Source organism: Benincasa hispida, chromosome 12 (assembly GCF_027475165.1).
Source record: "Benincasa hispida cultivar pf3 chromosome 12, pf3_genome.v1.1, whole genome shotgun sequence".
In the NCBI taxonomy this organism is placed as follows: domain Eukaryota; kingdom Viridiplantae; phylum Streptophyta; class Magnoliopsida; order Cucurbitales; family Cucurbitaceae; genus Benincasa; species Benincasa hispida.
In genome coordinates, this window is record NC_143489.1 from 38199255 (window position 1) to 38343433 (window position 144179).

At 34.3% G+C, this 144179-nt stretch overlaps 1 protein-coding gene and 1 long non-coding RNA gene across 2 annotated transcripts; both read left to right on the plus strand.

The window, feature by feature from the left end:
• The first annotated feature begins 16927 nt into the window (after window positions 1-16927).
• Window positions 16928-30917, plus strand: LOC150031982 (uncharacterized). The gene is made up of 3 exons (XR_016525502.1): window positions 16928-19708; window positions 20084-20221; window positions 30672-30917. It is a non-coding gene; the product is annotated as an uncharacterized LOC150031982 (long non-coding RNA).
• Window positions 30918-45362: 14445 nt separating this feature from the next.
• Window positions 45363-52529, plus strand: LOC120069390 (2-methylpropanoate--CoA ligase CCL4-like). The gene is made up of 2 exons (XM_090308792.1): window positions 45363-45530; window positions 50625-52529. Exon 2 carries the CDS (start codon window positions 50755-50757, stop codon window positions 52411-52413), a length of 1659 nt encoding a protein of 552 aa, XP_090164918.1. The 5' UTR covers window positions 45363-45530; window positions 50625-50754; the 3' UTR covers window positions 52414-52529.
• Window positions 52530-144179: the final 91650 nt, after the last annotated feature.

Consider the following 144179-nt stretch of genomic DNA (forward strand, 5'->3'; position numbering starts at 1 on the left):
AATATACAATGCTTAAGACAGAGCTAGAATGTTGTTCTTTCAATCTCTAAAGATCTAAATACCCAAAATAAACTAAGCCTCTCCCAAATCATTCATTTGGAATTGGGTCGCTAGCCAATTCTTAACTTTAGTCCGTAAACCTACATCATTCCCAATGAGTAGGATATCATCTACATATAACACTAGAAAAACTACTAAACTATTGATGATCTTCTTGTATACACAAAGCTCATCAACATTTTGATCAAAGCCATAAGATTTGATTGTAGTATCAAACCTTATGTTCTAAGATCGAGAAGCTTGCTTCAGTCCATAGATGGATCGACTAAACTTGTAAACCTTTTTCTCTTAACCTTGGGTTATGAATCCCTTAGGCTGCTCCATGTAAATGGTCTCTTCAAGATTGTAATTCAGAAAAGCAGTCTTGACGTCCATCTGCCAAATCTCATAGTCATAATATGAGGTAATAGACAGGAGGATCTGGATAGATTTAAGCATGGCAACAAGTGAGAAAGTCTCCTTATAGTCAACTCCCTCAATTAGGTATAACCCTTTGCCACTAATCTAGCCTTGATGGTTTGCACCTTCCCATCAGCACCTTATTTCCTTTTGTAGATCCATTTAAAACCTATAGGTTTAACCCCATTAGGTTGATCTACAAGACCCATACGGAATTGAAGTACATAGACTCCATTTCGAGATCCATCGCTTTGATCCATTCATCTTTGTCAATATCCTCCATTCCCTTCTTGTAAGACAATGGATCCTCAACTTCACCATCAGCTAACATAGCTAGAATTTCTGTTAAACCCATATAGCGAACAGGTGGGTTCACAACCCTCCCACTAAGTCGAGGTTCCCTCAACATTTGAGGTGGATTTGACCTATTAGATGATCCTACTTCAACAAATCTTGTTGAGGTACTAGGCTATTCAACAACTCTTGTTGAAGATTCAGTAGTTTCTTTGGAAATTTCATTCAACACAATCTTACTTCTAGGCTTATGCTCCCTTATGTGGTCTTCTTCAAGAAAAGTAGCATTTTTCAATACAAACACTGTGTTTTCTTTAGGATCAAATAAGTAACCACCTCTAGTTCCTTTGGGGTAGCCTATAAATAGGCACAATCTTGAACGTAGTTCCAATTTCTTAGAATTAGCCCCAAGCACATGTGCTTGGCAACCCCAGATTCTAAAGTGACATAAACTAGCTTTACGACCATTTCATATCTCCAAAGGTGTTCTAGCAACAGTCTTGGATGGAACACAATCGAAGATGTATGTTTCAGTCTCTACTGCATGATCCCAAAACGAGTCAGGTAAGGAAGCGCAACTCATCATAGACCAAACCATATCCAATAGGGTTCAATTTCCTTTTTCTTATACACCATTTTGCTGAGGTGTACCAGGCGCTAAGACTTGGGATACTATTCCATGTTCTATCAAATTATTCTGGAATGTTAAATCCATAAACTCTCTACCTCGATCAGATCGAAATGTTTTAATCGTTCTATTTAATACATTTTCCACTTCAACGTTTAATTCTTGGAACTTTTCAAAAGATTCAAACTTATGTTGCATTAAATAAACGTCTCATATCTTGAATAATCATTAGTAAAGGTGATGAAATATTCATAACGTCCCCTAGCTTTTACATTCATCAGACCACAAAGGTTTGAATCTACTAGTTCTAAAGGTTCTTTGGCGTTGTGACCCTTTCCAGTGAAAGGTCTCTTAGTCATTTTGCCTTCAAGGCATGACTCACACATAGGTGAAAATTTTTCTTCTAACTTACTTACAAGTCCATTCTTCACTAACCTCTCAATCATATTGAGATTGATATGTCCTAGTCTTAGGTGCCAAGGTTAGGCATTTTCTTTAGGAGAAATTTTAAGTCTTTTATATTGAGTTACTGCAGTCTTAAACATTTATGTGTTAAAGAGGGCGTTAGTTTCTAATGATCTTAGCACATAAAGATTATTTTCCAATTTTGCAAAACAAATATTAACACCATTCTTAGAAATAAACACTTTATTAAAAAGAAAGTTGATATTATATGAACGTTCAAGCAAACACTTTACAGATATAAGGTTCATTTTTTAAATCAGGAACTACATAAACATTCTCTAGAATAAGAAATTTGTTCTGTAAAGTCAACTGGAGACCTCCCACTGCCACAGCCTAGACGACGTACCCAGTTGCAACTCGCATCGTAATCTCATCAGTATCTAGTTACCGCCAGGAACTGATTCCCTAAAATGAAGAACAAACATAGTTAGTGGCCCCAGAGTCTATAATCCAGGCAGAATCATCATTCTCCACTAAGTAGGTTTCCAATACAAGTAAATCATATTTACCTTGCTTGGTCTTCTTCTTTTCTGCCAAGTATTTGGGGCAGTTCCTCTTCCAATGCCCATCTTGAGGTTGCAATAGAAACAGATTCCCTTTGCAATCTTGATGGGTTTTCTACCCCATTGAGCAACAACTACAGGCTTAGCTTTCCCTTTTCCACCCTTCTTCTTCTTCCACTTTTTGGTGTCAAAGGACGAATATACATACTAAGTTCTAGAAGTCGAACTTTTATGGAACTTATTAGAAGATGAAGAAAAATTTTCTTCACCCTTCTATTCATTGCTTTTCATAAAGGATTGAAAAGTCTGTAGATCATTTAGCAAAGTGGTCAGGTTGTAGTCAATCCTGTTCAAAACAGCATTGCTAAGGAAATGTAGGAAACTTTTAGGTAAAGATTCCAAAATGAAGCTAACCTTACTGGCTTCATCGATGCTTGACCCATTCATCTTCGTCATGTTGAAGTGGACCATCATGTTGAGAACATGTTCTCGAACATATGCCTCTTCTTGCATACGGGCATTGAAGATATGTTTCAAAGCGCCATGCTTGAGCTGTGCAGACGGTTGTCCGAACATTCCCCTTAGGGACTCCATGATCTCACGAGCTACGATCATGGGCTCATGCTTCTTGGCCAAGACTTCGTTAATACTTGCCAAGATATACACTCGAGCCTTATCGTTTATTCGTGTCCAATGCTCGTATGCTTCCCGAATATTTCGAGGAGCATTAGGAGCTGGAATAGGAGGACAATCCTCCATCAGGACAAAACAAAGATCATCTATGATCACTGCTGTGTTGATTGTGTTTTTCCAACTAGTGGAGTTTTCACTCGTTAATTTATCTACAGCAAGCAAATTTAGTGTAGTGGTAGCCATAATAAAATAATTGCTGAAAACGAACAAACTATTTACAATTAGTTTACTTTGCATTAAACCACTTAAGACAACCAATCATATTTTTAGCAAAATAGCCTAGTGTACCCTAAGTTACATCTATTTTGCAATGATGTTTCAGAGAGGCAGGACAAAAGTCACCTTCACATCTATGTTGTTTACTGATTATGGAGTATTTGGTTTGGGTTCGGCTCACTAGGGTGACCAAATATCTCTTCACTGAAATGAGACATTTTCAACCATTAGACAGAAATTACACCTTGTCATTGTAACTAATAGTCACCATTGTTCAGTCCAGAATTTGTTAACATCCTTAAAAATTCTTCATTTTAGGTTTTAGAGTTCCGCCCCAATGAGCCAATTATAGGGAAAAACCAATTCGGACATGAAACTAAAGTAACCATATCCATTTCTAAAGATTGAATAAAGTTTCATGCAATACTGCCATCCTTTAGAAGGACACTCGCGATGCCACGAGGCGATGCATGAAACTTTATTTAATCTAATGAGAGAGACCAAGGTATGTGCTGTCACACGTCCCACTCCCACTTACTATATACACTCTCTCCATTCACCTTGTTATTGACCTACCTAAATGCCACCTGTAGGGGAATGCCCATGGTGCCACGAGGCTGAGTGTAGATCTCACGGTATGAATTTATAGAGAGAAACATGTAGAGGATAAAATGAAGTATCATATACCCCATTTTCCTCCCACTGAGTGTTTTACTTAGGGTTAATTAACTTAGGAAAAATCCGGCTACTGATTTTATCTAAGTGTTTGTTTAATTTTCTAAAAACCAACGCTTGTCTTTGATGATTAAACAATTTTGATTGAAGTCTCATTAAACTCTTTAAAGACTTCGATCAAACTTGCATGCATATACAAAATTTATCTAATTCACCTTTCCAAGTAGGTTCCCAGGTAGGGGTGTGACATTTCCATCAACTTAAGTACCCCAACCTAGCCATAACCCGCTTTAGCCAAAAGGTCCCTTATAGATACATTTGTTACATATTTAATCTTTTACTAATAATCAATTTAATCCTATTAAATCGATTAGAAGATTAAACTAAGATTTCTAATCTCATTAGAAATGTGATCTTAGGTCTATCTCAATCATATTTTAAAATATTTTTTTAAAAAAATGATTTTAACCTAAGGTTTGCATGCAACTCTTGATTACTGATTTTAATTCTAATTTCATTTAGTTATAACAATTATAAATAAATGAAACAATTAAAACATTCATTGCATGCTTGACATACTTTAGTTAATCATAACATTTATAATTTAACCTAAGGTAGTGTCATGCTTCATGCAATCTCAATTCATTACTAACATATATATAACAATTATATAATAAGGTAATGAATCATACTATAGCATATATCCGTACACTCATTCAACCATTAATATAAATGATGCATGGATATGCTATAATGCATGCATACATATACTATAACATTTATACTATATGGTGCATGAGCATGCTAAATAATTTAAATCATGCATATACATATATTATAATACTTATAATATAAAATGATGCATGAATATAAATGCATAACCTATGGTTGGATTTTAAATCTATATTACATACAATATGACATAAAAATTAATAAAACATACATCACATGTATATTTAAAACAAAAAGTCGATGGCTACTTGAATAAAAAGGCTAACTATTACATTAATAAAAGTCATATAGTTCGAAACAAGTGAACCGAACCTTGAACCACTCGAACCAGACCAACCACCATCGAACTCTCTGCAGCGATCACGTAGCAAACATTGGCAGTAAAAGCTGCATGATCTTGTAGTAAAAGTTACACGATCTTGTAGTAAAAGCTTTCTTCATCATCGTAGCATTGCTTTGAATTTCCTCTAAAACTCACCGAGAACAACACGAACGACTCAAAACTTTATATTACAGACTCGATCGCAAACAAATAAGCCCAAAACAGGGGTCCTTACAAATCAATTTGTAACTGTAAGCGATAAACTAAGCCATATCCCGAAAACATCCATCAAGAAATCCACATTCACCAAAAGCCATTCATTGTATGAATCTAAACATAATGCAGAACAAAACACCCACCAACACTGTAAAAATCGATTAAAAAAATGGAATTTGGGATCAGTAATCCAGCAACTTGGTTCTGATACCAATTGAAGGAACTCTAAGAGAAGAGAACCTTGAGTGGAAGAAAGATCATGCCAATTTTCACTTTTCATTGAATGTAAGTTTTACAGTAAATTAAGAACAAGATATGCATTTACATAAATTACAACATACTTTAACAAAAGAAAAAACATAGAGTTTCAGAAACCCATACCTTTGAAGACTATCTTCAAGAATCCCTCGAACAGAATACGAACACAACCACAATGATTTCCTCGATATTCTCATGCAGAGAACCCAGGAGTGGTGGCTTTGCCTATTTTGGAATGAGGGAAATTAGACGAGTGGAGAGGAAGAAGTTTGGAGATTGTTCACCAACGGTCCAAAAACTTGCAGAACAATTCTAACTTTCCACACTGTATTTTTCAATCAACCAGATGATTAGGAGGAGACTCTCTTCTATCTTTCAAAAGCCAAATACGACAACCACCCACTTATACAAACAGTATTGTATAATGAGACTAAACATTTCGTGGTCCAATCTTATACAAACTCCTTTGTATAGAATATCCTTGGTCACATGTATATACATGAATGATTAGAACCATATCATTTGTAGCACTTTACAATAATTGTAACACCTACAAACCAGGCCATACTCGTATTGTCACTAGGATAAGGTACTCAGTCTTATCCATCTACTACAGACCATTTAGATTATCACTTAAACATGATCCACCCGTATGTCTCTACATACATGTTTAAGTTACTAGATAACCTTGGATGTTAGTTTATTGGTTTGTGGTTAATGCAAATAAAATATCATATATTTTATTAAATAGACAATGAGTTTGAATAAAATATCATACATTTTATTAAATAAACAATGAGTTTATTCAATATATTTACAAACTATAGGACCCTACGAGATTTAGGGCATCAACCCTAATAGGTCATCGTTTTGTTATACCTCGTTCATGGGAGGGATCAAAGGATTGTCAACAGGAGGGTGGTGTATTTGAATTTGTTGAACGAATACGGCTTCAACAAGACTCTCTTGTGCACTCAACTTCATATACTCTTGACGCTTCTGCTTTTGTTCTTGTCTCTATCAGTGAAAGGTCCTTTCTATTTCAGGATCTGGTTGAAAAAGGCAAGGTCTTCTTCTCATGTAACAACTCCTTCTTACAAAACAAACAACAACGAAGAGTTAGATTTTTCATGAAACAGAGTCAATGCGGTCACATTGATCAATTACAATCAATAATAAACTAAAAATTTTGCAAGCCCCCAGCAACGAGGTTGAAAACTTGATCGACCAAATGTATGAGTAGCAAAAGTATAGATAGATGAGATCTGAGTGCAAGCTTGGGGAGCCTAAGTCTATCAAATGAAGTGTTATTCATTTGAAATTGGAAAGATCAACATTGAAGAGGGAGTCTTCTACTTAGGGAGGGTCTAAATATTCAATCACTAATCTTGTTACACTTAGGGGGAGCCTAAGTTACATTGAGAGAAGGCCTCACACTTAGAGGGAGCCTAAGTGATCTTGCATTAAGTTTGGCTTTATTAGTGTTACTGTAATCATCAATTCATTTACAGATAAGTACATCATTATAATTGTTTAGCTTTCTATCAGTGAATATATATTTTTCAAGCACATTATCCCCCAAACGTAAGTAATATTGCACCAAACTGGGTTATCAAACTGTGTATTCTATCTTTTACTAGGAAAATTCTTATAAATAGAAAAATCCCAAAAAAATATTTACACTTTATAGCAAAAAGTTCAAAAAGTATTTGTAACATTACCAATCATGCAAGAAGAAGCAAACTCTTATACTTCTAGTTCTAGCTTGAGAAATAATGCCCTCCACAAAGAAATGTCACAAAGATTTAATAGTTTTTTTTCTTTCTTAAAAAAGAAGTTAAGGGTTGTTATTTGTTTTAAAAAGGTTAAATTACAAATTTAGTTTTTAAAATTTAATAAATTCTTCTAAATAATTCTCATAGAGACTAGAGAATTTTATCAAATTATAGAGACTATTTTTGAGATTTTATCAAATATTAAAATACTAAATTTTAACTTTTAAAACTGTAATGACTGAATTCTAACTTTTCTTTGACTATAGAGACTAAATTTATAATTTAACATTTTAAAAAAACCAAAAAACAAATCAAAGATTAAAATACCATTTTTGTTATGTTAGGAATTTGTTAAAATTCAGTTTATTTACGTTTAAATGTTCAATTTTAGTCCTTATATTTTAAATGAATTTTAAATTTAATCATAGGATGTTATATTTTTATCAAAATTGGTTAAATAATAGTACTACTTTTTAGGCAAAAATTATGTAATTATGTTCTTAAAATCCATAGTAAAAGTACTAATAGATTAATAAAAAAAAAGTAGAGCAAATTGTAGAAATTATCATTTTTTTAAGTATGGTGGCTGTTGTAATTACACCCTCAAACTTTCAATTATGTAAAACTTGAGCTCTCAAACTTATACAAATATTAAAATTAGACTCTCAAACTTATGATAGTTGTAGATATTAAACTGCTAAATGATAAAAATTGAATCCTCAAACTTATACATTTGTTTTAATTTTTACGTGTAAGTTTAAGGAGATCTAATTTTAACACTTATTTAAATTTAAGGGTTCAATTTTTATAATTGAAAGCTTGAATGTATAATCAGGGCCTAAAATAGTATAAGAATAGAAATAGATATATTAAAAATACAAATATCAAATGTTAAATTGATCACAAAGAAAATAGATCAAAATAATATTTAAATATTTAATTTTTGTTTGCACGTGCTCGCACACACTATTTATTTACTCATAATTAACATGAACCGCGCTGATAGACGGGGAATAATTTGGAGCATATAGTTTAATATTTTAAATTCAGTCCACCACAAGCATAACAATATTGATGCACTCAAGTTGGATTAAGAATTTAATATTGGATATATATATTAAAAAATAATTCTACTCCATGCTTTCTATTTTTGAATTTTGTATGCAACACTTCAGAAAGTATGCAACAATTTGATACTCTTGAATTCAATCTAATAAGGCTAAAACAACCTAATGACACAATCAAAAGATTTTTTATTCAAAATTTTTCAAAAAAAGCTGCAACAAACTAATTGCTTAAACTTTACTAAATAATAATTTAATATTTATAGTATAAAATTTGTAAAGATTTGTCTTTATCGTAAAAAATCAAATTCAAGGCTTTTTTGTTCATTATTATGTAATTTTGAAGTTTATAAACACACTTAAGTGATTTTCTTAACATAAAGTTTTATGTCTTAAAGTATGGTAGTTTTTAATCCATTCAAACTACCAAGTCTACTAATTTATGGTTTAAATATTATAGAATGTATCGAATGTATACAATTTCTTAATTAGGGTGATTGTTTTAAACGACAAAATTACTAAAAATATTTTCAAATATAACAAAATATCACTGTCTACCAATGATAGACAATGCTAGACTGCTATCTTCTAACATAGAACTGATAGACATCTTTTAGTATCTATCACTGATAGGCAATGACATTTTATTATATTTGTAGATTAGTTGGCTCGTTTTTGTATATTTGAAAACACTCCAACTAACTATCTCATTACTAATGATTTAAAAAAAAAAAAAGTCTAACTACTAATTATACATACCAAAAATAACTTTTACATTTTTTTAGCCAAAAATAACTTTTATTTAGTGTCATCCTTTCTAGAGCAATATGGAAAAAAAATAATAGAAAAAGAAACAAAGACAATAAATCTGCCAAAGGGAATCTCAAAAAGTTTGGTTTTTCCTTCACCAATAATAATTCCCTAATCTTACTTTAATAAATACCTTTTAGTGAACAAAAAAATAATAATTAAAGAATATCATGTTAGTGGATATAGTTTTATTTTAGTTAGTAATTATTTATTTATATCAAATTGATTACTCATTTAATTAGAAATTGAATAGTAATAAAGCAATTTTTTTATTTACACATACAAAAGCAAGATTAGGTACAAACATCACATGCAAAAGAAGCTACGCCTTGTTGTTACACTATAAAGCAACTATATATTGTGTGTGCTGGGCCTCATCAAGAGACACTAAAAGCAACCAAAATAAAAAATTATAAAGAATATATATATTATAATGTGTGTTGAAAGGCCACGTACCCCCTCAATTATTGTATAGTTTTTACTAAATAAAAAATCATTTAAGGCCACATTTACCAAATCGTAATGAAAATTGATATAACCAGAATGAGATTTCATTGATGGATGAATCATACTAGGCCTGAATCGTAAACACAATTGAATCGCTTTTGATCATGTTTACCTAGAATTATGAATCTGTCACATTTTACTGTTACCACTATTGTTACCGTTACTGTTTGACCTAAACGATAACGGTAACAGTAAAGGTAACAATAAATGTGACAAGTTCATAATTTTTATACTGTTACATTAACAATATCTGTAATTATAACGGTAAACGTAGTGGGTCCAATTCTCAACCGTAATCAGATTGAACACCTTTTATTCCTAAATCAGATTACACGATTTGATTACAAATTTCAAGGCAACCCTCACATTTCATTACGAAAAGTAAGTAAACAACAACAAAAATAATCAATTGGGGCCCACTTTTGACATTACCATTAATGGATTACTTTTCAACCAATGTAAACATGGCATAAAAACAAAATTGAAATTTCAAAAACCTAGGGAGGCTTTTTAAAATTTAGAAACTATATATATTCAATGATTAAAATTTGTAATTTGTTATGAAATATGTTTTGTTCTATCTCCTTTAATATATCTTCCTTTGATTTGGGCTATGCAAGCTGTGTTGTCTTCATATAATATTGTTGGAAGGTTTTAATTAGAAGACAAGTCTCATGTTTCATGAATGCGCTAAGTCATTGACATTAGCCATACACATTCTCGACTAGCCTCGTGAATTGCAAGAATTTCAGCATGATTTGAGGAAGTTGCCGTTATAGTCAGTTTCACCGATCGCCATGATATAGCAGTTCCTCCACATGTGAACAGATAACTTGTTTGAGATTTAACTTTGTGTGGATCAGATAAATATCCAGAATCTACATAACCAACTAGATCAAAATTTAATTTATTTGAATAAAAAAAAATCTATGTTAATTTTTCCTCGGAGATAACGATGTATATGCTTAATTCTGCTCCAATGCCTTTTTGTAGGAGAAGAACTATATCTATCTAATAAATTTATTGAAAATGCAATATCTGGTCTTGTATTATTAGCAAGATACATAAGCGCACCAATTGCACTAAGATATGGTACTTCAGGCCAAGAAGTTATTCATTATCTTTTCGAGGTCGAAATATATCTTTCTTTATATCCAATGAACGGACTTCCATTGGAATATTTAATGGATGTGCTTTGTTCATATAAAATATTTTCATAATTTTTCCTGTATAAGTTGACTGATGAATAAATATTCCATCAGTGAAATGCTCAATTTGCAGACCAAGGTAAAATTTTGTTTTTCCGAGATCTTTCATCTCAAATTCTTTTTTAAGATATTTTATTGCCTTTGAAAGCTCTTCAGGAGTTCCAATTATATTCAAGTCATCAAAAAATATAATTATAATAGCAAATCCTGATTGTGATTTCTTTATAAAAGGACATGGACATATTGGATTATTTTGATATCCTTCTTTCAATAAATATCTGTTCAGGCGATTGTACCACATCCGTCCTAATTGTTTCAATCCATACAGTGATCTCAGTAACTTTATTGAATACAGAATTTGATGTATATGTTTCAAGTACTTTAAATCCTTCTGGGATTCTCATATAAATATCATTATCAAGAGACCCATATAAATATGCTATGACTACATCCATAAGATGCATATCCAGACTTTTATACATAGTCAAGCTAATTAAATATCTTAATGTAATTGCATCCACAACTGTAGAATACGTCTCCTCAAAATCAATACCAAGTCTTTGTGAAAAATCTTGTGCAACTAGTCTTGCTGTATATCTTGTGACCTCATTATTTTCATTTCTTTTCCTCATAAATACTCATTTGTATCATACATGTTTAACACCTTTTGGTGTTCAGACTACAGGACCAAAAACTCGACGTTTTGAAAGTGAGTTTAATTCTACCTCGATTGCTTCTTTCCACTGAAGCCAATCTTTTCTATGTCAAAATTCTTCAATAGATTTTGGTTCAGGATCCTCATTGTTAGATATAATATCAAGAGCAACATTATATGCAAAAATGTTATCAATAATTACATTAGTTCGATTCCATCTTTTTCCTGTCATAACATAGTTTGTTGAAATCTCATTATTATCTTTATGTATTTCACCTTCCTAACTAGTCATGTTGAGAATTTTTTTATGGGTATTTACATCCTCAACCAAATCTTTTTTACTATTAATTATTTTTCATTTTCGAGGATTTTTTTCTTTGAAACCCACTGGTTACCACGCTTTTGGCGTGTTCCAAATTCATTAGTGATAACTTGTTATGTTAGGATATCAATTTTTTATGGAATATTTGCAACTGGTATATGTGACTTAGTTACTTTCTTTGCATCTATAAATGCATGTAGTAATTGATTTTCTATAATTTGCAAATGAATTAGTTTCTAAACTTCAAGTTCACATTGATCTGTACGGGGATCTAAATGAGACAATAACGATGCATTCCATGTAATTTCTTTTTCCAACTTCTTAATTCCACCCTGTTGGAAAATTTATCTAATTAAAATGACAATTAGCAAATCGTGCAGTAAATACATCACCCGTCAGGGGCTCAAGATATTTAATAATTGATGGGGAATTATATCCAATATATATTCCTAACCTCCTTTGAGGACCCATCTTAGTGCGTTGTGGTGGAACAATTAGAACATATACTACACATCCAAAAATTCTCAAATGGAAAATATTTGGCTCATGATCATAAGCTAATTGTAATGATGAGTACTTATGATAAGCTACTGGCATAATGCATACAAGTGACGCTACATACAAAATAGCATGTCCCCATACAGAGAAGGAAGCTTAGCTCTCATAAGTAATGGTCTTGCAATTAATTGCAAACGTTTTATAAATGATTTTGCTAAACTATTTTGTGTATGAACATAAGGTTCAGGATGTTTAACACTTATCCTAGTTAACATACAATAATTATCGAAAGCTTGGGATGTTAATTCACCAGCATTATCAAGATGAATGATTTTAATTGTATAATCAAGAAATTGTGCTCTTAACTTAATTATTTGAGTAAGTAATCTTGCAAATGCAAGATTTCGACTTGATAATAAGCATACGTGTGACCATCTGCTGGATGCATCTATTAATAGCATAAAATATCAAAATGGTCCACTTGGTGGGTTAATGTGTCCACATATATCACCATAAATTTGTTCTAAAAAGGCGGGTGATTTAGTCTCCACTTTAGATGGTAATGGTTTAATTATCAATTTTCCTTGAGAGCAAGCATCACATGATAATTCATTAGATTGAAGAATCTTCTGGTTCTTCAATGGGTGTCCATTTGAATTTTCAATAATTCTCTCTATCATTATAGATCCTAGATGACCTAATCGGTCATGCCAAATTGTAAATATGTCTGGATTCATGAACTTCAGGTTCATTGTTGTATATGTTTCAATTACTCGTATATGAGTATATACAATCCAGAAGATAAAGCAGACAACTCTTTTAATAACGTTTTTCATTTGAGACAGCAGATATGAGATATAGATATTCAACACTATTCTTACTATTAGTCTTAATATGATAACCATTGCAACGTATATCTTTAAAACTTAAAAGTTTTCTCTTTGATTGACTAGATAACAATGCATTGTCAATTGTAAATTTTGTTCCTCTAGGAAAAATAATATTTGTTTTTCCAAAATCTTCATTCAAGTTTGCAGAACCTGATATTGTATTTACTTTTGCTTTCAGCATTGTCAATTTTAAAAATTATTTTTTATTTGTAAGCAGTGTATATGTAGTGCACTGTCTGCCAGACATAGATATTCTTTACTCATTTTTGAAACACCTAACATATGAAAATGATCTATGTTTCTTCATTAAAAGAAAATAATTGCAATAAGAAAAACAACACTTAAAATATACAAAAGTTACTAAAAAAGACATAGATTAAAGAAAACAATAACATTAAGTTTAGATATTCTCAAAATCAAAAGAAACACTTGATGTTCCATCAACTGTGCCAATCTTTTCTTCAGGAGATTCAAAGAAGTTTGTCACATCTAGATTTTTCATATAGGATGGGTCAAATATGTCATTATCCTGGTATGAAAAATTTGTTTCCACATTTTTCTCTTTTTTTCTTCAGGGAAGCTTGATAGAGGTCAACTAAGTGTTTTGACATATGATAGGTATGTGTTCAATGTCTAGTCATTCCGCATCGGAAGCATTTATTTTCAACACTCTTTGAACTTTTATCTTGTGAAGCTTTTCCTTTTTTACCATCATTTTGTGTGGTTTTTTAAAAATTTAAATCATTAGAATGACCATCACGAAAATAATAATTATTTCTTCCTCTGCCACAGTCACGACCACGACCTCGACCACGATTAAAATTCATAACATTCACTTCGGGGAATGGTGTTGTTTCGATTGTTCGAGATTTATGATTTTTCATCAATAACTCGTTATATGTTCAGCCACGAGAAGATATGAATTTAATTCAGAATACTGTTTAAAACATTTCTCTCAATATTGCTATTGCATGAGCATATTCGGGACATGCAATGTAGAAAATGTCTTCTCTAACATATTAGCATCAATATTCTCTCCGCATAACAACAAATTTGAACTGATTTTAAATCATGTGGAGGTTGTCATCACTTACTGATTTGAAATCTTGTAGCCTCAAGTGCATCCACTCATAACGATCGTTAGGGACAATAACTGTTTTTTGATGATCATACCTCTCTTTTAAATTTTTCTACAAGATACAGGGATATTTTATTGTAAGATACTCCATTTTGAATCCCTCGTGGATATGATGACGAAGGAAAATCATAGTTTTTGCTTTGTCCTAACTGGATGTCATACTTCCTTCTTTAATAGTCTCTCCAAGATTCATAGCATCCAAGTGGATTTCACCATCAAGTACTCATGACAAATAATTATTGTTATTAATATCAAGGGTGGCAAATTCTAATTGTGTGATTTATCATGGTAGCACTATCATAAAATATTGTATTAATGCTAGAAAATTAATAGATATTGAATATGCAAAATAACATAAAATTTATAATTATAACGAAGACGGAAAAACCGACATACTTTTAGGACCTACCTTTAGCGAGGAAAATGACAAGAGTTCGTGCTGATAACGTGTTATGAAAATTGAGGAGCACAACAGGAATACAAATATGAAAATATAATATAAAAATATTTTTATATAATAATAATAAATAAATAAAAACTAAAAATATAAAATAAAATAACTAAACATAAAATAACCAAAATCATGAAATTGGATAATATGGAAATTACTGGAAGTGGAATTCTCACCAATGTAGTTGTGTTCTTTAGATCCACAAAATGTCATAATTTATAGGCAAAGTCACAAGTAGGATGTGGCCTTACATAGATACCAAACATGAATAACTACATGCCACATGGACAACATGAATGGTGACACATGACCTTTGGAACACTCAGCAATGGACAACTATTTTCTATTATAATATTCATAATAATTAAATTCCTTATATAGATTTATGTTTCTCACATAAAGTTCTAAAATCGCCCCTAGGGGCTAGCTTGGAATTTGATCTTTTGAGTGCTTAACTAGTTTATAAAAAAAAAAAAAAAAAAAAAAAAGCAACAAAAGATGGATAAGACCTAGAAAATATTCCATTTAAATATTACTTTGGTCCTTATACTTTTAGCTTTAGCTTCATTTTGGTCTATAATTTTCAAAATGTTAATGTTAGACCTTATACTTTTAACTTCTGGTTTTTTTTTTATTTTTTATTCTTATACTTTGAAAATGTTCATTTTGGTTTGGTTCTTTTTCAGTAATGACCATTTTTGGTCACTTTATTTTCATATTTAAAGGATCAAAATTGTTATTTTTAAAAGTTCAAAATAAACCCAAATTAAAATTATAGAGACCAAAATGAATATTGAAAAGTAGAAGAACTAAAATGAACAAAAACAAAAAATTTAATGACCAAAGTATAGTATTTAAACCAAAATATTACATAAATAGAAAAGAACATTTGATTGTTTAAGATAGCACTTCACCGTTTATGTTTCAAGAAATTATTCAAAATTGCCTCACAATCCATCAGATAAAAAAGCCTTTGAATTGCATCTGCATCCCATTGCTGATTTCAAGTAATGAAAGACGACACCATTTTACTTCTATTCGGAGTAGCTGTTGGAAAAGAAGAAAACATATTTTCTTGGGTGAAGGTTTTAATCAAAATATATTTTCACGGTAGATTATAATAAATTATAAAATATAGTACCTTATAAAATAACAATGAGAAACTTAAAGAAAGAAAAGAATAAACTGCTATCTTAAATCGAAAAGAATAAAGGAGGTCTAATTATACTTAAAAAAAAATTAACTATAAACCAAACAATCAAATAAAGAAGATAAATGGAATGAATAAATCTTCGTAAATGTTCTGGTTGTATTTATGTAAGATAAGGTAAGACACTATGACAAAGGGGACGTTGTTTGGTTAAGAGTGGTTATCATTTAGCTTGTTTTTGAGGCAGAATAATTCAATGTCGTCTAGGGATGGATGGTCTGACACGTGGAAAAAAACTGTGGGGTCAAAATTTCCTTCCAAGGTTAAACATTTTGCGCGGAAGTTTTTCATAATTTTGGCCTACATATGTTAATCTGCAACATAGGCAGATCGAGATCACCTCCTCATGCCCCTTATGTGGTGCTAAAGATGAAACTACTTAACACTCACTATTCAATTGAAAGCAGATTATGAAAAGTTTGGTCAATTTTTATTTTGAAGTGGTAGGCTTTAAAACAACAAAGTCATGAAAATCAGAGATGGGTGGATGAGTTTATGCGTCAATCCAAGGAGGCGTTCTCTTCAACTTTGTGATATGGATCGACACCTATGAGAAGTATTTAGTAAAACCTTAGTTGATTTTAATCAATTTCCAACATTTTAATTTTAGAGTTATTCGTCGGATTTAATTAGCTTCTAGCTTTTAAGTGTTATATTTACGTCTTGATAATTATGGGGTTAAAAAGATGGAGGCAATTAATAGAGTTGAATTAAAGATGGTGGTTGGAAAAATGGAGATTGTCATTAATGATGTTACATTAAAGATGGTGATTGAAAGATGGTGATTGAAAGATGGTGGATTGAAGATAGTGGTTGGAAGATGGAAGATTCTTTAATGTTTTATGTTACTTTTGCTACTTTACATTAATTGTATAGAACCTCTATAATGCTATATAGAGCATTCTCCCCATCTATTTGTTACTAGATAAAGAATTTTATGAATGATATTTGACATCTCATATTTGAGACTTTTTCCTTCGAATTTTGTAATTCTTGTGATAGAGTGCATGTGAGTCATTCAATCTAACTTTGATCAAGATGATTGTGGAGTGACTCAATCTAGAACAAGATTTCCCAATCTTGCTTCTAGATATTCAATCAAGAGATCATCTAATTTTAACATTTTCCTCGGGGTTGAACTAAATCGTATAAGGAGGTATTAATTTCTTAGATTCAAAGGTTGTTGCTACATAATAGCTTACATCTTTGGGCTGAGGGTTAGGGTTGTCTTATCATTTGGTATTAGAGCAAAGGTTGCATCTCTGTGGCCTACTCTAGAATTGATTCTTTCTTTGTTGTTTTTTGCATTTTCATTCAAATTTCCAATTTTGCCCATTTAGTTTTTTATTGTTTCTTTCATCTTTTGTTCTTCATCTTTTTACATTATTTTCATCTTATTCATCAAGTTATCTAAAAAAAGGTGAAAAAATAGAAGAAAAAAAGTTTAAAAAAAACAGTGACAAGAAAAATCAAAATTTGTTCTTGCAATTATTCATGACAATTGTATGTTTGATCTTTCATATTTGAATCAATTTAGCATAATTGAGTTATTACATTAACTCTCTCTATTTTCTGTCAATTCCAAGATCAATTGTATGTTCATTTGAGTGTCTTTTCAACTTCCTATCATTAAATGCTAAAACTAATTCAAATATGAAATTGTTGACCTTTCTTCTTATTTTTCATTTTCTTTCTTAATGTAAACGACTTAATTTGACTCCGGGATCTTCAACAAAGTTTTAAATCAACCTTGTATCATGAATTATTAAGAAGAGCATTTTGTCAAATTCATTGCATAATACCCTTTTATTTGCAATTCCATTTCTGTGTCAGTTTTATTCGAAATCTGCTTTGTATTTTTCCTTATTTGTTTGAGTCTTTTATTGTTTTCTTGTTCTTTTTGGACTTATTTTCATAATTATTATGTCTTTCTTATATTGAATAATGCTCTATTTCAAGAATTTGCTTATTCCACATAAGCCTACCCAATATATAATTTAGCCACTTTCCCAAATGGCCTACCTTTTATGTGCATGAGTGTACTTGAGTGAACAATCTGCAAATTGAGTGTCTTGAGATCTATTCCTTTTCATTTAAGAGCATGTTTCATCAAGGAAGAAGTCGCCATGAGAGGTACAATAGCAATGAAAGTTTTTGGAAGACTTTTTACAATAATTTGGTTGATTTACATCAAACGGTTGATTACCTATCTAAATTGACTCAACAATTGAATATGCGAGACCAAAATTTGAAAAAGGTTAGTCTATCTACTAAAAGTACACCCATTCTTGTGGAAGAGATGTTGGGTTTGATGCCCTAAACTCTCGTTGGGTCCTATAGTTTGTAAACACTTGTATTGAACAAACGCTTGTGATGTAATAATATGAGATATTTTCTTCACTGTTATCTATGAAACATGAGATCTTTTATTTGCATTTACCACAAACCAATAAACTAAGATCCCTGATTGTCGTTGTAACTTAAGCATGTATGTGGAGACATAAAGTGGATCATACCTTAAGTGATAGCCAAAATAGTCTATAGTATATGGATATAGGAGGGAACCTTATCCTAGTGACACTATGGATGCGGCCCGCTTTGTAGATAGCTACAAGTGTTGTGATGTGCTACAGATAGTCTAATCTTAATCATTCATGTGGAGACATACGAGCAAGGTGTCCTATACAAAAGAGTTTTTATAAGGTCGGACCACGAAGTGTATAGTCTCATTATATAATGTCGTTCATGACAGACATCACTTCACTAGGATGACCATAGGTAACATGACCTTAATCTTGAGTGAGTCAAAAACTCCTACCTTTGAGGGCGGTCCTTTGATTTGCATGGGTGTGAGTGACCAAATCGCCGACTCAAACCTACCATTTTGAAGATTCGTCTGATTGGAAAGCTAGGAACTCAGCTACACAAGATGAAATTCACTCCTTCCCTGAAGTAAGGGTAAGTAGATAGATTGCTCCCTTAAGGGCTAATTCCGGGGATTGAACGATGTGGCGCCCCACACCTTCTCAAGGCCCAAGAGATGTCCACTCATAGTAGGACTATGAGATATTGTTCATTAGAGGGATCAGTGGTACATAAAGAGTTAGATGTAACTACAAGAGCAAAATGGTAAATTGGCCCAACTGTACTTACGAGCATCTGTGAAAGGTTATTGTACTTGTTGGGATTGGTTTCCTTATTTTCCCAGAGTCTCGTTGTTTGTAACATATACACATTGTTATGAATAAAATAAGAGTTATTTTATCTGGCATTTACTCATATCCAATAAATAAAGCTTCATAGTTATTATATATAAACTTAAGCATGTATATGAGATATACAAGTAAATCATGCCTTAAGTGATAACCTAAATAGGTCTATAGTATAAGGATTAAGGCAGGATACTTGATCCTGGTGATACTACGGATACGACCCACTTTGTAGAGGTTTGCAAGTGTTGTGAACTATTACAGATGGTAGATCCTAACTATTCACATTGTGGTGGTGTCGTACTCAACTCGACATAGTCGAGGTTATTTAGAGGTTGTTCGTGGTGTTTATGTAGAGTTTGCTGTGTTCATGATCTTGGAGATCGCGGTGTTTGAGTTCTTTATTGATAGTGTTGTGTTGCGGTCATGGTGGACGAGCGTTCGTTTGCTGCAGTTTTGGAGTCTGTTCGAGCGTTTGTGATCAAGAGTGTTGAAAATGAGTTTTCAAAGGTATGTGAATTTTATCCCTTGATCTTTAGAAAAACATGATATAATTTCGTTACATGCGTAGCCTGTTGTTTCCATTTGTGTACTGTAATTGTTAATGTTCAAATACAATTGCTATTTGGAACGATCATTCCGTTGCTCATGGAAATCCTCATGTCTGATTTCCTTCAAATTCGTATCAGAGCCAGGTTGTTCTGATATTCAAAATTTCACTTCTTTTTTAACTTCTTTTACAGTCTTGGTGGGTTTCCTGCATGGCATTTAATAGTTAAATGTGTTTGTGGATGGTGTTGATGAATGTTTACGAGTTAATTGTCTCTGTTTAAAGCTTTCTTTAAATTATAAAGTGTTAATTTGTAAGGGCCCCTGTGTTTTTAGGCATAATTAACATGCAACTGAGTCTATAATTCAAAGAGTTTGAGTTAGTCGAGCCGTTCGTGATGAAGTTTCAATGCATGGAGATGCGGTTCTCAGTGAAGAAGAAAACTAAGAGTTGGTCATGTCGTGTAACCTCAGGTAAACGATCATTGGGATTTATCTAAACGACCGTGTAAATTTTTCTATATGATTGTGTAGTATTTATTAAATGATCGTTTAGCTAATGTAAAACGATGGGGTAAATCATTTACTCTATCGCGTAGCATTGCTTGCCCAATCGCGTAGACGTTGGAGGTAGAAGATCGTAGTGGGAGCATTTGATGCTCATTGTATAGAAGAAGGTGTGCGCTAAACGATCGTGTAGTTAGCATATGCATCGCATAGTCACTGACTACACAATCACGTGGTATACAATACGAAGGCGCTCGCTCAGCGATCATTTAGACGATAGTGCTTAACTGCATCGTAGTCGTTTAGACGATCGTATAAGGCTTGCGTTGCGAAGCGCACTGCACGATCGCATACCTCGTGCAAAAACTTGATGCATTGTGAATATGATGAAATAATGATGTATGTTACGATGGTGGTGTATGCGTTGCACATGCAAGTTTTCCTAGTAAAATCCAAGTATAAATCCTATTAGTTTTCCTGGTAAGCCCAGGGTCGAACACAGGGACTATAGAGACAATATGCGACGGTAAATTCTGATTCCTTTGCAATAACAATCAAAACAATAAGTTGGTTGGTAATGTTTGTTTAAAATATAAATCCTATGTGACGGAATTGAGAAAAGATTTAATAACAGCGAAAGTTACAATGAATAAGTGGGGAACTGGTTGAGAAGAAATTTAGCTAACACTTCCTAAGATTGCATTCAAGTTATGTGATCATGCTACACACATACAACAGTAGGTCATCTCTCAATGCAAATGCTATAGCTCCTAATTTTAGGACGCATGCGATGTATAAGATGATGTCTATAGGACTTATGTCTAAGCCTCTATTCTTATCTATGCGATGATGAATGACACATACATACACAAAGCAACCGCATACTATCATATCCTATTTCTAGGGTACATGCGATGCATGTTAGCAAATAGAACTTATCTCTAAGTTGCTATCTCTTACTTATGCGGTTCTAATCTGACTTTCTCAAGCCTAGATTCTAACCTAACTCTCTCAAGTCTAGGTTCTTTCCTTAGACTACTCTCTCAATTATCTATAAAGGGGTGATGGACATATACATGAGACAAGATGATCGCATAAAATGAAGATCTTAGGTCATGCTAGCTAAGTGCTTCTCAACCCATTCGGAAGTTTAGTTACTCATGTGTAATGTAAAGAGAGTGAATAGATGTAGAAATACAAATTTCATTTTATAAATAAAATTAGAATACAGAATGACAATGGAAAGTAGGGATAGTGAGATTGGTAGCAATGTCTTGCTTCCCGAGGGTTTTACACTGTGTTTTTCTCTACTCTGCCCAAAAGAATGTTCTTGCTTTCGCAAGATTCGGCCTTCTCTCTGTTCTCAATGCTTCTCAGCACTCTCTCGAGCTAACCAAGAATGATCTTCCGACGTCTTCTCTCTTCACTCGCCTCTGCCTTTTAAGTATATAAAATTACAAACTACGACTATCTATTATCTCTATGTATATGGCAAAAAAGAACTCCAAAATTCTGAACTGCTGAACTCTTTTAATGAAGGTGGCCTTCGGTATTTATAGAGCTTCAGGGTGAAGAGCTTTTCTCTCAAATGATTGCACTAATGGGATGTCATTAATTCTCTATCTGATGCACCGATTAATTGTCACCGAAAATTTGAGTGTACTTGCTACAATGTGTCTTTAACGGCTTGTCAACTAAATTCGGAATCGACCAACATCAGTTTTCTGTCCCATCAAAATTTATTTAGCTTTCACCTTAATGCTTCGACTCTATGCGGCCACCTTCTCGAGCAAATCTTGACAAATGCATATGATCGCATAGCCTTGCGGTTGCAATCTCTTAATGCGCTCGGACGCTAAATTCCTTGGATCGCAATTCCGCCTTATGCCAACGCATTTTCTGTACAAAATACATAAGTTAGCTGCTTTAATGTGATGGACACATGCGATCGCAATGTTATAAACTTAATGCTTTTGGACGCAATTTTATATATTTTTATCGTCGGAGTCCTACATTGTTTTATATCTTTGCGTTGTAATAACGTGCATTTCTTCCTGTTATCACACCCCTAAATTAAAACAATGCTTGTCCTCAAGCATAAACTAAAGATTTTCTCTAGAGAGTCAACCGCCTTTTCCTTTCCTAGATTTCTCGATGTGCCTTATTCAAATCCTATGAACCAAAATCTCTTTAATTTCTATCCTGGTCTTTTCTTAAAATATTTCTAAAATTTAGGGACTACAAGTTTAACCTTCAAAAAAACTTTACTTGTTTCTAGGGCATCACATGATTTATTTAAAAAAAAACTTTTTTTTTCAACTGGGGTGTTTTCAAATGATTTTTATCCTTGCGTAGTTTAGATATTCTTTCTATGACCTTGCACTGATCCAAGTGCCTAGCCTTCGTTTTGGCTTACTCCCACGGGTGTCATGCGAGCATCCAACTACAAGCAAGGTGCTCTTTCTCAGTCTAAACTCATGCCCATTTGGCAGTGGAGTTGCAATCATTTTATTTATGCGTTGATCACGATTCCTACCTTTGTTTTAGCTAGCCTCCATGGGTTTCATGCGGACATCTAACTACGAGTAGGATCCGATCGCAGCGTTATGATTTTTTTTTTTTTTTTAGAATGCCTAAAAGTAGCAACGTTGCAATTAAATATCGTACCCCCAAATTTAAAAGCAGCAATGTCCTCATTACTGATAAACTGAAAGAATTCATGCGATGCTCTTAAGAAGTTTCGTAAGAGTAAGTTTGAAAGAAAGCTGGTGGACCACTAACTTCTAGAAATATTTCGTGAATTGACTGTCCTTAAATTAAGTTGATTCTAGTACATGCGATGAGAAATAGAGGTATGTGTTTCGTCATTGAAATCATAATTGGCATAGAAAAACAATGTGATGACTTGCTAAAGTAATCAATATTTATGATTGCGCCGACTAAAGAGGATGCGATGATAAAATTATCAAAGTTAAAGATGCGATGCGAGAGTGCAAATTTTGGAATAAATAAAGTTAAGGATAGATACAACCCCCAAATTTGCTCTGTCGCCCGCATCATATGTGATCACATCCTTCTTTGCGGTGAACCGATCTCTTCTATTGCAGTGGCGAAATGAACTAGTCGTGTTTTTCGGTTATCGTGTAGCTCCCTCGTAATCATTCACCACGATCATTGCAAAAAAACATCGAAAGGGTCAAAAATATAAAAGACAGAGTTAACAAATTTTTTTTAATGCAATAATGAGTAAAAAAGGATAACAGATATAAAGAGGTAGATTTGAATTCATGAACTGAAGATTTCAAAGGATACATAAAAAAGATTGCATCCCTGATGAATTTGAATCGCATGATTGTGCAGGGACTGTCCACTTCTTCTTTAGTCGAAATTCCTCAGTTCTACAGAGGTTTTCTCGCGATGCAAGTCTTCTCCGTGATATATTTTGACTCTTTGCCCATTGACTTTGAATGTGTTAGTCCCGTCCTCATTGGATAACTCAACCGCTTCGTGCGAGAATACCTCTTTGATTATAAAAGGACTAGATCATCGTGATTTTAACTTACCGGGAAAAAGTCGTAGCCAAGAATTGTACAACAAAACCTTCTGTCTGACTTGGAGATTCTTCTCGCATAGTTTTTTGTCATGCCAACATTTTACGCACTCCTTGTAGATTTTTGCATTCTCATATGCTTGAGTTCTCTATTCATCAAGCTCGACCAACTGAAGTTTCCTTGCCTCCCCTGCGGCTTTAAATCAAAATTGAGCTTTTTCACTGCCCACATTGCTTTATGCTCCAACTCAAGCGGTAAGTGGCATGCCTTTGCAAACACCAGCGCATACAGAGACATGCCTATAGGTGTCTTATAGGTGGTTCTGTATGCCCACAAGGTATCGTCCAGCTTCATTGCCCAATCTTTACGTGAAGGCTTCACCACCTTCTCTAATATCAGCTTAATTTCTCTATTGGACATTTCAGCTTGACCATTTGTTTGTGGATGGTATGCGGTGGCTAACTTATGGTGGATATTATACTTGAGCAACAATTTATTGATGATGTTATTAATAAAGTGAGAGCCTTCATCACTTATTATGGCATGGGAGTGCCAAAACGAGTGAAAATATTTTTTCTCAAGAACTTGGACACTACTACCAAATCACTTGCGACACATGATATCGCTTCTACCCATTTGGAAACATAGTCAACGGCCAATAGAATGTATTTGTGACCATTTGATGGTGGAAATGGTCCATGAAGTCTATGCCCCAGACGTCGAATAGTTCCAATTCTAAGATGATATTCATAGGCATCGCATTCTTCCATGAAATGTTTCCGTGCGTTGGCACCGGTCGCATTTCATTGCATAGTCTCTTGCATCCTTCAACAAAATTGGCCAAAAATATCCACTTTGTAACACCTTTGCTGCTGTGTGTTGGCCTCCAAAGTGTCCACCATATGGCAAGTCATGTCATTACGATAGTATGTGCTGGTGAGCAACATACACATAGGCGCAAAATTTGGTCTGATGCCCTCTTGTAAAGATTTGGCTCGTCCCAATAATATGATTTACATTCATGTTTGAGCCACCTCTTTTGGTGGGCTGTGTCGTTCTCAAGAAATTGCTCACAAACCAGAAAATTGACCACGTCCGCATGCCATGGTAACTCTTCAATTTTAAATAGCTACTCATCTGGGAAAGTTGCGTTCACCTTCGACTGGTCGTGGTCGACTTCCGGATTTTCTAATCTTGATAAATGGTCTGCACCCTGGTTCTCCGTCCCCTTGTGATCAATGATTTCCATGTTGAATTCTTGAAGGAGGAGAACCCATCGAATCAACCTTAGCTTCGCATCTTTCTTTGTCATTATATACTTGATTGCTGAATGGTCAGTGTGAACGATCACTTTAGATCCTAGTAGGTAAGCTCTGAATTTCTCCAGCGCAAAGATCACCACAATCAGTTCTTTTTCTGTGGTAGTGTAATTTGTTTAGACAGGGTTCAAGGTTCTACTCACATATGTGATGAGGTGTAGCATTGTTTTCTTCTTTTGCGCCAGCACCGCCCTCATCACATAACCGTTTATGTTGTACATTAGTCCAAAGGGTTGTGTCTAGTCTAGTGCGATTAACACAAGTGCGGATATTAATGTGTTCTTCAAAATCTTGAATGTGTTGAGGCATTGTTCATCAAAGTCAAACGTTCTTTCTGCCTCCAGTAATGCACTCAGTGGTCGTGCAATCTTCGAAAAGTCCTTCACAAAACGTCGATAAAAGCTTGCATGCCCCAAGAAGCTCGTGATAGCCTTCACATTTGCTGGAGGTGGAAGCTTTTCAATCGCCTCAATCTTCGCCTTATCCACCTCCAGCCCGTCCTTGGAGACTTTCTGCCCGAGCACAATACTTTCCTCTACCATGAAGTGGCACTTCTTCTAGTTCAGCATAATGTTCGTCTCTTCACATCTCCTCAGTATCTTCTCTAGATTATTGAGACAAACTTCGTATGTTTGCACTTACACCGAGAAGTTGTCCATAAAAATTTCTATTGAATCTTTCAGATACTCAGAAAAGATGGCCATCATACACCTCTGGAACGTGCTCGGTGCATTGCATAAGCCGAACGGCATGCGTCGAAACGCAAATTTCAATAGGGACAGGTGAATGTGATTTTCTCTTGATCTTCAGGAGCAATCATGATTTGGTTGTAGTCTGCATATCCATCCAAAAAGCAATAGTAATCATTTCCTGCTAGGCGGTCTAGCATATGATCAATAAAAGGCAAGGGGAAATGATCCTTCTTCATCGTCGCATTCAGTTTGCAGTAGTCCATGCAAATCCGCCAGCCAGTAACGGTCTTCATTGGTATTAGTTCATTATTTGCATTTGGCACTATCGTCATCCCTCCTTTCTTTGGCACACATTGCACGGGGCTAACCCACGTGCTATCAGCGATTGGATAGATAATCCCTGCGTCTAACCATTTGATTATCTTCTTCTTCACGACCTTCTTCATCGTAGGGTTTAGTCTGTGTTGATGTTCGATCGATCCTTTTTTATTCTCCTCGAGACGTATCCTGTGCATGCAATATGCAGGGTTGATTCCTCTATTGTCTGCTAGCGTCTAACCTAGGATGGTTTTTGTGCTTTTCTTTCTTCATTCATCATCAGTTTTTCTTCTTTAGATGTTATTTATATGATCACATTGCAGGTTACTATGGATGCGGTCGTATCCTCTCTTTCATCTTCATCTTCAAACTTTTCTTCTTCATATAAACTGGGTTCATTGTTGAAATCTGTGAGGTCGTCTTCTTTCAGATACTTCATGGCTCTGATAATATCAAACCTGGTCTTCTTTCCATTCATGCTCAGTGTGATCTCTCCCTTGTACACATCAATCTGAGTGCGACCAGTAGATAAAAATGCTCGTCCCAGCATGATGGGTACATCCTTGTCCCCTTCATAATCAAGGATGATGAAGTCTGCCTGTAAGATAAATTTGACAATCAAGACCAGGACATCCTTCACCTTTCTTTCTGGATGAACAAGGGACCTATCAGCTAGTTGGAGAATCACTGTCGTGGGCGCCAGCTGCCCCACATTCAGCTGCTTGAAAATTGAAAGGGGCATTAAATTGATACTGGCCCCAAGATCGTAAAGCGTTTGACCAATATATAACCCTCCAACTGAGTAGGGTATTGTGAAACTTCTGAGGTCACGCATTTTCAGAGGAATTATGGTTTTTGAACTTTGCGTCAATGCCACCGTTGCAAACTTACCTGTGCTTCTTTTCTTCGTCACCATGTCCTTCAGAAACTTCGCCTACTTTAGCATTTGTTCGATCGCTTCAGTGCAAGGGATGTTGATATGTAATTGTTTCAGCATGTCCATAAAGCGATGATATTGCACTTCATCATTTTTCTTCTTCTTAAGTCTCTAGGGGAATGGTGGCAGCTCCATTTTTACGGTTTCCTGTTCTATCGGCTTTGAAGTGGACACAATTTTCGGTTCCATCGTCTTCTATTCTTCTGGTTCTTCTTGAGTCAACGAGGTCTGTGGTTCCATCGCAACTGAAATAGTCCGGCTTGGCTCCTTTTTCTCTCCTGCCACTGTCTTTCCACTTCGCAAAGTCACAAATTGACATTGCTTCTTTCCCGTACTCCCTGGGTTGTGTTGGAGCTCTGTTGAACTCGGCAATGCCCCTTGCAGTCTACTTTTGAGTTCACCCGCAATCTGTCCTATCTGAATTTCAAGATTGTGGATAGACGTCACTTGATTTTGGAGTACTGTTTCATTCTTCTCAATATACTGCTTCAGTAAGCTCTCCAGAGATGAAGTTTTTGGTGCCTACGAACTACTAGCTTTATTTTGTGGTTGACCGTTTGCTCGTGGGAAAAATCCTGGCAGCCTTTCTTTTTGCGCCATCAGTTGAAATTTTTTTTGTTGATTTTTCCATGCGAAGCTAGGGTGGTTTTTCCACCCAGGGTTGTAAGTATTGGAGAAAGGATTATTCTTCACGAAATAAACAGACTGTGGGTTCCTCAGACACTCTTCCATTGGATGGCCTTCTCCACAAGTGGCACAACTTGCGCTCGTTTGGTCGATTGCGTTGACCTGCCCACTATGCGTTCCTGGGCTTCTGATTTTCGATTCCTTGTATTAAATTTATCGTCGCATTCATTTGGTTTTGTAGGGATGCGATGGCCCCATTGTTTACGTCACTATCTTTAATTCTTAGTCGTTGATTGCTTTCTCTCCATTCTTCGTGATTTTTCGAAATGCGATCAAGTATGTTTTTAGCCTTGTCGTATGTCTTATCAAGTAGACCTCCAGCTACTGCCACATTGGGAGCCGTCTACGATGCAAGGTTCCAACCGTGGTAGAAAATTTCCATTTGGAGACAATCTGGTAAGCCATTGTGCGGACAATCTCACACTAGTCTTTTAAACCTCGCCCAGGTGTCACTGACCGATTCATTAATATCTTGTTCAAAATTAGTAATCAACTTCCTCCTTCTTGCGTTCTCTATGGGGGAAGTACTTCATGAAGTTTTCAACTACCTGTTCCCACGATGTAATCTCCCCTGGTTCGAGAGAATAAGCTCATTTTCGTGCTTGGTCACACAGCGAAAATGGAAACAGCGTTAGTCGAACCTCCTCACGGAGATGTTTGGGAACACAAACGTATTGCAGATTTCAATAAAACTCCAGAGGTGGGCATGCGGATCCTCGCCACGCCTACCGCCAAACTGTCCGAAAATTTGAATCATCTACAGCATCACCAACTTCATCTCACGTCCAAGGCTGGCCTCATGATTCCTGGTAAGAAATCATAAAGGTTGGGCAATGCATAGTCTCGGATGGCCCTATTTCGGTCATTCGCCAAGATAATAGGATTCGCCATGATATTATTTACGTTCGGTGCTCTATCTTCCGATTGCTCCGCCATGTTGAGGTTTCTCTCTTGTTGTTGTTGGCGACTGTTTCTTCTTCTTCTGAACGTTCTTTCAATCTCTGGGTTGTAATCGAGTTCAAGAGCTTGTCCTTTATTCATACAACACCCGCTTCTTCCCTTACCACAAGAGAGCAGTGCATAGAAATGGAAAGCTGCAGAGAAAATCAAAAAGTTACCGTTAGCACAATATGTACTACCATAGTCCCCGACAACAGCGCAAAAAACTTGATGCATTGTGAATATGATGGAATAATGATGTATGTTGCGATGGTGGTGTATGTGTTGCACATGTAAGTTTTCCTAGTAAAATCCAAGTATAAATCCTACAAGTTGCCTGGTAAACCCAGGGTCAAACATAGGGACTGTGGAGACAATATGCGATGGTAAATTCTGATTCCTTTGCGATAACAATCAAAACAATAAGTTGGTTGGTATGTTTGTTTAAAATATAAATCCTATGTGGCATAATTGAGAAAATAGTTAATAATAGCGAAAGTTACAATGAGTATGCGAGGAACAGGTTGAGAAGAAATTTAGCTAACACTTCCTAAGATTGCGTTCAAGTTATGCGATCATGCTACACACATACAACAACAGGTCATCTCTCAATGCAAATGCTATAGCTCCTAATTTTAGAACGCATGCGATGTATACGATGATGTCTATAGGATTTATGTCTAAGCCTCTATTCCTGTCTATGCGATGATGAATGACACATACATACACAAGACAACCGCATACTATCATATCCTATTTCTAGGGTACATCGATGCATGTTAGCAAACAAAACTTATCTATAAATTGCTATCTCTTGCTTATGCGGTTCTAATCTGACTTTCTCAAGCCTAGATTCTAACCTAACTCTCTCAAGTCTAGGTTCTTTCCTTAGACTACTCTCTCAATTATCTATAAAGGGGTGATGGACATATACATGAGACAAGATGATCGCATAAAATGAAGATCTTAGGTCATGCTAGCTAAGTGCTTCTCAACCCATTCGGAAGTTTAGTTACTCATGCGTAATGTAAAGAGAGTGAACAGATGTAGAGATGCAAATTCTAGTTTATAAATAAAATTATAATACAGAATGACAATGGAAAGTAGGAATAGTGAGCCCGGTGGTAATGTCTTGCTTCCTGTGGCTTTTACACTGTGTTTTTCTCTACTCTGCCCAAAAGAATGGTCTTGCTTTCGCAAGAGTCGGCCCTTTCTCCATTCTCAATGCTTCCCGGCAGTCTCTCGAGCTAACCAGGAACGATCTTCCAGCGTCTTCTCTCTTCACTCGCCTCCACCTTCTAAGTATATAAAATTACAGACTACGACTATCTATTATCTCTATGTATATGGTGAAAAAGAACTCCAAAATTCTGAACTGCTGAACTCTTTTAACAAAGGTGGCCTTCGGTATTTATAGAGCTTCAGGGTGAAAAGCTTTTCTCTCAAATGATTGCACTGTTGGGATGTCATTAATTCTCTGTCTGATGTGCTGATTAATTGTCACCAAAAAGTTGAGTGTACTTGCTACAGTGTGTCGTTAACGGCTTATTAACTAAATTTGGATTCAACCGTCATCATCTTTCTGTCCTATCATGATTTATTAAGCTTTCACCTTGATGCGCCATCTTTATGCGACCACCTCTTTGAGCAGATCTTCGCGAAATCATACAATCACATAGCTTTGCAGTCGCAATCTTCCAATATGCCTGGACGCTAAATTTTTTGGATCGCAATTCTGCCTTGCGCGAATGCATTTTCCTACACAAAATACGTAAATTAGCTGCTTTAATGCGATGGGCGCATGCTATCGCAATGTTCTCAACTTAATGCTTTTGGACACGATTTTACATATTTTTACTGTCGCAATCCTACATTGTTTTATATCTTTGCATTGTAATAACGTGCATTTCTGCCCATTATCAGTGCGTCATCACATAATAAAAGGTTAACGATAATTTCTAAACGATCGTTTAGCTCTGGAAGCGTAGGTAAAGGATGGAGCAAAGCATTTGTTCTTTCATGTAGACGACACACGAAAGTTTGGTACACGATCAATGGAGACACGGACTTTGCCTGGATGGTTCAAGAACCGGGAGTCTTTGCTTTTGTAATAGTTAGCTTTTAGTTTTGAGGATTTGAGGAATTTTTTCCCGATTCATCAACATTTTCTTATTATACATGAGATGTATGTGGTTTATATGCAAAGTTTTTGAAATTTAGATTTGCAATCCACCTTAGGTTCTGCAATTATTCATCCATCATGTATTATAAGTGTTATAATATGGCATGAAAAAATTACATGAAAGCATGTGCATGCATCTGAAAAATATAAGAGTTATATTTGTGCATGCAGTGAGCTTATTCATGCATCATCATTATATTATAAGTGTTATAGTATAAGGGTGAATGGAAGTATGTTTTGCTTGAATCATTGCTTGTTTGTATAAGTGTTATATAAAAAGGTAGCAATGAATGAACAATGCAGTGAGCATGACACTTAGGCTATTTATAAACGTTATAAATGCCTTTCATGTGTTTACTGTGTTCATTTTTTGTTGTTTCCGGTTATAAGTGTTATAAAGGAAATTAGAACTAAAATCGATAAGAAAAAGTTGCATGCGAACTTAGGGTGAACTCATGTTTTAAAAGGATTTTAAAATTAGATTGAGATAGACCTAAGTTCAAGGTTCTAATGGGATTAGCAAGCTAGTTTAATATTTTTGAATCGGTTTAATAGGAAATTGATTGGCATAAAAGATTAAAATTGTATTAAATCTATCTATAAGGGTCCTTTTTTCTAAGGTGGGTTCTGTCTAGGCTGGGGTACTTAAGCTGATGGAAACGAAACACTCTTACCTGGGAACCTACCTGGAAAGGTGAATTAGATAGATTTTCTGTAAGCATGTAACAATTGGTCAAAGACTCCGTTAAATAGTCCAATGGATGATGATCAAAAGTTGTTTCAACTATCCAAGGTAAAAGTTACTCTTGAGCAAACCTAAACAGTCACTTAGTTAAAATTCTTAACCGTGTTTTTTCTAAGTAAACTAAAGCCTAGGTTATAAAATACTCAGTGGGAGGAAGAGATGTATCTGATATGTCAATGATTCCACTCGCGTTTCTCCCTGAATGTTCACGCCGTGAGATTTATGCTTGGCCTCGTGGTGCCCTGGGAGCATCCCCCTTCAGATGGTGTTTACATGAGTTAATATCAAGGTGGACGGAGAGAGTGTTTATAGTAAGTAGGTGAAGGGTGTGTGTCAACACATCCTACGGTCTCTGTTATTAGTTCATACCGTGCGATCATTCTATACTCCATCGTGGTGCCCTAGGAGCATCCCCCTTCGAATGCGTTTTATGCAGTTGGTAAAGATCAAAGTGAACTCCAAAAATGGATAGGGTCGCTTTACGTTTTGCCCCAATCAGATTTTTTCCCTTTGGATTGGCTACTTGGGGCGGATCTCTAAGGCCTAAAATGACAGGTCACACTTATAGGAGATTGTTAAGTAAGTTAATGATCTCTTGACCAAATCAATGATGGCTAGTCATTATAGGAGCAAAAGTTGCTCTGGTATTAATGACTGGTTGAGAATTTCTCAATTCAAAGGAGGGATAATTGACCACCCTTCGGCGGTTTTTGTCCTAAACCTTTGAAGCGTCATTGCAAAACTAAATGTCACACGGGGTTCATGTTAGTTTTGCTAAACCGTATTGGATGTTGTTTGTTTTTCAATAGGCATTTGCTTAAAACCTAACGTAGGTCAATGTGCACTTATGCTGAGTGAAATCTCTTTGTTTTCAACAACATGTTAGTATTTTCGTTTAATGCCTCTAGTTTGACCGGTTACATATAGTAGAGAGAGTGTTGTAAAACGTATTTCTTGGTAAACGACCTCGAATTTGTCATGGTTGAGGAATGTCCTCAAGTCCCGACCCTTGATGCATCGAGAAGTGTTTGTAATGCATATGAGGTATGGATAAGGATAATTCATTGGTCTGACTTCACATATTGGCTAGCATACCTGATGTTTTGGCCAAAAGGGTTGAGAACATGGTCATTGCACATGAAATCATGGACTCATTGCAAGAATTGTTTGAACATCAGTCTTACTTTTTAAGCACAAAGGGATGGATGATAAAACCAGTAGTGTCAGTTCCCAAGTTAAACTCCAGGAAGAGGAAGCAAGTATTGTTGATTCTATTGAAGTTCATAGAAGATAAGTGTTCTCTGACATGGAACTTGGAGATTATTTAGGTTCTGATATAGATCCCACTACTCTCCAAAAGAGGAGGATGTCTAAAGACAGTAAATCTGATTTATTAGTCTTAGAGACGTGTTTGGTAGAGAATGATGATTCTGCCTGCATCCTTGATTTGGGTGCTACCAACCATGTCAGTTCCTCTTTCCAAGGATTCATTTCCTAGCAAACGTTGTCACAAGGAGAGATGACTCTTTGAGTCAGTACTGGTGAGGTTATTTCAGCTGTTGCTATAGGCTGGCTAAAGTTATTTTTGGACAAGAAACATTATCTGTTACTGGATAATGTTTTCGTAGTTCCTCATATCAAGAGAAACTTAATCTCGATTTCTTGTCTCATTGAACAAGGTTATGTCGTCTTCTTTTCTGAGAATAAAATGTTTATTTTCAAGAATGGAATGGAGAATTGTTTTGGTCCAATGGAAAGCAACTTATATGTACTAAGGTCGTTAGTCATAAAAGCCTTGTTTAATACTGAAATGTTCAATACGGCAACAACAACTAAAAGACCAAAGGTTTCTCCTAAAGAAAACGCCCATCTTTGGCATCTAAGGTTAGGTCACATCAACCTCAATAAGATTGAGTAGTTGGTGAAAAGTGGACTTTTAAAGAGTTTAGAAGAAAACTCCTTGTCGGTGTGTAAATCATGCCTCGAAGGCAAGATGACCAAACAACCTTTTGCTGGAAAAGGTTACAGAGCCAAGGAAGCCTTGGAGCTTGTACATTCTAACCTCTGTGGTCCAGTGAATGTTAGGGTTCGAGGTGGGCATGAATATTTCATCTCTTTCATAGATGATTATTCAAGGTACGAGTATCTCTACCTAATGCAATGTAAGTCTGAAGCCCTTGACAAGTTCAAGGAGAATAAGGCTGAACTTGAAAACATTTTAGGTAAGAAGATAAAAACACTACGATCTGGTCGTGGTGAAGAGTATATGGACCTCAAATTCCATAACTATATGATAAAACATGGGATTGCATCTCAACTCTCGGCCCCAGGTACACCTCAGTAGAATGGTGTATCAAAAAGGATAAATAGAACCTTGTTAGACATGGTTCGGTCTATGATAAGTTATTCTCATCTTCCAGACTCGTTTTGGGTTTTTGCAGTGGAGATTGTTTTCTACATTCTGAATAATGTTCCCTTGAAAAGTGTTTTTGAAACACCTTTTGAGTTGTGGAGAGGTCGTAAAGGTAGTTTATGCCACTTCAAGATTTGGGGGTGTCTGGCACATGTGCTTGTGACTGACCCGAAGAAGTTGGAACTACACTCGAAAGTTTGCCTCTTTGTAGGCTACCCCAAGGAAACAAGGGGTGGATACTTCTATGATCCGAGAGAGAACAAAGTGTTTGTTTCTACAAATGCTATCTTCTTGAAAGAAGACCACATAAGGGATCATAAGCCATGAAGTAATCTCGTTTACATGAGATTTCTAGTGAGACTGAGACTACTGAGAGTTCAACAAGAGTTGTTGAATAGGCCGATAGATCAACAAGAGTTGTTGAGGTCGGTACATCTAGTCAACCAACTCAAGAGTTGAGCTTGCCTCGACGTAGTGGGAGGGTTATGAACCCATCGGATTGCTACATGGGTTTGTCTGAAGCCCAGAACATCATTTCTAATGATGAGGTCGAGGATCCATTGTCTTTTAAGAAAGCAATAGAGGATGTTGACAAGGATGAATGGATTAAAGCCATGAACCAGGAGATGGAGTCTATGTACTTCAATAACGTCTAGGAGCTTGTAGATCCGCCTAATGGGGTAAGACCTATTGAGTGTAAATGGATCTATGAGAGAAAGAGAGGTGTAGATGGAAAGGTGCAAACATTTAAGGCTAGACTCGTGGCAAATAGTTATACCTAGGTTGAGGGAGTGGACTATGAGGAAACTTTCTCAATTGTTGTCATGTTGAAGTCTATCAGGATACTTCTGTCCATAGCCACATTTTATGATTATGAGATATGGAAAATGGACGTCAAGACTGCTTTTCATAATGGTAATCTTGAGGAGACCATCTACATGACTCAACCAGAGGGGTTCGTAGTTCCAAGTCAAAAGCAAAAAGTTTGCAAGCTTAATAAGTCCATTTATAGGTTAAAACAAGCATCTAGATCGTGGAATATTAGATTTGACAATGCGGTCAAGTCGTTTGGCTTTGATCAGAACGTTGATGAGCCTTGTATTTACAAGAAGATCATCAACAGATCAGTAGCTTTCCTAGTACTGTATGTGGATGATATCCTACTCATTGGGAATGATGTAGGGTATCTGAATGACATTAAGAAATGGCTAGCTGCCCAGTTCCAAATGAAAGATTTGGGTGAGGCACAGTATGTTCTAAGGATCCAGATTATTCGGGATCATAACAATAAGAAGTTAGCCTTGTCTCAGGCATCGTACGTCGACCAAATGTTGATCAGGTACAAGATGTAGGATTCCAAGAGGGGTTTATTACCCTTCAAGTATGGAATCATTTTGTCAAAGGATCAATGTCCTAAGCCACCTCAAGAAGTTTAGAAGATGAGACAGATTCGCTATGCTTCAGCTGTTGAAAGCTTAATGTATGCAATGTTGTGTACCAGACCTGACATTTGCTACGCAGTAGGGATTGTCAGTTGGTATCAGTCCAATCCAGGATTTTATCACTGGATGGTGGTCAAGACGATCCCCAAGTATCTTCGGAGAACGAGGGACTACATGCTCGTGTATGAAGATAAAGATATGATCCTTACAGGATACACAGACTCTGACTTTCAGATCAATAGAGATTCTCGCAAATCGACATCGGGGACAATGTTCACTCTGAATGGAGGGGTTGTAGTGTGGCGAAGCATCAAGCAAGGATGCATCACTGACTCCACTATGGAAGCCGAATACGTAGCCGCTCTTGAAGCAGCTAAGAAGGTTGTTTGGCTGAGAAAATTCCTTACCGATTTAGAAGTTGTTCCAAATATGGATTTGCTAATCACTCTCTATTGCGATAATAGTGGAGCTATAGCAAATTCAAAGGAGCCTCGGAGTCATCGTCGGGGTAAGCATAAAGAGTGAAAATACCACTTGATCAGGGAGATTGTGCATCACGGTGATGTGATAGTCACGAAGGTCACGTCGGAGCACAACGTTGCTAATCCATTTACAAAGGCTCTCACGGCTAAAGTGTTCGAGGATCACCTGGAGAGTCTGGGTCTGCGGAACATACAGCATTTTGTTTAGGGCAAGTGGGAGATGATACTGAAGTATGTCCTAGTTTATTATATATTGTACATGTCTTTATCTTGTACGTTAGTCTCCCAAGGCATTAGAACAAGTGGGAGATTATTGGGATGGGTATCCTAATTCTCCCAGAGTCTGTTGTTTGTAAAATATACACATTGTTATGAATAAAATAAAAGTTATTTTATCTGGCATTTACTCATATCCAATAAACAAAGCTCCATGGTTATTGTATGCATACTTAAGCATGTATATGAGATATACAAGTGGATCATGTCTTAAGTGATAACCTAAAATTGTCTATAATATAAGGATTAAGGAGGGATACTTGATACTGGTGACACTACAAAGACGACCAGCTTTGTAAAGGTTTGCAAGTGTTGTGAACTACTACAGATGGTAGATCTTAACCATTCATGTGGAAACATGTGAGTGGGGTGTCCTATACAAAGAGTTTGTATAAGATCGGACCAAAAGATGATTTATCTCTATATATAACGCCGTTGATACTGGAGACTTATATCTCACCTAAACGACCATATGTGACATGACCTCAATCCTGAGTGTTTTAGAAACTCCTGATTTTGAGGGCAGTCCTTTGATTAATATGGGTGAGAGTGGCTAGATTTTCAATTCAACATACCTACCTTTTTAGGACTTTTCTGATTTGGGGGTTAGGAACTCAGTTACACAAGATGAAATTCACTCCTTCTGCGAAGCAGGGGTAAGTAAGATATATTGCTCTTTTAAGGGCTGATTCTGGGGCTTGAACATAGTGGCCACAGCTTCTCTTTGGATGAGAGAACTCAGTCATAGTAGGACTAGGACTTATGTTCATTAGATGGATGTAACTACAGAGGCATAACAGTTATTGGCTTAGCTATACTTATAAGCGATCTGCGAAGGGTTATCGCACTATTGATTGGTTAAGATGAACATATAATATATCTTTAGTAAGGAGAGTTCAGCTGTTGATCTTTAGTGAAGTGTCTGGTAGTTAACGGATGGTGGATCCCATGACTAGAGAGTTGTGTCAGTTATTCACGTACCATTGGAGCTTCGAACTACAGGTTCATAAGGTCCCCTTGGTAGCTCAATGGATTCAAGTTGAGAATCAATTCTTGGTGTTGATTTGAAATGTTCAAATTGACAAGAGGTAATTCGATTATATATGATATGATTGATGTGATGTATGAGATACATCAAGTGGAGGATTAATGTAAATGAGATTTACATTAAGTGCCATGGAATAGAAAAAGAGGTATGGTTTATATGTTTCATGAGATAAAATATCAAAACTATAGGTTATAAATATAGTATGGTAAATAAGTTATCATATATATTTATAATAATATTAATTATTGGATAATTATCTCTTTTTCTCTAATAACCAATTGAGTGGAAGGTTATTGGTGGTTTCATGGTAATTGTGAGATAAAAGGAAAAATGTTTTGCTAAATTTGAGAGTTTGATGAATTGAGATTTCCATTCTCGAAAAGTACTCATGGTGGCTGTCAAGTAAATAAGATTTACTAAACGATAGCTGAAAAGAGACTAGACGATCATGGAGTGTTTCTATACGATAGACATTCAGCTGGCCGTTTAGCTAAACGATTGTGCAACTTTTGCTAAATGACCGCATAGCTTTTGTTAAATGATTGGGCATCGTTTATACGATAGATTTTTTATATCTCCCACTTGCTCAATCATTTACACAATTGTTCTTCCTTCATTCTCGTCCTCTAACCAAGTCCATACAGAACCCACACTTCTAGATTCTCACACTGAGAATACCAAGGTAGCAATTGTGGTAGTGTCGTACTCAACTCAACATAGTCGAGGTTATTTGGAGACCGTTCGTGGTGTTCGTGTGGAGTCCACTGTGTTCGTGATCTTGGAGATCCCGGTGTTCGAGTTCTTTGTTGATCGTGTTGTGTTCTAATCATGGTGGACAAGCATTCGTGTGCTACAGTCTTGGAGTCTGTTCGAGCATTCGTGATCAAGGGTATTGAAGATGAGTCTTCAAAGGTATGTGAATTCTATTTCTTGATCTTTAGAAAAGCATACTATAATTTCGTTATATGCATAGTCTGTTGTTTCCATTTGTGCGTTGTAATTATTAATGTTCAAATATGATTGCAATTTGGAACGATCATTCCGCTGCTCATGGAAATCCTCATGTCTGATTTCCTTTAATATTGTTGACTGGTTATATCTGATGGACACAGAAATATATTTGTAGTGAGAAGAATGTAGCTACCGGTCTTTAGTGAAGTGCCCGACAGTTAATGGATGGTAGATCTCGTGACTAAAGAGTTTAGTTAGCTATTCATGTACCGTTGGAGCTTCAAGCTACAGGTCCATAAGGTCCCCTTGGTAACTCAATGGATTCAAGTTAATAATCAATTTTTAGGTCAGTTTGAAGTGTTCAAATTGACAAGAGGGAGTTTGATTATATATAATATGATTAAATTAGTTCAATTATATATGATATAGTTGACATGATGTATGAGATACATTAATTGGAGGAAAATGATATCAATATGATTTATTATCAAGTAAAGGAGAAAAGGACTATGGTTTAAATGTTGTATATGATGTGATATTAAAACTATAAGTTATAAATATAATATGATAAGTTAGTTATTATATTTATTTATAATTAAAACAATTATGAGATAATTTTTTGTGGTTTCTCTTTAACTGTGCGTAAAAGTGTGAGATTGTATTCAGTTTTCATAACTGAAGAATAGAATGGAAAATGTGTTCATTTTGTAAGAATCACGTCATTTGAGTACATTGCCTATCGTTTAGCTCACGAGAGACTACACGACAGCTCCAAGTGTTTGTCTAAACGATCGTGTACACGCACTATTGACTAAATGATCATGTAAGGTTTTACTAAACGATTGCACGCCTAAGTGAGCTTCACTAAACGATCATGTAAACGATCTCACCTGATTTCCTAAACAATCGTGTACCTTTACTAAACGATCAAGCACAAGTCTATACGATAGACACTTTCCCTCTCCCACTTGCTTGATCGTTGAACACGATCATTGTTTCCTCCTTCCCTCTACCAAATCCAACAGAGCCTACACCTCCTGGATCTCACTTTGAGAATACCAAGGTCACTGAGTGGTGGTGTCTGAAAGGTTCCTGTTCATAGAGAAGGTTGTATGTGATTGACCAGACGATACACTAGACGATTGCGTTGGTGTTCGTAGCGACAGCGAGAGATGCTGTTCCAAGGCTTCACGAGAGCGAGAGAAAGATAAAAGAAACGTTCTTCAAAGGTATGTCTCTCCTCCCTTTGTATTTATTTATAAAGCATGTCGTAATTTGTTCTGAAATGCATAATTAGCTTGTATGTTTGTGAATGTTTGTAATTTTGTCACAATGAATTTGGAACGATCTTGCTTCCGCTCATAGGTTCTCTTGGATAAGAGCTCCTTCAAGAGAGTGATAAAGTTCAAGATGATACCTTGTGAAAAATTAGTTGATTGTATTGTAACACCTAATATTGAAGTTCATGTTGATGTGTTGAGTTAGAGGAAAAGATAGAAAAGGCCAAAACAACAGCATGTAGTTTGATTGAAAAAGAATCTTATGAGAAAAAAGAGTGAGAAAGAAAATTATGAGGTTAGTTTATGGCTTAGAGAGGAAAATGAGAGAAAAGTCGAAAAGGTGAGCTTATTTAAGAGAGCTACCAAGGTTAAATCTATTTTGTTTTCCAAACAAAATATTTTTTTATCTTCTATACAAAAGAACTTGTTTTCTACGAGTGAGCTCAAGCCATGTTTTTCTAGTGTTTCTTTTAAGTTGAGGCCAAAGCACTTATAAAGATGCTTGATTTAAAGATTGCTTCAAATGTCAACAATGAAGTACAACATATAAACTTCAAGGCCAAATCATTTATTGAGAGCCACAACTCCAAATTTGCTTTAAAATTCAACCATAGCAGAAGTATAAGGTGTTCAAAGTGAGGAATTGGGCCTGGAGACATCTCTGGAAGGATCATTGTTGTTTCCTGAAGAAACCCAAGTAGAGTTTCGTTGATGACTTGCAAATGAAATCTCATGGCTACAAGATTACTCTACAAGGTGAGGGAGATGTGAATTACTTTTTCAATGCCACTAAATTTCGTCCATTTGATATAAGAGATACTTTCAGATTCGAGGACAAATCCTTTCGAAGAGGGGGAAGATGATATAGATTGGGACCTATGAGAAGTATTAGTAAACTTTAATTGATTTTAATTAATTTTTTTAGCATTTTAATTCTAGAGTTATTCGTCGTCTTTAATTAATTTCTAGCTTTTAAGTTTTAAATTTATGTCTTGGTAATTATGGAGATGCATGGAAGATGGTGGTTGAAAAGATGGAGACTGCAATTAATAGAGTTGAATAAAAGATGATGATTAGAAAGATGAATGTTGTCATTAATGATGTTACATTAAAGAAAGTAGTTGGAAGATAGTGGATGGAAGATGAAGGATTCTTTAATGTTTTATGTTGACTTTTGCTACTTTACATTAATTGTATTAGAATCTCTAGTAGGTTATATAAAACCTTCTCCCCGTCTATTTGTAGCAAGATTAAGAATTTTATGAATGAGCTTTGAGATCTCATATTTGAGATTCTTTCCTTACAATTTTGCAATTCTTGTGATGGAATGCATGTGAGCAATTCAATCTAACCTTGATCAAGTTGATTGTGGAGTGACTTAATCTAGAATAAGATTTTCTAATCTTGCTTCTAGATCTTTGATCAAGAGCTAATCTAATTCTAGCATTTTCCTCTGGGTTGAACTAAATCGTATAGGGATGGGTTAATTTCTTAGATTCAAAGGTTCTTACTACATAATAGCTTGGGTCTTTGGACTGAGGATTAAGATTGCCTTATCAACTTGTGTTGGAGCTTGGATTGTTTAGGGAGATCGAAATAAATTCATTCATTCATTAGGAGTCTATCTCCTCAGAGGTTTTTAGTCTGTGACTTCACGAGTTAGTCATAAGGGGTTTTTTTGGTGGTTGCTTTTACATTGATGTCCAATTTTTTCTGATTGGTTATTTTCTCTATTGTAGTCATGACGTAAGAAGCTTTATCTAATTACTGGCTTGACTTTTGATACATTATTTGAGTTATTTATCAAAAAAGAAATAGCAATATAAATATATTCAAATTTAATAAGTTAATTAATAACAGGATTATTTTAGTTTAATGTAATTGTCTCAATAACTCTGGTTCCTTTTTCTTTTTCCTTCAAAAATACAAGTATAGGCATATTTTTATGCACTCATAAAGATTTTTTGTCTGCTCCTTTTATTCTTTTTCCAAATTTTGGCCATTGATGAATCATTTCTCTTCACTAAGAAAAATGACTTTTTTGCCCATTTCATTAGGAAATTAACTTTTTTAATCCTATCTAATATATTTATATTATCTCCTCATTTCATTTATGTATAGGGTTGGCAAAAATTTTCGCGGGATCGAGTCCCTATAGGTCCCTACCCGATAAATAGCAATATAAATGTGTTCAAATTTAATAAATTAATTAATAAATACAAGTTTAGGCATATTTTTATGCACTCATAAAGGCTTTTTGTCTCTTCCTTTTATTCTTTTTCCAAATTTTGGATATTGACGAATCATTTTCCTCCACTAAGCGAATTGACTTTTTTGCCCATTTCATTAGGAAATTAATTTTTTTGAATCCTATCTAATATATTTATATTATCTCCTCATTCTAATTGTGTATAGGGTTGGTATAAATTCCCGCGAGATGGAATTCCTTGAGGCGGGGAATCCCCAGTTTGATAGGAGATTATAATCGGGTCCCGCCCTCCGTGCCCCCGATTAAATTTCTTTATTTTTTAAAATATATATATATATATAATGGGGATGGGTCCCCGAGGGGATGGGGGGAAATGCCCCCCCGGGGACGAGGATGGGGAGTCCTCCCTCCCCGCCCCACCCCGTCCCGGCATCGTTGTCAATTTATATGCAACACTTTCCCCTCCTTTCTTCTTCCTCCTCTTTTTGTTCTTCTTATTATTATACATTCATCTTCTTTTTCCGCTAGATCTTCATTTTTTTTTCATTGTAGCAATTTTCATAGTCGCTATCGGCATTCACAAAGCCTTTCTTTGTTGGTAAATTCAGTTGCATTTCTTCTTGGGTTTAAATATTTTTGTCCCCTTGTTCATTTGGATGTCATCAAAATATGTTAGTTACCCAAACATCCTATAAGATTTGTGAGAAAAGAAACTTTCTCAAGCTCCTAATACCCGTTATTTGCATGTCATAGCTCAATTGACATAACATATATACGAGTTTAAGCATATTTTTTAGGTCAAAGATACGATTACCCATCTCATATTGTCAAAAAAAAAAAAGAAAAAAGAAAAAAGAAGACAGAAAGCACGTCCTTTTCATTCCTCTTCTTCTTTTCAAGGTTTAAAAAGTAATCTCATCAAAAAAAAATATATAAAGATATTTTCAATAAAATGTTGATAGAAACATCGATAAGATATCGATGTTTATGAATATTCATGGAAAAAATTTAAAAATATATTTAAATTGATAAACAAACACTTATGGTTTTTTTAACCAATTTAACATGTTTATTATATTAAATTTCTTTTAGCAACTTTTTTTTGAAAATTCTTATAAATAGAAAAATCAAAAAATATTTTCACTTTATAGTAAAAAGTTTCAAAAGTATGGTAAAAAGTTCAAAAAGTGTTTGTACTTTTAAAACTTTTTACTATAAAATGTAAATATTTTTAAACATTTTTTATATTTAAAAAGACCTTTTTTTTATATATTTTGTGAAATTTTTTAGAATTCAATGAAAATGTCATTTATATGTCAGTGTCGAACTTATAGAAATGTGAAGATGTGGATGTATACTTATTCTTCATGTGTTTTTTTTTCTTGCTCGTTTTTCTAAGGGGAAAAAAATAGAAAATCTTCGGACTTATTTGATAACACTCCCTATTTCTTGTTTTCTATTTATATTTTTCATTTTTTAAGAAACCGACTTATTTGATAATGTTCATATTTCTTGTTTCTAAAATTTGGGAAATGTTTCTAAAAATAAGGTCAAATATGAGGAACTATCAAAAGTAGTTTCTCCCTATTTCATTTTATTATAGTTAATTGTGTTTCCTAATAGCGGTATCTATCAATATTTATTTTTTCTTTATTAACTTTTTTATATTTATACGTTTAATTTATTTTCTAATTTCAAAATTTCCAATATTTAGATTTATTTTGAAATTGCAAATTTTCAATATGTATATTTAAATAATTTTTATTTTGAATTTTAAATTTTGCAATATGCATGTTTATATATTATTTTACATTTAAATCCATTATTTTTAGTACATTCGAACTGATTAAAATTTTACAATATATAAATTTTGTTTATTATGACATTCATTTAAGTTCATTTTAATATTTTACAACCACGACATTTACATAATAACATAAATGAGTCAACATCATTTAAGACAAATGAATTGAGTGAAAAATAATATTGTAAATCGAATTTTTAGCAATATATGAATGATAGAAACAATTGTACTACAGTTATTAATTTTGCATCAGGACTTATGTGTGTTTGATAATGTAAATATTTTATAATTATTTTTTATAATTTAATGCATGTCAGAGGTTTTTTATTTTACAAAATTAATTAAATTATACTTGGACTATAAAATAAGAGAAAATGTTAGAAAAAATATAAGAAACAAGGAATAAAAAATATCATAAAAAAGTTTCTGTTTCTATTTTTTTTATAAAAAAAATAAGAATTAGAAATTGTTATCAAATATATTTTTATTTCTAGCTCTTACAAAACAAGAAATAAGAAATGAAAAATAAGAAATGAGAAATGATAACGTTATCTAACATATCCCTAGTGTTTTTTTCTTTTCATAACTAAGTAAATAGTTAATTGAAGGAAAAATTAAAATTAAGTGTATATATATATATTAAAAAAAAAGGTATGACACAATATTGACAAACACTAAAGCAATTTATTATTTTTATTAAAAATTCAAGATATTTGAATGTTCTTTTTTTACCTTTGGGATGGGAGAATACATTGCAGAATCTTATAAACTATAATACTTTTAATTAATACACACAACTCTCAAGAGACTTTTATTGTTATTTTATTTATTTATTTATTTTTAGTGACACAATTTTCGTGTAGATTGAACGAAATCTTTGAGGGATAATATTTGAGTGCATCTCGTACATCACCCATTTTTATGCATCTTTATCACCACTCAAATAAAAAAATATTCAAAATATTCAAAAAAGAGAAAAGGTCAAATTTGCCACATGGCAAGTTATAATTAGACAATTTGATAAGATGCACAAAGATAGATGATGGCCGGGATGTGCCTAAGTATTTTTCATCTTTGATATCTCCTTTGTCAGAAATTATTTTGAGAATGTTCTACATTATATGATAGACAATTTTATATCACTACAGTTGGAAGAGAAACAACAAAAAATACTTAAAAAACATATATAAACTTATATATTGTAATTATTAGAAATATGGAGATTTTCAAATTTACATGTAAGGATTATCTATAAAACGAAAGTTGTTGCATTAATACCTAGGGAATCATTTGGTTGGAGGGTTTTTTATATGAGAATTGACATAGGTATCAAAATCCTATGTTTGTTTTATAGTTTTCAACTCTTTGCAATAAGTAATTCCTAGGTATCATTATTTTCCACAAATAAATTTTATTCTTTTCCAAAACGTGAGTTTTCTCTTTTTCCATCTTCATCAGGTTTTGATTTTATAAATCATTTCACTTTGAATATAGTTAATTAATTAAATAATTAATATTAATTTAATAAAATAATATAAATATTTATTTTAATAAATCAATAATAATCTATTAAAATATTTAATTAACTTATTTTTACAATAAAAATTTATTAAATGGAAGCAATTCCATTTTTTCATTTTTTCTTTTTCTTGAAAAATACAAGTTTAGGCATATTTTTATGCACTCATAAAGATTTTTTTTGTCTCTTCCTTTTTTTTTCCTAGATTTTGGCCATTAACGAATCATTTCTCTCCATTAAGCAAAATGACTTTTTTACCCATTTCATTAGGAAATTAACTCTTTTAAATCCTATCTAATATATTTATAATATTCCTCATTCCATTTGTATGCAACATTCTCCCCTCGTTTCTTCTTCCTCCTCTTTTTGTTCCTTCTTCTTCTTATTATATTTTTATCTTCTTCTTCCGCTAGATCTTCATTTTTCTTCATTGTAGCAATTTTCGCAATCGCCATCGATGTTTTCAGTGCCTTTCTTTGCCGGTAAATTCAGTTCCATTTCTTCTTGAGTTTAAATATTTTTGTTCCCTTGTTCATTTGGATGTCATCAAAATATGCTAATTACCCAAACATCCTATAAGATTTGTGAGAAAAGAAACTTTCTCAAGCTCCTAATGCTCGTTATTTTCATGTCATAGCTCAATTGGCATAACATATATATGAGTTTAAGTATCACTACAAGAAATCACACTTCTCCGTACATATGAAATCGCTGAAAAATGGTGAAAAATGCGTCGATAAAGGATCAATCGATGACGTACTGATTGTCGAGAGTTTTTTTGAGAGAAATCCATCGAGAGTAGAACACCCACCGCAGAAAAGGACCGTTGGCAGTTGTTCACGAACTCCCGATGCCTAATATAGGGCGTTGGGAGTTATAGGAACTCCTGACGGGTAATATACGCCGTCGATGGTTTCTTCTATTTGTCAGGAGTTCCAGTAACTCTTGATGGCCCACTAGTTCGTGGGGAGTTCCATAACTCACGACGCACTCTTTCACTCGTCAAGAGTTCTACTAACTTCTGACGGTACCCTCTTTGCATCGGGCGTTCCTTTAATGGTTGAATATTGACTTTTAAAATTATTTAATTTGTAATTTGTAATTTTTTTTTTATTTGATCTGAATAACCTTTAAAGCATCATTAACCAACTCAAACAGACTCACATAATAAATAAAACAACCAAAGCAAAGCCCATACTATAACAAATAAAAGAAAAATTAAAAGATAGATTATAAAAGAAATTTGTCTTCGGAAATACATGAAAGAAATAAGATGAAAACAATGTCAAGAAATATGTATTCAGAAATACATAAAAAAAACAACGTCTAGAACACAACATCTTCAACAATCGTCCAACCTCATCTCCGAACAACATCCTACAACAAAACAAAAACATTCAAATGTCATAAACTTCTAGAAACAAACAAAAAACTCAAGTTCAACTCCAAAACGAGTATCACGAAACTCAACCCGCCCCCCACAACATATTCAAATTTCATAAACAAGAACGAACACACAAAAACTCGAACTTTCCCCCCAAAACAATCTATACAAAACTCAACCCACCCCCCACAACACGTTCAAACTTCATAAACATCCATAAACGATTATAACTGAACTTTACCCACCCCCACAACATTCAAACTTCATAAACATCAACGAACACACAAACTTCATGAGAAATTTGTACGGATGACCCATTTTTTAAAAATAATGTTAATTAACCCTCTGCTAACATCATCGGCATACCAGATTACATAAATGTCATCACCTCTTTGTCTTCGTAAATGCCATCACCTCTTTGTCTTCTTACCCTTTTACTGAAAACCAAAACTAAACTAAAACTCTTCCACTGCCACCGACAAATCGAATCTAATGGGTAATTAAGTGAATTCAATATATACCGATTGTGTCTTAAATTGACCAGTAATAGGGATAGGGTGGGTCATTCTAGGGTTTAGAAATATTGTGAACCTATAGTATTTTTTGTTTTTTTTTTTTGTTTTTATTTTCGATGTGTTCTGAGGTTGAAGATGAGTAGAAAGAGAGAATGTAAGTGAGATAAGTGAGAGTGAAATCAGCGAGAGTGACACCAGAGAGAGCGAGACTCACGAGAGCGATACCAGAAAGAGCGAGACTAGCGAGACAATGTCTAAAGAGAGAGCGAGAGAGAGAGAGAGAGAGAGAGAGCGAGAAAGAGAGTAAAACATAAAGTAAGGGGAAAAAAGAATTCCAACGAAAAGCATCAAATTTTGACCGAAGATGGACATAAAATTATTTTATGACAATATATTAGGTCAAAATTTTCTAGCATCAAAAGTTTTATGACAATAAATATCAAATTTTATTATTATTTTTTTAAATTATTATTTCGATATTTTTTCTCATTGGAATGCTTTTCTTTTAACTTAATTTTGATGTCTTATTTTATGACAATATATTATGTCAAAATTTTTGCAACTTATTAACCTTTGATGTTTATGTTTTGTCTTGATTTTGGATCCACATAAGGTGAACATGAAATTGTTTTATGACAATATATTAGGTCAAAAATTTCTAGCCTCGCTCTCTCTCGTTCTCTTTCTCTTTCTTTCTCTCACGCTCTTTTTCTCTCTATCTCTCTCTTTCTCTCTCTCCTTTTCGCTCTCTCTCGGTCTCGCTTCTTTTTCAAGAGAGATTTTTTTAGATATTATTTCACTAGTCTCGCTCTCTCTGGTATCGCTCTCATGAGTCTCACTCTCTCTAGTGTTACTCTCTCTAGTGTTGCTCTCTCGTATCGCTCTCGTCAATTTCACTCTCACTTATCTCACTCATATTCTCTTTTTCTACTCGTCCTCAACCTCAAAACACATCGAAAACCAAAAAAATAAACAAAAAGACCATAGTTCATAATATTTCTAAACTCCGAAACGACTCATCCTATCCCCATTATCGATCAATTTAAGACCCAATCGACACAGATTGAATTTACTTACCGATCAAATTCCATTTTTCGGCGGTAGTAGAAGAGTTTTAGTTTAGTTTTGCTTTTCAGTAAAAGGGTAAGAAGACATAGAGATGAGGGCATTTACATAATCTGGTATGACGATGATGTCAGCAAATGTCAATTATTAGAATTTTACAATATATAACTTTTGTTTACTTTGACATTCATTTAAGTTCACTCTAATATTTTACAACCACAACATTTACATAATAACATAATTAAGTCAGACTTGAGTCAACATCATTTAAGACAAATGAATGGAGTGAAAAATAATATTGCAAATCAAATTTTAGCAATATATGAATGATAAAAACAACTGTATTATAATTATTAATTTTGCATCGGGACTTATGTATATTTGATAATATAAATGTTTTATAATTATTTTTTATAATTTAATGCATGCCAGATGTCTTTTATTTTACATAATTAAATTATACTTAGACTATAAAATAAGAGAAAATGTTAGAAAAATACAAGAAACAAGAAATAAAAAAAAATCATCAAACAAGTTTTTGTTTCTTTTTTTCAAGAAATAGAAAAAATCATCAAACAAGTTTCTGTTTCTATTTCTATTTCTTTTTTTCAAGAAATAGAAAATAGAAATAACTATCAAACATATTCTTTTTTATCAAATATATTCTTATTTCTAGTTCTTATAAAACAAGAAATGAAAAATGAAAAATGAGAAATGAGAAATGGTAACGTTATTTAATGGACCCTTAGTATTTTTTTCTTTTCTTTTCTTTTTTTCATAACTAAGTAAATAGTTAATTCACAATCGAAACTAATATGGAAACCAATCACTTCGATCAATTGAAGGAAAAAATTAAAATTAAGTGTGTGTATATATATATATATATATAAAAAGTATGACAAAATATTGACAAAATCTAAAGCAATTTATTATTTTTATTAAAAATTTAAGTTATTTGAATGTTTTTTTTTACAATATGTATATGTTGGGAGAATACATTGCAGAATCTTATAAATTACAATACTTTTAATTAATACACACAACTCTCAAGAGGCTTTTATTGTTATTTTATTTATTTATTTTTAGTTTCACCATTTTCAAGTAGATTGAACAAAATCTTTGATGGATAGTACAATACATCTTGGACATCACCTATCTTTGTGCATCTCTTCTCACTATTCAAATAAAAAAAAATTCAAATATTCAAAAGAGAGAAAAGGTCAAATTTCTCACATGACAAGTTATAATTGAACAATTTAATAGGATGCACAAAGATAGATGATACCCGGGATGCTCCTAAGTATTTTTCATCTTTAATATCTCCTTTATGAGAAATTATTTTGAGAAGGTTCTACATTATGTGACCGAAAATTTTATATCATTGTAGTCGGAACAGAAACAACAAAAAATACTTAAAACACATGTATAAACTTATATATTATAATTATTAGAGATATGGAGCTTTTCAAATTTACATGTAATGATTATCTATGAAATGAAAGTTGTTGCATTAATACCTAAGGAATCATTTGGTTGGAGAGTTTTCTATATGAAAGTTGATACAGGTGCCAAAATCCTAAGTTTCTTTCACAGTTTTCAACTCTTTGTAATAAGTAATTCCCAAGCATCATCATTTTTCACAAATAAAAGATTTTCTATTCTCTTCCAAAATAGTGAGTTTTCTCTTTTCCCCTCTCTATCTATTTTTTATTTTATAAATCATTTCACTTTGAATATAGTTAATTAATTAAATAATTAATATTAATTTAACAAAAAAAATATAAATATTTATTTTAATAAATCAATAATATCTATTAAAATATTTATTAACTTATTTTTACAATAAAAATTTATTAAAAGGATGCAATTCTATTTTTTCATTAATGAAAATATATTTAATTAATAAGTTAGAATTAATGAAATTTAGTTAATAAACATATAATTTAGTACTTTATTGTTTTTTAATAATCAAGGAATTAATTATTCTCGGATATCATTTATTTTCAGAAATTTTATAAAACCTTCAACCAAACAACTCCTAAGATGAGTCTGGTAGTTAGAAATTTAGATCATTTCTATATTTCAGAAAAAGTGTATTGTTATCAAGATTTAAAATAGAAATATCGAGATCTTAATTTTACAAAAAATTTGATGGCAATATTGATAAAATGTCGACTTATGGATATTTCTAAAAAATTGTAAAAATAATATATTAAAAAAATTAACAAGTAAATTGAGAAATTTTCACCGATAGGAAAGATATCAAACTATTTACTGAAATAGTAAAAAGAAATGTTGATAGATACTGATAAACTTCTATCAACCTATATTAATCATAGACTTATATCAATTTCTATCATTGATAAACTTTTATCCGTATCTATTAACGAGACTTGTATCAATTTCTATTATTGGTAATGCTGATAGTTCTATCAAGGTATGTGATAGACCTAGATAACAATGTCAATCATAACTATAATTAATGTTTGTGTAAATATTTTTTGTTTATTTTTTATTTTTGAAAATCCTACTAAACATTTTATAATTTATATTAAATGCTTATTTGGTGTGTTTCATAAATATTTTACTAAATATTGATTCACCCTGGAAAGGTAAAAATATGGAGGGAAATATCCACGTGTGCATGGAAATTTAATAGTTACGTCTGTTTATCATCACCATACAAAACTGTACCGTCTTTAATACTAGCAGAGGGAGAAACACAGAGCATAAACAATTTCTATGGAAGATCTGAAGCCAAGCCCAGCTAATTCCTCTCCCCTCACTCCAATCGGCTTTATCGAAAGAGCTGCCGTCGTTTATGGCGATTGCCTCTCGATCATCTACAACTCCACCACTTACACCTGGTCGGAAACTCACCGCCGATGCCTTCAACTCGCCTCTTCCCTCTCTTCCATTGGCATCCAGAAAGGCCATTTCGTCTCTGTCATCGCTCCCAACACTCCGGCCATGTACGAACTCCACTTCGCCGTTCCCATGGTTGGTGCCGTCCTTAATACCATCAATCTCCGCCTTGACGCTCGAACCATCTCCATTCTCCTCCGCCATAGCGAATCCAAACTCATCTTCGTCGATCAAGCCTCCTGTGCTGTAATCTCCGAGGCTTTGGCCTTTTTCCCGCCGGAGACGAAACGACCATTGCTCGTCCTCATTGCCGACGATACTGTGGTGGAAGATTCGTCATTGTCATCCTCCGATTTTGTTGATTCGTATGAGGACATGGTTCGGAGAGGGGATTCTAAGTACCAATGGATACGACCGGCGAGCGAGTGGGATCCGATCGTTTTGAATTACACGTCTGGAACAACGTCGTCGCCGAAGGGAGTGGTTCACTGTCACAGGGGAATTTTCACAGTGGCGCTCGATTCGCTTCTGGAATGGGGAGTTCCTAAGAAATCAGTTTATTTATGGACATTACCGATGTTTCATGCTAATGGGTGGAGCTTTCCTTGGGGAATCGCCGCCGTAGGCGGCACAAATATTTGTATTCGGAAATTTGATGCGACATTGATTTTTTCCTTAATTCGTCGTCATCACGTGACACACTTGTGTGGAGCTCCGGTGGTGCTCAATATGCTAACGAACTCCCCTGACAATCGACCACTTGATCGACCGGTCAAGATTCTCACTGCCGGAGCACCACCGCCTGCGACAGTTCTGCTTCGAACTGAATCATTGGGGTTTGTTGTCACACATGGGTATGGATTGACTGAGAGTGGAGGGACGATCATCTGCTGCTCATGGAAGTCGGAGTGGAATCGGCTGCCGGAAACAGAGCAAGCACGATTGAAGGCGAGGCAGGGGGTACGGATGCTAGCAGTTGAGGCGGTCGATGTGTTGGATCAAAAGACTAGAAAAAGCGTGAACAGAGATGGAGCTTCCATTGGAGAGATTGTTGTGAGAGGCGGATCGATAATGCTTGGGTATTTGAAAGATCCAGAAGCGACATCGAAAGCATTGACAAACGACGGGTGGTTCTTCACCGGAGATGTTGGGGTGATGCATCCAGATGGGTATTTAGAGATAAAGGATCGATCGAAGGATGTGATTATTAGCGGTGGAGAGAATTTGAGCAGCGTTGAGGTGGAATCAGTTCTGTACATGAATCCGGTGGTGAATGAGGCGGCGGTGGTGGCACGACCAGATGAGTTTTGGGGGGAGACGCCGTGTGCGTTTGTGAGCTTGAAAGAAGGATTGACTCGACAACCGACAGAGGAGGAGATTATTGAGTATTGTAAAGGGAAGTTGCCGCGGTTTATGGTGCCAAAGACGGTGGTCTTCACGACGGAGCTTCCAAAGACATCGACCGGAAAAATTCAGAAGTTTGTGCTCAGAGAAATGGCCAAGTCAATGGGCCCCGCACGAAAAAGTAGACTGTAGGGGGAAAAAAAAATCATAAGCACTTTATGCATATCTGCAATAAATGTTATGGTGTCTATGTATTGTTTCCAACTTGTTGGAATTTAGAAATTTTAATTCGATCTTTTTGCTTTGAATTCATTTTTTAAGATATGTTTGGAAGTAAGTCATTTTGTGAGATTCATGATTTTAGGTTACGTTTACCTGGTTGAAAAGTAATACGATAATATAAAAAGTGGGTCCCATTTGATTATTTTGTTGTTGTTTACCTACTCTGTAATTGTAATCAAATGTGAGACCCACCTTGAAATTTGTAATCAAATAGTATAATCTGGTTGAAGAATAAAAGGTGTTCAATCTGATTGCAGTTGAAAATTACGAGGATACACTACCTTTACTGTTGTTACCATTATAGATATTGTTACCATAACAGTATAAAGCTATCAATTTGTCACATTTATGGTAACCTTTACTGTTATCGTTGCCATTAGGGTCAAACAATAATGGTAACGATAATGGTGCAATGACCCAACTTTTTGAGTACTTTGACAAGGATTGTCACTGTTAAATGCACATTTGTATTCAAAACATATTGACCATAAAATTTGTTAAAACAATAAAGTCAATTTTTCAAAATAAATTAGAAAATAAATAAATAAAAAATAAGTAAAACCTTTAATCGGGGTCCCCTAAAAAAAATTTAAATAGAAAAATATTCAAAATCATCAAACTATTTAGTCTGACAATATATCTAAGAATTTCAAAATATTCAAATGACTAAAGACATGGATTGAGCGGACGCGATTTCTTTTGTCCTCATATGGCTCTGTCATGGGTCCCGCCTGTCACAACATGTTTCTATCGTTACTTGAAAAACATAAAGTAAAAAGGGTGAGTATAAAAATACTCAGTAAGTAACCCAACTATCGAGGTTAGGCTATGCATTTATATCCTATAAATGCAAATATGTAGGTGGAACACACACGTAATGATTAACCACCCACAGGTGGTCGTCTAGTGTACGATTTAACCCGCCCTAATACAAAGTTGTTGCATGGTTGTGAACCCATTGATCCACAAAGCTGTAACATAGTTTTGAACTCGTCAATTCATAGAGTTGTCATATAGTTGTGAACTCATCAGTTCATGGAGTTGTCATATAGTTATGAACTTGTCAGTTCACGGAGTTGTCATGTGGTTGTGCACCAATGGCTCATGGAGTTATAATATCATAGTGTTAGGAGGGCAATTGACACTATCAACACGTGACATCTATCATAGCATCAATAACTTCTTAACATAACTCATGGTACATTTCGTAGGGTCCTACACATAAAACATAGTAATAAGCTCATACATTCTCATACATGCCAATTAAGATTTAGATCATGCTCATACATTCCAGCAAACTATCTTATAAAGCAAGATCATGCTCCAACTCACAACATACTCGGAACTATACTGTCACATGCTCATATGCCCTCTCTATTCAGGCATTATGTTTCATACAAACTTAGATCCAATAGATTATCCTTTAATTTTATGCCCGACACAAAGACAATTCTAGTAGTAAGATTACTTATTTCAAAATTGGGCCCAAAATTAATTCAAGCAAACAAATTCCTTTTTAGCTTTTCACGAACTTTGAATTAGATCCTAGAACATGAATAAAAAATCAATTCCAACCTTTAAGCCCAATTCTAACATTCAATCACAATTACCGACATGACTTACCCAAGAATGGTTTGATCCAAAACCCCTTCAAGATCTCAATTCAAACCTCCAAAGTCGATCACCAAAACTATTGGACAAAACATTGCAAAACTCCTTCCAGTAATTCAAATCTATGCTCCAAAACCGATGGGCAACTCAAATTTAATCGGGTATTTAAGACCTTCAAGAAAATCCATGAAGACCCATAAAAAAAATACTTGCCAAAACACCAAACTCAAACCTTTAATACTATTGGATGGTGATTTAATATTTTCAAATTCCAAACCAAGATTTCGGCAAAGTTATAGGGTTTTTCCGGATTGAGCTAAAGGAGGAAGGGAGAGACAATCGGAGAACGGCACCATCGAGGGAGAAAATCAATAACTAGGGCTGTGAACGAAAAGAGGAGAAAAACGACACTGACGAACGTTGGGCAGTTAGGTGGCATGGTGTGCGATGTGGTTGAGACCTGCACAGATGGCCTGAAAACATCGCACGACTGAGAGAGAGATGGCTGGCAACGCGAGCTGATCCCGCGACTTTTGATCCAAGCAGAAACGTGTGACCGCTTTGCAATTTTTTTTTTTCGATTTTACATAAACAAAATATGATATAAAAATAATAACATAATAGATAAACAATCAAGATTAACATGCATTTAAGAGAAAAAAAAGGGAAGAGCGAAACCTTACCTTTGTAGATTCTCAAATTCTTCACGATTCCTTCCGTATCTTTTTTGGAATGTCTCTTCAATAATCAAAGGATACCATCGTAAGTGAAACCTTGTTATTCTCTAGGATCCCAAGAATTCCCAATCTAATTGTGTCACAAACATGAGCCATGAAGACCTATTTATAGAGAAAATGGATGACCTCCTTCTTCTAGTAATTCCTACTTCTACTCCAGTTCTACTTTAATTAAATAACTTTTATTTAACTAATTAGTCCAATAATTAAATAACTATATATATTAAATAAATAAATAAATAAAATAAACATCACATGTTTATTTATCTCTACTTCTAAAAAAATAGTTAATTAATCATTAATTAATCAATTAAACGACTATATTAAATATATAGAATTAATCAACATATAATTATCACATGTTTATATGTATACATCTCTTTAATATTTGCATCTTATTCAAATATTTTTCTCTCTAAATTATAGATCACATCTATAATTAATCATATTATATTAATCTCATTAGTATGCAATTTATTTGAACAATTCAAACAATTCCTCTTATGTACCCTTTAGTGAGCTAACAAGGGGACCTTATGGACCTACAAATTAGAAGCTCCAATGATATAAGATTAATTAATTAAACTCTTTAATTAAATTATGCAATTTTCATTAACTATCAGTCACTCCACTAAAGATCGATAACTGCACTCTTCGCATTGTAGATTTATTTCTGTGTCTATGGATATAACCAATCAACAACGAGTCGACCCTTCACAAATTGCTCATAATTATAGTTGGGTAAAAATATTATTTTTACCCATATAGTTACATCTAACTCCTTAAATATCACTGATCCCTCTAATGAACAAATAATTTATAGTCCAACTATAAACTAACATCTCTCAGGCCAGTAAGAGATTGAGGCCTCAATGTTCAAGACCTACAATCAACTATTAAAGGAGCAATTTATCTACTCTCCCTAAGGTCGGAAAAGGAGTGAATTTCATCTTGTGTAGTTGTATTCCCAGCTCCCTATTTGGACAAGTCCCCAAAATGGTAGGCTTGTTGAGTCGGCTAACAAGGCCACTCTAACCCATACAAATCAAAAGACTACCCTCATAGACAAGAGTTCACAACTCACCCAGGATTAAGATCAAGTCACTATGGTCATCCTAGTGAAATGTAAGCCTCTTATAGCAACGATGTTATATAGGCTATTCATTTCATAGTCTGGTCTTATCCATTAGATCATTTGTAGCACTTTACAACAACTGTACATCTACAAAGCAAGTAGTATTCGTAGTGTCACCAAGATAAGGTACTTAGTTTTATCTATCTACTACAGACCATATAGGTTATCACTTATATCTGATCCACCTGTATGTCTTTACATACATGTTTAAGTTTCATAAAATAACCTTGGATCTTAGTTTATTGGATTGATTTAATACTGTCTAAACATTAATAAAATACCTCTTATTTTATTAGATATATAGTTTGTCTTTACAAACTAAAAGATACATTTGATTTAGGACATTAACTCTAACAATCTCTCACTTGTCTTAAAACGAGTGAGTTGTACCGTGTAAAATAAAAATGCAATAAATAATTGGACTACAAAGTATTAAATACCAAAAATGGGATGTATAGTATCAAATACAATACAATAAACTAGGGCATACAATATACCTAACAACATCTCCCACTTGCCCTAGATTAAGTGACTCATATCTTTTAGACCTATTCTCTCCAGATGACCTTAAAAAACTTTAGCCATGAAAGCCTTTGTAAATGGATTAGCAATGTTGTTCTCCAAGGAAATCTGTGTGATAATCACATCTCCTCGTTGCACAATCTCCCTAATGAGATGATACTTGCGCTTTATATGCTTTCCACATTTGTGACTACGAGGCTCCTTGGAGTTTGTCACTACACCACGGTTATCACAATAAAGGATGATGGGCAAAGTCATGTTTGGAATAACTTTCAAATCTATCAGAAAATTTATGAGCCACATAGTTTCCTTAGTAGCTTCACAAGCAGCTACATATTCTGCCTCCATTGTGGAATCTATAATACATCCCTTACTTAATGCTCTCCCATATTATAGCTCATCCATTCAGAGTGAACACAAATCCTGATGTGGATTTCCTAGAATCCTTATCAGTCTAAAAATCAGAGTCAGTGTATCCTGTAAGGATCAAATCCTTAGCACCATACACAAAAATATAGTTTCTCGTTCTCCTAAGATACTTGAGAATGACTTTGACCGATGTCCACTAATCAAATCCTGAATTGGACCGATATCTATTGATCATCCCCACTGCATGGCAAATATCAAGCCTAGTACACAACATGGCATACATAAGGGTACCTACCACAGATGCATAAGGAATCCGTTTCATCTCCTCAACTTCTAAAGGTGTCCTAGGACACCGTTCTTTAAAAAGAATAATTCCATGCCTAAAAGGTAGTAAACCTTTCTTGGAACTCTACATCGAATACTTGATAAGAATTTTGTTAATATACAATGCCTGAGACAAAGTTAATGTTTGTTCTTACGATCTCTTATAATTTGGATCCCTAGAACATACTAAGCTTTACCCAAATATTTCATTTGGAACTGAACTACTAACCATTCCTTAATTTTGGTTAGAGAACCTACGTCATTCCCAATAAGTAGCATATTAACCACATTCACTAAGAAAGCTACTAAATCGTTAATGATCTTCATGTAAACACAAGATTCATCAACATTTTGATTAAAGGCATAGGTTTTGACCGTAGTGTCAAACCTCATGTTCTACGAACTAGATACCTGTTTCAATCCATAGATAGACAAATTGAGCTTGCAGAATTTTTGCTCTTGGCCATGTACTATGAATCCTTCTGGTTGAGTCATGTAGATAGTCTCTTCATGATTACCATTCAAAAAGGCAGCCTTGATGTCCATTTGCCATATCTCATAGTCATAATATGCGACAATAAACAAGAGAATTTGGATAGATTTTATCATAGCAACAGGAGAGTAGGTTTTTCTTTATAGTCCATTCCCTCAATCTGGGTATAACCATTTACTACTAATCTAGCCTTGAAGGTTTGCACCTTTCCATCTACACCTCTTTTCTACTTGTAGATCCACTTGCAACCTATAGGTTTTACCCTATCAAGTTGGTCAACAAGTTCCCAGATAGAATTGGAATATACATACTCCATTTCTAGATTCACGGCCTTAATCCATTAATCTTTGTCAACATCTTTCATTGCCTTCTTGTAAGACAATGGATCCTCAACATCATCATTAATGATGTTTTGGGCTTCTGTTAAACCCACATAGTGAACAAGTGAGTTCACAACCCTCCCACATGTCGAAGAAATCTCAACTCATGAGATGGATTAGTTTGACTAGATGAACTGACATCAACAAATTTTGTTGATATACTAGCATTTTCAACAACTCTTGTTGAAGTTTTAGTAATATTTTCAGAAATTTTTCTTAAAACTATTTTGCTTCATAGTTTCTAGTTCCTCATGTGACTTTCCTCCAAGAATGTAGCATTTGTCGATACAAACACTTTATTTTCATTTGGAATAAAGAAGTACCCACCTCTCATTTCCTTGGGTAGCCTACAAATAGGCATACTTTCGAACGAGATCCAACTTCTTGGGATTTTTCATAAGCACATGGGTTGGACATCCCCAAATTCTAAAGTGGACCTTTACGACCTCTCCACAACTCCAAAGGTATTTCAGAAACACTCTTTGACGGAACTTTGTTCAAAATCCCCAGAACGAGTTAGGAAATTGAGCATAATTCATCATAGACCGAACCACGTCAATAGGGTTCTATTTCTCCTTTTCGATACACCATTCTGCTAAGGCGTACTAGGGGCTGAGAGTTAAGACAATATTCTATGTTCTATCATAAAGTTTTGAAATCTTAAGTCCATATACTTTCCATCATGATTAGATCGTAGTGTTTTGATCTTTTTACTTAACAAGTTTTCAATCTCAGTCTTATACTCCTTAAACTTTTCAAGTGCTTCAGAATTATGTTACATTAGGTGTAGATACCTGTACCTTAAATAATCATCTATAAAATGTTGTGTTGTATGTCCTAAAACTCGCAGTTTGTAAAGTTAATTATTTTCTATTATTAATAAAGTTGTTATTGAATTTGTAAATTGCAATTGTAAAGACTAAATCCAATAAACTAAGACCTATGGCTATTGCATGTATACTTAAACTTTTTTTGAAGACATAAAGATGGATCAAGTTCGAGTAAATAGCCAAAACGGTCTATAGTATACGAATAAGATTGGGTGCGTTATTCTAGTAACACGGATGCGACTCCCTCTATAGTTGTTATAATTTGTTGTAAGGTGCTACAAACGAAGTGATCCTGATTCGTTCATGTATTGACATGAGAAGTGGGGGCGTCCTATGCAATGAGTTTGCATAAGATCGGACCAAGAAATAAGTCACTCTTACTTTATAATGTCGTTTACTGTTTAAGACTGACTATTTCACATAAATGACCTAGGTAACTCGATCTTAATCTTGAGCTAACTATGAACTCTTGTTTATTCAGGATTATCCTTAGATTTGCATAGGTCAGGGTTGGCTCGACAGGCGCTGGCTCAATATTCCTCCCATTTTAAGGTAAGACCGGGTAGATAGCTAGGGACATAAGGTGCAAGATGGAATTCACGCCTACCCGATTTAGGGATAGTAGAAAGGTTGTTCTCTTATGTACTGAATCCAGGTCTTGAACAAAGGTCCCCACCCTCTCATTGGCCCAAGAGGGATTCGGTTTAATGACTGGATCACAAACCAACTGTTCATTAGAGGCTTAGTGGAACTTAAGAAGCAAGATGTAATTTTGGGGGTAAAACAACATTTGACCCAACCGTTATTACGAGCAACCTTTGAAGGGTTGACTTACTGATTATGATTAAATCAAGTGGACACAAATATATCTACAGTGAGGAGAGTGAAACTATCAAGCTATAGAGGTGTGATTCGGTAGTTAACGAATATTGATTAATTCAGTCTAAAGAGTTTTAGTCAATTAATCTCAAATCGTTGAAGCTCATGATCTGTAGGTTCATAAGGTCCCTCTACTAACTTATAAAACATGAACATATTGGATTAGTAAATTGAGTGAATTTGAAATGATTTCAATTTGAAATGTTCAAATTGAATTTAGGGTTTGAATTTGAATAGCTCAAATTCAAATTAGGGTTTGTATAATTATATTCCATATAATTAAATAACGTTTAATTTATCTAAATTAAACGGAATTGGAGATTTTATAATATTTAAATGTTGTTTTAAATATTAATAACGTGAATAGGATTCATGTTTAATTAGATATATGATTAATTTAATATTTGATATTAAATTATTATTTAATTAATTAAAATAAAATTATTTTTCAATTTTAATTCAATTTGAGAAATTAGATTTTGAAATTTTGAATGAATTAAATTAGAATTTGATTTTAAGTTTTAGTAATTTTGAATTAATTAAAATTAAGAATTGAAAGGGGAAATTGGAAAATTAAAATCTCTTAGTGGAGAAATCCAATCTTTGATAAAGCAGAAGGTAGATCTTCTCAATAAAAACACCTAGGTCATTATCTTGTTGAAATTGAAGTGTCAATGGCAGTCTCCTTTAGTGCCGGCACGTAGAAGAATATAAAAAACACTTCAATTTCTTAGAATGAAGGAGATTTGGGCTGCTGAAAATTGGTTTCGGAAGAAAATATTCTTCCTCTCCAAAAACCCTCTTAAATTTCTCATCAAATTCACTTCAATCTTGAGTTCCACCACTCAAATTCAAGGTTTAGAATAGTACAGAAGATTTTTTGGTGAACCAGAGCTGAGAATTCGTGGAAGAACAACTTGGATTGGAGGAATTCTTCAAAGGTATGTTGGCTTAGAAACCCTCTTCTAAAATCCTGTTTTACATGCTTTTAGAACTCAAATTAAGTGTAATGAGAGTGCTTATTAATCATGATTGCTTCCGTTGCATTTCCTCAATTGGTATCAGAGCATGATTTAAGCACTCAATTAACGTTAATTTAAGTTCGGTGGGTGAATTTCTATAATTTCATGTTTGGGGACTGATATGGTGCTTCAATCAGTTTTGTTATTAGATTTTTCTTTGATTCCTAACTTAAATTTATAATTGGCTCTTGTTTGATGAGCTTTTATGTGTGCTCTAGAGTTTGTAGTTTATTTGGAGTCAATAGAGTCGAAATTAGGTTGTAATTTGAAGGTTGAAGGAAGCAAGGTTAGTAGTAGAAACTGGAAGAAGTGCCTTATGACAGCCAGCATTGCAACGCTACTCATATGTAGCCCGAGGCGTCACAATGCTGGGATGAGCATTGCAACGCTGCTCATCGCAGCCCAACAATGTGCACGTTCGTGAGCCAATTCGTGCGAGATGTTCGGTTCGATCGGTTTTCAACTATTTTGATCTAGGTTAGCCATCCTTGTACCAGTTCAACATCTTTTGAAGATATGATGGTCTGGTTCGAGCAGTTTGAGTCTGACTCGGGTCGGATCGTGCAGTCTAGAACAGTTTTGAAGCTTCTTTTTGACCTGTTTTGTAATAATTTAGTCATTATTGCTTGCTTAAAATGCCACAGTTGAACTATATCAATGTTGTTTAAATATTTATGCATGTGATGCATGTTATATTTAAATTAAAACATCTATGTGCATATTGTATGACATGTAGATTTGAAGTCTCACCATAGGAAGCATGTTACATGCATTGGATATATGTTATAAAGAGTTATAATATATAGTATGCATGTTTAGGGTTTTTTTTGTTTAATATAAGTATTATATTAAATGTTGAATGCCTTTGTTGAATATTATGGATGCAAAGCATTTATTTTATTTTATAAGTTGTTATAAAATTGAATTAGACATTAAAATCTATAACAAATATAAGTTGCATACTCATGTAAGTTAAACACTTGTTTTAATAGTTAAAATAGGCTGTTATCTTATAAATTACGGTTACAAACTCAACTGGTATATAATCCTATCTAAAGTTGGAGGTTTTTAAGTTGACGGTCTACGAAACACCTCCTACCTGAGGATTATAGCCGAATAACTGAGCGATGTTAATCGATTTTATAAGCGTACGTGAGTGGTGTGAGGTAATAAAACGGTTTATCACTTAAACATCGTAGTTTAAAATCCATTTATAAGCATTATATTTGGATAAACCATATAGACTTAGGGTTGTTTAATTAGCCGAAATAAACCTGAGTATAAATATACCCAAACAATTAGTAGAACACTTCAATAGGAGTTTAATAACATATATAATACGTTGTTAAAATGCTTCAGTAGGAATTTAGTAACGTATATGATATATTGTTAGAACGCTTCAGTTGGAGATTAATAACATATACGATATGTTGTTTTTATCTCTCGCGTCCCTAAGAGTTCACATCGAGATTCATGCTTCACTTCATGTCACCTTGGGAGTGATCTCTATTGGGAAAGTGTTTGCATGAATCTAGATTTACGTGAATAGGGAAAGTTGCTCACAACAAAATCAAATATACAATATTTTGATTTTAATTCTCATGTCCCTAGAAAGTTCATATCGTGAGGTTCATGCGACACTTTGTGTCACCCTGGGAGTGACCTCCATTCAGAAAGTGTTTGTATGAGTCAATGTCAAGGTGAATAAGAGGAAGTTGTTCATTGTAAAATAAAATATGTGATATATTGATTTCAACTCTCGCATCCCTAGAAAGTACACTGTGAGATTCATATGACGCTCCGTGTCTCCCTAAGAGTGACCTCCATTCGGAAAGTGTTTGTATGGGTCAAGATCAAGGTGAATGGGAGAAATAGTTCATAGTAAGTGGGTGAAGGATATGTGTCAATATGTTTTATGGTCTCTTCTGTTGGTTTGAATCGTAAGATTCCTATGTTGTGCCTGCTAGTTAGCTTTAGGCAGCCCTTACTAGTCGTTTAACAATGGCTATCCCCTGGAGGTTTGTAACATGGGATTCAGAACAACTCAAACTCCAGAAATAGATAAGATTTCTTAGGTCCATTCTCAACCTTGACTCTGATAATTTGTAGAAATAAAAGTTATTTATGCCACCTTATCTAGATATTGCGGCCAAAAGATAGTAATTATGCACCAATTGTATGAAAATTAGCCTAGTATTACAATAATTATAAATGTTTGTGATTACACCCACTAACGCCAAAAAAATGGAAGACAAGCCGAACTTTACTCTGTTTTGCAGGAGACCAAGTCACCGCTTGCGCTCAAGGCTCACGAGAGATTAATCAACGCATCTCTGTCACATTGCGCCCGTCAATCAACAATGAAGAGATGATTAAAGCAATGATGGCGCAATGCGATAGTCGATCCAAGAGTTGTGCTTCAACCGCATGCGGTAATAAAAACAAACATCGCATGCGAACCTATAATCGAAAGTGCAACTGAGCAACGCAAGAGCGGAGGATTGAGACACATGTACAACTAACAGTTGTGTAGAATTGACAGTCTAATTGCATAACAGAAGGAATAATATCCCTCCATCTTCAGAAATACCATAACCATGGGTGGGGACCACAAGGCTGGAGTCAAAGATCTGCATCTATAAATACCCCATTGATTTCAGAGAAAAGATATGCTACTTGATACGGGGCTAAATGTTGCTAGATTGTAGAGAAAAGGCTGAGTTGAGTGCTTAAGAGAAAAAATCCGGGAAGAAGACGAGATAAGGCCAAGATGTGAATCTCAGATCCAACCTACCATACTCCCGATTGAAAGCTCTGTGCAAAGATCCCTACTATTGGTAGAGCAAGTCTGAGAGGGAAGCTCTTCCTACCATCAAATCCATCCTATCCAGCAAGCAGATCTCCATCGAATCAATGCCAAGACATTGGCACTTGTTTGTATCTGTTCTATCTCTCTTTCATTGTGTATTTCATGTTTTCTTTATCTCTTCATTCACACACCATGTATCAAATGCTTAGTAGAAATATTAAATGTTTTGATAAATTCCATTTACCATTTTCTGTCTATTTCCGTTCACCCATCCAACACTTTCTTCATGATGTCTCTTAACCCCCTGATGAGCAATATGAATCACTAAGAACTTAATCTGTATTAAATATATAAAATACATTTAGCTAAAGCATGCTAAACAACATCTTCACCTATGAGAGCAGAAGTGAAGGTGTCATTCTTATCTATCGAGAGAAGGTCAGAAGAATGCGTTAACTAAAGTAAGTAGTACTTCCAGACATGGAAGCAACCTTGCGTTCATTACGTTAGTCTCTGTTTCACCACAGACATGTGGGAGCGCGGTCGATCACCGAGAGGTGTACGCCAAGAGAAGAGCGGAACAATATTTGTACCTTCAATCCAATTAAGAACTTGCGTTGTTTGTATTATTTGTCTTTGTCTTTCTATTTTGTTCATAAGACTTGTCGCCACATCCCATGTCTTTGTATAACTTTCACAGCCAGCTTTAATCCTAGCATCTTGTACACGAAGTCTGTATCTTGTATCATCTAGCTTAGGTTTACTATATTTTTATCTTTTTGTCGCATCTTTACTGCTTTCCTTTATTTTATTGCAATTTATATACTTATACAAACTCATTTTTAAAGATTGAAAACCTGGTCGCATATATCATGAACGTACCACAATAACCTAAACCCTTCCCCGTGTTCGACCTCAGATCACACCGAGAAACTTATAGTGGAATTACACTTAGTTCCATCGTAAGGAAACTTGTGACAACGCATGGCATACTACATTAACATCCATAATTAACACATAACTAGAAGTAGTATCGCATCATTGTGAGCAATTTATATCATCAATCCAAACCCGTTACAGACTCTCTAATTTAGTAGCATCATTGAGGCCAACCTTTGAAATCTGAAAATGGAGGGTTACATTTACAAAATTACTAAGTGTTAGTAATTTTTGAAAAAAAAATGGTAACTAAATGACTATAGGAATAAATGTTATTTTGGAGATAGTATTTAGTCGAGAATGTCTTGCTTTAGTGAAGGAGTATTTAACTGCCCCTCGGTAGTATTGGGAATGTCCTAGAACTCGCAATTCGTGTTAAACATTCTATTTTATCAATAATAATGACTTGTTGATTTTGCATCTTATTATGAAAATCCAATAAACACATCCTTGGCTATAGTTTGAATGTTGTCACTTTATGTAGTGACATAAATAGGATCAAGTTGACAATATATAGTCTAAATGGTCTAATAAGTATATGGATGAAATTGGGTATCTCATCCTGGTAACACTATTGGATGCGATCCACTCTATAGTTGTTAAAGAAGTTGTAAGGTGCTACAAACGATGTGATCTACAAATCGTTCATGTTGAGACATGAGAGTAGAGGCATCCTTTGCAATGAGTTTGCATATAGACTGGACTACGAAAATAATCACTTTTCTTTATAACGACCATTTACTGTTAAAAATGACTATTTCATTTATTATATAACCTAGGTTAACTCGATCTTAATCCTGAGCTAGCTATGAACTCCTGTTTATTCGGGATTATCCTTTAATCTGCAAACGGTGAGAGTAGTCCAACAACACTACTCAATAAGCTTACCATTTTGGGGATAAGACCAGATGAATAGCTGGGAACATAGCCTTGCAAGATGAAATTCACTCTTACCCTATTTAGGGTTAGCTTATAGGTTGCTATCTTAAGTACTAACTCCAAGTCTTGAACAAAGGGGGCCCCGCCTTCTCATGATAGAGAAAGGATTTGATTCATAGAGATTATGAATCAGAATTGCTCATTAGAGGATAAGTAGGAACTTAAGGAACAAGATGTAGTCACAAAGGTAAAACGGTATTTTTGACCTAACTGTGATTACGAACAACCTATGAAGGATCGACTTATTGATTATGGTTATTAAGTGGACATAATATATCTACAGTAAGGGGAGTTCAAATATGGGCTATAGTGGAGTGTCCCATTAGTTAACAAATAGGGGTTAGATCGGACTAATGAGTTTAGTCGATTAATCTCGAATCGTTGGAGCTCATGATCTGTAGGTTCACGATGTCCCCCTACTAGCTCGTAAATGGATAAACTTTAGGGTAGCTTGAGAAATTAATTTGAAACGTTCAAATTAAACGGAACAAGAGAATAAATATTTAAATATGATTTAAATATATGAAGATGATTATTGTACAAAAAATAATTTAATATTTGATATTAAATTAATTAATATTTTAAATTAATTTATGAAATTAATTTAAGAAAATCATTTTTTGAATTAAAATGGTTTTAAATCATTTTATGTTTTAAAAAGGAAAAATGGAAAATCGTTTGCATGGTTGCACAAAATGGAACATGAGTTTTCTCCATTACCATCATCTTGATGCTCACACAAAAGCCATTATCCTCTCTACTTTGATTCTCCAAGCATGAGCTGCAAAGCCATGCACTCCATCTCTTTGCATGTTCATCTACTATATATAAAGAAGATTGGAGTTGTTGGAGAAGGAGGAATGTAGAATTTTGAGAGAAATTTCAGAGAAGAAGAAATTGTCTTCTTCAATCGGCTGTTGTGAGCTCTTCTTGTTTCTTCACATCTTCAAGCTGTTCTTGAGTACCACAACTCTGCCTAAAGCTCTAAGATCATAGTAGCTTCGAGGTGGTTCAAGGTAATTTCAAGTGAAGATAGCAGCTATACAAACATTTTCTTGGAGAGTTCATCAAAGATATGTTCTGAAAACCCACTTTTTAAGAAGAGCATGCTTTAGTTTTTGCCGAAATTAGTGAATTAGAATGCTTATGAATCCTTGATACTTCCATTGCATGTTGTTTAACTCTTTCAATTGGTATGAGAGCATCTTTTAAGCTTTCAATTCGGTCTAATTTTGGCAAGGTGGGGGTTTTTTCATGAGATATATGAAACTAATGCACTGCTATGGTTTTCTAAGTTTTGGCATTTTAATTCTCTTTAATTTCTCAATTAAATTTGTAATTGGCTCTTATTTTATGAGCAGTTATGTGTTAGCAAGAGTCTTTAATTTATTTGGAGTCATTAGAGTTGAAATTAAGATGTAATCGAAGAAACAAGGAAAGGAGGTTGAGCTGCTGTTCCAGGTTTTTTCAGCTTCTGCTTAAATTTTTTGCTGAGGTCCAGTTGCTAAACGATCATTTAGCTCCAAACATTACATGGTGAGAAGAAACGCTAGACGATTGTTTAGTAATATACGCTGGTCGTTGTGATGTTGAACACTAAACGATCGTGTACCTGCGGGAGCTAAGCGATGCATTCATTTGCTCTACGATATCATTATGCGATCGTTTAGTTTTGTCGTGGGAACTAGACGAAATGTTGATTTTGCTAAACAATGGCGCTATATGATCGTTTAGCAACGATGTGGGCTAAACGATGCGATGAAGTTCTACACGATAGCACTGAGTGTTCGCTTGGTTGCGGAGTTAAGTGATCGTGTAGATAAATGTTATACGATGCGATGATATTCTATACGATGGAGCTATGCAATCGTTTAACTGCGACGGATACTAAACAATGATTTGAATGTGCTAGGCGATGGTGTTATGCGATCGTTTAGTACTATGAGATGGAGTTAAGTGATTACACTGCGATGGAACTAAAAAATCATTTAGTCCTATGCGATAGAGCTAAACGATCGTCTAGATTTCAGTAAACACTATACGATCGTGTACTTCCTATCAACCCAAGGCGATGACACTAGACGATTACCTCCAGGCGTTACACGATCAGCCTTAGCAACATATTGAGGTTGGACTGAGAGCAACCAGTTCAACCGGTTTACTCAAGGTTCAATCCGGTTCAACCTCAAATGGTTGTGGTTGGTCCGGTTCAGGCTTTTTTGGTCTGGTTCAGACTCACCAGCCCAGTTCAAGTTGTTTTGGGTTCGGTTTGGAGCGGTTCAAAGATGATTATGAAACTGTTTTTAATAGTTAGCTATCTGTTTGCTTGTTTATGGTCCATTTCAACGTGGTAGAAGTAAATGGTGCCGTCGTTGATGAGAAGAGTCAAGTTGGTTTTATTCTTGAATCTCTTCCGAAGAGTTTCTTGTAGTTTTGTACGAACACACTGATGAATAAAATAGAGTATAACTTGACTACTATTGACGAAAGAGGATCCTTCTCTAACAAGCCTGATATTGCCTCTTCTTCAAAGAATAAGAGTATTCCGATAAAGAAGAATAAGGGGAAAGGAAAAAAGAAACCTACTGGCAGAAAAGGCAAGACAAATGCTGCAGATAAAGGAAAATGTTTCCACTGAAGTGAAAAAGGGCACTGGAAGATAAACTGCCCACAATACCTTGCAGAGAAAATAGCAGAGAAAGAAAGATAAGGAAACTAGTTCCTTGTAAATTCCAAGTTTTGAACAGGGGAATATTTCTCAGAACAATCAGTAGGAGATGCAGTTGCTGTCAGAAGATAAACTTGTTTACTTTTATTACTATATTGAAAGTTCTTTTATCTTTTTTTAAGAAACACATTGTGTATAAAACTTTGTTTTAAATGAAATGTTCATTAGGAAAAGTTATATTTGTTCTATTGTAAGGCAACTTCTATTAGAACCAACTAAGTTAAAAGCTATTTGTAAATATTCAGATATTTAAAAGCCTACAAATGAATAAGGCAAAGAGTTATTTGACCTAAGTAATAAGTTTAGAACACTTGAAAGGTTCAAGGTGTATAAAACTTATTAGGTAAAATAAAATCCGAAATACTTTGATTGGATTAAAGTAAAAAGTATAGAGAGTTTGAGATTTCTAAGGCTGTTTTGATAGAACATGAAATTCAGTGAAAACTCTCTACACCTCATTGTCTTAATTGTTTTGAACATCATTCCAAATTTTAAGGTATTTTCTGAAACTCCATATTAGATGTGGAGTTCTCATAAAAGTTGTTTATGATATGTAAAAGATGAATACATAGTTCAAAAATCCGGTACATATGTTAGTGTCGAAACCTTAAGTATTGGAATACCGTTCAAATAGCATGCCTATTTGTAGGCAATCCAAAAAGTAGTATACTTTTCATGTAAAATAAAAATCAAGTGTTTGTGTTGACAAATATTAAAATTTTCCTATAAAAGTATACGAGATCGCCATGTATTATTTAATTTCCATAAAAGCAAGTGTATACCAATAAGAGATTTTGATTAAAGTTGACAATGTAAAAAAAAAGTTGTTTGGACAGGTCAGATACATCTTACTCACAGAGTTGAGGGTACCTCGATGTAATCGGAAGAATGTAAGACAACCTAGCCATTATTTAGGTTTAATGGAAACTCTAGTCATCAAGTCTTAATGACATTATCGAGAAACCAGAGTTGTGAAAATAAGATGCATTCCCTATATAGTTCAATAAGAAGTTCATTGTATACTAACATGTTTACAACGATTCTCTCAGCTAAAGTGTTTGAGAATCTCCTAGTAAGACTAGGACTATGAGGAATATAACATAGGGCAAGTGGGAGAAAAACCCATGGGTATATGATACGAAAGGCAAACCATGGGTATGTGATGTCCTAGTTTATTATATTTCTCCATAAAACTCAAAAAAAAAAAAAGAAAAAACAGCATTATATATTCATATGTATGTTACCACTAGAGTTTTAGTCTAAATGGGAGTTGGTTGGGTTTTATGTCCTAAAACTTGTGGTTTGTAAACAATAAACTCATTCTGTAATTCAATAAAGTTGTTTTTAAATATATGAATTGCTTATTTCGTTTTAGAAATAAATCCAATAAACTAAAAGATCCATGAGGACTTAAACTTTATGTGGAGACATAAAAATGGATCAGGTTCGAGTAATTGTCAAAATGATCTATAGTATATGAATAAGGTTGAGATCCTTATTCTGGTAACACCCTCAGATGTGGACCACTTTGTAGTTGTTAGAAGGAGTTGTAAAGTTCTCCGATGAAGTGATCCTAATTTGTACATGTCATGACATGAGGAATGGGGGTGTCCTGTGCAATGAGTTTGCACAAGATCGAACCATGAAATGAGTCACTTTTACTTTATAACATTGTTTACTGTTTAAGACTGATTATTTCAAAACGATGACCTAGGTAACTTGACCTTAATCTTGAGCTAACTATGAAACTTCTGTTTATTTGGGATTATCCTTAGATTTTCATAGGTGAGGGTTGGTTCAATAGCGCTGGCTCAATAACCCTCCCATTTTAGGGGTAAGACCAGATAGATAGCTAGGGACATAGGGTACAAGATAGAATTCACTTCTACCCACTTTCAGGGATAATAGAGAGGTCGTTCCCTTAAGTGTTGACTCCGGGTCTTGAACAAGGGGCCCCACCTTCTCACTGACCCGAGAAGGACTCGATTTGATGATCGGATCACAAACCAACTATTTATTAGAGGATTAGTGGGACTTAAGGAACAAGAGGTAATCTCGGGGGTAAAATAGCCTTTTGACCCAGTCGTTATTACGAACAACCTGCAAAAAGTTAACTTACTAATCATGGTTTTATCGAGTGGACACAATATATCTACAGTGAGGGGAGTGCAACTATGGGCTTTAGTGGAGTGCCTCAATAGTTAATGAATGAGGGTTAATTTGGTGTAAAGAGTTTAGTCGATTAATCTCAGATCGTTTGAGCCCATGATCTGTAACTCCACTAGGTCTTCCTACTAGCTCACAAACAGATTAGCCTTAGAGTAGCGTGATAAGTTGATTTGAAACGTTCAAATTAGAATTAAGAGAATTAGTAATTATATGCGATATAATTACACGTTTAATTTTGGAATTAAACGAAATTGGAGAATCGAATAATATTTAAATATGATTTAAATATTAAATTCATGAATAAAGATTTATGATAATGGAATTGGTGACGAATTAATCTAATATTTGATATTAAATTAATAAAATTGTTTAATTAATTTATTAATTTTATTAGAAAATTAATTATTGAATTAATTTTATAAAATTAATAAAATTTCAATTTTTAATTGAAATGTTTTTTTTTATTTTGGAAATCAAATTTAAAAAGGAAAAATGAAAGGAAATTTGAAAATTGAAAAATCCCAAAAGTGGGATTTTTCCACTTTCAAATTGTAGCAACTCACACACAATCCATTCTCCTTCAACTCAATTATTCAAGCATGATCTGTGATTCATGCAAGGCTATTAGTTGCATGAAAGTCATACAATATAAAACTGGAATTTTGAGTGGAAGAAGGAGAGCCATCGTTGCTGAAAGTGAGAATTTGTGTTCGAAGAAGTGCTCTTCACACTGTGTAAAACCAGTAACCCCCTCTCCAGTTCGCTTTGATTCAAGATTATTTTGAGTCTCACAACTCAATCTAAGACACCAAAAGAATAGTAGGGAAGACCTTGTGGTGGTTCACATCAAAAGAAGAAGAAGATTGTAGCTAAAGATCGTGAATCAAAGGTACTTTAAAGGTTAGTGTTGAAACTCTATTTTTAGTTTATGAACATGCTTAGTTTGAAGCCAAAATTAATGAATTAGAATGCTTAATGATTCAATTTTGCTTCCGCTACTTGTTTCTTGAATCCAACATGTTAGACATGGTTTGTTCTATGATGAGTTATGCACATTTGCCACGTTCTTTTTTGGGACACGCAGTTGAGACTGTGGTGTATATAATGAACATGGTTTCCTCAAAAGTTTTTTTAAAATACCGTACAAGTTATGGAGAGGACGTAAAGGTAGTTTACGTTACTTTAGGATTTGGAGATGCCCAAACATGTGTTGGTGCAAAATCCTAAGAAGTTAGAACGTCGTTTAAAGGTATTTCTATTTATAGGTTACCCTAAAAAGACAAAAGGTGGTTTCTTTTATGATCCTCAGGAAGATAAGGTATTTGTATTAATAAATGCAACTTTCCTAGAGGAAGACCATATTAAAAATCATCAACCTCGTAGTAGACTAGTAATAGATGAAATAACCAGAGAAACGATAAATGCATCAACTAGAGTTGTTGATCAAGCAGTTCCATCAACAAGAGTTGTTAATGAAACTAGCACTTCACATTCTTCTCAAGAATTGAGAATTCCTCGACGTAGTGGGAGGGTTGTACAACAACCTAACTGGTTGAGTTTAACTGAAACTTAAGTGATCATACCAGATGATGGCTTAGAGCATCCATTAATTTTCAACAAACAATGGAAGATGTGGATAAGAACTAGTGGATTGAAGCCATGGACCTTGAAATGGAGTCAATGTACTTCAATTCAGTCTGGGATCTTGTAGATTAACTAGAAAGGGTAAAACCCATCGGTTGCAAGTGGATTTTTAAAAGAAAATGAGACCAAGCTGGTAAGGTACAGATCTACAAGGCTAGGCTTGCGGCAAAAAGGTTTACCCAAAAAGAGGGGGTCACTACAAGAATTTTGGGCTTTAATGTCGGTTGAAAAAAGAGAGGGGGTCACTACAAGATCAGACCCTCTTCCTTTTCACTTCTCTCTTTAAAACCCTTGCCATTCGTCCATTGATCGTGGGTGAAGAGTCTGTCGTGGTGTAAATCTGGCTTTCGCGCAGGTCTGTTCGTCGTGTAACCCGCACCGCTGCACCCAGTGGCCTGGATCTGCTGCTCGTTCTATTGAAGCGCTACAGCCCGGTCTGCTGCTCCATCTTCAGTTATATTTCTGTGTCTTATACTCTCGGTTTGATAAATAAACACCCAAACTTGATACGCTAATCATGTGTCTCCATGTCTGAAGTTCATATTCCCATGTGGTGCGTGCTGCCATTTGTCGTTCGATCTGAAGTCCAGATCTGAAGATTTGAAGTTCGCCATTCATCGTTCGTCCAGATCAGTATGCTCTTTTTCTCTTTTCTCTCTTAAACTCACAACAATTTTTGTTCTTATGTTACGCCTCTCAACTGTTTGTGTAAACGTCTCAATGAAAGCCAGCTGCCGTTTCACTTCAATATGTCTCTTTGCTCCTAGATTTGGGCCTTTTTATGTGTCTATGGCCTTTGAAATTTGATTTGATTAATGGTTTTGTTGTATATGATACATTTTTTGAAGTATTGGTAAGAGGCATTACCAAGAGTTGCTCTTGCGTTGGGTATGCGTGAGCAAGAGTAGTGAAAGCGAAATGTTAAGCATAAGGCGCTGGGTAGACAATCGTATAGTAAATGGGTAGCGCTACATGATGAGGTAGGCAATTGTGTAGGGGGGCGCTGAACGATCGTGTAGCAATGCGAGGAGCTAAACGATGAGGTAGGCGATCGTGTAGGCGGGCGCTGGACGATCGTGTAGCAATGCGAGGAGCTAAACGATGAGGTAGGCGATCGTGTAGGCGGGTGCTGGACGATTGTGTAGCAATGCGAGGAGTTAAACGATGAGGTAGACGATCATATAGTAGATGCGCGGAGCTAAGCAATGCGCTAGACGATCGTGTAGGCGGGTGCTAGACGATCGTATAGTAGATGCGCGGGCGCTGGACGATCGTATAACAGATGTGCGGGCGCTAAGCGATAGACTACGCGATGGGCATGGGTGCTAGACGATAGCCATGCTATGCTAGACGATAAGCAGACGCGCTACATAATAGGCAGAATGCTAAGCGATAGGCGATGACGTTAAGACATAGAAGAATGCGTTAGACAATAAGGCGTCAGCGCTAAACGATAGCCTATGTGCGAGATCGTATACTAAACGATTGAGCTACACGATGGGCCACTGGAGCTAAGTGATAGATGCAGGAACTAAACAATTGATTGGCTTGAGAACATGTGCATTATGCTAATTAATACACTAAAAGAATATTTGACTCACAGTTTTAATAAGTTTTAGTTGATGACTCACAGTTTTAAAAAGAAGATTCTCTCATTTATTCAACTATTGAGTTTTCTTGTTTTGCAGATGCAACAAAGGAGTAAAGATTTGGTATCACAACCTCTTTATGCTTTTTTTTGAGGAACTCTAGTAAAGAATTTGCCTTGAATGTACCATTTATACACATTCCCAATAAACACGGTTAGTTGAATATGAATTCTGATCACATTTTCACTTTCAATCCTTTGTCTTAAAACTTTTTTGTTTGTGATCCTTTGAACAACAGTGGTCAGATAAAGATTCCTATAACCAGATACTGTTAAAGCTAGGGGGGGGGGTCTGTTCAAGAAGAATTATGAAGGGATCCATATTTACCAAGTGGAAAGGGACAGTAAACTCATAATGTTTGTATTACTTGTAATTTGTGTTTTCAAGGGCTGAATTATTGTACGACCTTTTAAATTATAATTTTATAGCAGAATTTGTGGATTAAATGTAATAGATTTGCAATCCATACATAAATAATATGTCATAGCCACAGTGTTCGATTATGATGTGTCATGTTATACTTTTTGACCAAAAAAATGGATTCGGCAACGGAATTTAAAAAAAGGGACAATAATTGATAAAACGGATAGATTCTAGACATTAATGTCAGTTGGAACCAACATTAAAGGGATTTAATGTCGGTTTCAAATTTCATTAAAGGGCTTTAATGCCGGTTGCAACCGACATTAAAGACAGTGCTATTAAAGCCCTTTAATGTCAGTTTAAAACCGACATTAAAGACAACCAACATTAAAGGGCTTTAATAACACTATCTTTAATGTCGGTTTAAAACCGACATTAAAACCCGAAATTCTTCTAGTGGGTAGACTATGAAGAAACCTTCTCTCCGGTTGTCATGATAAAATCTATTAGAACTCGTGTCTATAGCTGCCTTTTATGATTATGAAATCTGACAAATGGATGTCAAGACAACTTTTCTTAATGACTATCTTAAGGAGAGTATCTATATGTCTCAACCAGAAGGGTTTATAGAATGGGGTCAAGAGCAAAAAGTTTTCATACTTAGTCGATCCATTTATGGGTTGAAACAAGCGTCTTGATCCTGGAATATGAAATTGACACTGCGATCAAATCTTATGGCTTTGAAAAAAATGTTGACAAACCTTGTGTTTACAAGAAAATCGTTAATAGTACTGTTGCTTTTCTGGTACTATATGTTGATGATTTTCTACTCATAGGAAATGAAGTAGAATTTCTGGCTAACGTCAAGAGATGGCTTGCTATGCAATTTCAAATGAAAGATTTGGGAGAAGCATAGTATGTTCTTAGGATTCAAATAGTTCGGAACCACAAGAATAAAACTTTAGTATTATCTCAGACATCTTATATAGACAAGATATTGTCTAGATATAAAATGCAAAATTCCAAGAAAGGAATGTTACCTTTTAGACATGGAATTCATCTGTCTAAGGAACAATTTCCTAAGACACCTAAAGAGGTTGAGATTATGAAACGAATTCCATATGCATTGGCAGTAAGGAGCTTAATGTATGCAATGTCGTGTACTCGTTCCAACATATGCTATGCAGTTGGAATTGTCAGCAGATTTCAGTCAAATCCATGATATAATCATTGGACTACTGTTAAAAACATCCTCAAGTATCTTCGGAGAACGATGGATTATATGCTCATGTATGGTGCTAAAGATCTGATCCTTAATTGATACACTACTTCTGGCTTCCAGACCGATATTGATTCAAGAAAATCAACTTCGGGGTTAGTATTCACTCTAAATGGAGGAGCAGTAGTGTGGAGAAGTATCAAGCAAAGTTGTATTGGTGACTCCACAATGGAAGTTGAGTATGTAGCTGCAAGCGAGACAACTAAAGAAACAATATGACTCAGAAAGTTCCTTACTGATTTGGAAGTAATTCCAAATATGCACCTGCCAGTTACCCTATATCGTGACAACAGTGGAGCAGTTGCAAACTCAAAGGAACCCAGAAGCCATAAACGTGGAAAGCACATCAAGCAAAAATACCATCTCATCAGGGAGATTGTACACAGAGGAGACGTGATTGTCATGCAGATAGTCTCACAAGATAACTTGGCTAACCCATTTACGAAAACCCTTTCGACTTAAGTGTTCGAGGGTCACCTAGTATGACTAGGACTACGAGATACTTAGAACTAGGGCAAGTAGGAGAAATAATGGGTATCTGATGCCCTAGTTTATTGTATTTATTCTATTGTATTCATTCTCTCATTTAACTCAACATTGTATATATTTGTATATATTTATCCACTGGAATTTTAATCCAAGTAGAAGTTTGTTGGATTGTATGTCCTAAAACTTGCAATTTGTGAAGTTAAACATTTTCTATTATTAATAAAGTTGTTATTGAATTCGTATATTACAATTATAACGACTAAATCCAATAAACAAAGAACCATGGCCATTACATGAATACTTGAATTGTATAGAGACATAAAGATTGATCAAGTTCAAGTAAATAGCCAAAACAATCTATAGTATACGAATAAAGTTGGGTGCCTTATTTTGGTTGTTAGGTTTTATGTCCTAAAACTCGTGGTTTGTAAACAATAAAACTTATTCTGAAAACTCAATAAATTGTTATTGAATATATGAATTGCTTATTTCATTTTAGAAATAAATCCATTAAACTAAAAGATTCATGAATATTATATGAGTACTTGAACTTTATGTGGAGACATAAAAGTGGATTAGGTTCGAGTAAATGGTAAAAATGATCTATAGTATATGAATAAGGTTGGGTGCCTTATTCTGGTAACACTATTGAATGTGACCCACTCTATAATTGTTAGAAGAAGTTGTAAAGTCCTACAGACGATGTGATCCTAATTCGTAGATGTTATGACATGAGGAGTGGGGGCATTCTATGCAACGGGTTTGTACAAGATCGGACCACGAAATTAGTCACTCTTACTTTATAACGTTGTTTACTGTTTAAGACTGACTATTTCAAAGCGATGACCTAGGTAACTTGGCCCTAATCCAGAGCTAACTATGAACTTCTGTTTGTTCGAGATTATCCTTAGATTTGCATAAGTGAGGGTTGGCTCAACAACGCCGACTCAATAAACCTCCATTTCAAGGTAAGAATGGATAGATAGATAGGGACATAGGGTGCAAGATGGAATTGACTCCTACCCACTTTCTGGGATAGTAGAGAGGTTGTTCCCTTAAGTGCTGACTTCGGGTCTTGAACAAGGGATCTCACCCTCTCATTGGCCCGAGAGGGACTTGTTTTTTTGATCGGATCACGAACCAATTGTTCATTAGAGAATCGGTGGGACTTAAAGAACAAGAGGTAATCTCGGGGGTAAAACAAACATTTGACCTAATCGTTATTACGAACAACCTGTGAAGGGTTAACTTACTAATCATGATTATATCATGTGGACATAATATATCTACAGTGAAGGGAGTGCAACTATCGGCTTTAGTGGAGTGACTCATTAGTTAACAAATGGAGGTTAATTCAATGTAAAGAGTTTAATCAATTAATCTTGGATCGTTGGAGCTTATGATCTGTAGGTCCACAAGATTCTATACTAGCTCGTAAATGGATTAGCCTTAGAGTAGCGTGATAAGTTAATTTGAAACGTTCAAATTAGAATTAAGAGAATTAGTAATTATATGTGATATAATTACACGTTTAAATTAGAATTAAATAGAATTGGAGAATTAATTAATATTTAAATATGATTTAAATATTAAATTCATGATGGTGGAATTTGTGTAAAATTAATTTAATATTTTATATTGAATTAATTAAATTATTTAACTAATTATTTATTATTAATTTTATTAGAAAATTAATTAATGAATTAATTTTGTAAAATTAATAAAGTTTTAATTTTGAAAATAAAAATTTGAAAAACATAAATGGAAAAAGTGAGAGATCTCCACTATCCAACCATATAGCTCACTCATTTCCCGCGTTATTCTTGATTCAATCATCCAAGCATGAGGTGCTCTTCATGCAGTTTTCTTCTTTGCATGTTGGTCTTGCAATAAATAGGGAAGATTGAACTGAGAATCGAGTATGTAAACTGTATGAACTTGCTGAAGTTTTATTAAAAACTTGTGAGGTTGAAGAAGGTGTTCTTCAAGTTGCATCAGTGAGCTTCTTCTCCAAATTTCCTTCATTCAAGCTTATTTTGATCTCATAATTTAATTTAAGGCTCCAAGAGAATAGTAAAGAAGGCCTTGAGGTGGTTCACAAGAAGATTTGGAGAAGATTTGCAGCTATATTCGAGTTTCAAGGGATTCTACAAAGGTATAACTTGAAACCCTCTTATTATTGTATGAGCATACTTTATTTAAAGCCAAAATTAATGAATTAGAATGCTTATTGATCATTGTTGCTTTTGCTGTATGCTGATATATTCCAACAATTGGTATCAAAGCATCTTTTAAGCATTCAATTTGGTTTAGATTTGGCTTGGTGGGTGTTTTTCATGAGACATATGAAAATGGTGCACTGATATGGTTTTCTAAGATTTGGCATTTAAATTCTCTTTGATTCCTTGGTTAAATTTGTGATTGGCTCTTGTTTAATGAGATTATATGTGTGCTTAAGAGTCTGTAATTTATTTGGAGTCACTGAGTTGAAATTAAGTTGTAATTGAAGAAAGAAGTGAAAAAGGCCGAGTTACAGATTTCCAGATCGTGAGCTTCTGCCCAGGCAGTGTTGCAACGCTGCTCAGATTTCGAGTGAGGACCGAGTCTCGACGAGGATCCAACAATGAGATTTTGATCAAGCAGCGAGTTTTTGATTGAGGTCGAGCGATATTTCAAGCGAGGAGCGAGATTTTGAGTGAGAAGTGAGATTTCTATCCAGGAGCGAGATTCTTGAACCAACTTGACGAGTTTGACCCGTTGACTGAGCGAGAACCATCGAGGATTGATCGGTTTGACCGATTTTCTTTAAACTCGACCCGGTTCAGATTCAAAAAGGTTTTGATTGATCTGGTTCAAGTGGTTCACGTTCGGTTTAAGCTGATTGGGTCTGGTTTGGAGCAGTTCGAGCGGTCTGGAAGAGTTTTGGAGTAGTTTCTTGCTGGTTTTTGTAATAATTAGGCTTTGTTTGCTTGAAAATGCCAAAACTAAAACCATATCAGCATGTGTTTAATTATTTATACATGTTATGTATGTCATAATTAAATAAATCTTGTATGTCCAAGTATGTCATGTAGATTTAAAATCCCACCATAGGAAGCATGTTACATGAATTGAAAGTACGTTATAAAGTGTTATAATATATAGTATGCATGTTTAGGTCTTTTGTTTAATATAAATGTTATATTAAATATTGAATGCTTTTGATGTATGTTGTGGATGTTAAGCATGTCTAAAATTTTGTAAGTTGTTATAAAATTGGGCCAGACATTTAAAATCCATAACAAAGAACATATGCATGCTCATGTAGTTTAACCACTCGTTTTAATAGTTAAAATAGATCGTTAAACTTGTAAAACTTGGGTTACAAACTCAACCGGTATATAATCCTGTCGAAGGCTAGGAGTATTTAAGTTGACGGTCTATAGAACACCTCCTTCCTGGGGATTATGGCTGAATAATTGAGTGTTGTTAACCGGTTTTATGAGCAATACATAAGCGATGTGAGGTTTTAAAAATTGGCTTATTACCTAGACATCGTAGGTTAAATCTAAATATAAATGTTATACTTGGATAAATACCTAGACTTAGGTTGTTTAATTAGCCGGAACAAGCCTAAGGAAACATATACCCTGTTTAACGTTAGAACACTTTAGTGGAAGTTTAATAACATATACGATATGCTATTAGAACACTTCAGTGAAAATCAAATAACGTATATGATATGTTAGAACTCTTCAGTGGGAGATTAATAAACATATATGATATGATTATTTTTAGCTCTCAAGTCCCTAAGAGTTCACGATCGAAATTCATATGGCACTTCGTGTCACCTAGGAGTGACCTTCATTCGGAAAGTGTTTACATGAATCAAGATTTTTGGTGAATGAGGGAAGTTGTTCACCTTAAAATCAATTGTGATGTTTTAATTTTAAAATTTTCACGTTCTCAAGATGCTCACACCAAAAGGTTCATGCAGCACTTTGTGTCACCCTGAGAGTGACCTCCATTCGGAAAGTGTTTGCGTGAATTGATCATGGTAAATGAGGGGAAGTTGTTTAATGGAAATCAAATATACGTATATTGATTTCAATTCTCATGTCCCTAAATAATTCCCACCGTGAGATCCGTGTAGCACTTCATGTCACCCTGGGAGTGACCTCCATTCGGAAAGTGTTCTTCATGAGATCAAGACCAAAGAGAATGAGGAAAGTAGTTCATAGTAAGTGGGTGAAGGATATATGTCAACATATCCTACGGTCTCTCCTGTTGGTTTGAACTGTGAGATTCCTATGTTGCGCCTGCTTGTCGTCTTTAAGTCGGCCTTGCTAGTCGTTTAACGACAATTATCCCCTCGGAGGGTTTTAACATAGGATTCGGAATAACTCAAACTCTAGAAATAGGTAGGATTTCTAAAGTTAGTTTCAACTTTGACTTTCCAACTTCGGGAGCATCGTTAGGATCGAACTTATGAGGTCTGAAAACAGAGGGTAACACTTACATAATTGCTAAAGAGTTAGTAATTTTTGACAAAAAACGGTAGGTAAATAACTATCAAAATATGAGTTGTTCTGGAGATATTATTTAGTCAAGAATCATTATTCTCTACTAAGCATGACTCCAGGACAAGTAAATTAGATTTACTGTCATTGGATCTCTTCCTATTCTGGAGAGTAGTGGGATCAACTTGAATACCTTTATTATGAACTCCAAGTTTTCCTTCAAGGTCAAATCTCTTTGATAAACTTCGCTAGAGTTAGCAACTTTTGCTTCCTCTTTTTGTCTTTTGACATTCAATACAGATCGAAGTTCAAATAGGGAGCTAACATTACTGGTTTCATCTATATCAATCCCATCCTACTTGAATTACGAGGACACTCATTTAAACAACTCTTGCATTGATTGCATGATCTGAAGTGTAATGCTCTCAAATCTTTTGGCCAAGACATTAGGTATGCTCACTTGGCCTTCGTCCACCTTTTGTATGCAACACGAACATTTCGTGTTCCATCAAAGGTTAGAACTGGAGGACATTCCTCAGTCAATACGAAGTTAAGGTCGTTAATCACGAACATAGTTTTAATCAATTCTTTCCAAGTTGTGTAGTTGAATTCGGTCAATATTTCAGCATTAAGGTTCATTGAACCAATAGTCATTTTGGTTGATACAAAACAAATTACTTATTTTAGACACTTATGCAAAAATTCATTTTAATCCAATCAATTTAGCAAAAACTAATAATGAACACAACATTATTCAATTTTGCACTGATGCTTCAGTGATTTAGGACAAAAGCCATCGAAGGGTGGTCAGTCACCGTTTCCTGACTATAGACCTTTCTCAATCAATCATTACACCAGAATAACTCTGATTCCTATAATAGTTAGTCATCATTGATTTGCTCCAGAAATCATTAACTTGTTTAACATTATTTCTTGTAAGTATGACCCTTCATTTTAGACCCTAAAGTTTTATCCCAATAAACCAACCGAAGGAGAAACCGATTGAGGCAAAAACTAAAGCGATCCTATCCAAAAACCATTTATGAAGTTTGTCCCTGATATTGAGCTAATGCACAAACCATCCGAAGGAGGACGCTCTTAGAACATCTCGAGGCTGTGCAAGAAGGTCTCACAATGCAAACGAATAAGGAGGCCATAGGACATGTTAGCACATATCCTTCTACTACTTACTATAAATACTCTCTCTATTCACATTGATATTGACCTATGCAAACATCATCCGAAGGGGGATGCTCCCAAGGTGCCTCGAGGTCAAGTATGAGTCTCACGGTGTGAACTTTTAGGGAGAATGTGAGTGAAAAAAATTGACATATTGTATATATCTTTTTCCTCCCACTGAGTATTTTAAAAAAACGGGTTTATTAACCTAGTAAAAATTGGCTAATTAATTTAACTACATCTTTGTTAATTTGCTTAATATAATGCTTATATTGAATATTTCAACATGTGACTTCATTTGTTAAACTTTTTAACGAAGTCAATCACTTATTGCATGCTTATAAAATATTTGCCCAATTCACCTTCCAGGTTGATTCCCAAGTAGAGGTGTTCCATTTCTGTCAGCTTAAATACCTCAATCTAGAAAGAACTTTTTTCAGACAAAGGTCCCTTATGGACAATTATTTTATAAATTTAATCTCTTATTGAAATTAATTTTAATCTTATTAAAACAAATTAAAAGATTAACCTATTTCTAATCTCATTAGAAACGTGTTTAACATAAGTCCAGGTGAATTAATTTTAAACTATTTAAAATTAAATTGGACCTATTTTTGCATGCAACTCTTTATTATAGATTTTAATTCTAATTTCATTATACTTATAATCATTATAAAATAATGAAAAAAAATCTATAATTGCATTCAAAGACATTGATTAAATATAAAATTTATATTTATCTAAGTAATGTCATGCTCAATGCAAAATTTATTTTAATTGAAAAATATAACACTTATATCTAATAATTATTAAGCACACATATCCATCATGTCATCATACATTATAACAATTATAAACTAGTATGATGCATGAACATGCTTAATGTACCATACATCTAAAATAATATAACACTTATACTAAGATGTATGGGCATGCTAATTTAATCATGCATCCCAAAAATATAACACTTACATTTTGCAAGATGCATGAACATGTTTATCCTAAGGTGAGATTTTGAATCTAAATGACATACTTTATGCACCATTCAAAAATAAATTAAATTATACATCCCATGCATAATTAAGTTAACAAAATAGAAAATTGATCAGCTATTGGTATTCATAGAAAATAAAATAAATCTAAAACCCTAGATTTTAGAAAATCTTAAAAGAAAAAACGGAAAAAATAAAAAAATGCTTCTGTTCAGCGATGACAGCAGATAAATCAAAGTTCAAAATGACAATCCAACCATTCAAAAGAAGACACTAGGTATCCTGAACATACTGACCACATTTCAGCATGATCCAATGGTTAGAACTCAGGTTATTGACAAATTTGTAAAAACTATTCCTAAAAAACCGAACTGCATTGTATTGTTTCTCTTCGTTTTTCCTTATTTTGCCTTTGTTTTTCCGGGTTCTTTTCACAACTTTTTGCCAGGAAATACATGGATTTATAAACTCGATTTACAGTAAAAAAAAAAAAAAACCTGTAAACAATGGATTTTATATTGATCTCATCAATTAAAACTATAAATCTAAATGCCAAAAGCCTAAACAGTCATCTCTCAGACCACAATTAAAATCACATGCATATCATGCATATATTTTAAAAGAAACCCATCATTCTATTCTTATTTTGTTTCTAAAAAATAAAAAATTAAAATTGCACAAATTAGGCTTTGATACCAATTGAAGGGATCGAATCCGAAGCGAAAATTTATGATTGCCTTGCAATTTGGTTTTCGATTTTACATAATGGATAAACAATCAAGATTAACATGCAGTAAACAATCAAGATTAACATGCATTTAAGAGAAGAAAAGAAGGAAGAGCTAAGCTAAACATTACCTTTGTAGATTTCTCAATTCTTCACGACGCCCTCTACGTCTTCTCCATAACATCTCTTAAGTGATCAAGGGACACCACCGTAAGTGAAACCTTCTTATTCTTTAGGATCCCAAGAATTTCATATTCAACTGTGTCACAAATATGGGCCATGAAGACCTATTTATAGAGAGGAGGGTGACCCTCTTCTCCTAGTCCTTCTTCTAGTCTTTTCTATTTCTACTATAGTTCTAATTTAAATAAATAAATTTTATTTAATTAAGTAGTCCAGTAATTAAATAATCATATATATTAAATATAATTTAATATAATTAATTAATTAATTAATTAATCAATAAACATCACATATTTATTTATCTTTACTTCTAAAAAAGAAATTAATTAATCAATTAACTATTAATTAATTAATTAAACGACTATATTAAATCATATTTAATATAGAATTAACCAACATATAATTATTACATATTCATATGTATACATCTTTAATATTTGAATCTTATTCAAATATTTTTCTATCTTAATTATAGATCACATCTATAATTAACTATATTATATTAATCTCATTAATATGCAATTGATTTGAACAATTCAAACCATTCCTCTTATATATCCTTTAGTGAGCTAACAATGGTACCTTATGAACCTACAAATTAGAAACTTCAACGATATAAGATTAATTAATTAAACTATTTAATTAAATTAATCAATTTTTATTAACTACCGGTCACTCTACTAGAGATCGATAACTGCACTTTTTGCATTCTAGATTTATTTCCATGTCCACAGATATAACTAATCAACATTAAGTCAACACTTCACAAATTGCTTATAATTATAGTTGGGTCAAAATATCGTTTTACCTCCGGTAGTTACATCTAACTTCTTAAATACCATTGATCTCTTTAATAAACAAACAATTTATAGTCTAGCTATAAACTAACACTTTTCGGCCCAGTGAGAGGTTGAGACCTCAATGTTCAAGACCTGAAATCAACTATTAAGGGAGAAATTTATCTACTTTCCATAAGGTCGGGAAAGAAGTGAATTCCATCTTGTGTAGTTGTGTTCCCAACTCCTTATTGGACAAGTCCCCAAAATGGTAAGCGTGTTGAGTCAACTAACATGCCACTATCACCTATACAAACTAAAAAATTGCCCTCATAGATAGGAGTTTAAACTCATTCAGGTTTAAGGTCAAGTCACCTGAAATGTAAGTCTCTTATAGCAACAACGTTATATATAGAGACTATTCATCTTGGTCTGGTCTTATACAAACTTTTGTATAGTATTCCTCCACTTGCATGTCTTCACATGAATGATCAGAATCATATCATTTCTAGCACTTTATAACAATTGTAACATCTACAAAGCAGGCCATATTCGTAATGTCAGCAAGATAAGGTACCCAACCTTATCTAGATTGATTTAGTGCAGTCTAAACATTAAGAAAATACCTCTTATTTTATTAAATATACAATTTATGTTTACAAACTATAAGATACACTCAATTTAGGACACTTACTTCAATAGTCATGTGGTTGTGAAGCAATGGCTCACGGAGCTATAATATCATGGTGTTAGGAAGGCAGCCGACACTATCAACATGTGACATCTATCATAACATCAATAACTTCTCAACATAACTCAAGGTTCATGATGGATTAAAAAATGCATAAAGCAGAAACAAATAGAATCAATAAGCACTCTAATTACGCTTAATTTGAGTTTAAAAGCATGCAAAGACAAATTTACATAAGAAAGGGTTTCATAAGAAGTATAACTTTGATGAATCTCTTCAAATCCTTGCTCAACTCCACGAAATTTACCCTTAAAACCAGTAATAGACTACAAAGAGAGTCTTCTCTACCATTCTTAGCCTTGGAATAAGTGGTGAAAACTCTCAATTAAGAAGGATATTGAAAGGGTTTGGGAGATTTGAGAGTAAAAGGAATTTTTAGAAAAAAACCACTAATTTTTTAATTACATGAAGTTCATAAATCTGATTTATGAAGTATTTAACAAGTTTAAACATGCAAGCACTCATTGATTCAGCTTAATGACACCTCAATAAGCACTATGTGAGTGGCCTAGGTGTCAAAGAAATGGAAAATCCCACTAAAACCCAAATGTGGGATCTTTCCACTCACATATATAAAATTCAAATTTTATTTATATTAATCAAAATTAATTTAAATAATAATTTTAATTTTAAAAAATGAATTAAAATTGAATAGATTTTATTTAAATAATTAATTGAACAAATTTAATTAATTAATTAAATAACAATAATTTAATATCAAATATTAAATTAATAAAAGAACACCTAATGTAAACATGAATCCTATTCATGTATTCAATATTTAAATCAATATTTAAATATTACAAGCTCTCCAATTTATATTTAATTTCAATAAATTAAAACGTTTAATTATATCAAATATAATTATACAAACCTAAAAATTGAATTTGAACATTTCAAATTCAAAACCATAATTTAGAATTTTGAACACTTCAAATTCGCTCAATTTTCTAATCCAAGGTGTTAATGTTTTACGAGCTAGTAGAGGAACCTTATGGACCTAAAGATCATGAGCTTCAAAGATTTGAGGTTAATCGGTTAAACTCTTTAACCCGAGTCAATTAATATTCGTTAACCACCAAGACATACCACTATAACTCAAAGGTTGCATTCTCCTCACTGTAGATATATTTCTGCCCATTTGATTTAACCATAACCAGTAAGTCGATCATTCACAGGTCGTTTGTATTTACAGTTGGGTCAAAATTATCATTTTCCCCTGTACATACATCTTGCTCCTTAAGCTCCCACTGATCATCTATTGAATAATTAGTTTATAGTCCAACTAATAAACCATGTTCTTCTCGGCCATGAGAGGGCGGGGCCCTTTGTTCAAGACCAGGAATCGGGGAACAACTTATGTGTCAGGACTATGTCCCCAATTATCTATTTGGTCTGATTCCCAAGATGAGAGACTTGTTGAGCAGTGCTATTAAACTACTCTCACCTATGAAGATAAAAGGATAATCCTAAATAAACAAGAGTTTATAGTTAGCTCATGATTAAGATTGAGTTACCCTAAGTCATCGAATTGAAATAGTCAGTTTTAACCGTAAACGGTCATTATAAAGAAAAAGTGACTATTTCATAGTCCAGTCTTATGCAAAACTCTTTTGCATAGGATGTCTCTACTCGCATGTCTCCATATGAACGATTTTGGGATCACATCGTTTGTATCACTATATAAAGTATGTCGCATCCATAGTGTTCTGAGGTACCAAATCTAATCCATATACTTATAGATCTTTTTTGTTATATATAACTTGATCCTCTTTTATGTCTTTACATAAAGATATAGTATTGAATAAAACTTCAAAAATACTTTTATTGATAATTGGTGACGGGCTATGAACGGAAAGAGGAGAAAAACGACACCAGCGAACGTTGGGCGGTTAGGTGACGCGACCTGCGGCGTGGCTGAGACCTACTCAGACGGCCTGAAACTTTGCACGGCTGAAAGAGAGATGGCTGGTGACGCGAGCTGATCCGACATCTTCTGGTATGGGCGCGGGGTGCCGACTTTGTTGCACGTGCAGGGCGTCGGACTTGGCGGCAAACGTGACTGGCAGATGACGAAGCGGCGAGAAGTTTCGAGGGGTTCGGACTTGGCGGCAAACGTGGTGGCTGGCATGGTGTCTTTGTGCGTGAGGAGGAAAAAGACGGAAAATTTCTTTTGTTTTCTTTTAACTTGCACACTAACCGAGGAGCCCATAATAAATATTCACATACTTTTAAACCAAATATATATATATATATATATATATATATATATATATATTCTTTTTACTTTTTAAAATTCAAAATTCAATTTTACAAATTGAATTGAAATAAATTCAAATTCTTCTTAAATTAAATTTAAATTTTCAAATCCTTTATTTCCAACCATTTAAATTGAATTATCTTAACCCAAAATTCAATTTTAGTCTCCAAACTCAAAATAACACCCAAATAATTTAAGATAATTAAATTAAAAATTAACTAAAAACTTAGGTAATTTAGGTTGTTATAAATGATAACGGTAAAATGTGACAGATTCATAATTCTATGTAAATGCGATCAAAAGCAATGCAATTGTGTTTGTGATTTAGACCTATTACAATTCATCCATTAATGAAATCTCATTCCGATTATACCAATTTTCGTTACAGTTTGGTAAACGTGGTCTTAATCTTTCAAAATCAATTTTTTTTGTTGTGAAAATCAAGTTTAAAATTCTAAAATCTAGACACTAATTTAATTCTGAGTGACTCAAACATATTCTTAAGGCAATTTTTGAGGTAAGAAGTTGAGAAGTAGGAGTAAGACAGTAGGAATTTATGAACTCCACTCCTTATTTGGTTTAAGTAGTTAGTGGGTCCCACTACTAAAAAAACATAACTTTATTTCTTATCAACTCTTTACACTGTGGGCCCTATTAGTTCACAACTCCCTAGACTTCATAGTTTCTTACTCTTTACTATTCTACTCCTTATCCCAAACACTACCTAAGTATTTTTTTTAATATGATAAAAATAATTGTAACCACTTCCAAACATGTTAGGCCATGTCTTCCAATTCCTAATGAAAATTAATGTAGTTAAAATGGGATTCCATTGATGGGTTAATCATAATAGACCTCAATCCCAAATATATTTGGATTGCTTTTGATCACATTTACTTAGGCATTTTGCAAATCTAATCTAGTTACGATTGAGGTTGTTTACTTTGCATTGTTTACTTTTCATGGTCTTCTTACCATTACCGTTTAAGATTAATCGATAACCATATGTGTAATGGTAACAGTAACTATGAAAAATTCATAATTATACTACTGTAATAGTAATGGTAACAGTAATAGTAACTATGAACAAACATTGGAAAATTATTCAAATGTAATTGAAAAAAGCTTGTGGGTCCCACGTAATTTTTAAACGCAATCGGATTAATCAGCCTTTGTTCCTCGATTGGATTGCGTTCTTTGATTACAAACTTGGAAGTGTGCCCTACATTTCATCATGATTATGGAACATAAGTAAACAACAACAAATGTAATCAAATGAGACTCACTTTTTAAATTACCATTCATTTATTACGTTTCATATAGGATAAATATAGTCTTAAATTGATCCCCATGCCTCAATACATTAGGGTTGAGTTTGGTAAAACTTCTCAAGTTGTCCTTATCACAAATATTGTTTTAGGAAAATGAATATTAATTATTTGAGTTTCTAGTGCCTGTTTGATAAGTTTTTTGTTTCCCATTTTTGTTTCTTATTTATTGTTTTCTTATTTTTAAGAATTAGAAACAAAAATATGTTCGATAATTATTCTTGTTTCTTGTTCCTTGAAAAAAAAAAGAAATAAAAAATAAAAACTTGTCTGATAACTATCTATTGTCTTCATTTCTAGTATATTTTTTTCTTACTTTTTCTTTATTTTTATAGTTTAATATAATTTAGTGGTATAACATTAAAAAAAAAAAAAACCAATGCACTATATAAAATACAATTATCATCCTTAAAATGTTGTCCAAATTTGATCGAAGGTTTCATTTGTCATTAAATTCATTCAACTTAAATGACGATGATTCTGATTCATATCAATTGTATTATTTTCGTAAATGTCGTGTTTGCAAAATATTAAAATGAGACTAGATGCATTTTAATTGAAAAACTTATATATTGAAAAATTAAAATACAAAATTGAAAATTGAAAATAATATATGAATATACATATTGAAAAACAGATTCAATATTTCCCATATGTAATTCTTTATAAAAAGACATTGGGTAAGTAAAACTAAGATGAGTAGGCCTGCTAATATGTGAAATATACATGATGCAATATGATGTGCGGGTATTTTGTCCGGAACATAAGGACCAAACCCTTTGACACGCCACATAAGATTTATAACTTGTATCATTTCTATTAATCCATAAGGATCAAATATCCATATTCTCAAACCACACAATTTGGTCACATGAAATGTACCGAAACGAAAGTAACCCAACCTTGAGAAAAATAAATGAATTTTAAAAATCTTCTACAAATCGAAAAAAGATTTCAGATACATTCATCATAAAATAATTTTAGATTCCAATATACCCAATGTCCGGTAGCTATCATGAATTGGTTATTCCTAATGAGTCGTGATGAGTACAAACATACCTGGTCTCCACATTGGATCAAGAACAAGATCAAAGGGATAAAAAACTACTAATTCATATAGGGCTAATAAATCTAAATTAAAAATAATATATAAATATTCCTATTGAAATTTTAAATTTTAATATTTCAATAATATATAAATGTAAGTTCTGGATATTTTCAAATTAAAAAAAATTAAATTATATATAACTATAAAAGTAAGAAAAAAAAAACAAAAAATAAAATAAAAGGTGTACTCCCTCCAATCAAACCCAGGCCAAAATTCCAAACAATCACACATGATAAAAAAAGGGAAATTATCAGAAATAACATTTAAGTTTTCACCTTATAAAACTAGCACTATTTTTGAAAACTCGTTGAAATAGTTTTTACACTCTATCTCGGACGAGATCGACTATCGAATTTTAGTTAAAAATATTAATTTTTTTAACTTATCGATTATTTTGACCATTTTGGACCTTTCTCAGTACATCTCACGAGATTCTAGTAATTTTTCCAAAACATTTTGTGATCTTTCTAAATACTATACCAAATCTTATATATTTTCAAATTTTCTCCAAATTCGATTATATTTACCAAATATTATAATAAAATCTTATGTAATTATTTAGATCTTTAGCCAAATTTTTAATTTTCAAATCAATTTACCAATTATCCAAATAAATTTTTTTAGATATATCTCAAGTAATTGATTTTGATTTTTAAATTTTTGGAAAGATTAATTTTTTTAAAAAAATGAAAAAAAATCTATAAAATCTCGATATGAATCTCAGACAGATTAATATCGAGATCGGTGAATTCTCGGACAGTGAATTTTTATATATTTTTCATATCTTACCTTTTTTTTGGGCAAAATTTAATCTTTCCCAAAATTTAAAAATCAAAATATAATCATCCATCTGAAAAAATCTAATTAGTAAAGTCATTTGGAAATTTAGAAATCATATAATCATGGAAACATAAATTGGCCTAAAATTACATAGGAATTGAATATAATATTCGATAAAAATAACCAAATTTAGAGAAAACTTGAAATATATAAGATTTGGTATAAGATCTAAATAGATTATTTAATATTTAGAAAAATAACTAAAATCTAGGCATTTAATCTCTCCAACATGTACAGAGAAATGCTCAAAAGAACCCATACAATCGATAAGTTAGAAAAAGTAAAATTTTTAATTAAATCTCGGTGTTCGATCTCACCCAGGATCCATTGAAAAAAACTAGTTTAACAACTTTTCAAAAAGCATTCTAGTTTTGAAACATGGAAAGTTGAGAGTGCTATTTTTAATAATTTTTCTGCAGAATACCATTTGTGTATTTGAAGGAACTCTCAAATATAAGTTACGAATCGAAACGGAACAAAGAAAACTTACTTCTTTAGTTTCAGCCTCAATTTTAGAAACATTTCTTTAAGAAATCGGATGAGTTATAAAAATAAAAAAGTTTGTTTTCCAAAAAATGAGAAACAAGGAAAAAAAACGAAAATGTTATCAAACAAAGTCTTTAATGTCTATTTTGAATTGCAATATAATTAATATCTATAAGTTTGTTGTCTATATTTGTTTTGCCAATTTTGAAAATAGAAATCAGAATTAAATAATTAACATGGATTTTTTACGATTATTAATTATTTAGGGGCACTTACAAGAATAGAAAAAAATAAAAAATAAAAAATATTAAATTTACAAATTAAGCAATGTTTTTTTTTAAAAAAAAAATTTGAAAATATAGCCAAAGAACATAAAAGTAGATTTTCGTTTCTATTATTCCAAATTTACTCTTTATTGATGTATTAGCATAAATATTAGTAATATATATGATATATTTTATATCTGGTATATAATTTATCTGATATTTTTTATATTTGATATATCAATTGATTAATATACCGAACATAAAATATATAGATTATACAATGGATATACTAAGTTTATAATTCATAAACCATACTTATCAGTTTTCGGTCTAGAAGTGTTTCTTCATTTACTATTATTCGTGGACTTAATTTCAATCCTAGTAAATTGTTGATACACTATTGATACACTAATGATATATATGATATTAGTTTTTGTGAGCATTGATACAATATTGATACTAATTTGTACTTTGAATGAATTTTGAATAAGTGTTTAACTATAACTACTAATGACTAATAATATATATAACTGAAACTGAATTTTAAATGAGTATTTTGTAAGAGTTAATTACAAGCATGCGGAAGCAATTAAGATTATAAGCAGTCTAAATTCATTAATTTTAGGATTAAAGCATGCATGTTTATTATAAGAAAAATAGGGTTTGAGATACAACTTTTATAGAAACTCAAAATTGATCAAATCCTTTGTTAATTTCTGATTACGAACACCTAATGGACTATTATTAGAGTCTTTCCCACTATTTTTTTGGCTTTAGAATGGATTATGAGATCCAATTATGTGATTAATTAAAGAAAATTTAGAGAGTAGGAAAGTTTAGGTGAGAAAAACTAAGTGAGAACAATTATCTTAAAAAAACAAATTGGACGAAACTTTTAAATATTTTTTCTTCCAATTAAAGAAGAAACCAGGATATCTAATTGTACTATAAATTGACACCAATCAACATGAAATTTAAGTGGGATGATGTGTTAGGGTTAGTGGGAAACTGGGGAAAAACCCACTAACCCTTAATTTTTCATTTAAAACAGAAAATGAATTTCATAAATTTAAATATTAATTGAATTTCAAAAATTCAATTTTAAATGAAAAATTAATTTTAAATAAAATCAACTCAAACAAATAATTAATTTTAAACTAAAAACTTAAAATCAATTTTAGATAAAATTAATTTTAAATAAAAATAATTTTAAATAATTAATTAATAAATACTAATTTAAATCAAATATTAAATTAATAATAAACACCAATCCTGAATATGAATCCTTATTCACGTGTAATATTTAAATCATATTTAAATATTTTTGACTCTAAAAAAATGTTTAATTCACTAATCAAACGTTTAATTATATCGTATATAATTAACACTTAATCCCTAAATCGAATTTGAATGTTTTAAATTCTCTCATTACACTGTCCTAAGGTTTAGTCTGATATGAGCTAGCAGGGGGACCTAATGGACCTACAGACCATGAGTTCCAACGATCCAAGATTAACCAGCTAAACTCTGTAACCTAATTAATCAACATTCATTAACTACCGGGACACTCCACTAAAGTTCAATAGTTGCATTCTCCTCACTATAAATATGTTTTTGTCCACTTGATTTAACTATGATTAGTAAGGTTATCCTTCACAGGTTGTTTGTAATTATAGTTGGGTCAACATTACTGTTTTACTCTGTAATTACATCTTGCTTCTTAAGTCCCAATGATCCTCTAACGAACAATTAGTTTGTGATCCAATTATCAAACTGAGTCCCTCATGGGCTAATGAGAGGGTGAGGTTTCTTGTTCAAGAGATGGGGTCAGCACTTAAGAGAACAACCTATCTACTACCCTTAAATCGGGTAGGAGTGAGTTCCATCCTTCAGGACTCTGTCTCTAGCTATCTACCCGGTCTTATCCCTAAAATGGGGGGCATATTGAGTCGGTGATGATGAACCACTCTCATCCATGCAGATTAAATGATAATCCCGAATAAATAAGAGTTCATAGTTAGCTCAAGATTAAGATTGAGTTACCTAGGTCATCGAATTGAAATATTTAGTCTTATCAGTAAACGATGTTATAAAGTAAAAGTGACTATTTTGGGGACCATCCTTATAAAACCTCATTGCATATGATACCCCCACTCGCATGTCTCCACATGAATGATTTAGGATCACATCGTTTGTATCAAATACAAAGTAGACTGTTTTGACTATATACTCGAACTTGATCCACTTTTATGTCTCCACATATAGTTCAAGTATTCATGCTATAGCTAGGGGTTGTTAGTTTATTGTATTTAAGGTTAAAAGGTTGCAGTTCACATATTCAATAACATCTTTACTGAATAACATCAATAACAATTTTATTATAAAATAGATTATGTTTCAAGTCTACGAACCACGAGTTTTAGGACATACGACCCGACATATTTGTATATTATTGATATACAAGTACAATACTTAAAATGGATCTAGATCATGAGTGGTATACTATTGATATACTAAGGCCCATTAGGATTGACTTGTGAAAAAAGTATTTTTCAAAAAACTCATTTGATGTAGAGGCATTTTGGGAAAATCTTGTAATTTTCTAATTGTACTAATTTGTAATTTTAATTTGTTTTCTTTTTAGTTTAGGTGTGAAAACACCCTTTCTCTTTAGGATATTTAAAGGGAATTTAGGTTTAGAATTAGTTAGGTAGTTAGGTGTGAAACAACCATTTCCCTTTAGATATATTTAAATAGATCTTTGACAACATTTTTCATCAATCAATAATACTTCTACTTCAAGACTTTCTCCAAGATTTTAGTCTACATCAAAACTGGCACCAGAACAGCCACAAAGTTGGGTTTGATGACTAGAAAAAATTCCAGCAAACTCACTGATTCTTCCCTTTTCCACTGATGCAGAAGCATCCAACTTCCAATCAATTGACCATTGGATGAACCAAGTTAAAGATGTCATATGAATCTTGATCAACAACTCCACTGTGATGCAAACATCCATGGCTGAGATGCAGCAAACTCTAAACTTCCTTATGAAGGAAAACAACAAATCACACAAGGCCAAAGCCAAGATTCATGAGGAAAAAGAGCAAAGTCAAGAACAACAAGAAAACAGAGGAGTTCTATACCAAAACGACGCTAAGGGACCTCAATTGCATCAAGAAATTAGGGTAACCACCAAAGAGGAAGATTTTTCGATGGACATAACCTTGCTCCTCCAAATTTTGCCCCTCCAAGAACTCAAGGACATCTAAGAATCCTTCCAAGATTCATGCACCTAAAAGGGATTGGCCAAAAAAGATCACAACCAAGGTCTCATCAATAGTCCATACAAATGCCACAAAATCTTTTAGGGTTTAATTCTGATTCCTCAGAAGATGACGTACAAAATTAGGAAAACTTGCCAGCCGGCTAGCTTTACAGACAGAGGTACAATCATGACAAAGATCTTCAAGATTCCAAAGAATATGATCACAACAATCGCCCGAGTATAGGGGAATGCAAAAAGGACCTTTATGAAGACAAGATTCTGAATATAAAATGAAGATCGACCTCCCTACATACAATAGAGAGATGAATATTGAAGTTTTTCTCGATTGGGTGAAGGAAGTAGAAAACTTTTTTGACTACATAGGCACCCCGAGAATCGAAAGTTAAAACTTGTGTCTTTTAAAAAAAAAAGTGGAGCATCTGCATGGTGGAATCAACTCTAAGCAAATAGAAAAATGTATGGAAAGTCTCCAATCCAAAGCTGGCCAAAGATGCTCAAACTCATGAAGAAGAGATTCCTACCACTCAACTACGAAAGATCTTTGTACATCAAGATCCAACATTGTAAACAAGGGACAAGAAGCATCGAGGAGTATATAGAAGTGTTCCAAAAGTTCAATGCCAGAAACAACCTTACTGAGAGTGAAAATCAATAAAGAGCTCAGTTTCTTGATGGACTCTGACAAGATATTCGAGAAAAGGCACACCTCCATCCAGTGAGAATTCTTTCAGAAGATGTTTCGATGGCCACAACCATTGAAGAAGATGAAAGCCAAAAGCAGAAACAGTGGACAACAAGAAGAACCAATTGGGAAAAAAACAAATAGTGGTTGAAGAAAGCCAACATTGGATACAACCATGAGCTCCTTCACAACAAACTCTTCCTCAACTAAAGCTAAGGACAACTTCCACAACAAGACACAAATACAAAGGGAAGTACTTCTACTCTTCCAAGTAAGAATTCCAACCCCTATAATAGACCTAACCTTGGTAAATATTTTAGGTGTAGAAAAATGGGACATCTATAAAATGCTTGCCCAAAAACAAGAACCTTAACAATCTAAGAAGCACATTCAGAGGAAAAAGATGAGGTAGGAGGAGAAGATGATGTAGCTTGAACAAACTCGGATGTTGGAGATGAACTATCATGCATTTGTTGGGCTTGATACCCTAAATCTCATAGGGTTCTATAGTTTGTAATTGTAATGTACAAACATTTATTTATGTAATAAAATATGTGATGTTTTATTTTATTTTTAGTTGCATTAACCACAAACCAATAAACTCAACATCCAAGGTTATCTAGTAGCTTAAACATATATGTAGAGACATACGGACAGATCATGTTTAAGTGATAGCCTAAATGGTCTATAATCGATGGACAAGGCTGAATACCTTATCCTGGTGACATTACGAGTATGATTCGCTTTGTAGATGTTATAATTGCTGTAAACCACTACAAATGACCTGATCTTGATCATTCATGTGAAGACATGTGAGTAGGGGTATTCTACACAAAGAAGTTTGTATAAGACCCGACCACGAAATGTCTAATCTCATTATATAATGCTGTTCATAATTAAGACTTACATTTCATTAGGATGACCATAGGTAACATGACCTGAATCCTAAGTGAGTTGTGAACTTTTGCCTATGAAGATGGTCCTTTGATTTGTATGGGTGAGAGTGATCAGATTGCTGACTCAATAAGTCTACCGTTTTGGCAATTTGTCTGATTAGGGAGTTGGGAACACAACTACACAAGAAGGAATTCACTCCTTCCCTAACATCGGGGTAAGTAGATAAATTACACTCTTAAGAACTGATTTCGGGGCTTAAACAATGTAGCACCACATCCTCTCTTGGCCCGAGAGGGGTTTGGTCATAGTTGGTCTATGATTTATTATTCATTAGAGGGATCAATGGTACTTAAGAAGTTAGATGTAACTATAGGGGCAAAACGGTATTTTTGGCTCAGCTGTACTTACGAGCAATTTGTGAAGGGTCATCATATTGTTGATTGATTATATCCAATGGATATATAAATATGTTTGCAATACGAAGATTGCAGCTGTCGGTCTTTAGTGGAGTGCTCGACAGTTGACAGATGATGAATAATTTAATTAAAGAGTTTAATTAATTATTCACATACTATTTGAGCTTCAAACTATAGGTCTGTGAGGTCTCCTTGGTAGTTCAACGGGAATAAATGAGAATCAGTTTTTGCATTAATTTGAATTGTTCAAATTAATTGAGGAAATTAGTTATATATGATATAATTAATTTAATTTTAATTATATATAATATAATTACTATAATATATTTGATGCATTATAATATGAATATGATTTAAATTAGCATTAGAGTTTTTATTAATATTAGTTAGATTTATTAATTGGATTCGTATATGAAATTGGATTCGTATAATTAAATTTAATATAAATGGGATTTATGATAAATATCATTGTTGAGAGAATTAAATTATAGGTTATATTGTATTGGATACAATATTAAACTATAGGTTATATATTATATTTGATATAATATATAGTTTAATATATATTATATGATAAAGTGGTTATCATATAATTATATATTAAAGTTTTTATTAATATTAGTTAGATTTATTAATTATAATTTTATTTTTTAAAAAAATAGTTTTAGGGAGGGAGTTGTAACTGCCTCCCCATTTTTTTCTCTACAACGTGATAGTGGGAGGGGGTTGTGTAGTGACTTCATTTTCTTCCTCTTTGTGTTTTACATAAGGGTTCTATAAAAAATCAATCTCTCTCTCCCAACTACTGTCTCCCTTCTCTCGATCTTTCTATCTCCCCCATCCAAAGTAGCCAGAGCCCCACATCCTCCTGGATTCTCATCTAGAGAATACCAAGGTCTTCTTCACGTGGTGTTCAATTGGAGTTCGAGGGATTTTTCATTGAAGAACGATCTTCAAACATAAGAGTTTCGAACCCATTTTTTTCCTGTATTTTGTATTTTCAAGCATACTGTATGTTTTGAATTAAATGCATAATTCTTGTTCTTCTCTATAAAATTATTCTTCTGTTAAAAATTGAGAAATTTGGACGATCCTCTTTCGCTCAAGATTCCCTATCTATAGGTTCCTTCAATTAGCATTAGAGCCTTAGGTTTTGATCCCAATTTCCATATTTTTCTTGAATTTAATTTTACAGTTATGGTGGGTTTTTTGCTGCATTCTATTTATTCATGTGATGGATATCTGTTATTGTGGTTTACATTAATGGATATTTTGGGCTTCGACTGTATAATTTTATGGCTTTCTGTTGCAAAATTATTCTGTAAAGGCCCATGTTTTAGGGTATAAATTTGTTATCAAGTCTGTATTATTTGTCCTTGAGTCATTCGTGGTTGTTCTCTACCGAATTTTGGAGAAAACAAAGCGAATTTTCATGGTGTTTCGAAGAAGTCCGTAGCAGTACAATGGACAACTTACTATAGTGTGGCAATGCTGTACCCTAGTGTTGTGATGCTGTGCACAGACGAAGAAAATCTATGTCGCGTCGTGACGCTCCGAGATGGAGATTTCACGTGGTTCAGCTCCGGTTCGCATGTGGTTCATGGTTCGTGGTTCTCTAGTCTAGTTAGATTCGTGGGTTCTCCGATTCGAGCTATTTGGGTTCATTTGGACTAGTTCCTGGTCTGGTTCGAGCGATTCAAGGCCCGGTTCACTTGTTTTGAACCGAAAGGATACTTTATTTGTAATAGTTAGATTTTTTTTCTAATAGGTGTTCAATCCCGGTTCATTAATTGCTTTTATATTAGGCATGTGATGATTTAATTTTATAGCATCCTCATGCATCATATAACATAAATGTTATAATATATGCATGCATGCATTAATAGCATATCCATGTATCATTTATATTATAATTGTTATAATATATGGTTCAATGTATGTATGGATGTATGCTATATTATGTTTCATTACCTAATTATATAAATGTTATATTTGGTAGTAATGAAATGAAATTGCATGAAGCATGCCACTACCTTAGATAATTTATAAATGTTATAATTTACTAAAGTATGTCAAAGTATGTTTTAATTTGTTTCATTTGTTTATAATGGTTATAACTAAATGAAATTAGAAATTAAAATCGGTAATTCAGAATTACATGCAAACCTTAGGTTAAAATCATCTTTTTAAAATTGTTTTAAAACATGATTCAGATAGACCTAAGATCACTTTTCTAATGAGATTAGAAATTTAAGTTTAATCTTTTAATTGGTTTAATAGGATTAAATTGATTCTTAATTAAAATATTAACATGTAACAAATGTATCTATAAGGGACCTTTTGTCTAAGACTAGTTTTGTTTAGGCTGGGGTATTCAAGTGACGGAAACATAACACCCCTAACTGGGAACTTACCTGGAAAGGTGAATTAGATAGATTTGTTACAAGCATGCAATGTTTGATTAAATTTTGTTAAAGTGTTTAATAGACCTTAATCAAAATTGTTTAATTATCCGAAGTTGATTTCCTTGAATCAATATTGGTCTGAAAGTCAGAATCATGTATCCAGTAAGGATCAAATCCTTAGGACCATACACGAGCATATAATCTCTCGTTCTTCGAAGATACTTGAGAATGTTTTTAACAGTAGTCCAATGGTCATGACCAGGATTGGACTGAAATCTGCTGACAATTCTTACGGTATAGCATATGTCGAGACAAGTACACAGCACTACATACATCAAACTCCCAACTGCAGATGCATATGGAATTCGATTCATCTCCTCAACCTCTTGAGGTGTCTTAGGACTCTGCTCCTTAGACAAGTGAATTCCATTCCTGAAAGGTAAAGATCCTTTCTTGGAATTTTTCATTTTATACCTAGATAACATCTTGTCTATATAAGATGCTTGAGATAATGCCAATATTTTGTTCTTGCGATTCCGAACTATTTGGATTCCAAGAACATATTATGCTTCTCCCAAATCTTTCATTTGGAATTGTAAAGCTAGCCATCTCTTAACGTCAGCTAGATATTCTACCTTATTCCCAATGAGTAGAATATCATTAACATACAACACTAGAAAAGTGATAGTTTTGTTGACAATTTTCTTGTAGACACAGGGTCCGTAAATAATTTATTCAAAGCTATAAGATTTGATCTCAGTGTCAAATCTCATATTCTAGGATCTAGAAGCATGTTTTAATCAATAAATGGATCGATTAAGCTTGCAAACCTTTTTCTCTTGACTCTGTTATATAAACCCTTCTGGTTGAGACATATAGATACTCTCTTCAAGATAGCCATTCAAAAAAGTTGTCTTGACATCCATTTGCCATATTTCATAATCATAAAATGTGGCTATGGATAAGAGTATTCTAATAGACTTTATCATGGCAACTGGAGAGAAGGTTTCTTCAAAATCTAACCCCTCTCTTTGGGTAAACTCTTTTGCCACTAGTCTAGCTTTGTAGGTCCGTACCTTACCAGCTTGGTCTCATTTTCTCTTGTAGATCCATTTACAATCGATGGGTTTTAACCCTTCTGGTTGATCTACAAGATCCCAGATAGAAATACATAGATTCCATTTCAAGGTCCATGGCTTTAATCCATTGGTCTTTGTCCACATCGTTCATTGCTTGATTAAAAGACAATGGATCCTCTAAACCATCATTTGGTATGATGACTTGAGTTTCAGTTAAATCCATGTACCAGTCAAGCTGTTGCATAACCCTTCCACTACGACGAGGCATTATCAACTCTTGAGAAGGATGTGAAGTATCAGTTTCATCAACAACTCTTGTTGATGGACCTACTCTATCAACAACTCTTGTTGAAGGACCTATTCGATCAACAAATCTTGTTGATACATTTGTCGTTTCTCTGGACAGTTTTTCTATTACTAGCTTACTACGAGGTTGATGGTTCTTTATATAATCTTCCTCTGGGAAGGTTACATTTTTCGATACAGACACTTTATCTTCCTGAGGATCATAAAAGAAACCATCTTTTGTTTCTTTTGAGTAGCCTACAAATAGACATACTTTTGAACAGTGTTCCAATTTTTTTAGGATTTTGCACCAACACATGTGCTGGACAACCCCAAATCCTGAAGTGACATAAATTTTCTTTACGTCCCATCCAGAGCTCATAAGGTGTTTTAGAAACGCTTTTCGAGGGAACTATGTTCAAAATATACACCGCAGTCCCAACTGCGTGTCCCCAAAAAGAATTTGGTAACTGGGCATAACTCATCATGGAACGAACGATGTCTAACAAGGTTCTGTTTCTCCTCTCTGCCACACCGTTTTGCTGAGGTGTGCCAGGGGTTATAAGTTGAGACTGAATTCCATGTTCTATCAAATAGTTATGGAATTCTATGTCCAAATACTCACCACCTCGATCCGATCGAAGTGTTTTAATCTTTTTACCTAATTGATTTTCAACCTCAGCCTTATACTCTTTAAACTTTTCAAAAGTTTCAGACTTTTGGTGCATTAGGTAAATATGCCCATGCCTTGAATAATCATCTATAAAACTAATGAAATATTCATACCTTCCTCTTGCTCTAACATTTAGAGGCCCACAAAGGTCTGAGTGAATAAGCTCTACGGTTTCTTTGGCTCTAAGACCTTTTCCAGAAAAAGATCTTTTTGTCATTTTACCCTCAAGACGGGACTCACACGGTGGTAATGAACTGTCTTCCAACTTGTTTAAAAGACCGTTCTTAACCAATCTCTCAATCCTGTTGAGATTTATGTGACCTAGTCTCAAGTGCCAAAGATAGATATTTAGAGAAATCTTCCTTTTCTTATGAGTCCCAGTAGTTTTAAACATCTCTATGTTCAACACAGGTTTGACCTCAGTTGGTTTTAACATGTACAAGTTATTTTCTAATTTTGCACAGCAAATCTGTTTATTTCCCATACTGATGAACATTTCACCATTTTCGAAATAAACTTTATAATTTTGTTCTAGCAATCAGGAGACAGATATTAGATTCCTTTTCATAGAAGAAATATAATATACATTTTTCAAATAAATGTACTTATCTCCTATAAATAACTTCATATCTCCCACTACTTTAGCCGAAACAATCTCCCTGGTCCCTACCTTAAAGATTGTTTCACCTTCTATCAACTGTCTCTAGGAACTTGTTTCCTGTGAGATAGGACATACATGATTAGCGATACCTGAATCAATTATCAAGATTTTATTGTTTTCCACTAAACATGCTTTGATAACAAGTAAATCATATTTATCTTGTTGTTCGAATTTAGCATCCTCATCTACATAATTCATAATTTTTGATGAGTTGGAAGATAGAGAACAATCCTCTATTGAAACTCTATTGGTATAATCAACTGCTAGTAATTTGTTTGTCGATTTGATTTTACTCTTATGTATATCGGAAGTGAGTATTACAAAAGAATTCAACATGTTGATAAAATTCAAACAAATTCTAATTAGTAAATTGTAATTAAATCCAAAGTCAAGTTTTAGCAAAAAGTAATAATGTAACCTTAACAATTATTTATTTGCAACAATATTTTAGTGAGTCAGAATATGTGCTATCGAGGGGCAGTCAGATACTCCTTCACTAAAACAAACAACTTTGATCAAACACTATCTTTGGAATAACTCTTATTCCTATTATCTTCGGAATAACTCTTATTCCTATAGTTGTTTGGTTATCGTTTTCGGTCAAGATCTCTACTAACAACTTAGTAATTCTTGTAATGTGACCTGCCATTTTCAGATCCTATAGGACGATATGAATTTGCCTAAAAAATAGAAGACAACATCCAAGACGGAACTATAAGACCCTATTCATTTTACTGAAGCCAGTGTTGTTCCGAATCCTATGTTACAACCCTCCTAGGGGATAGCCATTGCTAAACGACTAGCAAAGGGCTGCCTAAAGCAAACCAGCAGGCGCAACATAGGAATCTCATGGTTTAGACTAATGGAGAAGACCGTAGGATATATTGACACATATTCTTCACCCACTTACTATGAACTACTTCCTTCATTTACCTTGGTATTGACTCATACAAAACACTCTCCGAAGGGAGGTCACTTCCAGGGTGACACGAAGCGTCATATGAATCTCATGTTGTAAACTATATGGAGACGTGGTAGTTGAAATCTATTTATCGTATAATAGACTTATATTTGAACAACTTCCTCTTATTCACCGAAATCTAGATTTAAGCTAAAAAATACTTTCCGAAGGAAGGTCATTCCCAGGGTGACACGAAGTATCGCTTAAATCTGGATTTTGAACTCTTAGAGACGTGAGAGCTAAAAATAACGTATCGTATATGTTATAAATCTCCCACTGAAGTTTTCTAATAGCTTTATCATATAGAAGTTATTAAACTGCCACTAATGTGTTTTATTTGGGTATATTTATACTTAAGTTCTTTTCGGCTTATAAAACAACTCTATATCTATGTGGTTTATCCAAGTATAACTCTTATAATTGGATTTTAACCTACAATGTCTAGGTGATAAACCATTTTATTACCTCACTCACCCATGTATGCTCATAAAATCGGTTACCAATGCTCAATAATTCGACCATAATCCCCAGGTAGAAGGTGTTCCGTAAACCGTCAACTTAAGTACCCCTAGCCTTAGACAGGATTATATACTGGTTGAGTTTGTAACCTAGGTTTTTGATGACATGCAGAAATGCATGTCATCTTAGGACTTTTATTTAGAATTATGAGGGCTGTTAAGTAGAATATGTGGCAATTATGTTAGGAATTGATGAGAAAATGAGTTTGCAGTATTCAACATTGAGAATCTCGGCTAACCCATTATTATGCGTTCAATTGTCTATTTTTGTAGCTAACGCAGGAAGTGGACGTAGATGCGGAAGCCGAACTACCACATAGATGACAGCATGCGGAGAAATTCTCCATCACAAACGCGAACGCATATATCAACGCACGGGTGTTGCGGTAATCAACCGCATGCGTCCATCGCATAGGAGTTGCAATCGTCAAGCGATTGCGATCATCATGTAGAAGTTGTGGTAATCAAGCGAATGTGGTCATCTCAAGATTGTGGCTACACAATAACGCATAATAGTGGTATGACCGCAAGGTTGGTGGAATGAACGCATCAATGCATATCTCGGAAAAATCAAAAAATAATGTTGACATCCCACCTACCACGCCGTTAGTAGCAGAGATTCAGAAAAGGACTAACGCGTCGTGAATGTCAGAAACAGAGCAGTCCATTAATGCTGTCGGTGATCAAGCTCTATAAATAGAGGCCGTTGAGCAGAATTGCAAATCATCGAAGTTTCGACCTTCGGGCGGATCTTTGTGATCCAGACAAACACGTTAGAAGAAAGCTTGAGAGTTCTTCATCTCCCTCATTAATTCTGAGTGACGACCAGAGCCTTCGCCAGAGTTAGATCTCGAGAGATTTAGCTCCACTGCCCATCCATGGCATCACTGGCAACCTTGACACACATCTGCTGGAAGCAAGACATTGCTTCCAGCTGGTCCTTTCATTTTCTCTTCTTTTCTTATATTATATTGTATTACATTTTGGATTAAGAAATTAATACATTGTGTGTTCAATGCATTTCTATGTTTCCTTCGATTCCATCTCCATCTTTCTTTACTTAGCATCCTTTACTTTCATTGCATCACTTAGTGAGATTGCTAGCGTATCGCATGCTTAGTCATATGGATTAGAGATATGAAGCATGTAGCAAGCCACTAGAAGGTGTGCGTTGTGCGAGTGTGTGAGAAAACCTTATTTGCTTAGTATGAAGCTGTAGCAACGCCTGTCTATAGGCGGACACAATGCTTGTCTATGAGTAAAATCAGCAACAACTAACTACCTGAGAGGGTAAGTGGTTGGTCGCATTAAGTAGTGTAAGCAAGTGTTCACTAGAGATAGGAATAATCTTATGTCAACTAGGCTTTTGTAGTTACCTTGTCTTATGTATGCGTCCATCACACCTTTAGAGCTACTCGAGAGAGAGTCTAAAGAAAGAACCTAAGACTTGAGAGAGCTAGGTTAGTATCGATTCTCAAGAGAGCTAGATTAAGATTACATAAGCAAGAATGGAGACTTAGGAATAAGTTCTGTTTGCTAATACAAATCACGTGCATTTGCGGCGGGCGTGTATGGCATGAATGCATTAGTTGGCATTGGCTGGGGTTTCCCTTGCGGTCAAGCTTAGGGTTGCAATGAAGACATCCCCACATTTTATCTATTTTCCATCCATTTACTTCACGTCAACAGTTGTCGTGTCTCTACCTCTCATTCATACTTCTCATTGCGTTGTCTGTTAATTAGGAGTAGGAGTAGTTTGTAGCTTAATACCCTCCATCATTCTTTTATTCAACCGCCGTAAACACATTACCGCATACGTCTAGCTACAAGTCCCTGAGTTCAACCTCGGATCATCCGAGAAACTTGCGTTTGTGTTATACTTGGCATGAGCGCAAGAAAACTTGTGACAGAATGCAAGGTCATCGCATACATTTGTTAACGTATATTTTCATACTAACGCATGACCACCGACGCATGAGAATCAACGCATAACCTAAGACATGCATCACATATTGCGTTCATCTAATTTTAGTCGTCAAGTCTTTGACGACTAATAATTAATTTTTCGTCACCAGTTTTATAAGTTTTAACAATTAAAATAGGTGGTCAACCTACGTGAGCATGCAACTGTTGTTTATGGATTTTAAATATCTAACCCAATTTTATAACAACTTATAATACTTTAGACATGCTAATCATCCATAACATACATGAGGCATTCACATTTAATATAACATTTATATTAAATACAAGAAACCCTAACATGCATACTATATATTATAACAATTATAACATACTTTCAATGCATGTTACATGCTTCCTATGGTGGGATTTTAAATCTAAATTGCATACTACATGCACATACAAGATTTATTTAATTATAACATACATCAAATGCATAAATAATTAAACACAGACTGACATGGTTTTAGTTTTAACAAAAACAAGCAAACAAAAGCCTAACTATTACAAAATAGCTTTCGAACCGCTTTCGAATTGCTTGAACCGCTCTAAAACAAACTCAAGTAGCTTGAACCAGACCAACCAAGTTTGAATCGAACCAGCCAAGAGCAATTCATAGCTGAACCGGACCAGACAACAAGAGAACCGGTCAAACCAGCATTCCTTGCATATGTTCAACATTTCGCTAACTCTCATCATTTAGCAATGACAAACATCGTCTTGCATTTTTCCTGACGTTTAGCAAATGCTTGATCATTTAGCGCGCGCAAAAGGTAAACGATCATTTAATGCCATCGCATAGCATTCAACGCATCGCCTAGCTGCCACACAAAGGTATGCGATCGCGTAGTGCTATCGCATAGAAACTCGACGCATCGCTTAGCTCAGCATAGAGGTAAATGATCGCGTAATGCTATCGCATAGCAACAACGCATTGTTTAGCCCCCGATCAAAGATAAACGATCGTCGTAAGCGATCGCTCAGGGCTATCATATAGCTCTTTAGAACCATCGCTTAGTTCTATCACATAGAACCAAACAATCGCTTAACACCATCGTCAAGCACTGCATGTCATCGTTTAATATCCGCTGTAGCTAAATGATCATTTAGCTCCATCGTATAGAACATCATCACATCGTTCAGTGTCGTAGGTAAGCGATTTGTTTAGTTCCATCGCATAGAAACTTCAACGCATCGCTTACACTTCGTCTACACGATCGCTTAGCTCTGCATCTAAATGATCACTCAGCACTATCGCGTAGCACTTCATCACATCGCTTAGCATGCATCGTTGCTAAATGATCACATAGTACCATCGTATAGTAAATTCAACGTATCGTTTAGTTCCCACGCCAAAGCTAAACGATCGCTTAATGCTATCATATAGCAAATTGAACACATCATTTAGCTCCCGCAGGTACATGATCGTCTAACACAAGATACCTCAACGATCAACGCCCAAAGATACACGATCGCTTAGCTTTTCTTCACATCGTCTAATGCATGAAGTTAAACGATCGTTTAACTACTGAAGCTCAACGACGATAAGAACAAAGGTTGATTTTCTGGAACTGCAAATCGGCCTCTTCGCTTGTTTCTTCGATTTACAGCTTAATTTCAACTCTAATGACTCCAATTAAATTACAGACTCTTGAGAACACATTAAAGCTCATCAAACAAGAGCCAATTACAAATTTAAAAGAGAAATTAAAGAGAATTAAACAGCCAAAACTCAGAAAACCATGTCAGTGCACCAGTTTCATATTTCTCATATAAAACACCCACAAAACAAAAATTAAACCGAATTGAATACTTATTTGATGCTCTGATACCAATTATAGGATTGTATCAACAGTAGGGGAAGCACAAGGATCATCTAAGTATTCAAATTCACTAATTTTGGCAAAATAGAAAGCATGCTTTTGCAGAAAAAGTGAGTTTCAAGACATACCTCTTGTAGAACTTCTTCAAAAGTCCTTCACCAGCTGCAATCTTCTCCAAATCTTGTTGTAGACCACCTCAAGATCTTCCCCACTATTCTCTTAGTGCTCTAGATTGAGTTGTGGGACTCAAAACAAGCTTGAGTCAAGGGATGAAGGAGAAAAGCTCACTGTTGTAACCTTGTTGAAGAACCTTTCTTCAAACCAGTTTTTCTAAAAAACTCTATAGATTGCAGGCCCGATTTTCACTCCAATCTCTTCATTATATTGCAGATCAACATGCAAAGAGAAGAGTTGCATGAGTTGCAGCTCATGTTTGGAGAAGACAAAGGCAAGAAGATGCAATATGTGTGAGCTACTTCAAAAGATGGATAATGGAAAAATCCTTTTTTCCATTTTGTGTTTTATTTGTTTTTCCTTTTTCATTTTGATCTCAAAATCAAAATTTTATTTTATAAATATATTTTGATTTTAAAAATGAAAATTTAATTAATTTCATAAGTTAATTATTAAATAAAACTTAATTAATTTAATATCAAATATTAAATTAATTTTAATACATATCCATCTTTATATATTTAAATCATATTTAAATATATAAATTCTCCTATTCCATTTAATTCTAAAATTAAATATATAATTATATCTCATATAATTACTACTTCCCTTAATTTTAATTTGAATGTTTCAAATTAACTTATTACGCTATTCTAGAGCTAGTCCGTTACGAGTTAGTAGGGGGACCTCGCGGACCTACCAATCATGGGCTCCAACGATCCGAGATTAATTGGCTAAACTCATTAGACCAAATTAATTCTTATTTGTTAACTAATGGGTCATTCCACTAAAGCCCTTAGTTGCACTCCCCTCACTATAGATATATTATGTCCACATGATTTAACAATAATCAGCAAGTCGACCCTTCACAGGTTGTTCGTAATAACAGCTGGGTCAAATATCTGTTTTACCCCCAAGATTACGTCTTATTCCTCAAGTCCCTACTGATTCTTTAATGAACAACTGGTTTGTGATCCAATCACCAAACCAAACTCTCTCAGCCAATTGAGAGGGTGGAGCCCCTTGTTCAAGACCTGGATTCAGTACTTGTTCAAGAACTGGATTCAGTACTTGGAGCCCCTAATCAGGTAGGTGTGAACTCCGTCTTGCACCCTATGTCCCCAGCTATCTATCCGGTCTTACCCTTGAAATGGGAGTCTTATTGAGTTGGCGCAGTTGAGCCAACCTTCAACTATGCAAATCTAAGGGCAATCCCGAATAAACAGGAGTTCATAGTTAACTCAAGATTAAGATCGAGTTACCTAGGTCATCTAGGTGAAATAGTCAGTCTTAAACAGTAAACAACGTTATAAAGTAAGGTGACTTATTTCTTGGTTCTGATCTTATGCAAACTCATTGTATAAGACGCCCCCATTCCTCATGTCATAACATGTACGAATTAGGATCACATCGTATGTATCACTTTACAACTCTTTGTAACAACTACAGAGTAGGCCACATCCAATGGTGTTACCAGAATAAGGTACCCAACCTTATTCATGTACCATAGATCATTTTGAATATTTACTCGAACCTGATCCACTCTTATGTCTCCACATAAAGTTCAAGTACTCATATAATAGTCATGGGTCTTAGTTTATTGGATTTAGACTTTCATACAATTTATGAGATCAATAACAAGTATATTGATAATAAAAAATGTTTATCATTTTACAAACTGCGAGTTTTTAGGATATAAAACCCAACAGTTGGCTCATTCGGGTGGAAAACCCAACAGTTGGCTCATTGGGGTGGAACTTTAAAATCTAAAATGAGGGCTTACACTTACAAGAAATGTTAAGCGGGTTTAACAATTTCTAGACTGACCAATGATGGCTGATAGTTACAGTAACAAAGAGTTGTTTTGTATATTGGTTAAGATTGTCTCATTCTAGTGAAGGGGCATCTGTTTAACCTACGGTGGCTTTTGTCCTGCCTTGCTGAAACATCATTAAGAAATAGATGTCATTTAGGTTACATTAGATTTTTTTTTTTTTTTTGCTAAAATTGATTGGTTTTTCTAAGTGGCTTAATGCAAATAGACTAAAATAAATAATTTGTATGGTTTTAATAAACTTATTCAAAATGACTTCTGCAACGCTTAATTTACTTGCCGTGGAAAAATTAACGTGCGAAAATTACACCTCTTGGAAAAATACGATCAACACAATCTGAATCATCGACGACCTTCGTTTTGTCCTAATGGAGGACTGTCCTCCCATTCCAGCTCTAATTGCTACTCGAAATGTTCGAGAAGCATATGAGCATTGGACATGGGCAAACGAGAAGGCCTAACCATACATCTTCGCAAGCCTTTCTGAAATTTTGGCTAAGAAGCATGAGTCCACACTCACGACCTATGAGATTATGGAGTCCCTAAGGGGAATGTTCGGACAACCATCCACACAACTTAGGCAGACGCTCTTAAACACATCTTCAATGCCCGTATGCAAGAGAGGGCATCTGTTCGAGAACATGTTCTTAACATGATGGTCCACTTCAATGTGGCAGAGATGAATGGCTCCACATTTATGAAGCCAGTCAGGTTAACTTCATTCTGGAATCTTTACCTGAAAGTTTTCTACAGTTCCGTAGTAATGCTATTATGAACAGAATTGACTACAACCTGACCACCTTGCTTAACGAGCTACAGACCTTCTAGTCCTTGATGAAAACTAAGGAATAGAAGGGTGATATAAACGTTGCTTCATCCTCTAAGAAGTTCAACCGAAGTTCGAACTCTGGGGCAAAGTCTATGCCTTCTTCTTTCGGCACCAAAAAGTGGAAGAAGAAGAAAGATGGAAAGAGAAAATCTAACCCACCAGTTGCTACCCAAAAAGGCAAGAAAGCCAAGATTACAAAGGGAATTTGTTTCCATTGTAATCAGGAGGGACATTGGAAGAGGAACTGTCCCAAATACTTGGTAGAAAAGAAGAAGACCAAGCAAGGTAAATATGATTTTCTTGTTTTGGAAACCTTTTTATTGGAGAATGATGATTCGGCCTGTATAATTGATTCGGCTGCCACTAACCACGTTTGTTGTTCATTTCAAGGAATTAATTCTTAGAGGCAACTAGATGTTGGGGAAATGACGATGCAGGTTGGAACTGGGCACGTCATCTCAGCTGTGGCAGTGGGAGGTCACCAGTTAAATTTACAGAATAAATATATTTTGCTAGAAAATGTATATATAGTTCCTGGGTTGCAGAGGAACTTAATTTCTGTAAAGTGTTTAGTAGAACAAAGTTATTATATATATTTGTCTGTAGATAAAGTGTTTATTTCAAAGAATGGTGTCAATATTTGTTCTGTTGAATTGAAAACAATCTTTATGTGCTAAGACCATTAGCAACTAAAGCCCAGTTCAGTCATCCCAGTCGGTTCATCAGGGCCACTTCCTTGCTCAGCCAGCCGCTTCCTCCATGCTAACATAATCCATGTATTCTGGTTTTTATTGGCAACAACAACCCATGGTGGGTTTTGGCGAAACGATAGGTTTACAACAACAATTAGCATATTTACAGCAGTAGATTTTGGCACTCGGTGCAGCCGTTAGATCCACGAAAATTCCTTCGGCTGACTGTCATTCAGATACGTATCCAGGCTTTCCATTATGTTTGCCAAAAACGATAACTGGTTACCCTGCTTTACCTATTACAAACATTATGTCTGGTTCTGTGGGTAATTTTTACAGGAATTTCTATTGGAGAAAAACTTAACGGCCAAAACTACTTCTCTTGATCTCAATCTGTGAAAATGGTCCTTGAGGGATGACACAAGTTTGGATACCTAACCAGAAAGATACCAAGACTGAACCCTGGGGATCCCCAGGAACGTATTTGGAAGGGGAGGACTCTCTCCTTCGTTTGATTTTGATAAACACTATGGAACCTCAGATCAGGAAGCCTCTACTGTATTTAGCTTCAGTATATACCTTCAGTATCAAATATTCGAAAAGAAAAAATGCTTCGTGCCTCTATATCTTGAGAAAACAAGTACACGAGTGCAAACAAGGTACCCTTGATGTAACATCATATTCAATAAATTGTCACTGTTGTGGCAAGAAATGGATTTGTGTCAGGAAATAGTTTGGAATTGCCCAGTTGATGGGGTTCAGTATTCGAAGATTGAGGAGGCTGAGCGCGTATATGATTTTTTGGTGGGCTTAAACTCAAAATTTGATGGTGTCGGGAGTTGAGTTTTGGGATAAAGACCAATGCTGTCCCTGATGGAAGTTTGCTCAGAAATCAGGTTAGAAGAGGATAGAACCAGTGCTATGAACGGTACCGCAACCACCACTTAGACTCTGCTACATTTGAAGTCAAGTCAGTTGGACTAAAGAATGACAAACAAAATGGAAAGTATCCACTGATTTGTGGACACAGTAAGAAACCATGGCACACAAAAGAGCAATGCTGGAAATTATATGGTCGTCCACCAAATGGCAAGCGGCACCCTCCAAATGATAAGTCTAAATTTGATCGAGCCTTTGTGATGAAACAATTGATGATGCCTCCCCGGTGACTAGCCATGTGGATCCAGGTACAGTTGGGACCAACAATGTTGCACGATCAGGTACTCCTCAGTTCTTTAGTTTCCTTGTTGAGGGGGATGAGTCATGGATTCTTGACTCAGGAGCAACAGACTATCTAACTAGAACATCTGATCAATTCCTCTCCTATTATTAAAGTGTTGGAAATGAGAGAATACAAATTGCAGATGGGTCGTTTTCCTTCGTTGCTGGAAAGGGCACTTATCTCCAATTCAAGGACTGATTTTACAGAATGTCTTACATATGCAAAAGATATCTTATAATTTGCTATCAGTCAGTAAATTAACCAGAGATTTTGCAAAGTTTTTTTCTCACCAGATAGTGTTTTGTTTCAGGACTTGATCTTGGGGAAGATGATTGGAACTGGCTGACCCAATAAAGGGCTCTATTTCCTCTCCGAGGATGCTTCTTCTAGGAGTTTATCTAGCACTTGTTTACTGTCTTTTCTTACTGTTTCTGAAACTGATTTCTTATTATGGCATTTTCATCTTTGACATCCAAACTTTCATTATATGAAATATCTATTTCCCCATTTATTTTGAAATGTGATGTTTTTATTCGTGCAAAATAGCCTAGGGCGTTTTTTACCTCACAATCTTACAAACCTTCATTGCCCTTCCACCTAATACATGGTGATGTTTGGGGTCCATCGAATGTCATAACGGTGTTAGGTAAACGGTGGTTTGTCACCTTCATAGATGATCACACCCGTCTTACATGGGTGTTTCTTCTTACCGACAAGTCTGAGGTGACGAACGGTCTTTCAACAGTTTTACACCACCATCGAAACACAGTTCAATACCAAAATCTCCATTCTTCAAAGTGACAATGGATGTGAATTTGTTAATTAGTCCCTTCGTGAGTTTTTAAACTCTAAATGTATCATCCACCAGAATTCCTGTGCCTATACTTCTCAGCAGAATGGGGTGGCCAAACGGAAAAATCGCCAGCTCATTGAAGTAGCCCGATCCCTCATGATACCTGCATGCTTACCCTTGTATCTATGGGGAGATGTTGTACTCACTGCAGCTCATCTCATCAATCGGATGCCCTCCCGTGTGCTCAAATTCCAAACCCCCTAGAGCATTTTAAAGAGTCTGTCTCGTCCACTCGCCTTTTCCCATATGTTTCTCTTCGGGTGTTTGGGTGCACTGTTTTCGTTCATAATCACGGTCCTCACCAGAGTAAATTTGCTCCTAGGGCCCAAAAATGTGTCTTTTTTGGGTATCCGCTCCATCAACGGGGCTACACGTGTTTTCAGCCTTCCTCTCGAAAGTATTTTGTCACCATGGATGCCACTTTTCTAGAGGACAAACCCTTCTTTCCCGTTAGTCCTTTTTAGGGGAGACCTCGAGTGAAGAGGCTAACACTTCCACTTACTCTGTTCCGTTAAACCTGTTTCCTGAACCTATTCCTGAAACAAATGAGCCTATCCTCCATACAAAACAAGTGCCTTGGATAACCTACTATAGGAAGCATCTCTGAAAGGAAATAGTTCCCGAAATTGTTCCCCCTATTGCCCTATCAGAAGGTGTTCAAGGGTCAGAACCAGAACTGACTTAGGCTCAAGGTACCCCTAGTCTTAATGATAATAAGTATGTTGAAGGTGATGTAGTGAACTCTGGCGAAGTCAGGAATGATAGTTGTAATGAAGTGCCAAGTGATGCTTAGTGGACTAAAAATGAACAACAGATGGGTACAGATGAACAGGTAGAAAAGATCAGTGAGATTGGTGCTACCTTGGATTTGTTGATTACTCTTCAGAAAGATACGAGTTCGTGCACCAAACACAAGCTTATTGTCTTACAGTAACTTGTCTACGAGATTTAGATCTTTCACCACCAACCTGGATATTGTGATGATTTCAGGCAATATGCACAAAACTCTAGAAATTCCTAAATGGCGAGCTGCAATTATGGAGGAAATGCGGGTTCTTGAGACTAACAAAACGTGGGATCTGGTTAGTCTTCCGAGAGGTCACAAAATAGTAGGGTGTAAATGGGTTTTCATTGTCAAATACAAGTCAGATGGAACTCCCGACTGATATAAGGTCAGATTGGTTGCAAAAGGATTCACTCAGATGTATGGAGTGGATTACTCAGAAATGTTCTCACCTATGGCAAAACTTAACACTATTTGTGTTCTTTTCTCCGTTGCCGTAAATCAAGACTGACCCCTACATTAGTTGGATGTGAAAATGCGTTTCTGAATGATGAGTTGGAAGAAGAGGTATATATGAACTCACCTCCAGGTTTTGAAGCACAGTTTGGAAATTAGGTTTGCAAATTAAAAAAGTCCTTGTACCACCTGAAGCAGTTCCTTAGAGCCTGGTTCGATCGTTTCACCACTTTTGTTAAATGTCAGGGGTTTGTTCAAGGGCATTTGGATCACACCTTGTTCACTAAGAAGTCAGCACCGGGGAAAATAGTTGTTTTGATTGTCTATGTTGATGATATTATACTATCAGGGGATGATTCAATAGAGATTGACAGGTTAAAACGACAAATGGCAGATGAGTTTGAGATCAAAGATCTTAGTGACTTGAGATATTTCCTGGGAATGGAGATAGTAAGATCGAAGGAAGGGATCTCAGTATCTCAAAGGAAATACACTGTGGATTTATTGAGAGAGACTGGAATGACAGGTTGTAAACCTACAGATACGCCAGTAGAAGTCAACTGCAATTTGATATAGTCAGTAGATGATGTTCCTGTGAACAAGGAGATATATCAACGACTTGTGGCAAAACTGATATACCTTTCACATAACATACTTGATATATCATATGTAGTTAGCTTGGTTAGTCAGTTTATGCAAGCTCCGTATGAAAGAGACATACATGGCTATGAGCTTGGGTATTTGTGAAGAGATTTGGTTGAACAAGGTTCTGATAGATCTACACCAGGAAAGTCATGACCCGATGAGACTTTACTGTGACAACAAGGTTGCCATTCCTATTGTAAACAATCCGGTTCAACATGACAGAACCAAACACGTTGAGATCGACCGACACTTCATCAAAGAAAAATTGGATAACAGTAGCATTTGCATACCTTATGCTCCATCCAGTCAAAAAGTTGCGGATGTTCTCACCAAAGGGTTACCTAGACAGACTTTTGACACCTGTATTAGCAACTTGGGTCTCATTGACATCTATGCCCCAACTTGAGGGGGAGTGTTGAAATTGTGGTTTAGCCCTAAGGGCATTTTAGTCTTTTTATGTGGTGTCTATAGTCTAAGGTTCACTATTTGTTTATTTATACCTATCCTCGTGGTGTGTACTGTGTATCAGAAAATTAATTAGAAAAAACTTTTATCGTGGTTTTTCCTCCCTGGTCTAGGTTTTCCACGTAACTTTGGTGTTTTTCTCTTCTACCATTTTATTTTCAATAGATCCCACTACTCTCCAAAAGAGGAAGAAGTCTAAAGATAGTACATGTGATTTATTTGTCTTGGAAACATGTTTGGTAGAGAATGATGAATCTGTCTGGATACTTGATTCAGGTGCTACTAACAATGTAAGTTCTTCCTACTAAGGATTTGGTTCCTAGAAAACGTTGGAAGATGGAGAGTTAACTCTTTGAGTCGGTACTGGTGAGGTTTTTTCAGCTGTTGTTGTAGGCAGGCTAAAGTTATTTATGTAGTTCCTCATATCAAGAGGAACTCAATCTCAGTTTCTTGTTTGATCGAGAATAAAGTGTTTATTTTCAAGTATGGTATGCAGATTGATTTTGGTTCAATGGAAAATAACTAGTATGTACTAAGGTCGTTAGTCATAAAAGCCTTTCTTAATAATGAAATGTTCAAAACAACGACAATTGCAAAAAGACCAAAGGTTTCTCCTAAGGAAAATGCCCATCTTCGGCATCTAAGGTTAGGTCACATCAATCTCAATAGGATTGAAAAGTTGGTGCAATGTGGACTTCTAAATGGTTTAGAAGAAAACTCTTTACCGGTATGTGAATCATGCCTTGAAGGCAAGATGACCAAACAACCTTTTACTGGAAAAGGTTATAGAGCCAAGGAAACCTTGGAGCCTATACATTCAGACCCTGTGGTCCAATGAGTGTTAGAGATCGAGGTAGGTATGAATATTTCATCTCTTTCATAGATAATTAGTCAAGATATGGGTGTCTATACCTAATGCAACATAAGTCTGACGCCCTTGAAAAGTTCAAGGAGTATAAGACTAAAGTTGAAAACTTGTTAGGTAAGAAGATAAAAACACTATGATCTGATCGTGATGAAGAGTATATGGAATTAACATTCCATAACTATATGATAGAACATAGAATCACATCCCAACTCTCGACCCCAGGTACACCTCAGCAGAATGGTGTATCAGAAAGAAGAAACAGAACCCTATTGGACATGGTTCGGTCTATGATGAGTTATGATCATCTTTTTGACTCGTTTTACGGATTTGCAGTGGAGACTGCATGTTATATTTTGAACAATGCTCCCTCAAAGAGTGTTTCTGAAATACTTTTTGAGCTATGGAGAGGCTGTAAAGGTAGTTTACGCCACTTCAGGATTTGAGGATGTCTGACCCATGTGCTTATGGTCAACCTTAAAAAGTTGGAACCGCGTTTGAAAGTTTGCCTCTTCGTAGGCTACCCTAATAAAACGTGGGGTGGATACTTCTATGTTCTGAGTGAGAACAAGGTGTTTGTATTGACAAATGCGATCTTCTTGGAAGAAAACCACATCAGGGATTATAAACCATGAAGTAAGCTTGTTTTAAATGAGATTTTTGGTGAGACTACTAAGAGTTCAACAAGAGTTATTGAACAGACCGATAGATCAACAAGAGTTATTGATATCAGTACATCTAGTCAACCATCTCAAGAGTTGAGACTGGCTCGACGTAATAGAAGGGTTGGAACCCATCGGAATGCTACATGAGTTTGACTGAAGCCCAAAACATCATGTCTGATGATGGAGTTAGGGATCCATTATCTTATAAGCAAGCAATGGAGGATGTTGACAAAGATGAGTGGATTAAAGCCATGAATCAGGAAATGGAGTCTATGTACTTCAACTCCATTGGGGAACCTGTGGATCAGCATGATGGGGTAAAACCTATAGGGTGTAAGTGGATCTACAAAAGAAAACGAGGTGTAGATGGAAAGGTGCAGACCTTTAAGACTAAACTCGTGGCAAAGGGTTATAACCAAGTCGAGAGAGTGGACTAAGAGGAAACTTACTCACCTGTTGTCATGTTGAAGTCTATCAGGATTCTCCTGTCCATAGCCACATTTTCTGATTATGAAATATGGCAAATGGATGTCAAGACTGCCTTTCTGAATGGTAATCTTGAGGAGACCATCTATATGGCTCAGTTAGAGGGATTCATTGTTCTAGATCAAGAGCAAAAGGTATGCAAGCTTAATAGGTCCATTTATGGGCTGAAACAAGCATCTAGATCGTGGAACATTAGATTTGATAGTGCGATCGAATCATTTGGATTTGATCAGAATGTTGATGAGCCTTGTGTGTACAAGAAAATTATCAACAACTCAATAGTTTTCCTAGTGCTATATATGGATGATATCCTACTTATTAGGAATAATGTAGGTTTTCTAATTGACATGAAAACGTAGCCAGCCGCCTAATTCCAAATGAAAGATTTGAGAGAGGCGCAGTTTGTTTTAGGGATCTAGATCATTCGGGATCGTAAGAACAAGAGGTTGGCCTTGTCTCAGACATCGTACATTGACAAGTTGTTGATCAGATGCTCGATGCAGAATTCAAAGAGGGATTTATTACGCTTCTTGCATAGAATTTTTTTGTCTGAGGAACAACGTCCAAAGACACCTCAAGAGGTTTAGGAAATGAGATAGATTCCCTATGTTTCGGCTATCGAAAGTCTCATGTATGCAATGTTCTGTACGAGACCTGAAATTTTCTATGCAATAGGGATTATTAGTCAATATCAATCCAATCTAGGAATAGATCACTGGACGACGGTCAAAACGATTCTCAAGTATCTTCGAAGAACGGGAGACTATATGCTCATGTATGGAGATAAGGATTTGATCCTTACAGGATACACAGACTCTGACTTCCAGACTGATAGAGATTCTCGAAAATCAACATCAGGGTCAGTGTTCACTCAAAATGGAGGGGCTATAGTTTGGCGAAGCATTAAGCAAGGATGCATCACGAACTCCACTATGAAAGCTGAATACGTAGTCGCTTGTGAAGCTGCTAAAGAGGTTGTTTTGCTTAGGATGTTCCTTACAGGTTTGGAAGTTGTTCCAAATATGTCTTTTCCGATCACACTCTATTGTGATAAGAGTGGGGCTGTGGCAAATTCTAAGGACCTCGGAGTCACTAAAGAGGCAAGCATATTGAATGGAAGTATCATTTGATCAGGGAGATTGTGCATCGCGATGATGTGATAGTCACAAAGATCGCATCGGAGCACAACATTGTTGATCTATTTACAAAGGCTCTCACGGTTAAAATATTTGAGGGTCATCTGGAGAGTCTGGGTCTATGGGACATGTGGCACCTTGTCTAGGGCAAGTGGAAGATGATACTGGGGTATAGAGTATGCCCTAGTTTATTGTATATTGTACTATTTTATGTATTGTACATTAGTCTCCTGAGGCATTAGAACAAGTGGGAGATTGTTGGGATTGGTGTCCTAATTCTTCCGGTGGTCTCATAATTTGTAAACATTTTTTACACATATTTTTATTAATAAAATAAGTATTATTTTGTAATCATTTACTCAAATCCAATAAACTAAGATCTGTGGTTATCTCATGTAATTTAAGCATATATGTGAGATATAAAAATAGATCATGCCTTAAGTAGTAACCTAAATGGTCTGTAGTATAAGGAAAAAGTTGGGATACCTTATCTTGGTGACACTATGGATACAACCCGCTTTGTAGATGTTACAAGTATTGTAAAGTGCTACAAATGGTCTGATCCTGACCATTCATGAGGAGACATGTGAGCGGGAGTGTCTTATACAAAGAGTTTGTATAAGACCGGACCACGAGATGATTAGTCTCTTTATATAATGCCGTTGATAATTGAGACTTACATTTAACTAAAATGGCCATACAAAGCTTCATGAGTTGCAAAATGAAATAGTCATCTCTTTATGTTTATTAGAAAAATATTTTCTACCACCATTCTTTACCATTATGGTACACCTTATAATACATCTAATGAGAGAGGTAGAACTTGTGGGTCAATTTACTTAAGATGGATGTATCCATTTGAACAATACATGAAAGTATTAAAAGGCTATGTTAGAAATAGAAACAGACCAAAAGGGTGTATTGGTGAGTGTTATATTGTTGAAGAAGCAGTATCATTTTTTTTTTTAATTTTTATCTGACATTGGTCCAATTTGATTAGGCTCTAGTCTTAAAGAAGATTCCGAACGAAATAAACCATTATCAACTCCTACTTATATAAACTAGATAAACAACAACTAGATCAAGCTGACCTTTATGTTCTAGAAAACACAGACGACATGCTTTCATATATAGAGTATGTACACATCCTTCATCTATTAATATTTAACCATGCAATTGTTCTACTAATTTAATACAATCACTTGTATTACATCATTATAATAGGCAACACAAGACATGTTTGTCTACAACCAATTCAACAAAATCAAGAAGTCTAAAGTGGATGCAAGGGCAAAACAATTGCACCTTCATAGGATGACTACGTGAGAGGGTAACGTTTCTTAAACATAAATTAGAATCTTTGTATTTAATTATATCTTAAATTTTAGGATAATTACAGATTACACTTGTACTTGAGGTCCCCAACAATTCCATTTCACCTACTGTGAGGTGGTTAGCAAGTGGCCCTCGACTAAATGTGTGTTCATATGTTGGGTATAAGTGAATGGTCATCACTATCACACAAAAGTGTGCAATGGAGTAAGAAATTTTCAAAATAGTGGTGTAATCTTAGTAGCTAAAACGATGCAAGTTTCAAGTGTGAAAAACAAAAATCCTATTATCTCAAACATGGTTTTCTATGGAATAATTCAGGAGATATGAGAGTTAAGATTATTATAATTTCACCCATGTTTTATTAAAATGTGATTGGATGGATAACAACAAAGGTATTAAGATAGATGACCTTGTTTTGGGACACCAACCAATTGGACAAGGACTCTATCAATGGTGTTCTCAGATTAACAATGACAAATAATGCTCATTCCATACAATCGTAGGTAAAAGTTTACATTATTGTATCTTAATTGGATTTTTATATAGCTTTTTATAAGAACGTAATCATATTCATTTTCATTCCTTTTGATAGGGATCAGTGGATATTGTGTGTTGTTAACATACATGCAAATACAACATATATTCTAGACTTGCTACACTCTAATAAACTAGATGATCTGAAACATGTTGTAAATTTGTAAGTTTGTCAAACATTGTATTAATATAGTTAAATTTTCAATTCTTTAAGTTTGCTAAAAGGTTTGCATTTGTTTTTGGATGTTCTTGTCTTTTATTTAGGGCAATAAAAATGTATTTTTCTCAAAGTACACCCCAAATACAAAAAAGTGCTCCCCGTAAAGGTAAATAACATTGAGTAATAATCAATTACCTATTATTATATGTAAAAAAAAATCTTAATTATTGTTAATTAATTTTACGGTTGAGTGTTTGGAGTGTGGATATTATTTGATGAGGTTCAAATAAGTTTTACATCATCCAGATACTCCTATCAAGTCCTTTGTCACTATTTTAACTTTTTGTTGCGAACTTAGTAATAATGAATTTATTGTAATATTTGTTATTGATTTGCTTTGATGTAGTTTAATACTAAGAACCTTTTTACCTAAGAAGAACTCGATGAGGTCAGAGTTGAGTGGGTGGTGCATATGTCAAACTATGCTTAACCAGATTGTATGCATGGTGCTACAATACACTACAAGAAATCAAAATTCTCCTGACGTCACAATTCGCCGGAAAAGGGTAGAAAATGCGTCAAGAGAGCCTCTCCCGACAAATAATGGGTCGTCGGGAGTTTGGTCAGGAAAAACCCGTTGGGAGAGGAATTTCCGATGCATGAAAGGAAGGCATCGGGAGTTAGTCGAGGTACTTCTAATGCATGTATAGGGCATCGGGAGTTCCCCCAACTGCCGACGCCTTATATACGGCATTGGCAGTTGGAAGAACTCCCAACGCTCTATACATGCGGCGAGAGTTCCTCGACTAACTCCCGACGCCTTCCTTTCATGAGTCGAGAGTTCTCGAACTCCCGACAGTTTGTTTCATTCGTCTAGAGTACTCGAACTCCCGAAGGTTTGTTTTATGCGTCGGGAGTTACAGGAACTCCCGACGCAGTAATATATGCGTGGGGAGTTTCTTCATTAGTTGAAAATTGTCTTTCAAATATTTTTAATTTATAGTTTGTAATTTTTTAAAATTTGATATGAATAACTTGTAAAACATAATTAACCAACTAAACAGATTCACATAATAAATAAAACAACAAAAACGAAGTCCATACTATAACAAATAAATAAAAAATTACAATATCCTAAAATAAAACAAAGTTAATATTAGAACTTCATAAACATTCATATGATAAATACATAGAGAAATAAAATAAAAACAACGTCTAGAACATGTCTGGAACACAATATCTTGAACAATCGTCCAACCTCATCTCTAAACAGCATTCTACAATAAAACAAAAACATTCAAATGTCCTTATCGGTAAACATCCACCATACGTTCAAACTTCATAAACAAAACATTCACAACACATTAGAACTTCATAAACATTCATAAACACACAAGAACTCCAAGTTCAATGACAAAACGAGTATAATCAAACTCTACCCACCCCCCACGACAAACATGAAACCTCCCGAACATCAAAAAACACACAAATTTCATAAATAAGAACGAACACACATAAAACTCAAACTTTATCCCAAAAATGGTTTAAACCAATCTCAATCCACCCCCCCACAACACATTAGAACTTCATAAACATTGATAAACATACAAGAACTCCAAGTTCAACGACAAAACGAGTATAATCAAATTCTACCCACCCTCCACGACAAACATTGAACCTCCCAAATATTAAAAAAAAACACAAATTTCATAAACAAGAACGAACACACATAAAACTCAAACTTTGTCCCCAAAATGGTTTAAACCAATCTCAACCTACCCCCCAAAACACATTAGAACTTCATAAACATTCATAAACACACAAGAACACCAAGTTCAACGACAAAACGAGTATAATCAAACTCTACCCACCCCCACGACAAACATGGAACCTCCCAAACATCAAAAAACACACAAATTTCATAAACAAGAATGAAAAAACTCAAACTTTGTCCCTAAAATGATTTAACCAATCTCAACCCACCCCCCACAACACATTAGAATTCATTAATATTCATAAACACACAAGAACTCTAAGTTCAATGACAAAACGAGTATAATCAAACTCTACCTATCTCCCACAACAAACATGGAACCTCCTAAACATAAAAAAACATACAAATTTCATAAACAAGAATGAACAAACATAAAACTCAAACTTTGTCCCCAAAATGGTTTAGACCAATCTCAACTCACCCTCTACAACACATTAGAACTTCATAAACATTCATAAACACACAAGAACTCCAAGTTCAACAACAAAACAAGTATAATCAAACTCTACCCATCCGCCACGACAAACATGGAATCTCCCAAACATCAAAAAACACAAAAAATTTATAAACAAGAACGAACACATATAAAACTCAAACTTTGTCCCCAAAATGGTTTAAATAATCTCAACCCACCCTCCATAACACATTAGAACTTCATAAACATTTATAAACACACAAGAACTCCAAGTTCAACGACAAAACAAGTATAATCAAACTCTACCCACCCCCCACGACAAACATGGAACCTCCCAAACATAAAAAAAACACACAAATTTCATAAACAAGAATGAACACACATAAAACTCAAACTTTATCCTCAAAATGGTTTAAGCCAATCTCAACCAACCCCGCACAACACATTAGAACTTCATAAACATTCATAAACACACAAGAACTCCAAGTTCAATGATAAAACGAGTATAATCAAACTCTACCCACCCACACGACAAACATGGAACCTCCCAAACATCAAAAAACACATAAATTTCATAAACAAGAATGAACACACGTAAAACTCAAACTTTGTCGCCAAAATGGTTTAAACCAATCGCAATCCACCCCCCCATAACACATTAGAACTTCATAAACATTCATAGACACACAAGAACTCTAAGTTCAACGACAAAACGAGTATAATCAAACTCTACCCACCCCCCATGACAAACATGAAACCTCCCAAACATAAAAAAAACACACAAATTTCATAACTGCAGGATAGCACATCAAAAAACATACAAAATAACAAAAAACACATCAAAATCCAGTTATTTGGCTACCATAACTGCAGGATAGCCAACAATTCTTTATCATAAAGCTACTTAAGACATAACTACTTTGCTATCATAGGTGTAGGATAACAACATATTAGACAACTAAATAATAATTTACCTAATTCGATGGGTCTCCTCTATGTGATCGTATCATGTCTTCAATCATTTTTTTCATTTCTTCCATTTGTCTTGCATGATCCTCTTTCATTTATTTCTAAACGTCTTCAAGTTCCTTAATCCTCGACTGAGACTGTTCGAAATTGGCTCTCAATTCCTCCATTCCCCTCTCCATTTCTTGAGTAGATGACGAACTCAATGAGATGCTACCTCTTCTTGACTTAGGTTTAGGGTCCCAACCTAGGCCTTTTGAATATCCGAGTCGTCTACCCAAAACCGTCTCACAGATTTCATCCCCTGTTAGTGGTTGAGAACCTTTTAGAGTAAGGTTGGATTGTAATTCCAACATTTGATTCTATACATATTAATTAAATGTGTAAGTATGAGCGACTGGAGTTAGAAATGAAAAACAACACGATAGTAAAGCAAAAAATGTTACATGTGCATTTTCAGCTGCCTCGTTGACGAACTTACCACCTTTAGAGTGTTTTTCCCTAAATAGGTCAACACGTCCTATTTCTCGACCTTCTTTGCCTGCAACTCTGCCTGAATTTGCAAGAATGACTTCGATCTGCCTACGTGGTCGAACGATAATTTCTCTCCATTCTTCCTGTTCGTCACAGACATTTCCTACATTTCAATAAAAAAAATAAATAAAAAATATTCTATAATAGTAAATGAAGTAAATGATACACATCCTAAATTATTTTAACCTGAAATGCTTCACTCTCGAAGCGGTCACACAAAAAATACCAATCTTCTGGCCTATTTTTAAGCCAACTAAGCAAGTTGGCACGTGCTTGCTGAGGATCTCCACATTTCCTGTAATGTCTGTGCAAATCTACTCTAAATTTATTGAAGGAGTTTTGCATTTGATGTTCTATAAAATGGTTAAGTCGTTGACTGGACAGATCATGTTCGAAATGAGGCTACAAAAGAATGAAGGAATAATTAACATAGATGATGTTCATAACTCTTAGTCTACAATTGACTTTAAAAGAATAAACTTATAATTACTTACAAACAATTGACTCTTAGCCAATTCTATAAACTTGTTTAGAACCTCAGCAAAAATACGACATCGTACTGGAAATGAAAATCTCACGGTGATACCAATCGTATTACTAAATTGTACCGAATGTTGAGATATCAGTTTTGTCTCCCCCTCATTTATCACGATTGTAATTCTACCATTTTTTTGACGTATTTTTCCAACTCGATGTTCCATGAATGCTCGCGTTTCCTCCGAGTGGATGCTGAACTAATATATGAGGAATAAAAAATTTAAAACAATTTATGATGTATTTCAGTTAATAGAATATATTTCAAAATATACTAACCTGAAGTATTACCCACAGAAGATCCCATGTTGCCGAGATATATCTCCTAGAATTCTTCATCAGCCTTCTGTTGCCTATTAGGGGTTGACATGATATCTATACAAACACAAAAAAGACAAAAAAAAAATATTAAATTAATATGAAATACGTGTAAACAGAGAAAAATAAAATTGAGTAGATACATCATTACTTATCATCGTAATCTAATTCAAATTATTCATCAGCACTTGAACTATTATTGAAAGATAATTGTTCTTCATCATCATTGTTTATGAAGTCATGATCACCATGTCCAATAATTGGTCTTTCCACAACTATAGAATCAACACCAACTCTGCACAAAGTAACCTCCACAATGGTTTCATCCACTCGGACTCCACCAACAATTTCTAGTAAATCTAGTTGTGCGTTTTCAACATCATCCACTTCTGGTACATCCCATATTCGCTTATTTTGGACTACTTGAACAACTTTCCAATTGCTATCATATTTGATGTCATCAATGTAAAAGACTTGTTGTTCTTGGATAGAAAAGATAAAAGGCTCATCGACATACCAAAAGTGTGATGTATTGATCGATTTGTATCCTAAATCCACATGTCCTATTACTTTTGTTGTTATCTGTATCAAACCATCTACAGTTCAACAAAAATACATGTCTTCTGTTCGTATATTAGAAATCTAATACTTCGTCTAAAACACCGTAGAAATTGTTATCCACACTTGCGTTCTCACTGATCTCCTTGGCCACTAGGACTCCACTATTTTGTGTAGCTCGATGATTCTCACGCTCTAAAGTGTGAAACCGTACCCCATTAATAATGCATCCATTGTAAGAGCGCACCTTAGACGAAGGTCCCATTGCAAATGAAAAGAAATAATTGGAGATATCTTCTCTCTCGTGCCATTGTAGAATATGATAATTAATTATACATTAAAAATTCCTAGAAAAATGAATCATCTCTCAACTGTTGCCTACAAAATGACTATGTAAACTTGAGATTTGAACCAATCGGGAATTTGCGTTGATGTTTTATATATAAGTCAGAGGTGCTTTGAGCTTCATGATGAATTAACCTCAAATGTTGCCTAAATTGATCATTTGAAAGTTATATCAAATGATTTACCCTAGAAATTAGAAAAGGAAAAAGTTTGAAACGTATTTGTGATAGTCTGTTATTTCTTAACAATTATTGAAAATGTACCAATGTGAGATACGCTTTTCCTCCGCTCATAGCGTTTGTAAAGTTAACGCCCTTAATGTCGTACCCTCTGCCTAAATAATTCAAATTCACCAAATATCTCATGATCGGGAATGTTATCATCATTTCGTTCATCTCTATTGAATCTCATTTCAATCCTACTTAGATATCGCGAGCAGAAGTTCCATGATCCATTCATTGCATATGCTTCCGCTATAAACCCCTTGGGACGTGCTTTGTTCTGTACAAATTATTTTAATGTTCGTAAACTTCTTTCAATAAGATACATCCAACTGTAACTAACTGGACTCACCACTTTGGTTTCATATGGTAGATGAACTGCAAGGTGTACCATTACATTGAAAAAGGCAGAAGGAAATATTTTCTCCAACTTATAAAGTATGATTATGATGTCTGCTTGTAGTCTGTTCAAATCACTTACACATATTGTCTTTGCACATAAGTCGCGAAAGAATGTACACAATTCAACAATAGTAGTGGATACGTTATTCGGTAGGTATGCTCGAATACTAATGAGTAGTCTGTGAAGCAACACATGACAGTCGTGTGTTTTCAGGCCTGATATTTTTCCATCTTTGTCCATATTGTGATATGTTAGACACAAATTCATCAGGAAATTTCACTGATTTCAAATACTTACAAAATGAAATCTGTTCACCATTAGTTAATGTGTATACTGCATGTGGTTTTACAAATCCGCTATCGACTTGTATCAAGTGTAGGTCCTTTCTTATCTTCAAATCTTGTAAGTCTAATCGAGCGTTAGTTGTATCCTTTGTCTTTCCTTCAATATTTAACAATGTGCCCACCAAATTGTCGCATACGTTTTTTTCATTATGCATTGCATCCAACTTATTCCTTAGTTTAATTCATTCTTTATTCATCCTTAAAAATAAATCTTTTCTGACCAATTTATAATCCAAAACAATAACCTGGATTAGAGGACAAAGTACAAAGTCTTTATTAAGTATGAATTTTGATTAACTTAATACAAAATTCTAAGTTTGTTTGGAGAATTTAAAATTTTAAATAATTTGTAATAGGTGATTTGACTTTTTTTGCCCTTCATGTTATTTATTTTTTCTCCCTAAACTAAGTCCAAAATTAAGTAAATTATAACATCCATAATCCAAAAAATTAAATAAATTATAAGATCCATAATCCACAATTCACAATAATCCACCAAATTATAAAAATTGTCACATCTATTAATGTAAATTAAGTAATCCATAACCTTAAGAATTAAAAGAAAAAAAAACTCAATCAATAATAACAACCACAATCCGTGGCTTAAATTAAAAACAATACTAATTAAAAACAATCCACAATAACATCCACAATAATAAAAAAAATCTCAATCCACAATAACATGCTATAAATTAAAAATAATGATTTAAATTAATATACAAAATAAGAGAAAATAAAGGGGGAAGATTACCAGCGGGCGACGACTGGATAGAAGTTCCAGCAATTGAAGGAGGTGGCAGCAGCGGCGATTTGAAGGAGACGCATGCGGGAGAGGGATCGGTGGCAAGGGAGACCGGCAGATAAAAGGGCGTGGAGGGGAAGAGAGAAAAAAGTGGACGGCGGAAGGTTAGGTTAAAAGTTGGGGAAAACAATGGAAAAAATGAAGAAGAATGGATCTGGTTTTAACCAGATCCCAATAGGCGTTAGAAGAACCGTTGGGTTAGGGTATGACGTCGGGAGTTCCCAGGAACTCCTGATGCCTATTTTATACATTGGGAGTTCCAAAGGAACTTGGAACTCCCGACGGTTAGGGTACGGCGTCGGGAGTGCCTTGGAAACTCTCGACGATGTTTTACTACGTCGGGAGACACCCTATCTCTCGACGACTGAGCTCCTGATGATCAATTTAGGCATCGGGGGAGCTCATTTTTCTTGTAGTGATATATGGATTTTGCTCTAAACATTTGGTATCCCTTAGGCCTTTTTTTTTTTTTTTTTTTTTTTTTTTTAAAAAAAAAATTTTGGTAGATCATAGGCATTATATAGTTTTGATACATATTGTGTAGTATTATTTGGTTGTCAAGTTGTTGGAGATGGTTTTTAAAATTTTGTATAGGTTTGAAAACATGCTATTTAGTTGATGTTAGTTTTAAATTTACATTGTAGTATACAACAATAACAGCTATTAAATGTCATCTAAACTAAACAACTTTGATTAGAATCAATGTGAGTTCCCAATTGTCATCCATGACCCATATTCCATCAGTTACAAACTGACATCGTAAATAACCGTCATCGTATTATATATGATGTCATGGGTATGATATCAATTCTTAACTGCCCTCATAGAAAACCGCGATCAAATGTCTACAATAAGATGAGAACTCACAACCGCCATCCTAAACAACCTCCATAATTTATATACAATGGTAGAAATGTTGATGGCGGTCTATAAGCGCCATCGTATCCACGATGACATGGTATACAATGGCGGTTTGTAAATCCACCATCATATATATGATGGCAACTCATAACTTACATCTAAAGAGAAAAGTGTTGTAGTGATAATTTCCCTAGAATTTAATAAATCTGAACAATATATTTTTATTTTATAATTAATTAAAATTAATTAGTATAGTTACGTTGTAGTTTCTCTGTAAACTCCAAGTCCTCAGCATACAAATCAGTACACCTATATGGATGTTATAGAAAATTAATGTTGAGGGAGTTTTTAAAAATAATTGAAAGTAATTTTTGTTGGGTTTTAAAAAGTAAAATTTGGAGAACCAAAGAAGGGTATTAAATATAAACTCATGGCAAAATCTATTGTGAAATTTCTTGTACATTCAATATTCATTGTCTTTACAAAGAAGTATAACATATACAAATAGACTGGAACATGCATGGAAAGCTCTAAATGAGCCTAAAAATAGGATCTAAGTTGCTAATTTACAGCTTGTGGCACCTTGGAATATATGTGGTAATACCATCCCTCAAACACAAGGTAGTATAAAGTAGCGATCAATTTGAGTTTATGGAACATCTAAGCGAATCGACCAACTGATAATGCTTTTGTAAAGATGTCAACTTGTTGCTATGTAGTAGAAATGGATCATAAAAGGATAGTGATGAGTTTGAAAGGATTTAGGTGTTGTTCAGATGATTTTAAGTCGAGTATGAAGATTTATGGGATAGAAATCAGAATAAGCTTTTTCTGTCATAAAAGGGCTATATATATAAAAGATTTTACAAAGGCTTGTATGGCATCACCTAAACTTATAGACACTCCTAGTACGACAAATGCTTGTTTGTCCTTTGTGTTTCGCCACATTCTTAAGCTGGGAAGGAGTACATGTCTTTAGTTCCTATGTGTTTGTGTATAAGAGGTTTGATGTGTGCTATAGTTTGTATTAGGTCTGATCTCACATATGCTATTAGTGTTGTCATTCGGTTCATGGATCAATCTGGAAAGGAACATTGACAATCTGTGAAGTGAATTTTTCGTTATCTTAGAGGTATGTTTGATGTTGGTCTCATTTATGGGAATAATACAAAGTGTTTGATGACGGGTTATTCTAATTCTTACTATGCCGAAGATGGTAGTAGTAGGAGGTCTATTCCTAATTATGTACTCACTCTAGGTGGTTCTATCATTAGTTGGAAGGAATCCTTACAACTTACAGATACTTCGTCTATCATTGAAGTAGAGTACATGATATTGATAAAAGCTACTAAAGAGGAATATGGTTGAAAGAGCCAGTAGGTGATCTTGATTTACATCATGATCAGCCTATTGTGGGTTATGATAGTTTGAGTGAAATATGTATAGCCAAGGATCAAATTAATTATGAGAAGACTAAACATATAGATGTTAGATACCACTTCCTAAGATGTGAGTAAAGGGTTAAGGTAATGAAAATTGGTATTGATGACATGTTGACCAAGTCAATTCCACATGGCAAGTTTCAAAATTTCTTGGATTTGCTAAATAATTTGAATTATTAATTCTCTGATCTTTTGGGATGCTATGAGACCAGAGGAAAAAGTCTAAGTAATCTAGCAATATTTGTGTTGCATTTGGTACATCTATTGTTTGTGAGAGAATTCAAGTCAATGTGAGGATTTGTAAGAATGCCTTTAATTTGTATTAATATTTATGCTACTTACATTATTTATGATTTTGGCATTAGGGTTTAATAAGTGCATTATATAAACTCTCTAACTTTACTGACACCTCTAAATCTATGATATTCTCTTCTAATAAAATCTTATTTCTCTTTGTCCGTGGATGTAGCTCATATATTGTTAGTAAAACACGTAATTTTTTGTGTTGATTTCTCTATTGTTTACAACTTTTTGTCGATTTCATAATAAATACATATATTTTATAGAGGGAAGGGGGATTAAAAAGGAAAAAAAAAAATCTAGATAGAGAGATATATCCAAGAGATAAACAAATGTTTTAAGAAAAAGACTGAGGTTTGGAAACAGAAATTTGTCCTGAAACATTTTCGTTTGAAATTCTCTTATTAATTGATGCACGAGGAAAAAAATGGAAAAAATGGATACAGTTGACCAAGATGCACTTATTTTTAAAACCTAAAAGGAAATAATCAAATTGATGAATAAAACATTTTTTTTTAATTGTCACCTTAAATTTGTAATTATCTCATAACAAAAATGTTGGGTTTACCGTAAACGGTAGAATTTAATTTACCATAGTTTAACTTGGTCTAATCAATTATACATTATTCGAAATAAATTTAAAAATCTTTAATTCATATAAGATTTGCTTTTCTAAAATTTTTATTTTCTTAAAAAAAAATCTAAAATATTATGTATTTTATTGTTGTGGTTGTCCAGCCTACTTTAACACAAACAAGACTTTATTTTTAGAAATAACAACACATAAAACCCTAAAAAATTCTATATTTCAATTATGATAAACTTTTCTATTATTTATCAAATGTCTAAATTGACTTTAAAATTACAAAAAGGGTACAATTACCATTTAGTGCTCAACCATTAATTAGTTGTACGTTTTTTAAAATATGAAATAGGTTTTGAATGAGGCACGTATGTTAGGAAAAAAAGTAAACCAATACGATTTTTCAAAATATCCACAACTTTCCATCTTCTTCAATTTCTCACTTAAAACTCTCTTTCAAATCTTTTTGGCCAAACTTTCTCACTCATATTTGAATTTTTTGCCAATAAAAAACTTCTAAGATATTCCATTGTCACCTCCCTCCATTCGTGCCATTGCACCGTCGATGACGCGCCTTGGCAAGATCTAGTCGCTGCCATTGTTTGGCTCACTGTCCCTCGTCATGTGTCTCTTCAGTAGTCAGTCGACTGACACTCAAACGGTAGTAGCCGGCATCATCGTGTATCTCTGTACATTGCCATCTCAGATCGGGACCACCACTCAAGTCTCTGAAGTACAGATCGTGCCGCCACGCATTTTTTTTTGCCCTTGTTAGCATAAATTCTTAATATCTATATTGAATAGATGAACCCTAGGATCATTCATGCCAAATTGTCAAGAATAACATATCGGATTCTATTGCAAAAATGATGATAGCTTCAAGATGATGATGGATGACTATGGTCTTCCTTAACCAAAACTCCGAATGCTCTTAGAGGGATCTCTCTCTAGATGGATTCAAGAAAGACTGAGTGCTTATTGTTTTGGTATATAGGGGACCATAGCCTTAAGGTTTCTTTATATACTAGTTCAATTAGGGTTCCTATTAAACCCTAATTAATTATGAATAGGCTTCTACTCATCAAGTTCATACTCAATTAGGAATATAGGGCCTTAATTAATTAGATCACATAATAGGGCCCAATCTAATAAAATAACGAAATGTGATAAATTATTAATCCACATACATAGCCCATACTTTAATTAAACATATTATTATTTAAATATGTCTAACAATCTCCCACTTGGGCTATGTCTGTGTACCTGATATAATTAAATCACATAAATCTTAAGCATGCATAAATAGGTTATTTCAATAATAGAATTCTTCTTTAGTTCAATCTGGTCAATCTCTTGTATTAGCACGGAATCAAGGCGATTTTTATCACTACCCTTGTAACTAAACCTTCTTTGATCACCAATTCCAATACATTCAATGACATAGATCAAATATAGATGTATAGCATGGAAACTACATGCAAAGTGATCTAGAACATGACTATTTCCAACTGGTCCAAAAAACTTTATGCTAAACTGCATGCATGATAAACGAGTTCAAATAATAAAACATAAACCATCAGATTTATTCTATATAGAAAATAAACAAAATAAGGTCAAAGAACATCCTCAATAACAAACTCTCACTAAACCATGGAATTAAAAAGGTGACTAACACCCATGTGAGCAATATACTCATGAAAAATTTTAGGTGGTAAACCTTTAGTTAATGGATCTGCCACCATAGAGTTTCTTCCTATATGTTCTATCAAAATTTGACCATTCTGAACTCTTTCTTTAACAACCAGAAACTTCACGTCTACATGCTTTGACTTCGTATTACTTCTGTTGTTGTTGGAATACATCACTGCCGACTTATTGTCACAAAATAATTTTAGTGGTCTTTCTATGCCAACCACTATCCGCAGCCCAGTGACAAAATTTCGTAACCATATTCCATGATTGGATGCCTCATAACATGCTATAAACTCCGCAACCATGGTAGAAGAAGCCATAAGTATTTGTTTAACACTTTTTCAAGATACAGCTCCTCCAACCAACATGAAGATATTGAAGGAAATCAAACTCGAGATTTCCATGAGCAGTGGAAATAAGATCATTCCAAATTACAATCATGCATTAACATTACAAATTACAGTCCTATAGAAACATGCGGTTATACAATTAATACAGAAATTACAGCATGAACAACTACAAATGAACCAGGAGAAAACTCTATGAACATTTGTAGACTCGTCTCCACACTCTTTGCTCACGAATGCTCGAACACAGCAACCTCGAATGCTCGAACAACATGATCGCAACACAGCATGAACACTTCGCACTCGTCCTCAGCGATCGCCTCGATCACAAACTCCGCAACAACATGAATGACCCCCACAGAACCTCGACGGTGTCGAGTTGAGTATGACACCACTAAGAAGGTTACCTTGGTATTCTCGGTGTGAGAATCCAGAGAGTGGGCCCTGTTCGAACTTGGTATGAGGTAGATGAAGAAGGAAACACCGATCGTGTACACAATTGGGCAAGTGGGAGATGGCAGAGACCTATCGTATAAGTCAATGCCAATCGTTGAGCTAAAGCTATGCGATTGTCTAGCAAAAGCTATGCGATCATTTAGCTCAGTGTTTGTCACCTATAAACACTACACGATCGTTTACTTTGGGCAAGCTGTCGTTTAGTAAATATTGCTTAATCATTTAGCTCACCGAATCTGTCTTTTATTAAATCTATATTTACTTGACAACTACCGTGAGTTTTCTTTCTGCGAGAGAAAAACTCAAAATCAATTTTGTGTAAAAACTTACTAAATTAGGAAAACTATTTTCCTTTTATCTCACGGTTACGATGAATCACCAATAACCACCCACTCAGTTGGTTATTAAAGAAAAAGAATTAATTATCCAAATATTAATATTATTATAAATATGAATGACAACCAACTTATCATACTATATTTATAACCTATAGTTTTAATATTTCATCTTATGAAACATATAAACCATAGTTCTTTTTCTATTCAATGGTACTTAATGTAAATCTCATTTACATCAATCTTCCACTAGATGTATCTCATACATCATACCGATTATATCATATATAATCAAAATAACCTTTTGTCAATTTGAACATTTCAAATCAACACTAAGAAGTGATCCTCAACTGAATTCATTGAGCTACCAAAGGGACCTTACGGACCTGTAGCTCGAAGCTCCAACGGTACATGAATAACTGACTAAACTCTTTAGTCACGGGATCCACCATCTGTTAACTACCAGACACTCCACTAAAGACCGATAGTTGAACTCTCCTTACCACAGATATATTATGTGTCAATCTTAACCAATCAACAGTGCTACAATCCTTCACAGATCGCTCGTAAGTACAGTTGGGCCAATAACCATTATGCCCCTATAGTTACATCTGTCTCCTTAAGTACCACTGATCCCTCTAATGAACATAAGTCATAGTCCTACTATGACTGAGTCTTCTTTTCCAAAGAGAAGCTATGGCCACTATGTTCAGCCCCAGAATCAGCCCTTAAGGGAGCAATCTCTCTACTTATCCCTTTGGGAAAGAAATGAATTCCATCTTGTGGATTGAGTTCCCAGCTCCCAGATCAGACAAGACCCTAAAAAGGTAGACATGTTGAGTTGGCAATCTAGCCACTCTCACCCATACTAATCAAAGGACCGTTCTTAAAGGCAGAAGTTCCCAAAACATTCAAGATTAAGGTCGTGTCACATATGGTCGTTTAGGTGAGATGTAAGTCTCTAGTATCAACGGCGTTATATATAGAGTCTAATCATCTCATGGTCCAAGTCTTATTTAAACTCCTTGTATAGGACACCCCCGTTCGCATGTTTCCACATGAATGGTTAGGATCTACCATCTATAATAGTTTACAACACTTGCAAACCTCTACAAAGCGGGCCGTATCTATAGTGTCACCTGGATCAGGTATCCCACCTTAATCCTTATACTATAGACCTATTTAGGTTATCACTTAAGGCATGATCCACTTGTATATCACATATACATGCTTAAGTTCACATAAGATAACCAAGGAGCTTTGTTTACTGGATATGAGTAAAAGCTAGAATTAAATAACACTTATTTTATTCAATAAAAAATGTGTATTTTTACAAAACAATAAGACTCCAGGAGAATTAGGAAACCAATCCCAACAGATATAGCCTGAAGTAAATCGCAAAGGGTCTTGACATCCAACATAATCAGAATCAGAATACCCAATGATCTCCAAAACTTCTGATCTCTGATAAGTGAGCATATAATTTTTTATTCTCTCTAAATACCTCATAACCCGTTTGGCTGCTTTCCAATGATCCATCCCCGGGTTACTCAAATATCTGCCTAACACTCCAACTATGAATACAATATCTAGACGCGTACATACTTGAGCATACATTAGACTTCCAATGGTGGATGCATAGGGGACCTTCTGCATCTCCTTAGTCTCGAGTGTGGTCTTGGGGCATTGACCTAAATGAAATTTATCACCTTTAGCTATCGGGGTATCTCCCGACGCATAATCTTTCATGCCAAATCTACTCAAGATCTTTTCAATGTAGTTCTTTTGTGACAATCTCAAAATACCTTGAGAACGATCTTGCAGTATTTCAATTCCTAATATAAAAGAAACATCACCAAGATCCTTCATCTCAAAATTTCTTTGGAGAAATCTCTTAGTGTCATGCAATAAACCTACATCATTACTAGCTATGAGTATGTCATCGACATATAACACCAAAAAGATTGATTTACTCCCACTGAATTTGTGATATACACAATCTTCTACTATGTTCACCTAAAAAAAAAAAAGAGGTTATCACTTCATAGAATTTGTGATACCATTGACAAAAGGCTTGCTTGAGACCATAGATGGATTTCTTTAATTTGCACACCATAGACTTTGAATTACCAGACACAAAGTTTTCTGGTTGCAACATATAAATCATCTCATCAATGTTCCCACTAAGAAACGCAATTTTTACATCCATCTGTTGTATCTCTAAATCAAAGTGAGCTACCAGTGCCATGATTACCCTAAAAGAGAAAGCAGAGAGAAAGCGTCTTTGTAATCAATGCCTTCCGTTTGAGTAAAACCCTTTACAACAAGACGAGCCTTATATCTTTCGATATTGCCATGTGAATCCCTTTTGGTTTTAAATATCCATTTACAACCTATGGTTTTTACTCCTGATGGCAGTTCGACAAGTTCCCAAACGTCACTGTCTCTCATGGATTTTATTTCCTCTTCCATAATACGTATCCACTTTTGAGAGTTAGAACTTTGTAAAGCTTATTAGAAGTTGATTGGTTCATCTTCCATTATGCCTATATCATCCTGATGTTCTTAAAGAAACACAATATAATCATTTGGAATTGCATTTCTTCTCTCTCTAATAGATCTTCTTAGTGGCACTTCTTGAGGTTGTTGAGTTTGAACGTCAGGTTCAACAATGGGGACTTCAATGTTGTCTTGTTATATAATTGGTTCAATAATGAATTCAGGAATTGGAGCCTGAACATCATTTATAATCACTTGAGGAAAAGAAACCAATTCCTCTTCAAAGACAACTTTCCTTATGTTATCTTCCCACCCAAACTCAACATCCTCATTTCCTAGCATTTCCTGTCTCAAACAATGATCTAGAAATGGGATCATAAATCTTGAAACCCCGAGAGTGTTGGGGTTTGTGCCCTAAAGTCTCGTATTCAGTAGTTTGTAAACAACTTTGTACGAACACTTGTGATGTATAATATAAATGATATTTAGTTTACTACTTGACTTTGCACATTTAGATGCGGTCTGTTATATAACACCGTTCATAACTGAGACTTCACTTCACTAGGATGACCATAGGTAACATGACATCAATCCTAAGTGAGTTGGGAGCTCCTACCATTGAGGGCGGTCCTTTGATTTGCATGTGTGCGAGTGGCCAGAACATCGACTCAACCCTACCATTTTGGGGATTCGTCTGATTTGAGAGTTGGGAACTCAGCTAGACAAGATGAAATTCACTCCTTCCCCGAGGCAGGGGCAAGTAGATAGATAGTTCCCTTAAAGGCTGATCCCAGGACTTGAACGATGTGGTGCCACACACCTTCACATGACCCGAGAGGTGTTCATACATAGTAAGACTATGTTGTATTGTTCATTAGGGGGATCACTGATACTTAAGGAGGAAGATGTAATTACAGGGGCAAAATGGTAAATGGGCCTACTATAATTACGAGCATCTGTGAAGGGTCATCGTACTGATGATTGGTTATATCCAATGGACATAGAAATACATCTATGGCAAGAAGAGTTCAACTGTCGGTCTTTAGTAGAATGTCTGGCAGCTAACAAATGGTGGATATCGAGTTTAGTCAGCTATTCACGTACTGTTGAAGCTTCGAGCCATAGGTCCATAAGGTCCCCTTGCTAGCTTGGATACAAGTTGAGAGTAAGTTTTTGGGTCAATTTGAAATGTTCAAATTGACAAGAGGGAGTTCGATTATATATGATATAACTGAACGAGTTAATTAAATATGATATAATTAACTTTATGTATGAGATACATTAATTTGAAGGAAATTAGATATAAATATGATTTATATTTAATAGAGGAAAAACTATTATAATTAATATTTAATATTAATTTATAAGTTATGAATGTGATAAGATCACATTAATTGGACGGTTCTAAAGGAAATGGGAAGGCACCTCTTCATTTAAAATAACAGACGAGTGCATTACAAATAACAGACGGTATGTTGATCTCGGGGTGTGCGAGTATTGTGAAAAAGATAGTGTCATCGTTTAGAGAATCAGTGCCTATACGATAAGACTGCACGATTGTTTACATATACGATATTGTCAAGCGATCGTATACCAATTACACCGTTGCGCGCTATTATCTAAACGATTGTTTACCTTTTTACTAAGCAATCGTTTAACTCCCGGTATTTATTAAACGATCGCGTAGTTTTTCCTACGCGATCGTATTGGACGATCGCTCACCCTTTTCCTACACGATCGTATAGACGATCGTTTACTTTTACTACACGATCATATACTTCACCTAAACGATCAAGCATCCTGTCTATGCGATAGACGACCTCTTCTCCCACTTGCTTGATCATTGTGTACGGTCGCTCTTCCTTCTTCCCTTTACCAAATCCGAACAAAGCCCACACTTTGGATTCTCACGCCAAGAATACTGAGGGCTCTAAGTGGTGTTGTCTTCTCCGATTCCTTCTGTTCGAGTGGTGACTGTTTGAGGTAGACGGTTGGGCTTCAGACTCGAAAAATCTTCATCTGGTATGATTTATTTAGTATTATGAAAGTATGTTTGAATGTATATGCGATAATTCTATCACAAAAAATTGGAAAGATCCGCTTCCGCTCGTAGGTACTCTTGAATAAGAGTTCCTTCAGAGAGCGCTCGGAATACCCAACAAAATAGCAGCTAATAATTATTTAGTCCAATTTTCTTTCATTAGGCCTATAAGGCCTAGCCTCAGCTAGACAACCCCAGATGTGAAGATGCCTAATACTAGGCTTCTTACCTGTCCATAGCTCATAAAGGGTTTTGGCTACTGCTTTACTAGGTACCCTATTAAGGATATATGCTGCAGTCTTTAGTGCCTCACCCCAGAGGGATTCTGGTAGAGAAGAATGACTAATCATACTTCTTACCATATCCTTAAGTGTTCTATTTTGCCTTTCCACTACACCATTCATGTTGGGTTTGCCTGGCATAGTGTATTACGGGACGATTCCACATTCCTCTAGGTATTTGGCAAAGGGTCCTGGATGTTGTTTACCTAATCCATCATATCTACCGTAATATTCACCACCACGATCAGATTTGACATCCTTGATTTTATTTCCAAGTTGAAGTTCGACTTCAGCTTTGAAAGACTTGAAAACATCCAATCTCATGAATTAAATATAGGTACCCATATCTTGAATAGTAGTCTATAAATGTTGTCCATTCCAAGAGGACGTAGGGAATGTACCAAAAATGTCTGTATATATTATCTAAGACGTCTGAGCATCTGTTGGTACCTAATTTTCTTATGTTTGTCTGTTTTCCCTTAATACATTCCACACAAACGTTGAAGTTACTTAAATCAAGGGAATCAAGAATTCCATCTGACACAAGTCTCCGAGTTCTCTGTTTAGAGATGTGACCTAAACGCTTGTGCCATAACATAGCGGAATTCTCATTTAATTTACGCTTTGTACCACATGAATTAGACAACAAGATCTTGTTAAATGAAGCAAAAGAATCAAACATATATAGACTATCAATTAAAGAACTGGTACCAATAAGCTTAGAATCTTGAAAAATACTAACTTTATTATTTCCAAAAAAACAAGAAAAACCAAATTTGTCCAAACTGGAAGTAGAAACTAAATTCCATCTAAATGACAGTACAACAAAAGTCTCATTCATATCCAAATAACATCTAGTTTTTTAAAAGTAATCTAAAATTTCCAATAGCTTCAACTGAAACTGCTTTGCCATCGCCCCATAGATGAATCTTTCAGCATCACTTGGCAGCCGGCTCCACAGACAACCCTACATTGATATACTTATGTGAGTAGTAGTACCAGAATCTATCCATCAAGTATCTATAGGTACATAAGCTAAATTAACTTTAGAACAAACCAAAGTAAGAAGTTTACCCTTCTTTACACGCCACTTGGCGTACTTGGGACAATTTTTCTTGAAATGATCTTTCCTTTTGCAGAAAAAACAAGAATTTTTAGTAGCTTGTTTCTTGTTTTTATTCTGCTGAGATGTCCCTTCTGCAGCATCCACAAATTTTCTTTTTTTCTTATCACGAGAGCCTATTGCCAAATGGGCACTTTCTATCCTTTTTCTCTTAATCCTATCTTCTTCTTGCACACATTGTGAGATAAGCTCATTAATACTCCATTTATCCTTCTAAGAATAGCTTATCTTAAACTAAGTGAATTGTGCAGGAAGAAAGATAAGTACCAGATGCACGAGTAAATTTTCATTTATCTCGATATCAAGTGTCTTTAATTTATCTACAAGATTGGACATTTCCATAATGTACTCCCTTATGTTTCCATTGCTCTTATACCTCATAGAAGTTAAAGAAGTCAAAAGACTACTTGCTTCCCATTTCTCATTTTTAGCTAAATATTTCTCAATTTAAGCAAGGAACTTATTGGCATTTTCACTTTCTGTGATAGAGCCCCGAAAAGACTCCGGAATGGAGTGCCTAATGATTATCAGACGCATGCGATTTGACCGTTCTCACTTCTCTATATTAGCCATATTTGGTTGTTCCTCAATAGAAGTAGGTTTATCGGTCCTTAATGCAAGGTCCAAATCCATACACTCGAGAAATATCTCTAGGCTTTCCTTCCAAATCTTGAAGTTTGATCTATTCAACTTAGGGATTGAATTCAAATTTCCAGATATTTGAGTAAGACCAACTGAAACAATAAACAACAAAACATATGCTCACAATTAAAATATAATAAAATAATTTCACATATGTGGTGGGCCCCTTTAACAAGATACCTAACACAACATTGATGTCCAGCCTTTGGACAAAAACATCAACTCTCAACGTAGTAATCAAAGTACTAACAATTAACTCTTAAAAAAATAGTCTTTCTTTGTACCGACTATTTTTCACATGAGCAATCCTTATAATTGTCACATACTTATTACCACATGCATACCCACAATTTGGCCAAATAATTATCTTCCTTTCGGTCGATAATTATCTGCATAAATTCATGAATATGCACATTTTATATTTTATAATTAAATTAATCTAAATAACAGAGGTTACTTTGGTAACATATTATTTTGACCAATTCAATCGAAAATATAATAATATTATTGTATAAATAAAGGAGGAAGTACACCAAATAGCCTTTACTAATATTCATGAATATGCACATCTTATATTTTAGAATTAAATTAATCTAGATAACAGAGGCTACTTTGATAACATATTATTTTGACCAATTCAATCGAAAATATAAGACACGATAATATAATAATATTATTGTATAAAAATAAAAGAGGAATAACACCAAATAGCCTTTACTAATATTCATTTAATAATTGCATACACATAATACAATTAAAGCGAAATAAACATGTGAATATCGCTAAATATCATCAATCAAATTTAAATTTAAATTCACTAAAATATCAATCAAATTTAAATTTAGTCCACAACATGATCAATAAATCTTGAATTCATAACGTGATTAATCAAATTTAACTTAAATTGACAATATTTTCACTGAAATTAAAACCGAATTCACAAAATTATCAATTAAAAATCTTGATTTTAAATTCACTAAGTTATCAATAATTAAAATCAAGAATCATCGGTAAGATTAAAGAAAAACCACCTACCGAATTCATCAGTTCTTTAGATGTTAGATTGGAAAAAATTGGATCGATTAATTATTAACAAAATTGATTAATCAGTTCTTTGGACTTGAATCTACCGAATTCATCGATTAAAAGAAAAAAAAAATTGTGCAAGAACACAAATTGCCTACCCAAGAACTTGAACAAATTCCAAAAAGCATTAAAAGAAAAAATTGAAATAAAAATTGTGTTCATTCCAATTTTCAATCACATTAAAAAGCTAAAGAACACAAATCAGATTGCAAAAGAACACAAATCCGCATGGAAAAATCTGAAGATTAGTAAAATTGTGTTCAACTTTTTTTTTTCTCTTTTTCTTTTAAATAATCTTTAAATTCTTTAACCAAAAATCAAAATTCCAATAGAAAACGAACCTAAACCAACAATCCAACATGAAATTCATGCTCTGATACCACTTGTTAACATAAATTCTTAATATCTATATTGAATAGATAAATCCTAGGATCATTCATGCCAAATTGTCAAGAATAACATATTGGATTCCATTGCAAAATTGATGATAGCTTCAAGATGATGATGGATGACTATGGTCTTCCTCAACCAAAACTTTGAATGCTCTTAGTGGGATCTCTCTCTAGATGGGATTCAAGAAATACTGAGTGCTTATTGTTTTGGTATATAGGGGACTATAGCCCTAAGATCTCTTTATATACTAGTTCAATTAGGGTTTCTATTAAACCCTAATTAACTAGGAATAGGCTTCTACCCATTAAGTCCATACTAGGAATCTAGAGCCTTAATTAATTAGATCACATAATAGGGCCCAATCTAATAAAATAACCCAATGTGATAAATTATTAATCCACATACATAGCCATGCTTTAATTAAATATATTATTATTTAAATATGTCTAACAGTCCTTTCTCTCACTCGTTCGATTGCCGCCCAACCTGCAGTTGACGTCGTGTGTCGCTTCTTATAGTCGTCTTCAAGTTGCTGCCTTAGAACCATTCAATTGTGTGGCCTAGGCAGCCGCTAGTCACGTGTCTATCCAATCACCTTTCCATTGAGCACCGACACTGTGAACAGTCGTGTCTCGTATATACTCTAATATTTGTATGAAATATACTGTAATATACATTCAGGTACTAAAATGGTTTGATATGTAGGCTTTAGGTTTTATGGTATATACCCCATCATATATATATTTTATGTTGAACATTGAGTCCATCTATGATTTATAGACTGTAGTAGATATTTTTGTTTATTTTCGACTATGACTATTTTGAATTTATGATATATACATGGTAATATAAATAGAATTGATGATATATACTGTGATATAGATAGAATTTATGGTATTTATGTTGAACATTGAATCAGTTTGTGATTTATATATTGTGGTGTAACTGATAAAAAATTCGGTTAAATAATATATACTCGTAATTTATATGTTATACTGTCATTTGGATACTGTATATTTAAACTTTCTAATGGTACAACTATATATTTTAGTACATATCATATATATTTACCAGTATATTTCATATATTGGTTAGAACATTTTTGCAAACATCTTATCCAATATTCTAATGTATATTTAAAAATAACATGAATCCTAGTAAAACTAGTTACTTAATACATGAAATACATTAAATGAAAAATAAAATCATATTAAATGCATTTTCTCTCTCCAATTGAAAATAGGAAAAAAAAATCTCAACTAATTAATACTATATAATAAATGCATTTTCTTTCTCCAACATTAAGCGTGCTTCGTAAATACGGAAACATTCTTCAAATACATATTCTCTCTCCAGCTGTCCATCACAAGGGGTATTTTCGTCCACAATTCCATTAAATATTATGAATAAAAATACTAAAAACATTGAAAATTTATGAAAATAAGTTTTGAAAATGGATTGAATCTCTAATAATCCTTTATTTTTAAACTTGTGTTATGTGAGTCCAAAATATTGGATTATGTGTTTGGCTCAGTGGGTTGGTTTGTCCTAAAAACCAAGTTTTTTTTTTTTTTTTTTTTTTTCTCGAAGATGGGATGACCTAATAAAAAGAGGGAAGTTGAAAAAAAACTAAAAAACGAGAGAAACATGGAGAGCAGTGCATTTTTGTTTTTCAGAGATAACTTCCACAAAGTTGTCGATTTCTAGAATTTCAACTGTTGGATTTTCCTGAATTTTGGTCAACTTGTTAGGGACACATAGGGTCTCTTTTTGAATAGTTGGATCATCATTTTGGGCTCCGATTTGTCCGTACTCGTTGTTGAACAGAATCTATAAAACTAGGTGATATTTTTATTCTTTTTACCTGTCAAGTGTTGATCTCTTGTGTATGAAAGTATTGGTAGGTGGTGAATCTTTGTTTGACTAATTTGGGTTCTTTTTTTGTTTTCTCAATTTTATCATAATAAGAGAAGGTGACAAGGGTGGACTCCTCACAAGTTCCGTAGTTTTTACTCTTCACATCGAAAAGGTTTTTCACCTATAATTTGTGTGTGTTATTCATTTTTAGTCTTCCAAAATTTTATGGTTTATTGTTGTCCATTATTGGTTGATTTTTTATTGATTATCTGCTGATTAATTTTTGGTGTATTGAAATACTACTATTCGGTTGATTGTCTACTGGTGATCCTAATAGGCTGTTGATATTTTATCTAGGTCCTATCATTTATGTGGTAGCAATCTCATAGTAATCTTATAAACATTATCTTCGAATTGATATGAAGTCATTTGTTTAGTTGTAAGTAAATTTTGTAACAGATAAAGTGAAGAACTTTGATTAAATTGTATAAAATTTAAGTTATCACTTTAATACAATGTTTTGAAGAAGGGGCTTAAGATAATGATAAGACTTACCCTTATCAATGAATGATTTATTCTAATTTCAGATATAGACGTTAGACCCAAAGTATTAGCAGATACAACATAATGTAAAAAAATTGTAAATATGATCAAATTTATGTAGTTTATCAGTGATAAAGCATATTATTGGTAGGAGTATATCAGTGATACTGATGGATGAACCATATCAGTGGTAAGAGTCTCTCAAAGTCAAGTCTATCGTTGATAGACTTGTCTATATTTGCAATTTTTTTAAAATAATGTTATACACTTGTTATTTTTCCTAAAAATGCTATCAATTCCAAAGGGGACTTTATTTGGTATCAATATGAGGATGGGAGCAAGCCCAATCAAAAAATATATTGCACCACAACCTAGATATACCAAATTTTCTTGCCCTTACAGCAGCTTCATTAGACTAAAGGAGATTTCCTGAAACTGTTTAGCCAGCGCCCAAATCTCTTTAGAAAAGCAATGAGCTTTGTTGTAGCAA

Bases quoted from the DNA above. Each gene is read 5' to 3' on its own strand.
- LOC120069390 (XM_090308792.1), top strand. From the start codon at position 50,755: ATGGAAGATCTGAAGCCAAGCCCAGCTAATTCCTCTCCCCTCACTCCA.